The following is a 144,179-nucleotide window of genomic DNA, read 5'->3' as shown; positions in this document are numbered from 1 at the left end:
GCCCCGCCAGAGGCTTCTGAAAGGTCTGGTGCCTGAGTGGACAGGCACCCAGCTCCCCCACTTTTGATGGTCTGCGGTGGGACGTGAGCTCACTGCCCCAGAGGCCCCTTCTGTGCCACAGCACAGCCATGGCGCAGACGCTGAGCTCGCGCCTCTGCTGGTGACTCGAGCTCAGTGTTCCACCGGCCCAATCGGCCACCCCGAGTCCCGCCCCCCTGCGCCTCCTGGCCAATCACGGGCATAGCGAAGGTACGGTCAATTTGCATATTTGTCTATTATTAGGTAGGATGCTGCAGTGAACATGAAGGTGCATCTGTCTTTTTGAGTTAATGTTTTGTTTTCTTTAAATAAATACTCAGAAGTGGAATTGCTAGATTATATGATAGTTCTATTAATTTTTTTAGGAACCTGCATACTGTTGTCCATAGTGGTTGTACCAATTTAGGTTCCCACCAACAGTCAACAAGAGTTCCCTTTTCTCTACATCCTCTCCAACACTTATTATTTCTTATCTTTTTATAATAGCCATTCTAACAGATGTGAGGTGATATCTAATTGTGGTTTTGATCTGCATTTCTCTGATAATTAGTAATTTTGAGTGCTTTTTCATGTACCTGTTGTCCATCAGTATGTCTTCTATGGAAAGAAATGTCTATTTAAATCTGCCCATTTCTAAATTGAATTTTTTGTTTGCTATTGAGTTGTATGAGTTTTTATATATTTTGGATATTAACCCCTTATCAAATATATGATCTGTGACTATTTTCTCCCATTCTGTAGGTTGCCTTTTCATTTTGTTGATATTTTCATTTGATGTTCAGAAATTTTTTTAGCTTGATGTAGTTTATTCTTTATTTTGTTGCCTTTGCTTTTGGAGTCAGATCCAAAAAGACATAGCTAAAAATAATGTTAAGAGTTTACTGCCTGGAAAAACATGGTGGCGGGAAGGGAGTGAGCGGTCCGCGCTGCCCCGCACCTGCAGGAGGAAATAGAGGGAGCAGCTGAAACGAGAGGAATCCAGCCCGAATTGGCGAAGGAGAAGCGGCTGGTGAGACAGTTTGCAGCTGGGAAGGGCAGAGATCTCCTGGAAAAAGAAAACAACTCCGAGACATGTGGATTCCTGCAACAGAGAGGAATTGACAGGAGTGCTCCAGCCATGAAGTCAGAAGAGAAACAGTCCAGAGATGGAAGACGCTGACGATGCCTTGCCATACTAGCAGTCAGCAGATATGCGTCAGTGCAGATTGCCCAGGACCAAACCAGAGAGGGTCGGACCTGCATTACCACCATTTGTCCACCATCCAGAACTGAAATATCATTGCTGTTATGAACACATAAACAACTGTTGGACATAGAAACCGGGACTCAAAAGAACTGTTGGCCCAGAAAGAAACTCACTATAGACTGATTCATTTGCCTCTCAGCATAGCTATTATTGCTTGTCTCATTTTCGGTTCCTATAAGTGTATTCCTAGTATCACATGAGCTCACTCATCTAGGGGAAGAGATGAACAACATAGACTGAAGAACAAGAACAGCATTGATCAGACTGTCAGACCTCAGAGGGAAGGTAGGGGAGGGTGGGGACAAGGGAGATAGATCAACCAAAGGACTTGTGTGCTTGCATATGAGCCTAACCAGTGATCACGGACAACAAGGGGAGGGAGGCATGTCTGTGGGGGGGTTTGGGAAGGGAACAGGGGGAGGGGGTTGATGACAAATATGTGATACCTTAATCAATAAAGTAATTTTAAAAAAAAAGAGTTTACTGCCTGTGTTTTCTTCTAGGGGTATTATGATTTCAGGTCTTACATTCAAGTATTTATTCCATTTTGAGTTGATTTTTGTGTATTGTGTAAGACGGAAGTCCACTTTCATTGATTTGCATATGGCTGTCCAGTTATAACAACACCATTTGTGGAAGAGACTGTTCTTTCCCCCATTGTTTATTCTTGGTTCCTTTGTTGTAAATTAATTGACTTTATATGAATAAATTTATTTCTAAGTTCTCTAGTCTTTTCCATTAATTTTTGTGTCTTTTTAAATAACAATACCATGCTGTTTTGATTACTCTAATTTTGTAATATGATTTTAAATCAGGTGCCTTTAGTTTTGTTTTTCTTAAGATTTTTTTTTTGTGTGTGTGTGTGGCTATTTGGAGTCTTCTGTGGCTCCACACAATTTAAAAAAATATTTGTTCTATTTCTGTGAAAAATACCATTAAATTTTTTATAGGGATCACATTGAATGTGTAGATTGCTTCAGGTAATATGGACATTTTAACGATGTTAAATTTCTTCCAATCCAGGAACACAGAATATATTTCCATTTCTTTCTGTCATCTTCAATTTTTTTCATCAGTGTCCTATGGTTTTCAGGTACAGCTCTTTTACCTCCTTGGTTAAATTTATTACTATTACTAGGTATTTATTCTTTTTTACGCAATTGTCAATGGGATTGTTTTTGTAATTTCTCTTTCTGTTAATTTGTTATTAGTATATAAAAGCACAACAGATTTTTGTATGTTGATTTTGTATCCTGCAACTTTACTGAATTTGTTTATTAGTTCTAACAGTTTTTGGTGGAATCTTTGGGCTTTCTAAAATTCTTATTTTGATGTTAAGCTCTAATTAAATTTATTTATTGAGTTATTTAGAAACAGAGAGGGAGGAAGAGAGAGAGAGAGAAGAGAGAGAGAGACAGAGAGACAGAGAGACAGAGACATTGATTTGTTGTTTCACTTAGTTATGCATTTATTGGTTCATTCTTGTATGTGCCCTGACCAGGGATCAGCTCACAACCTTGATGAATCAGGATGATGCTCTAACCCAGTGGTCGGCAAACTCATTAGTCAACAGAGCCAAATATCAACAGTACAACGATTGAAATTTCTTTTGAGAGCCAAAATTTTTAAACTTAAACTTCTAATGCCACTTCTTCAAAATAGACTCGCCCAGGCCGTGGTATTTTGTGGAAGAGCCACACTCAAGGGGCCAAAGAGCCGCATGTGGCTCAAGAGCCGCAGTTTGCCAACCACAGCTCTAACCAATTAAGCTATTCAGCCAGGGCTTGGCTTTTCTGTATTTAATATCATTATGTCATCTGCAAAGATAGTTTTACTTCTTTCTTGCCAATTTTCATGCCTTTTATTTATTTTACTTGCCTTATCACTCTGGCTAGGACTTCCAGTACTATGTTTAATAAAACTGATGAGAGTGGACATCCTTGTGTTGTTCTGATCTTAGAAAAGCTCTCAGTTTTTCACCATTAAGTATGATGTGAGCTGTGGGTTTGTTATATATGACCTTTATTATGTTGAGGTATGTTCCTTCTATATTCACTTTGTTGAAAGTTTTTATCATATATGAATATGTCAAATGCTTTTTCTATACCTGTTGAGATAATCGTATGATTTTAGTCTTCATTTTGTTAATGTGTATCACATTGATATACTTGTGGCTATTGAACCACTCTTATATCCTGGGAATAAATCCCACTTGATCATAGTGTTGAATTTGTCTTGTGAATATTTTATTGAAAAATTTTGCATCTATGTTCATCAGGGATATTGGCCTATAATTTTCTTCTCTTGTTGTGTCCTTATCTGGTTTTGGTATCCAGATTCAGGGAATGTCGTATTCATTTCTATAACCCTAATGCCTAGCACATAGTAAGAAACCAGTTGGTATTTTGATGTGACATGAGTTGAATTTTGAAGCAGGAATTTGCTAGTTCAAGAAATTGAAGGGGAGATGAATATTCCAGGCAGATGAAACAGCACATTTAAAGGTACAGAGATATTAAAGAGCAAAATAAGTTAGGGAAAATGTAAGTAATTCAGGAAGGCCTGAAGAAAGAAAGTATGCCTAAGATGGGCCCAATGTGATATCAGAAAATTAACAGAGTTGGGATTAGGAAGGGCCTTATATGCTAAGCAAAAGAGTTTGAGCTATATTTGAAGACTTTGAGGAAGCCAAGTTGAAGGATTTTAAATTGTGATGTATATGATGAGATTTGTGTTTTTAATCAGATTTGTCTAACAGCTAAGTAAATGGTGGATTGGAGGGGTCCAAAGTAAAAGCAGAGAGAAGTCATTTTAATAAGTGAGGAGGACTCAAAGGCAGTGGCATTCGTATGAAGAAAGTGTAGGCTCATGGACTTCTTTAAGATCAGTAGAATGTCACCACTGACTAGCTTTGGGCCCAGGAAAATGGAACATGTTTTTAACTGGAATTCCCCTTTGGCCATCTTCCACCCATCTTCACTCAATTTGCCTCTTATATCCTCAACCCTGACTTCCCTTTGATGGATGATGAATAATAACAGAATGTATCACATCTATTTCTCATTTAAAGGAAAACAAAATATAAATGTTAATGCTGGCATAGGCCTTGGAGATCACCCAGACCACCTCCTGATTTGATAAGTGATTGAACTCAGAATTTTTAAAAAGTGACTTTTCTATGGTAACTCTGAAAATCAGTGACTGGATACACAGTCACTCTTTATTGAATCAAATATTTAATTCTCCACATAGTACTTGTATCTAATATTTTAATATGTATTTGCTTATTTTCTGCCTATCCTTGATATTGTAATGTAATATTAAAGAGCCTTTGACTGTCTAAAACAATGTTTCACCCATATAGTAAACACTTACTGAACATTTCTTGAGAAAATAATGAGCCAGATATAATTAGGTTTGCTTCCTCCTGAACCAATGACTTTTTTAAAGGACCCTGGCTTGGAGGTAATCAATTCATAATTCTATTTCCTAATCATTCCCTTAAAGACTAAAATTTACCAAGCATTAACATTGTAGTTCACGTGGCTTCAGATAGTGAAGACCTAAAAATAACCATCACTACATATTTTTTAAAAATATTAACCACTAATCACCTCGCACCTATTAGGATGAATACTATAAAAAATAAAAAAATATATAGTAAATAAGTGTTGCAAGGATATAGAAAAACTAGAGGCTCTGTGCATGAATATTCATGCACTGGGGGTAGGTCCCTCAGCCTGGCCTGCCCTCTCTCACAGTCCAGGAGCCCTCAGGGGTGGGAGGCGACCCGGCAATCAGGGGAAGGCAACTCCCCATCACACCTCTGCTGCTGCCACTGCTGGCAGCACAAGCCTTGGCTGGCCCTGGTTACCTGAGCCTCGGGCGTCGGCTGGGCAGCCACCATCAGAGCCTTGCCTGTGCCTCGGGCCAGCCCTGGGCTGCTGGGGGGCTGAGGGGACTGGGCACCACCATCTTGTGGCTGTGGGTGCCACCATCTTTGAGGGTGTGACAGTCAGTTAGCATATTCCCTCCTTATTGGCTGTGGGCACTGCCATCTTTATGAGGGTATGATGATCAATTAGCATATTCCCTCTTTATTAGGTAGGATTAGAACAAATGTGCTAGTTAGGAATGATGCAGCTACTGTGGAAAACAGTATGGTGGTTCCTTAAAAATTTAAAAATGAAATGATCCAGCAAATATACTTCTGGGTACATAACCAAAAGAATTGAAAACAGGGACTCAAAGAGATATTTTGTACACCCATGTTCATAGCAGCATTATTTACAATAATTAAAAGGTGGAAGCAACCCAAGTGCCCATCAATGGATGAATGGATAAACAAAATGTGTTATACACATGCAATGAATATTATTCAGCCTCAAAAAGAAAGTAAATGTTGCCATGTGCTATAACATGGATGAACCTTAAGCACAATATGTTAAGTGAAATAACAGTCACAAAAAGACGGGTACATATAATTCCACTTATATGAGACACCTGGAGTAGTTAAATTTACAGACAGAAAGCAGAAGGGTTGTTGCCAGGGGCTGGGGAGCTGTGCGAGAAGATAGGGAATTGTCATTTAGTGAGTGTACAGCTCCAGTTTTGAAAGATGAAGAGAGTTCTAGTCATTCACAACAATGTGATCAAAAGTTTGTATCAAGAGATTTATCAGCAATTGTTAATACTGTCTCCATTATAAGTGGTTTTTATATGTTGTGAAGAAATTAAACATATCCAAAGTGTTTCAAAGAGGATAGAGTTGTTTTCATTCCATCCTACATAGACAATAGGAGGAGGATCTTGCTCAATGGGTGAGCAACGGCATTATATTGGCACTTACAGCCCTTGGCACGCACAGTGTAGTCAGCTAATTGTGCTGCTTGTTTCCTAAAATAATGAGACTTTTCTATTTTCTTTTATGCTTTAGGAAAGATTAAGAAACTTCAAAGAGCTCCAAGCTAAATTTCAAAAGCTTGATGTACCATCCCTTCCAGGACCTATTAAATCCCTAGCAGGTGTTTCTCCAAAGGGTGACATTGGAAGCACACAGTCAATGAGGATTTGGGCCAATGGGAAACCCCTCTCATCCAACCACAATCAGCCCCCACCATATTGTTCCAGTGGTGAACCCCAGTCTCTTGAACCCCAGAAAGTGAAGTTGGCACCAAGGGGTGATATTCAGAAATGTTCTAATTCCCCGGGACCTCCAGGAAGGTCTACTCATTCTGCAGAAAATTCACAGAAGGCTTCTCTGCCTTTAGATGTGAATTGGTCAAATGCTAAGGTAATCGATAAGAAGAAAGAGGTGGCCAGTACCTTCAGAGACAAGCTCCGGAACTGGGAGAAGGTTTCATCTCAGAAAAGTGACATGTCATCAGCCCTTTGCCTTGCCGATTGTGGAAGTGGGGCTCTCCATCCGGAAGATCAGAAAAGCACGGGGCTCACTACTCCAGAGGAGCCCAGGACAAAGCCGGAAATAAAAGGCTCCCAGACTCTTCCTTCCCAGAGGTACTTGATAGCCCAACGAAAATCACATGTCACCTCAGAAGATCCCACATTTCTACCTTCTCAACATGGAAGGAAGAGCCTAGAAAAGGCCAGTCCTGAGAAGAGCCCAGCAGGGGGCACCTGCCAGCCTATCTATGAGAGTGAGCTTGCCAGCCAGGCCCCAGGTGAGAAATCTAATCCCCACAGGTGTGGGGGGAGAGCTCACTGCATTCTTCCAACTTAAAGCTGGGGAACTTGAGAAGGTCACATATGTGACCTCAGCAATCTTTGCTCTAAATGCAGGTATTATAGGAGCATCTGCAAAATTGTAATTTCAGGTTTGGGCAAAGTGATTAATCTCCTGGAATTATATTGAGGGACAGTTTGAGCAAACTTGGATTTGAATCCTAGTTCTACTTCTTACAAGATGCATGAACTTGGGCAATCTGCTTAACTTCATAGAGCCTGATCTGCTCTCCTATAAATCAGATTCATTACTAGTCTTTTCTGTCTTAGTAAACAGGACAACATCCTCCTGGTTGCTCATGCCCAAATGTAGGAGTCATGCTCTATTCCTCTCTCCCTTCATTCTTTGCATCTAATCCATCAGCAAGCTCTTGGTTCTATTACTAAAATATGTTCTGCATCCCTCCACTTCTGCCCTCTGCCCACACTACAGTCATCTCTCGCCTGGACCACTGCAAGGGTCCAACTCATCTTCCTGCTTTCACACTTTTGCTCTCTTATGTTCTGCTCTCTTCCTAGTAGGCACAGTGATCCTCTATAACGTAAGTCGTATCACATCAGGCTCCTGCTCAAATTCAACTCCATCCATCTTACGGTGTTCATGTGATCTGCTCTTTGCCTACCTTTCTTACCTTCTCCTCTCTCATTACATTGGCCTTCTTGTTGTCCCTTAGATATATCAAGCTGGTTATACCCTAGGGCCTTTGCACTTGCTGTGGAACACTCTTCCCCCAGGTCTCTGATATCTGACTCAAACATTTCATCAAGGTCTCTGCTCAGTGTCACCTGCTGTGAGTGGATCTTGAGGATCATTCTATCTAAAATAGCCATGGCACCCCATCACTATCTTCTTACATTGCTTTGATTTTCATCATATCACTTCTCCCTTCTTAGTATATTATGTATTGGTTTATCCTAGTAAAATACAAGTTACATGAGAATAAGAACTGTGTTTACCACCATATCCCCAGAATCTAGAAGGACAAGGTGCCAGGGTCAGTGGTTCTCAAAGCATATTTATTGAATGACTAAAATGGACTGATGAGGTGGGTGGATGAATTGCCTGCTTCTAATCTCTTTGAACTTAGAATAGCATCTAAATTACTACTCATTTCATGGCCCTGCTTCTTTTGATCCCTGTTTATGTCTCTGACTTGCCTCCTGCCTCTTCCCCTGGCTCCCTAGCCCATAGTCAACACATTGGATTTCTTGCTGTTCCTTCAATAGACTTTGTTGTGACTCGGGACCTTTACTATTGTTGTTCCCTCTTCCTAAAAAAAATACTCTTTTTTAAAAAACTTTTATGTACTAGGTTCATGGAGGTCAAAGTCAAATAACACTTCCGGATAAATCTTTTTTAGCCTCCCTATCTAAAGACAACTTGCTCACCACCAAGATTTGCACTCTTTTATATCCTCCTCTTTTTATTTCCTTTATAGAATTAACAGATCTTGTTTGTTTACATATTTATCATCAGTCTCGTCCTATTAGGAGGAAAATTCCTGAGGTCAGAACTGTGTCTGCTCTTATTCTTGTTCAGCTCTATCCCCAGCCCCTAGAACCATGCCTGGAATATAGTAGACAAGTAATTACTGATGAATAGATGGGAAGGAAGAGGGGATGAATGGGAGGAGGGTTATGTGGGAGAGAAGGAGGAAGGATGGATTGATTACCTATCTGGTGGAACTGTTCTGAGGATTAAAAAAGGTAACCCACATAAACCACTGAGCACACAGCCTGGGAATAATTAGGGGCCCAATAAGCAAGTGATCATTTGCTTTCACTGTCATGTCCTTAATTTGATAAAGACTAAAATTACTGACATTGAGAGTTATAGCCTCAGAAAAGAGAAACCTTGGCCCTGCTGGGAGGGCAAGAACGAAGCCCCTCCTGCTTGCAGAGGACAGCAGGGCTTTGAGAGTCTCACTGGTATATTTGGGAAACACTAGCCGACTCCGTTAGTTGTACCATGTAATCAACCCCTGCTTTATGTAAACCAAAATTCAAAGCACTTGGTTAATATAAGAGTTTGCATTATTTTCTGGAGAAGCAGATATGATTTTCATCTATAATATTGGAATTTCTGTTGAGTTTGGCTTATTAGTGCAGAAGGATAAAATATGCAAAACTGGGATTATCCTGCCACATTCCAGGTCACAAAATCCACAGGTGCTTAGGTACCACCAAAGTCAGCCTTGAAGCCTGTGTTAGGCTATGAGCCCTGGAAATCAGAGATCAATTCTGATTCCTCTTTATAGCACCCATGTTATTGCCCATCATAAGTGCTTGAAGAATTCTTTCAGTTATTGTCCATTTCCCCTGAATTGGGCCCTGTGCTTGGTGCTGGGGAAAGGTCAATGTGGCCTAGTCCCTGCCCACAGAGCCTACACTCAGTGAGAAGTTAAACCAGCCCCTCTAATAAGCCATAACACTGCTAGAGAGGTGTGAACAGTGTGCTATGGGGATATAAAACAGAGTCCTTGATTTCTGGGAGCAATCAAAAAAAGCTTCTTAGAGGAGGTGTCATTGGAGCAGGGCCTTAAAGGAAGAGTTGAAGTTTGGCATGAGAGAAATAAGGGAACAGCATTCTAGGAACCAGGAATGGCATGCACAAAATCTTGGATATACGAAAGCTTTTGAAGGCTTTTAAAATCCTATCTGGGAACTGAGAAGCCAATGATGTGAGTGAAAGATGTTTGGGCTTCAGGTCAGGGAAGTAGGATAATAAAATCCGGTAAGAAAATAATCTGGAAATGTCGATTGGGGCCGTGTGCTGTTTAAATGCCAGACGAGGGAGCCAACAAAGGGCATGCTGAGGAAATAGCACTTCATCCTCTGGGCAGCAGGATGGTGCCAAGATCAGGGCCGTGTTTCGATCTGGACACTCTGGCTACTGGGTGGAGTATAGATTTTGGGGGAATGAGAATGAGGCAAGGCAACTCATCAGTTTCTCCCGACAGGCTATAAAATGGAAACAATTAACAACCTACATTGTGGCTTTTTGTGCTCAGAAAAAGAGCCAGATGTCAAGCATCACCAGCTTCCCAAAACGAAACCACTGCCTTCTGTGGAGTCCCTGGGTCCTCCTCCCGTGAAGCCACCGAAGCCTCCAGGAGTGAGCCTCCGGGCCTTCCTGAGGCGGACAGCTGCAGTGCCCAAGACCCCCGGGGAAGGTAAGGAAATGCACAGCCCTCACAACCCCACCACCACATATCGGCCAGTATCCCCCAGCCACCTCCCTTTCCGCATGAGCTCCTGGTGACAATGCTGAACTGCTTCTCCAGGACTGGACATCTATCACTGCTTATTCTCACGTAGAGGCCATGGCAGCTTGCCCGGGAATGACAAACCTGCGGGAATTGGCCCCTTATCGCTCCTGAGCCAGCCTGCTTCCCCTGAGAGCCTTGCATTTGATCACTGGGAATCCATCCAAGAGGAAGAAAATGAAAAGGAGCAGGGCAGGGAGGCAGAGCAGGGAGGCAGAGCACCTCTGTGTTTCCCACAAAGTCTGTGTTGTCAACACAGCCTGTGCAGTAGAGGAGGGGGAGGCAGTGAAAGGGAGGCAGTCAGTGTGAACTTGACCTGCGGTCATGATGGAGGTCCCTCAGGCCTCTGCGATCTGCCTGCAGTAATTCACTGAAGGGCTGCCACCCGCCCCCACTGGTACCTTCCAGGACACAGACACCTTGGAAGTCATTTCTCTGTGCTGTGATGTGTCTAACTCTGACACATGAAGCTGCCCTGCTCATCCACACCCCCACTCCAGACGCATCCTGTTGACATTTCAAACACCTTTGCTCTGTCTGCTCTAGTGAAACGGGGGGTAGGGAGGACTGTGCTAACATGCTTTACTGTGTCCATGAGTGCCAGCAGACGGGGCAGTGAATGAGCTACTTCTAGCTCATTGGTTGTTCGTTTGACTGCTCTGGGCAACTTCATGGTTAAATTTCTTGAACTCAGTGGTTCTCAAATTTTCGTGTGCATCTGAATCACCTAGGAGACCTGTTAAAACACACTACTGGGCCCCATCCCAGAGTTTCTGACTCAGTTGGTCTGGGTTGGAGGCCTGAAGATTTACCTTTTTAACAAGTTCTCTGGGGCTGCTGATGCTGCTGCTCCAGGGACCACGCTTGGAGAACCACTGCTATAAGTCATCTTAGGTCTCATCCTAAAAGAAAATTCTATATAGAGAAACAGGGCTCTTAGCATTATACGTTAAGAATACGGCCACCTCCATATCAGGGAAGTCTATAAACGTTAAATAATTTAGGGCTCAAACCATCTCTCTGAAAGGGAAGAAGGTTGTGAGAGGACATAAAACAAAGTACTAAGTTTTTTATAATAAAATGGGCTTTGTAAATTGCAGCCCTCCTCTCCCCGCCCCCACCCCCCCCCACCCACCACACATACACACAATAGCTGTTTAAGTTTGGGCGTGTTACCCCCTGAGCCTCATTGTCCTTGCCTGTACATGGGGATGATAACAACACTCTCCATTATAGATTATTGTGAGGATAAATGAATGAGATGAGGCATGGAAAGACTTCATAGTTATTGTCACACCAGTAAGAGCTCAACAAGTGCAATGTATCATTATTTCAAGCATGCATTCTCTTTGCCAGGCCCTGTGACAGGCATGAGATTAAGAGAGAAACCCAACAGACATCCTGGTACTCAAGGAAGTCAAAGTCTAATATAAGAGAGTGTACTCATGATTAAGCACCATAAAGTGTGGGTGAGGGTTGCAATGTAGGCTGTGATCCCCTGGATGCCCGGGAAGGGGAGGCTTGGGGCACAGGTGAGTTGCCAACCACATTGTGTCTCTGGAGTCAGGTCATTGCACAAACACAATTTGCTTTAATCAGGCTGCTGCTACCATCTCTTTTTTACTCTCCCTTTTGCTCTTGCAGCAGCTGTGAAGGAGGGCTACCTGCCTCCAGAGAGGTAAGTACCTGTTTCTTAATTGTGCAGGAGTGTAGCATGCCAATGAGGCCACTGAGCCTGCCCACAAGCAGGCAGTAAGCACAGGCCAGGCATCAGTATTTCCCCAAAGGGTTGCGGGAAGAGCAGATGTAGAAGCAACAAACTGCAATTCTTGTTTTAGATGAGAGATTAAATAAACCACATTTAACAACCATGCTGACGTTAAGTTGCATAGATGGTCCTCTGAGGTACTTTTATTTATTGTACAGTTGGGTTCAGTAAATTGAAACATCAGCTTCCATAGTAATAAATTGAATTAGAGGCTACAGAAAGTCCAGGGCAGCTGGCAGGATGTTCAGAACTGGTAATGGGACAAAGACCTTCTATTTTTGTTGCATTCATTCTAAGAATTTTTCCATGGAAGTGTCAGGTCATTAATTCACTCAACCAAATACTGTTGAGCCCTTTTAATGCATTGACCTGGCTACTTAATACAGATTTTATCATTTCATCTTCTCAAGAAGGCATTGAAGTTGCTGCCACTGTCTTCATTTTATAGCTAAAAACACTTGGGCTCATAAAGTTTGCCACTTGCTGAGCTGTAATTCTAACTCAGGTGTGCACAAACTATTTTTTATTGTGATATAATTGATGTATGATGTCTAAGTTTGAGGTACACAGCCTGTTGGATTAATACATTTATGCATCTCAATATACTAGTAACCACTACAGCAGCTTAGCTAACATCTTTATCATCTCATATAATTATTTCTTTTGTGTGTGTTGAAAACAGTTAAGATCTAGTCTCTTAGCAATGTTGAAGTTTATGATAAGTATTTTTTTACTTTAATGACTAGGTTGTGCATTAGATATCCAGAACTTATATACTAGGTGCAAGTTGACTGGGTTGCTCCTATTGTCTGGGGTTCAGCTTGCATCTGGCTGATCTAGGATGATCTTGGTGAGGATGACCTTGGTGCAACTCAACTTAGCACCCTCATCACATCCTCCCAGCAGTGGCAGCAGACAAAGCCAATAGCACAAAAGCTTTCCATGCCTCTGAGGTATCACATTTGCTGACCTCCTGTTGGTCAAAGCAAGTGACAGGACCAAACCCAGCGTCACAGTGGGAGGCACTGAAATTTCACCTGCAAAGTGCAGGGTCCCAGGGAGGCGTTAAGAATAGTAGCGTCAGTCCAATCAAACTAGCACAGAAGGGAAGTATTTGAAATGAATGCTGAGGGTCAACATTCGCTGGATAACATGGGAAGGGGCACTATAGGCAGAGGTAGGAGGTATGAAGTAACATATTATTTTGGAAATTAGAAGTAGTTAAGTGGAGTTAGAGTATAGAAAGTGTAATAAGGAATGGAAAGAAATGGGATGGTTAAGGTAGACAGGAACCAAATCCTAGAGGGGTGAGTACACCAAGGAATAGACAGTCATATTCAATAAGGGGGAAATCCTAGTTTAGTCGTTAGAGTTGAATGACGGCACAAGGTAGGTTGGTGGACCTGCATTCCATGAACATTTATTTGAATGAGGGGAAACAATTTAGACATCTCAGGAAATGGTTTGCATTAGTTACTGGATGAGCATTGGCCCTGGTATGACATTTTGAGGGGACAATGGCATTCTGATGTACCCCGAGTCAATCTCGGTTCCCTCGTGCCTCACATACTGGGAGCATTTCAGTGTGATTGATGTGCCATGATCAGAGTGTATAGCTAGATACACCATTTTCCTGCAGCTAGGCTCTAAACTAAGCTGACTTCTTCTCTCACACTTTCATCAAGGAATCAGCAATCCATTTCAATACTGGGCACAAACTGGCTGTGATGTTGAAGTACTGGGAAACAGTAGTCAGTGACACCTTCTTCCTAAGGGATTTATAAGGCAATTGGTGCTGTTCTTTCATATTGACTTTAAAACTGAACCTACCCTCATCTGAAATGAGATTCATTGCATCTCAATTATGATATGGGCTATAGTGCTATAAGAGTGAAAGACAGACGAGATGAAGGGGGACCAGGATTCTTAGGGGCAGCTTCATGGAAGAAGAAAGATCTTGTGATGTCCCCTGCACAGTGGGTTGGAATTAGATAGATTCACTCATTTGTTCCCTTTTGTGAGACTGTAAGTTGGGTGGTAATAGGGTATTGTTACTGGAAATAACCACATTGCTGACTTATTGTTGGTTAGTGGATGGATAAATGGATGGATCAATGAATATTTAGTATAGAGCTAGAACATGATTGAAAGCAAGGTGGTAGTAATAAATAGCATATAGACAGACAAAAAGTATTGTAATATGAGAAAATACGAGATATGATTGGATCCTAAAGTGTAGTAAGTGCCGTGCTAAGGACTTTGAACTTCATTTTGTCACTGATAAGAAATTAGTTTGAATCCCATAAATGTCTGTGACCCTGCATCTTCTCCTCTACCTGCAGGGAGCATAAGGCTGTTGGTCCCCTGCAGGCACCTGCAGACAGTGGCCCCACCCTTAGTCATCTTTGTGAAAGGGGAGAGGACAGGGTAGAGACAAGGGTGTTGCTCCTTCTTCTCAGATTTCTGGACCCCTCATCTATTTCTTTTACTGAGCCCAGGTAACAACATATTTTGGCCACCCGTGACTCATCCTACTTTGGGCAATGAACAAGGACCAGACATTTGACTCCCACTCTCCCTCTACTCTGTATCGCTGGCTCTTGAGTTGAAGAAGTAACATTGACATAACTGATAGATAAGCAGTTGTAAAATTGACCTATTTAACCATATGATTCCAGTGCTCTTAAATGTGTGAGAAATACCTGTGTATATCTGTCTTTCTATGGATAGTGTTCCCTTTAGACTTCCTGTCCCTGCTGGGGATTGGAGGAAAAGTCACTATTTAAAAAGTGTATTTTGCTGGCAATCTTCCATATCACCTAGCTTTCCATATTCACTGGCAATGAGTTGTGCATAAAAAGTCCAGTGGTTGCTATGTAAGTCCTATAGTCCAAAATAAATTACTGTCGTGTTCTTAAAAAAAAAAAAAAAAGAAATTACTTTGAACAAGTAAATGCCAGGATGCTGAGCGGCCTTAGATACAATTTCCATGGGAACTGGTGCCTGTTTGGGAAGAACATTTCCATGTTCTTGCTATTAATCTTCAGTAAAGATGTTGTGTTAGAATAGAGTATGCAGGATCTCATTACTGGAAGGGGACCCGGCAATGATCTGGCAGCCAAGCCACAGAGCATAATGTGAAAAAAATCTGGGTTCTTGACCCATGCTTTACCACTTATCACTTATGTAGCCCTGGACAAATGCCTTAACCTCTGTAAACCTCAATTTCTACTTATGTAAAGTAGGATATTGGTAGTACTTAACTCACACAGTTGAAGTGAGGATAAGTGAAATCATGAGTGTAAAGTGTTTAGCACAGTGCCTAGCATCTACTGTTCAATAAAGCTTACTTAGCTATTATATAACCTTCTACCAAAGGCAAGAATTCTCTTCAAAAGTCCTTTGGTGGGGAGCTCATTACCTGGAGAGTCCAGTGTTTTTCTTTGCTGAGGTAGATTTTATTCATTTAACACATACTTATTGAGCATCTACTATATGCCAATTCCTCTATATGCATTGAGAACACAGCAGTGTATAAAGTAGACAAAAATATCCTACATGTAATCACACACATGTGCCTACACACATTCGTTTGTTTGTTTACTCAAACGTCCTTCAAGTTGAACTGGGAGGGGGAAAAAAAGGATAACCTTCCTACCTCAGATTCAAAACCACTTAGCCAAGACCTACTCATTGGTACAGTGGACACTGTCTTTACATAACAGTTCTTAAAACATCTAAGGGCAACCGTTTTCTTAGAATTAAAGATCAATTTTTTTCAACCATTATTCACAGAACAGTTGTCTTTGTGTTTTAGCTATATTTCAATAGATACTACACACACACACACACACACACACACACACACACACACACACATATATTAATCATCTTGTTAGGAACTCAGTGCATTCACAGTAACCATTTTCATTTCTGAGCTTCTTCGTATTATCAAATATGAGAAGTCGCATAGCGTAATGGAAAAACACAGGTTTGGAGTCAGAGTAACGCAGACTCAAACCCATCCCATGCACCCGAGACCAGTCACTTACCAGCTCAGAGCTTTAGCACACACATCTATCTGTAAAGTGGACAAATAATACTTCACTGATGGCCATGAAGACTAGCTGAGATAAACTGTCTAAAGCACGGCGAATAGAGAAGATGCTTGATGAGTCTGTTTCTTCCACCCTGGACTTCTCCATCTCTGGTTGCCTCTGGAATATTAATACCTCATTAGCTCCCAACAGTGAAATGACTTTTTGGAGATTATTCTTTTCCATTGCTTTTTCATGGGAAGCAAGCTGGCTGGCACCCTGTAGGACAGCAGCCTCTATTAGTGTGAGCAAAGCAGGGGAGTCCCAGAGCAGCAGTCAGCAGGATCTCCGTCAGTACTTAGCAGGGCTGGCTAGTATTTCATTCATTAGCTATAAATACAGCTTTTCTCCCAGTAGGAAGTATCAGAAGATAGTTCTGACTCAGGGAATCTCAGCTAGACACTAAGGAAAGGAGAGACTGTTTATTTCCTGAGCAGAAAAGATTCACATAGGACAGTGTTTCTCGGATGCGAGTCTGTGGGTGGATCTCAGGAGTCCACCATTTTCTCTCCTTAATTTTTTAATTTTGTGTTTTTGTTTTGACGGCAGCCTTTAAAAAATACTATAAGCCTATTATGAATCTCCTGGGTGACCTCTCTCAAGCCAGTACTTTGGAACATGCATTTGTATTTGTGTTTTGGTGTGTCTAGCCCATGGTGAGTGGGAGACACTAACGCGCCTGGGGCTGCGGTTCCGTGACGGTCTAGGTCCTGTGTGAGATCCAGGAGAGCAGAGGCTGTGGAGGGGGTTAGCTGCCTTCCCTGGGGCATCCAAGCAGAATAATGATGCTAGCAGAACAACGACATTGTGGCCCAACAAAACGCATATGTTCTCCTTATTTGACTAGTAGTAAGTGCTATAAAGAAAAACATTTTTAAGTATTAAGGTAGTAACTGGGGATTGAGAGCAAAGTAAAGAAAGTGTAGAATGGTCAAGGAAGGCCTGTCGGAGGTGGTGACATTGGGGTTGAGACCCGAATTCAGGGGCCCCAGTCATGGGAGGTCTAGAAGAATATTCCAGGAGAGAGCACCACTGGTTCAGACCCTCAAAGAAGAACCCCTCCACCCACCATGTCTACAGAGCCAGAAAGGAGAGCGTGTAGCTAAACACAGTGCGCTGGGGGATGATGGGCGACTCTTGTGAGCCTGGAATGAAGGTGGATTTCTCTCTAAATGCATTGGGAAGCCGTGGAGAATGACAAGCTAGGCAGTGACGTGTGCTGACATTTAGCTTGTACCAGTCACTCTGGGTTCCGTATAAATAACAAATTTAGAGGGGAAGTGGGAGAAGAGGAAGACAGCCTAGGAAACCACTGCAACAATAATAAAACAGTGATTATAACAGTAAAAATAGCAATCAACCCTTAGATAGTCTCTGTTCTAAGTTCATATATGAGTCCATATATGACAATCTAAGAAGTGGATGAACCATCCATTTTACAGATAAGGAAACTAAGTCACAGAGAGGTGAAATAAGTTGGTATGCACAATATAGTAGAAATGAAGATAAAGAGCCCTGGCTGGTAGCTCAATTGGTTAGATAAGCGTTCTAATACATCAAGGTTGTGGGTTCAATCCCTAGTCAGGGAACGTATAAGGATCAACCACTGAATGCATAAATATGTGGAACAACAAATCAATGTGCATTTCTCTTTCTCCCTTTCTCCTTCTCCCTCTCCCTACCTCTCCCTGTAAAAACCAATACGTTAATTAATTAAAAAAAGAAATGGAGATAAAGAAATCAATGGATTCAAGTTATGTTTGGCGGGGGGCGGGGGAAGCCAGCAATTGCTGGATCAGCTGTGGGAGTGAGATGGGAGAGGAAGAGGAATCTAGGAAAACTAGGAGATCTGCTGTTTCTGTCATTGTTGATATGAATACCCGTGGAGTGCTTGGCACATCACTAGAGCTCAGTACCAGACACATCCTTCCTGAAAGCTGTTTGGGATTGGTTTCTACTTAACTAAGCAAAAGCTGGACATCCTTGTGCCTTTGTGCATGTAAGATCAGAATCTCTAAAGGCTAGTTTTTAAGTTGTTCACAACTACAGTGCTCTTTCTTGAGTGGCTCCTCATAGGATGGGACGTGAAAGAGGGCCCCAAGATCCCAGTGTGCTCAACTGAATTGCTATAGGGCAAGAGTGAAGAGAGGGAATTTTTTTAAGCCTGTGCCTTATAAAGTTTTAGACCCAGAACATCCAGGTGGCACCAGCTTAAGCCACTTTAATAGCTTCTTATTACACTCAACCACTGAGCCAAGCCAGCTGGGCTTATCCCCTTCTAATTGGATTTCAGGGACACAGCAAGGTCACTGTTCGGCCTGCCTTTCACAAGGTAGGAGCAGTGGATTTACTTAGGATTTTTCTCTTCTTTCATGTTTTTAAGCATTATTCCTTTTAAAAAATCCCCTAAAGGTTCTGTTTATTGAGCACCTTCTATAGACAAAGACTTGTATCCCTTACTTAGGTCCACTCCTTCATTTTAAAACCCCCAACCACAGAGTGCTCTGTTCAAGGGGACCGCTGATTCAAATGCTGATCTCATCCAAACACCCTCATAGACACACCCAGAAATAACGTTCAACCTGGACACCTGTGGTCATATTGACACATGAAATTAACCTTTACAGTCATTCTAATTTTGTGGCCCTTTATTAATTAGGTTATAAAGTTATGAATTTTAGAAAAAACACTTTAGGGCCCAGAATTGAGCAACATTGGCAGCATTGTTTTTTCTTGTTTGTTTGTTGTTACAGAAGTCATTGTAGAAGTAGTAGGTTATGAAACATGTGGTGGTAGGGTTGGGCTTATACACACTTGTGTACTAGTAAATACACACATATTTGCGTACTATATATACAAATGCATATATTCATATGTTTCTGATATACGTTTATCATAGACATACATGTGTATTTTGTGTGAATGTATATCATATACTAGAGGCCCGATGCATGAAGATTCGTGCAAGAATGGGCCTTCCTTCCCCTGGCTGCTGGCACTGCCTTCACTCCAGCCCCGGAGCTGCCTTTCCACCTTCCCACACTGCCCAGAGGCCTGGAGTGGCTGAGGCGGTGTGGAATGCCTGCATCGTCGCCATGGCAACAACGCAAGCATCTCACCCCGTCCCTGGCCGCTTGGCACCTGCATATGCAAATTAACCCGCCATCTTTGTTCGGTTAATTTGCATACTCCTGATTGGCTGGTGGGTGTCTCGAAGGTACAGTCAATTTGCATATTTCTCTTTTATTAGTGTAGATAAGATCAATGCGCGAGCATAGATATGTGTGTGTGTTCTGTAAAAATTGAGAAAGTAGTAGAACTAGTGGTAGAGGTGATAGAAGTTCAAGTGGTGGAAGTGTGGAATGGTAGGCAGAGTGGTAGTGGTGGTAGTGGTAGCATTTACCTTATGTCAGTAAACACAGCATAATATATGTCCAGGAAGAAGAGACTTGGGCCCAATTACCCACCCAAGGTCACAGGTGAAGTTGAGATTCAGTCCCACATCTACCTTTCCAAAGCGTGTGTCCCCTTACCACCCTTCTGCCTGACTACTTCATTGATTCTTCATCTTTATCAAGCATCTAAAATGTAGAAGATGGAAGCTTTATTAGCTCTTGAGAGAAACACGTCCTTGGAATTATTTTGTGTATTTTTTGTGAACATAGTACAAATACATTTTCAGGTCGATTTTAGGTAGCATGTATGTAATTTTTTAAAGTTTAATCATCAATCATTTAATTCAGGAAAAAGGTTTCTTAGGGTGAAGGCTGGGGAGGAGAGTAGTCTTGTAAGAATTATTTATTGGAAATAGGAATTTGCCCAGTTTGGTACTTTGGGACATTGAGAAATCACATGGTCACATATTTCCTTGTCACCAAGAACCTGTAGAATACCACACAGAGCAACTCCTAGCTAAGCTACTCCTGGTCTCTTTGCCTCCAAAGTGTGTGGCCGGCCCATTGACATAAGAAGTGGAAGATGGTGGGTTTTCCACTTAGATCTACCTCCTAATGAAATAAGCACAGAAGTACAGCTATAGCAGGCTTTGCTGCTCAAGTCCCAATCTTCCTACTTAGTATAAGCTCTTTTGATTTTCCAGAACTTTTTTTTCAGTGAAACCTTTTGATGCAGTCTCATGCAAAGTGATCCAGAGGAAGATGAGAAAGGAAAAGTGCCTGTTGGTTGTTTCCCACATGTTAACTCAGTTATTCCTACAGTGACCCTATGAAGAAATTAAGGCCCTGAGAATCTAAATGACTGCTTAAGACCACACAGAGATGGATATGATGAATCTAAGTACAGTGCCTCACATATGGTAAACCCTCAGCAAACAGTAGCTGCTACTGGGATGGGTAATTTGTGTGTACCACTTCTCTAGAGTGAACAGCCTAAGACAGAGATTGGCAAATTATTCTCCAAAGGAGGGCTGTGTCCCAAGGGTAGACGTAGCAAATGCAAACAAGAATGAGAATAGGTCATGGGCCCATGCTTCAGCCAAAGAAAGCCAATTTGTTCAAAAATTTGTTTTGCAGATGGATCTCTAAGGGTCCAAGCCAATAGGAAAGCATCTGCTTGTGTAAATCATCTTTAACGCTCTCATCGCATTTACAGAACTGTTGTTTCTTCTTGAACACAGATACTGTTGACGAGATTTTCAAGAAACACTAATGTTTTATTATCTAGTACTTAAATTACCAGAGGTTTCCTGAAAGAAAATCAGAAAAGATATAAACCTGATACTATGCCAGTAATGAAAAGCACTTTCCAAAATGCAAACCCCAAACCTTTTTTTAAAGAACACTATAATTTCTGTCCTCCAGCATAATAATATTACTATCATACTTTTGTAGAAGGTCTATGTGAAGAGGGCAAATATTGCATTCAATATCGATAGCCTGCTTTTAAATCAGATTTTATTATTGCTGTTTTGTAGAGTAGAAAACTAAAGATTAAGGGATGTATCCAATATTTTATCATTAGAAAGTAGAAGAGCTGGGCTGACCCCAAGAGCCAAGTCTGTCTGTAATTCTATGTATGCTGCCTCCCAATGATGTCTACAGTTCTGGAGACAGACTATAGACTTAACAAATGTGGAAACAAAGAAATTGAAGCAGAGATATATTTAATTCATCGAGTTATTTCTTCCCTGCAACCCAAGTTCTTTCTATCGACCCACACTGCATTAAATCAAGGCAGATCTCAGGTCTGGTTTTAATGGACCAGAAAAAAAGATAAAAGACATTGTCAGGGAGCAAAAGGGTGGTTTAAATGTATCTATAGTATCTTTTTTCACCCTTCACATTAATCCTGACTCTGCCTTTCTGCTAAGACAGTGGATCTGAAGATGCCCTTTTTTTACATTTGAGTGAAATTCTTTCTGATCATCTGAAGTCGGGTGCTTATCCATTTCTGACAAAAGTAGTGCAAGAAATAGATTAAACATCTTCTTTTAGTTTTTCCACAAATTGTTTCTTATTAATAAAGTTAATTTACCATAAACCCAATGAGATTGTTAGGCCCCTGGAGCATGAGATACATGGGATAGTCTATATTTTAAGAAAATTTCTCTTGATTGTTTCATGCAGGGGGAGGGGAGCCAAAGAGTGAGGGGAGAAATTATGATGCCTTAGAGTTTATTATATTTTCTATTCATACATATTTAAAATATTACAGAGACCATGGGGGCGGGGAGGACCTGAAAATACCCAAAATGGCCAAACAAAAAAGAAAAAACAATTGGGTGAAATGTACTTAATATCCTATCTAATAAAAGAGTAATATGCAAATTGACGGTCACTCCAAGACACAAGATTGCCGCCCCCATGTGGCCAATGATGGCTGCCCCCATGTGGACACAAGATGGCCACCACAAGATGGCTGGCAGGGGAGGGCAGTTGTGGGCAGTTGGGGGTGACCAAGCCGGCAGAGGAGGGCAGTTGGGGGAGACCAGGCCTGCAGGGGAGGGCAGTTGTGGGGAACCAGGCCTGCAGGGGAGGGTAGTTGTGGTGGGAGGGACCAGGCCTGCAGTGGAGGACAGTTGGGGGGGACCCAGGCCTGCAGGGGAGGGCAGTTGGAGGGAACCAGGCCTGCAGGGGAGGGCAGTTTGGGGAGACCAGGCCTGTAGGGGAGGACAATTGGGGTGGGGGACCCAGGCCTGCAGGGGAGGGCAGTTGGGGGGGACCCAGGCCTACAGGGGAGAGCAGTTGGGGGGGAACCAGGCCAGCATTGGAGGGCAGTTGGGGTGGGGGGACCAGGCCTGCAGTGGAGGACAGTTGGGGGGACCCAGGCCTGCAGGGGAGGGCAGTTGGGGGGAACCAGGCCTGCAGGGGAGGGCAGTTTTGCTATTGTGACATTTTTGGAGGTTAATCTAGTTAAGAAAGTTTATCTACCTGGAATGCTTTCTTGCATTTTTTAAAATAATCCGAGTAGGTGTTTTGTTTTTTTCACTTTCATTGTTCCAGTATGATTACTTGCAATGACAGATTTTCTGATGTTAAGTCATCCTTGAAGTCTTGGGGAAATTTCAGTTGTTTTTATTACTGATTAGTTCATTTTTCTACTATTTTATTTGGGCTAAAATGTCTTATGCGAGAGTGGGCTGTATTTTTCTTTCACTGGTGATTTTGTGGTTTTCATATCAAAATTATTCTTTCACCTTAAAATGAGTAGCATAGCTTTTACCTTTTTTTTTTTTTGTTCTCTGAAACTAGTCATTAAACCTCGCCACAGGTGGGCAGAATGTGGAGGTGGGTAGGGGGGACTGTATGTGTGTGCACTGTTTATTCAAGCCCTTTTATGATTTATTGGCCTATCTTTCTATTTTTTCTTTAGTCACTGTGGTAATTTTATATTTCTCACTAAATTTACTGATTTTCTCTAGACTTTCAAACTTACTGGCAGAGAACTGATCATAACATCTTTATAGATTTCTGAAAACCTGAAGCTATCCCCAGTTTTGTCCTCTTTTTTTTACCTCTATTCTGTGATTGTGTGTGTGTGTGTCTCATTTTCTTGAACAGTCATGCTAAAGTATGGTCTACTATTAATAAACTTACCTAAGCTTTCTTTTTGGTTAGTATTTGGTTTGACTCTCTTTCCCATTCATCAATGCCAGCACTTTGGCTTGTCTGTTGCTTTGTAGCAGCATTAGCTGGATTTTTAAGACATCAAGTCAGATAATCTATATTTTATTGGAATAGGTTCATCTCTGCATTTTTATGATTCTTGATCTATTTGGACTATTTCCCATTATATTTCATGTTTTAAATTTATTATGAAATTTCTTTACTTGTATTTTTTTCTTCCTTTTCTGCCTTCTTAAACATTTAAGCTTTCTTATTGCTATTTTACTTCTACCAGTTGAGAAGTTAAATATTCTATTTCAATCTTTTTTAGTGATTATAGTTAAATTTAGACATCTACAATTAAGTCTGATGTTAGTCGAAATCTCTACCCTGCTCCTAAACAATATAAAGACCTGAGAATAATTCCCATAGCCTTCTCTCACCATTATATTATTATTTAACTAGTAGCCCGGTGCATGAAATTTGTGCACAGGGGAAAGGAGGATGGGAAAGGGTGGCCCTCAGCCCGGCCTGCACCCTCTCCAATCTGGGACCCCTCAAGGGATAACCAGCAGTCGGACATCCCTCTCACAATCCAGAACTGCTAGCTCCTAACTGCTCGCCTGCCTGCCTGATTGTCCCCTAACTTCTTCTGCCTGCCAGCCTGATTGTCCCTAACTGCTCCCCTGCTGGATTGATTGCCCCTAACCACCTCTGCTTTGGCCCCACATTTGGGACCCAGGATTCCCTCCTCCAGCCGACCACAGGCACCCGGGATCCAGGCTTCCCTCCCTCTGGTCAGCCATAGGCACCCAGGCGGCTTCTTCGTCTTCCAGGCCACACCCAGCCTCAGGTGCTGGGGCCCAGTTTCTCCATCTCCCCCAGGATGTGGTGCAGCCAGCTTCTGCGGCTGTCTGTGGCCTGGGATCATGGGGCAGGCGGCTTCTTGGTCTCCCTGGCTGCAGCCAGCCTCAGGCACTGGCGCCAAAATTCTCTGACCCCCACAGGCCTGGAGCGGTGGGGGGTGGGGCTGCCGCCATGTTTTTAGGTTAATTTGCATACTCACTCTGATTGGCTGGTAGCGTAGCAGAGTGACGGTAATTTGCATGTTTCTCTTTTATTAGTCTAGATATTTTAATTCCATTTTATTCTTTTTAAAAATATGTTTTTATTGAATTTTAGAGAGATAGGAGGAACGAGAGAGAGAGAGAGAGAGAGAGAGAGAGAGAGAGAGAGAGAGAGAGAGAAACATTGGTCGCTGCCTCCTGCATGGCTCCCACCAGAGATTCAAGGCCACAACCTGGGCATGTGCCCTGACCAGGAATCAAACCAGTGACCTCTGGGTACATGGGTCAGTGCTCAACTACCCACACTGGCTGGGCCATTTTATTCTTAATAAACACTGCCTTTATAATTATTCAAAGTGTATGTATACATTTTGGGGGATACTGTGTGTGTGTGTGTGTGTGTGTGTGTGTGTGTGTGTATTGAACCTTCTCATTCTATCCTCCCTACTGTTAACTTTTCCTTTAATATTTTTCATCTCTTAATCTCTCTGTGCTACCTTCTGGGTAACTTCCTCAGATTTAACTAGTTCACCAATTCTCTTTTGCTGCACCCAATCTACTTTTCAACCTATACATTAAAATTTTTCTTTTAAGAACTATATTTATTATTTCTATAACTTCTTTATCCTGTTGCCTACTCCACGTTTTTTCACACCCTCTAGTGGCTTTTGTTCCTCACTTTATTTCTTTGAACACATAAAATTTATTTATTTTAAAGTCACATTCATGTCATTCTGTTATTTAATTCTCCCGAGTGATATCTTCCGACTATCTATGTTTGTTCTTTTCCTGGTGGGGTGTGCAGTTGTGACTATAAGCTTGTTTATAGTGGGGACTATTTCTTTAGAAACCATAGGTATCCAAGGATATGGAAGTATGTTTATGGAGTAATTTCAGAGTTGCTTTAGCAGAGGGGAGGGTTGGGTTTCAAGCACCGTTTTGACTTTGCATCTTGGAACTACACAGACAGTCTACATCTGGAACCCACGCCTGTGTAAGGTTCTGGTATCTCATGGAGACTCTCTCTTAGCTCTAATGGCCATTGTCAGGCAGCAGTCTTCCAGCTCAGAACCTAGGAGAGTGCACCAATAGTTTTAGAACTTCTTTTGCAGATGGGGTGGAATTTTGTGACTCTGGACTTCATGCTGATGGCTCAGTTTCAGCTTCCCATTCAGATGAGGCCTGTTTCTCAGATGTAACTTCCAACTCAGACCTTAGGTCCCCAGTCGACCAGTCGCTCAGATCTTTGTTTATTTGGTTCCCATTTGCCTCTGAGTCCCTTGGTTAGAGTTCTCATTTACATCTTTAATTTTGAGTTTCCTCTCAATGTCTGGCACCTAAAGATTTTTACCTTACTGATTTCTAGATGAGTTAGGTGTTCTTTGTATAAATCTTAGTATTGTAATAATTTTATCCAGAATTCCTATGTCTTTAGAACAGGGACGGTGTGCCTTCCATGTCTGCTCAGGTTACCATATTGGCCAGACATACTTATATTATTCTAATGAGGAAAAAATACAAAAATGTTTTACAATATGTTTAAAGAAACATTTTATTTTAACTAACCTTCTTTTCTCCATGCTTCTCAGTGCTGAATTTGAAGAACCACATAATTATGAGACAATAATTTCATATCTGAGACACTCTGGCAACTCCATTAACCTGCGCACCGCAAAAGAAATTGCTGGTTGTAAGTCTGCTAAGCCAATTAATATTGTAACCCCGTGTGGAATGAAAATGTGTCAAAAATGGTATTTTCCCTCAGCTGACTATGAAGTTAAACATCCACAGTCATGCTGCTTTACCATCTAATTCCCCCTCCTTTGTCTAGTCTCTTATAAATATAAATATAAATATAAATATAAATATAAATATAAATATAAATATAAATATAAATATAAATACATCCAGTTGAGCATGCGTGCTATCTCAGGACTCAGTGCTGCCCTCTCTCTGCCCTCCTCTGGTCTTTCCTTCACTGATCTACTTAGATGCTTTGCCTTTTGTCACTATGTGGGAGGGAAAGATCAAGATATGGCAATTCATTTTTCTTCCTTGTCCTCCTATACAAACTTCATCTCTCTTCTTGCAATGTATTTCTTGAAGTCCTGGAAGCTCCGTGTATGGAGAAGGAGATAACAGACCATGGGAATTAGGTCCCTGTGTTTAGCCTGGATAGGAGCATAGGATACATTTAATGGCTCTGACCAATCATTCAGAGTTACGTCTTCCTGCCTCTGGTATGCTGAAAAAGCTCAGAACTTTATGTGAAAAAATAGACCCTTTCAGGGAAGAAGATGAAGAAACAGGGACTTATAGCATTTCCACAAGTTTCTATGTTTCTGTTCTGCCTGTAGGATCAGTCAATTCTCTATGAAAGATGTACATGTTGGTGCCAGAATAAACACTAGCATTTACTGACCTTGTGTGATGGGTCCCAGTTCTGCGTTAGGTCTTCTGTGTACATCCTGCTGATAGGGTGATTTTAACCCACGTTGAAAGACAGGAAACTCAACGTCAGAGATTGAGTAACCAAAGTCACATAAGGGCTATGTAGTAGAGCTATAATGTGAAATGGGCTCAGACTGCCTCTGAGGTCCACGCTCTTCCCACCACTTTATGTTGCTTCTCCTTCAAGAAGGTTTTCATTCTACCCTCTGATAGTTGTCCTCTTCTCCCGGCTGGGATGCTGCTGTTCAGTGGAGAGGGTTATCTAACTCAGCATGAAATGTGAGCAAGGACTCCAGTGCTGTGTGTTCCTAGTCCCTTCCTGACCCTCTGGGGTACAGCCCATTGAACTTTACATTCCTATCCCGGGAGCAAGTTTTGATGGTAAGACTTTGTTTAAACTTTGTTTTAAAAGCAGCATTAAGCCGAAACCGGTTTGGCTCAGTGGATAGAGCGTCGGCCTGCGGACTCAAGGGTCCCAGGTTCGATCCCGGTCAAGGGCATGTACCTTGGTTGCGGGCACATCCCCAGTAGGGGGTGTGCAAGAGGCAGCTGATCGATGTTTCTCTCTCATCGATGTTTCTGGCTCTCTATCCCTCTCTCTTCCTCTCTGTAAAAAATCAATAAAATATATTTAAAAAAAAAACAGCATTAAATTATGAATTTGTTTTTAACTGTGCATGCATTACCCTTTTTGGGGAATCAACTACAGTCCTCCACTCTACCAGCCAGGCTATGGAAGGGACTGTATCACCCTTTTTTATTGGCCTTGTCAAGTAAGGTGTCTCTGAGCCTTGGTTGCCCCATATCTAAGACAGAATTATAATATCTCCCCCACCCAATGCCAAGGAGAAGCAAAGAGACCATGATTTGTTAATTCTCTAAATAAATATATATGGCAAATAAAATGGAGGAAGAAAATATATTTTTTAAATTGGAAAAAAATATCCATACTTTGAAGGATAAGGCCATCTGTGTCATAAGCGATCATTTTAAATGTATTAATAGCTAAACAAAGTTTTTAAAGCAAGTAATAGCAGAATGTTCGATTCAAAAACCAGTAAAAATAACAGTGTACAATTACCCAAGTTGACTTACATATTACTAATCATCCACCCAGAATTTTAGGTGTGTCAACAATCACATGTGGGTAGTCCCTACAGAAAACGTAGGGTTTCCTTTAAGAATGGGTTGTATGTTTAGAATAATTACGGCTTAGGAATGCAACATGATGTTTGGTCAGTTTTTCTAAACTAAAGCTTAGGACTCTAGCAGAGAGAGGAAAAAAACAGGGAGGGGAGATCCTACTCATTATGCACTCATTAACAGTAAGGGAAAACTTTTATAGATAACTTTTAAGCAAGGAAACATCAAACTAGCAACTTTGTCAAAAAACATCACTTTCTATACAATGGTGACCTGCTAGGTACATGAAGTTTCTTACATCAACTCCTTTAATCTTCCCATTATCTCTGTATGGCAGATACCAACTGACCCCATTTCACAGATGAGTAAGCTGAGGTTCAAAGAAATGAAGTAATGTGTTTGCAATCACACAGGTAGTATCAGGACTGGGTTTTGAACCCTAATTCTTGCCACTACTCATGTTTGTTAGGTTGGCATCATGTCATTAAATAATATCCACAGAACTATTGAAAAAAATCAAAAGGTCTTCAAGCCTGAGTTGGTGGTACGACTACTCTTTAGCAATCATTCTGTTGAAATGGGATGTAAACTGTTTCTGACTTTTTCCCCCCTTTCCTTTTCCTTTCAAGTTTGTCTTCTGAGTGCTACCACTCAATTTCAGTGATTTCTCTTAATCATAGGGAAGGAATGTATTTACCCAAACAGGAAACTCAAAAATTGTTTCAAATGTTTTCCTTGACTATACATTCCATCCTGGAAATCCTCACGAAATTAAAACTGTGGTCACTGACCCAGAACCTCCCAAACCACCTTGACAAAGCCTCACAGAGATCCATGTGAAGGTGGAAAACCCTGAACTCTGTGGTCTTGTGGTCTTGCATAATTGATTTCACACTGGGTATTGTACGAAACCAGTACTATAAGGAACTGCCTTGAAATAATTCTTTTTCACCTTTATTTTAGCAACTTATGAAGTTGGAATTGAAGAACTCCAAAAGGTATTGTTTCCTCTCTTCTTTATTTTAAATATATCTATTTTTATTGATTTCAGAAAGGAAGGGAGAGGAGAGAGAGAGAGAGAATTGCTGATTGGCTACCTCCTGCACACCCCCACTGGGAATCGAGCCCACAACCCGGACATGTGCCCTGACCAGGAATCAAACTGTGACTTCCTGATTCATAGGTTGACACTCAAACACTCAGTCACGCCGACCGGGCACTTCCTTTCTTCTTACAACTTTCTAACTAAAACAGTGTGCAGAGGTGATTCCGAAGTAGTTTCGATTAGGAGGGAGAAAAGGTCCTTGTTGTCAGTTTTCCCGTGATGTCTGAGGCTCTCAGACTCCAGCTGATAAGGTTCTGAAGCCTGAGCCCCAGTGTCAGAGACAGAAGATGTGTGATGGAATGGGAAACGCTGATCCTCATCCACTCCCAGCCCCTCATCTTTGGTGCCCAGCACCACTGGCTTTTACTAACTGTCTCTTCGTGGGGAAGATATCTTTGGCACGAGACAAATTTGCACATCCCAGGCTTTCACAGACTGCCCAAACCTCGAAGGCACATCCTCTGGCCTCCTGGCAGGCACAGCACCAGATGACTCCTTGGAGGCAGTGTAGCAACTTGATTAGGGCCCAAGCACCATCCCTGGCCTCCATCCCAGCTGCTGGCTGTGCAGCCTGAGCCTCCATTTCCTCACCTGTAGAACAGAGGTAACAGATACCCACCTCTGGGATCGTTGTGAGAATGACTATAAGGTAAATTCAGATACACAGTTTAAGAGCCAGTGCCTGGAGTCTGGTCCATGCATATGATCTCTCCCAGCTCCCATTGTGTCTTCTGTAAAATGGTGTGTTCTCCAAGAGGGCAGGGAGTGCGTGCCTGTGGTTACCACACCTGCAGTGGCAGATGTCAGTGCAGAAGGGGCCCAGTACATGTCTCACTGAAATGCTGCGAGAACTAAGTGAGACAGAGGAGGTAAGCACCCAGCACTGCAGCTGGCACACAGTAGGCACTCACCTAACGCTGTGACTGGGTCCATCAGGGTTCTACTCTTTTCTCACTGGGTACCATTAGTCTAGAGCCTTTTAACTTTCTGCACCAGTTTCTGGGCTTACTGGAAAGGACTGCTGATCTGTGGCTGGAAAACTCTAGGTGATTATTATTCCTACTAGCGAGTGCAGAAGCATTCTAGTAAAATGCTTCCCTTACCTGGCAACGTGGGCAAATAATCAGCTTCTCTGTGCAGTGCGCTCTCCAAAGGACCAAATTGTTTCCCTCGCAAAATAAAGCAGCGTGAACGTATTCTTCATTTTAAACTAAAACTTTCAGCCTTCAGACATGTTTATGGTCATCTTAGGATTTTCTCTCCTGGTGGCTGGAAACTGCTGTCACCCTTTCCTGGTGACGGGAGTGCAGGGGGCTGAATGGGTACAGTCCACGCTCCTCCTTGAGAGACGCTCTTGGGCCCCTGCAGGTGCGCAGACCGGTTGCCATCACACAAACCACCACAAGTCTGTGCTGTCATCGTTTTCTGACAATTGTCATTTCTTTCTACTCTCACTATCTCCGTGTCTATCAGTGAGTCCCTCGTGTGCTCTGGCGGGTATGGACCAGGTCTGTGTGTGCCAGGCACTGGTGCGTACATAGTAGGACTTCATCCACAGCATCACTGGTGAGCGGGTACACTGCTTCCACTCTACAGGTGAGAACTCGGGGCCCAGAGGGGCAGAGATCTGAGATGAGGTCCGTCTCCCTGGTCCTACCAGTGCTGCCATCTGAGTGGCTAGATGATACAGGAAAGAGAAACCAGTGGGCCCTGAATGGAGGCCCGGGCATGCTGAGCTGCTGGGCCTGGACTATGTGGCAGCATTTTGGATGCTGAGATAGTCTCTGTTTTCTTCAGGTTCTTGGCTAGATTCCAAATATAGAATGGCACCAGCGCTGTGATGAGTAAATACATGAGGGGCTGTGTTGTCATCAGTGGGACATAGTTTTAATGGAGTCAAACCCAGACCATGGGAGAGCTGAATTTGGGTAACTGGGTGCGTGATCAGCACGGGAGAATTCCCAGCATGACCTGCACACTCACCAATTTGTCCACTGAAATACTGTATTGCTCAAATATTACAAATTTGTACTTCTTCATATGACTTAAAAGCTTTCTATTCTACAGATGCATTCCTGGAAAGGTATGCAGCAAACTGTTTATTTTTCTAAGTGAAATTATACATTCCCGCTGGCGCATGCTGTCACTTCAGAAATGCTTGTTTTCTTTTCGGGTTGACCTTCAGCTCCACTGGGAACAGTTCGTGGAAGTTTCTGTTGTCAGTGTCTGCATTTGCTTGTGCCGAGATCTCACCCACCTCTCCTTGCAGTCTGGTCTCTAATGATCTGTAACCAAGCAGAGACCTGGTTGGTGAGGGTAGGTTTATGAAAATGACCATTTTCCTCTTTACTTTCAGCCTTGGAAGAGTTTTCTCCACCAACAACAAAGGTGAGTTTTATCTTCAAAAGGAAAGGGAGTAATCCAGCCCCTGATGACTGAACTAGTGTCCCCGATGGCACAGCTCTGATTCCAGTGCCTGACCTGGCTCAGCACCCCTGGGCCTGGCCAGGCACCTGGTGCAGAGAAGGTGCTCAGGGACCCGTTCCTCTCACCTTGCTCCAGCCCACGCTGCTCTCACTCAGTAAACACGTACTGAGTCCCCAGCACATGGGAGCCATTTTCGAGCCACTGGGACTTTAGCAGTTACGGAGGTCTCGCCACTCTCCTCAGAGACTCTTGGATTAGACGAAGTGTCACACAGTCCAGCAGGCATGGAACTATCACGGGAATCCCCAAGAACTTAACATTTCCAAAGTGCACCATGCTGTCTCAAGTCCCTTTGCCTTTGCCCATTTAATTAACTCGCACCAACTTAATGATCTGGCAAGCCCCTACTGACCATCAAATGTCCCTCCTACAAGAAGCCTTCCTTGATTCCCCTCCTCCAGGGAGTGGTAACAGTCCCCTCCCTGTGGCACCACTGTAAGGTACACATGAGTTCGCACTAGTGTCACTGTGTATTCTGTTTGTTAGCATGCCTGTTGATTCTCACCCTCCTGCCCACCCTCTTGCTGTGAGCTCCTTGTGAACAAGGCCCATGTTTCCTTGTTCTTGGTATTCCTGGCCCAGCTCAGTTTGAACAAGACACATTTCAAGTGTTCAATAGCCACATGCGGACTGTGGCCACTCTATTGGATGGTGCGAATTTAGGCTTTATCTGATAGGTCAGGGAGAACCATGAAAGAGTTTCAAAGCAGAGATAATGCACCCTCTCCCCCACAATATTATTCCTGTAAGTCACAATATTAAATGTGTGGAAACTCCTGGACAAGGCCTGGGGGGTAGGAAGGTGGATTACAAAGCACATATATGTCAATAAGGCAGGTAAATGCTTTAGAGCAGGGGTGGGGGGGGGGGGGGAACGTCCGGCCCGAGGGCCGTATGAGGCCCCCAAAATCATTTGATCTGGCCCTGCCAAGACATTAGAAGTGACTTACTTAAGTGTTTGACCAAATATGGCAGGCTAATTTTTAAGTTGATAATTTTGTATGGCCCGTGAATGATGATATAAATATCTAAATGGCCCTTGGCAGAAAAAAAGGTTCCACACCCCTGCTTTAGAGGAAATATCAGTAATTGCAATGGGAACAAAAGAACTAGGTGATTCTAACTCAGCATATGCTTTGATGAAGAAGAGGGCATGCTATAAACAATGTGAGGTTTTCAACACTTTTATCACATTTCATTCTTATGGCAACCATGGAGATTGGCATTGTGACCTTTCATTTATACATGAGAAAATTTGATTTTTAGGAAGGTTAATCTTAGACTTTTAGAAAGAGGAACAGTGGGGATTAGAACCCAGTCCTCATTTCACAGTCCCTGTTCATCACAGGAAAACCAGTAAATGCTTCAATGGTGGACAAGAGTGCTCAGTAATTAGATGAATGAATGAAACTCCTTAAAACTCTTTCCCTCCCTCGTCTTTCAGAACAGCACTCTCTTCTGGTGTTTCTCCCTTCTTCATGCCCACCTCTTCTTTCATTGGAGGGCCCTTCTTTCTCTGCCTTCCATCGAAACATGGTTGTAGAACCATCTAGTTCATGATAAGGCCAGAAACGGAACTTCTCACGTGGATGCTGACGCTCCCCAGCATTCTGTCCTTGGTCCTGTTTCTCATTCACTCTCTGCCTTGAACCTATCCTCCTCCAGGGCAGCTGGCAGCTGCTCTCTACATACTGGTGCGCAGCAGTCCTTCATGTCATTGGGAACACTGTGCCCTGCTCTTGCTACCCTGGGTCACACAGCACCAGTGGGGAGTGATTAAGAGAGTTCTGCCTCTTTGTAACTTGATTTTTAGGTAGTTGACAAGGCAAAGCAGAGGAATTGGAGACATTATAATACGAGATGGAAGGACAGAGTGTTGCAGATAAGGCATGACTGCTGGAGAGAATCAGGGTTAGATCCCAGAGGTAATTTGACTTGGACAAACTAAGAAGGGTGCTGTGTGTTTCAGCAATAGAAGATGTGGGGGGGGGGGGGGTCTGACAAAGGAAATGAAAGTAAAAAGGAAGAGTTGCTCAAAGTAGCATGGTAGGTTGCGGGGATTGTCAGAGTCTAGACTAGAACAAAAGTGCAGGATGGAGCAGAGGGAGATGGGATGGAAAGAAAAGTAGGGGCCAGACCACTGTGTAACTTATGTTTAATCCTACAGGCAATGGGAGTTATTAGGCAATTTTGAGCAGGAATTTACTCTGGCATTGAACGGAGCAGACAGAAACTCAGAGAAACTGTCTATGGTTGGCCTGATCCTGGTCCCCTTCACCTTAAAAAAAAAAAAAAATGAAGAAGAGGAATTGACATCTGTTTGAATTCATTTTTCCCATTTATTTTCTTTAGGATTGATTGGTACACTATTATCTAGACACTCTAAACTTCACTTTTTTTCCTGGGTATCTCTTCACATTTCAGCCCTCAATGTGAAGATCAAGATAAAAAAATAAAGGAAAAAGAGCCACATGAAGTGGAACCTCAGAAAACAGAAAAGGATCTACATCCAGACCTTATTTGCAAGGTATCTGTGTTCCAGGGCTCTAGCCCAACAGTACACTACAGCTGTGTCATATGATCCATCCACGGGGTGACTTTTTAGAGAGTGAGGCATGCAGGTCTCAGAGTCAGAAGATGCAGTGGGTTTTGAAGGCATTTTACCTAAGATAGGAACATGACAGCAACACTGAGCTCCAGCTTGGAATTTTCCACTGAGTAGCCCCATGCAGGCCTTTGCAGTAGGGTGGGGCTGGTGTGAGTTCAGCAAGGCACCCAGTGGGCAAGACACAGACGCTCAGGTGCCAACCGTGCACTTGCACATGCCTGGAGGGAGGATTCTGTGCTCTTTGTCTCTAAGCTCTGTCATCTCATCTGTAAAATGAGACTATCATCACCATCCCCATTCCTACGCTCAGTCATGATAAGATGAAAGAATGTTCATGGAAGTGCTTTGTAAGCCATAAGCTACCATAAAAATGAAATGTATTATTGTTGTCTATTGATTGATTGGTTGGTTGATAGTTTATTAATACTAAATACTTTATATGTGTGTGTATTGATATCCAGTTGACAGTACTCCCTCTAAAGCAGTGTGATTGGAGGCTTAAAACAATAGATTCCACCAGGGCTACTACTAATGCTTAAAAAATTCTAGATACCTGTATAATATCTACCTGTATAGAAACCTTATAATATCAAATTGTCTCAGCTTCTTCTGCAGGGATTGGATATATCAGCTTGTTGGTGGTGTTAGCCTGAGCTAATGTGTCGGCCTAGGATAAGGCTGGACCAGGTTGGGTGTTTACAGAGTATCACAAAGCAGTATAATTCAGAGAATTATGAAAGACAGAAACCAGCCTGGCCAGTATGGTTCAGTGGTTGAGCACATGCTCAGGTTGTGGGCACATGTTTGGGTTGTGGGCTCAATCCCCAGTAGGAGGTGTGCAGGAGGCAGCCAATCAATGATTCTCTCTCATTATTGATGTTTCTCTCCCTCTCCCTTCCTCTCTGAAATCAATAAAAACATATTTTTAAAAAGAGAAAGACAGGAATCAAAGCCAGAGAAGCAGCACTGTATGTTAAGGCAGGAGGGCAAGGGCAGGGGCAGGGCCAGGGCCATAAATGAGGGATGAGGTCAGAGATCAGGAAAGCATTAATCAGGAGCTTGTGAGAAAGGCAGTAGAGGAGCCTGGTTACGGTGTATTGACCATTAAAGAGCAAAAGCAGGATGTGTTCTCAGTGCTGGGCATGTGACAGGAGCCAGGTATGGGGTTGGACATATTCCTACATTCATTGAGTAGATTTGAGTTTTGGATATTATTAGAAGTTATTTGGAATGTGTTAGACAAATGTGGTGGGAAGTCTAGCTGGGCAGTGCTCTTTGGAGTCAAATACAAACTATAAGTCAGTAGATACATAATCCACTGTGATTCAAACTGACTCTAGGGCACAATCCCAAGGACAGGCCCTACGAGAATCCATGCACTACTTTATATGGGCTACACTGTGAGAAGGCAGCCACCATACCCATGTGAAACATTGACTTCCCTACTTCCTTCACTTTTCCCATTTAAAAACTCATTCTTGGATATATGACTAAAAAGAATGCCCCTCCTAACACTGTCCTCTTAGTTTGCTCAGATCCCACCAAGAACTCGGGGAAATTCCATGCCTTTTATCTGTTGGTTACTTTAGCTTTTTTTACGTACTTTCAAAGATATCCTCATAGTCAACCCTCATGTCCACTGTGGTCAGAAGGATAGTAATCCCTCCTCCTGTGTCATGTGATCATTAGAAAACACTTAGATGGCCAGAAATGTTCGGATTCTCCTCTGTCTCCAGTGTCTCTTCCCCCAATCTATCCAGATCTTTCTGGAATGAAAATATGAACAGGTTTATTTCCTGCCTGGTACCCTGTCACTGTGAGATGAAGCCCACACACTTCCTCAGATGCAAAACCCTTCCCAACTCAGCCCCATTCTATCTTGTCTTTTTAGTCTCATTTCCTGTCTTCAAAGCTTCCCTTATCAGTAGCCTCCATACTATCCTCACAGGACACTAAATACCACATGCATTTACTCATTCTGATTTATATTCCAGGTGGATCCTTTAGCCCCTCGATCAATCTCTTACTAATATTTTAAAACACAGTTTAATAAAACCTGCTTTTGAAGTCTTCCCCAACCCTGTCTCTTAAAACCAAGAGATTTTACCTCCTCCTCCTCTCTGTTTCATCTCAGTGAGCAATATTGTTGTGAAAAGCTTGCCACATTATACCTTAATTATTTGTATGTATTGTTTCCATTCATATAAACTACTGTGTAGGTAGCACCTCTCCATTTCCAAAGGATAACGTGTTGTCTCAACTTCAGTAAGTGTTCAACAAACGCTGGAAAGAGTTAGGTAGGAATGGAAGAATGGTGGGTAAAAAGATGAAATTTCAGGTGAAAGGAACCAAGTATTCCTTAGTGATCAAGAGCACAGGGCTATAGGGTCAAGTCCTGCCTCTGTATATTACTAGCTGTGTGACCAGATGTCAGTTATTTAACGTTCCAAACTCTTTATCCAGAGCACTAAGGATATTTCCCCAGTGGGGTGTCATGAAGATTAAGTGAGATTAAATCTATAAGAACCTGCCTCTGGTCAGTGCTCCATTCTATCCTGCTGGCCTCCTGTGACGAGCATCCGTTGGGCATTCAGAGGTGAACAAAAGACACAGTATGAGTCCTCATGAAATTCAGAGTCTAGTAAGACAGAGTTAAATAAAATAATAATTAAGTGCTGTCTATGAGGAATTAATAAATAGCATGAGCAATCAGAGAACTAAACAGGTAAGTCAAAGCCCTTCAGTACTCTCCCTGTTGTATGTGTTTAGGTGGGTTCCTATGAAGAGACGCATGGAAAAGTCCCAATGATGAAAGTTCAGAGACATATGAAGAGCCCGCTGGCCAGAGAGCAGGATGCTGTGATTGACAGCATCCAGACAGAGGCCTGTCCCCAGGACCCAAAGCTGGCCAGGCACTCCCAAGGCCAATGTAAGTTGCATTTCTTCCTGGTTCTCTTCACTATTATGATATTACTAGAGGCCCAGTGTGCAAAATCGCATGAGACCCAGAGTTTCACCCGCCACTGCCACGTGACCCATCAACACACCTCCTGGTGACCGATCGTTTGGTCGTTACGGCGTTATGGCATTACATCCACTGGCCTTTTATATATTAGATTTTAAAATGGTGCATTGCCAAGATTTTAATTGATTTTCTAAATTTTTATTGAACATCTTTTATGTATCAATTAACTTGCCCTAGTGAGGCAGCTGAGCAGTAGTGGAAAGAGCACTGGACTTAGAGGCAGAAGACCTGAGTTCAGTTTAGACGCTAATACTTATTAGCCATGGGGTAAGTAACTTCATATTCCTACAGCTGGGTTTCTTATAAAAAAAGATCATAATGTGGGCCTCACAAGGGTTTTTTGAAGGATAAATTGAAAAGTATGCCACGTAATAGGTACTCAGCAAATGTTTGTTCCTTCTTTTTAATCTACCAGATCCTAATGGGTTTGTTTTTGTAGGCCCAAGTAATTGACACACTGATGCTATAGTATGATATCATTACTTTAGGCTGCATTTTTCCTTTATGCTAGTTAAGACATTTGATTATAAGTAACAGTAACCAAATCATACTATCTTAAGCAAAAAAAAAAAAAAAAGGCAAAGAAAGAGAGGCTCACCTAGCAGAAAGTCTGGGAAGGGCTGGATCCAGGGACACAAGCAATACTACAAGGGCTCAGTATTGCTCCTGGCTTTGCTCCCTCTGGGTCACTCCCCTTTTGGACAAATCCTACTCCTGTGGAGGCAAGATGGCATCTAGCAGTGAAATGGTCATATTCTCAACAGTTTTAAGCAAAGGCCCAGCTCTGAATCTTACAGTCTCTGTTTAAGCCACATGCCATCCCTAAACTAGTCCTTATAAATGGGGAATCTGATGCTCTGGTTGATCCAGCTAGGTCATAAACTCACCCCTGGAGCTGGGAGTAGAATCAGATCTAGCAAAACTACCTAACGCCAGGTTGCTAGATTTCCCAAGGAAAATAAGAGGGCCATTAATCAGAAAAGAAAAAATAAAAGTAGACACTGGATAGACAAAGAAAACAGGTGTCCACTCCAGCCCAATAAGCCATAGCAAACCACTGATATTTCAAAAAGTGTGAGAATCAGAGTTGTAAGAAGAATAAATTTGTAATGATCATGAGATAGACTCAAGGACCCCAGGCTAGCAGGTCTCATCCCTGCCACACACCTTCCCTGCACACCCCCTGCTCTATGCTCAGCTTACGGGCTAAGTGCTCCTGTAACTTTGCTCGATCTCTTTCCTCTGTCTGAAATGCCTTTCTGCTCATTCTCTGCCTGCTGATGTGCTGTGAATCCTTTCAGGTCTGTGTCAAAAGTCACTTCTGAGGCCTCGCTCGCCTCAGTCCATCTCTGCTTTCCCATGCTCCGGGGACCACAATTCCTCTCACCTGTTTCCATGACACTTCACAACTGAATGACCACGTTTCCATGTTAGGCTTTAGAGCTGAGCATTTCTCTACCCAGGACCACTATATACAAATCCTGTAACCTTGGGAAATTTACTTACATGTGCAAATGCGGCGGCTACTACTTATTTCCCAGTGTTGTTTTGTCACTGCATCTAAAGTGGCTGGTTCCTATGCTAAATAACTGTTAGTTCTCTTCATTTATTTTCATTTCTGGAAGACCATATTATGCTTACATTACAATTCATCGTGTACATGTGTCCCTGCCATGGTGTACTGTGAGCACATTGAAAATCAGAGACCATTGGGTATTTTTCTCTGTATCTCCGTAACGTGGCAGTGAGCTGCCTAACAAAAACTGTGGTAAGTAAAGGAAAGAATAAATCAAACTTTAGTTTCTGACAATATAGTAGATGAGATAATATGACTGTCCTGACAGAAACAAGAATTTTTTTTAATTTATGGAAGTATCACAGAACTGATATAAAAAGAAAGCATCTACACACCTGCAGCAACAGGACTCCTGGGAAGTGAGTGAGTGCCAAGCTACTTTTGCCCTGAGGGTTTTTACTGAGCTCTGAGTCCCCTGAGCTCCTGTTCTGACTGCACGGCATGCAGAGTACAGGGGCTGCACCCCAGGGCCTGCCCAGAGTGAGTTTATAATAGGAGACTTCTGTATAAAGTCGGGACCCCAAAGGATTACATCCACCCTTTAAGGATAAGCAAGACTGTGCCTATAGATAACATGACTGTGTTGTGTACTTATAAATGTGTTACAATGGTAGCTCTCATGTGTTCTTACCACAATGAAAGAATTTTTCATTTAAAAAAGATATGGTGGGGGAGACATATCTGATGAGGTGAATGAGAAAGCACAGAGGTAGCATTAATTTAAAAATCATGCCTTAAGGTGTGAAATGATAGAATTATTTAGAGTATAGGGGGAAAGTGGAAGAGAGGAAAATAAGTTGAAGTGAATAAAAGAGTTAAATGAGAGCCCTAAATATGAGGCTAAAAGCGCTTTTCATACAATTACATGATGTCCAGGGAGAGTCCCTATAAGTTCGGGGATTATGCCATGATGAAAACAGCTGGAAAAAAAATTTTCTGATTAATCCAAACATTCTGCTAAAGCACAAAGGGGGCTGCTGAACCCATTAATAAGTTTTTGCAATTCTTATTATGAGCAGCACAAAATGCTTAGGTGAGGAGAGTAGGTATGAAACAGAAAAGTTTGAAAAAAATACAAGTGTTTTTTAATATTCCTATTCAAGTAAGCCTCTTTTGAAAAAAGGTATTTCTCCTCTGATTGAAAAAAATAAAAAAGAATTTCTAAAGTATGTACTTCAGGCAGAAGGAAAATAATCCCACATAGAGAATTCTGGATGCAAGAAAGAAAGCTGAGCAAAAGTATTTACCAAATAAAACAATATTAGTGCCAATATTGACATTAATAGCACATACATTGGTAGGGTGATCAAAGTTGAAACCTTCTAAGGTTTTTGATTGAGAGTAACAATATTAATTCACTTTAGCCTTAAAAGAGTTAGAATAGCTAGGATACAGCCATCAAAAAATAACAAAGAATAAAAGACATACAGAGTAGGAGATACTTGATTTAGAACAAAGGACTAAATCAAAGGACTCATATTTGAAATATATATATATACACACACACACACACACACACACACACACACAGACTGAGTGGCCAGATTATTATGATCTCTGAATGTGTAATAATCTGGCCACTCAGTGTATATCCTATATAATAAAAGGCTAATATGCAAATTGTCCCCTCGACCATGAGTTCGACCAGCAGTTCTATTTATAGAACTCATATAAATATTTTTGTATACAGAAAATATAAAATGGAAATATTTTATATTTCTATAAACATCCTGTATCCAGAATATATAAAATAGAAATCAATCAGGAAAAAAAAAGATATTTGGAGAAATTGGGAAAATTCTCTAAATATCTCTGGTGAAGAGACACTTCACCAAAGAGGTTATCCAAAAGGCAAGTATACTATATACAGCTGTTCAAGCCTCAGGGAAATGCAAATAAAACCTACAATACGATAACACTACATGCCCAGCAAAATAGTTAAAATTTAAAAAGACTATATCAAGTATTAGTGAAGTTGTGGAACAACCTGAACTCTCCTCTGCTGCTGAGATCGTAAACTGGAATAATCACATTGGAAAACTGTTCAGCAGTGTCTGTTAAAGTCCAATATATGTATATCCTATGATCTAACAATTCCATACCTATTCTTATACCCTATAGACATATGTTTACCAAGACATATACAGCATATTCATAGAACTTCTTTATAATAGCCTTACACTGGAAACCGTTCATATGTCCATCAAAAGTAGAATAGAAAAGTAAATTATAATATATTCACACAATGGAATAGTTATAGGAATGAACAAATTACAACTATACCCAACAATATAGATGACTCTCACAAACATAATATTTAATGAAATGTGACACACCAAAGAGGACATTTGAAGTGATTCCATTAATATAAAGTTCAAAATATGCAGTATTCACCTCTGGTATTAGAAATGAGGAGAATGGTTCCCTTGTGGGAGGGAATAGTGACTAGAAGAGAGCACAAGAAGGCATTGTGGGACACGGGCACTATGGCTTTTTTATTTGTTTGTTTTATGTGTGGTGAATACATGAATAAATTCAATTTGGGACAATTTGTTGAGCTTATGATTTGTGCCCTTTCCTGTATATTATACTTTAATTAAATTTTAAAACATGGTAGGGTACCTGTTAAAAGATAGGCATAACACACATATCTTCCAAACAAAACAAAAAAAAAAGGAAAGAAATAATTTAGAATGAAGAAAAGAAAAGAAATCTCAACCAAGAAAGAGGAAAATGAGGGGAGGGGGAGGGAAATAGAACAAATATAAGGTATGTAATAAGATAGTAGATATAAACTTATATATATAAAAGCCTAAGCGACCATTACAACTGGTGGACTGAACCACCGGTTGACCGGTTGCTATGACACGCACTAACCACCAGGGGGCTGATGCTCAATGCAGGAGCTGCCCCCTGGTGGTCAGTGCGCTCCCACAGCCAACCTCCTGTGGCCCTTCCCCCCGGCTGGCTGGGTAGTCAGTGTGCTCCCACAGTCAACCTCCCGTGGCTGGCCAACCTCCCACAGTCCCTCCCCCCAGCCTGCAGGCCCTGATCACCCCAATCTACTGTCAGCCAGGCTGAGGGACCCCACCCGTGCACAAATTCGTGCACTGGGCCTCTAGTTTTAAAATACTGACAGACACTATAAATTTAATACATAAATGTCTCTTGTTAGAAGATATATGCATTGAAGCTATTCATTTTATTTTTTTAATTTGAGCACCTTTTATGTGCCAGCACTGTTCTAGGAGCTGAGGATATAACAGTACACAAAACAGACAAATATTCCCATCTTCATGGAGGTTACATTCTTAGCAGAGGAGACAGATAATATATAAACAATAAAATAGCCACTGTGTAGAACGGTAGTAAACATAATGGGGAAGAGGGGAATAAAGCAAGGAAAGAGAATTAGGGAGGCTGGTGGAAGTATTAGAAGTTGTAATTTTTCAAGTGCTCATGGACAACCTCAAAGACCTTTAAGGAGATGAGGAAGTGAGCCGTATGTGTCCCTAGGGTAAAAATGTTCTGGTGAGAGGGGGAAAGTAGCGGTACTACTCTGAGGCAGAAGCCATTAGCTGTGTTGGTGTCAAGAGGCCAGTATGAACAGCAGAGTGACTGAAGGAGTGTGGAGTTAGAGATGAGGACAGAGATAACAAGGGACTTTTCCAGACTATTGCAAGAACCTTGGCATTCACTCTAAATGAGATTTTGAAAAAAACAATGGAAGGTTTAGAGCACACGAATGAAGTTATCATACTTGTATCTTAAAGAACCATCCTGGCGCCGAGACCGGTTTGGCTCAGTGGATAGAGCGTCGGCCTGCGGACTGAAAGGTCCCAGGTTCGATTCCGGTCAAGGGCATGTACCTTGGTTGCGGGCACATCCCCAGTAGGGGGTGTGCAAGAGGCAGCTCGTCGATGTTTCTCTCTCATCGATGTTTCTAACTCTCTATCCCTCTCTCTTCCTCACTATAATAAATCAATAAAATATATTTAAAAAAAAAAAAAAAGAACCATCCTGGCTTCTGTCTTGAAAACAGAAGGTAGGATAAATCAGGGGACCTGTCAGGAATTTGTTGTAATAAGTAAGCTAATAAATAACGGTAGCTTGGAGTAGGGTGCCATAGCAGAATCGCTGAGGTGTGTTTAGATTCAGGATATAACGCGAAAGTAGAGCTGTGGGTTGGAAGTGGGATATGAGGCTGTGTGCAAGGGTTTGGACCAGAGCAAAAGGTAGGATGGAATTTCCACTTTTTATTGAGTTGGGGCAGATTGCAGACAGAGCAGATTTGCAGAGAGAAGTCATGAGTTTGGTTTTGGAACGCAATATGTTTAGACAAGCAAATGGAAATGGTGTATCTAGATAGAGTATCTAGCATTCATCAGAGATGTCTAAGTTAGAGCTGTAACTTTGGGAGTTGTCTGTGTCTGAAAATGAAGTCACAAACATTTACATTTGCCTCTGCCAAAAGGAAGAATTAAGAAAGAAGAAAAAAAATGTCCAAACTAAGAATTAAGCAACTTTGTGTTCAGCATCTTTGTTTTGTTTTGGAGAGATTCACTGCTAACTCCTTAAGAAAAAGCAAGACCTTATGCCTCTGGGAGCTGACCTCATTGAGATAGTTTGGGGCCTGTGTGCTAACTGACTTCTTGTCAGAGGACAAAATCTTGTTACTGGGTTCATTTAATTAATAGACACAACTCAATTTGCTTATTGTTTATTTTGCAGATATATTACTACTTAATTCTGATTAATAGTTGAAAATGGTTCTAAATCACCCATACTCTAAATATTAACCTATGCCAGCTGATAAAAAGGAGTAAGTTTTATGGTTATGGCAAAATTACAGCTCTGTTAAATAAACCACCTGCATTTAACAGGCCAGCTACTTGTGCAAACACCCCAGTACATTGTTCCACCTGGCAGACCATCTTCTGGCTGATTCCAACATTAATGAATATTAAATGTTGACATGCATTTAGTCAACTTGTCTAAGAAATTTTACTTTAAGGGGAAAAAATGTACAAAAGTGGATAAGCTCCTTTAGGTGGAGGAAGGAGCCCCAGGGACATACCCTAGAGGACTTCCGTCTTTGAGGTCAGAGATTAGAGCAAGAACCATCAAAGAAGAGGGAGGAGTTGCTGGTTCACTAGGGGACTAGCCTCCTTCATAGAAATGCATCAATCCTTGCCACAATCAGGTAAGAGTAGGTGCTATTGATCATTATCCCAACTTTAGAGACTCATAGCTGAGCTTCTGCAAGGAGAAGTGGTTTACAAAGGGTCATAGACACCAAGATGGTAAACCAATTTTAGTTCACGCAATCTGCCTTCTCCTATTCTTGCCTCCATTGCCAGTGAGGGGTGTGAGTGCATTTATCATAGTGCTCGTTCTTCAGGGGTTTCTCTCTTTTTCCTTACAGGTGGTTATGTGGAGGCCTTGGAGTTGACTAAAGAAGCACCCAGTCAAGGGGCCTTTAGGCCACATTCCATCTCAGAAGAGACCTATGATGATGTTGAGTACCCTGGGAGAAAGGAGTAAGTGCACCTCAGTCCCTCAGCAGTGTGGTGAGATTTTAAAGGCTCCACAGGACAGATGAATGGTCTTTGTTTCTTTTCTCCCCACAGATCAAAGTCGGACTTCTCCAACTCATTTGCCTCAGATAGTGGTAAGTAAGGAAGACATTTCTGAAACTGCCAGTAGCAACTGCTGAGTTCTCAGTGGCTGATTAATGATAACTTACCTTTTGTTTATATTTTAATAACTAGAGGCCTGGTGCACGAAATTCGTGCACGGGGGGTGGGGGGGGCCCTCAGCCCAGCCTGCACCCTCTCCAATCTGGGACTCCTTGAGGGATGTCCAACTGCCCGATCCACTGGGATCGGGCCTAAACGGGCAGTCAGACATCCCTCTCACAATCCAGGACTGCTGGCTCCCAACTGCTCCCCTGCTTGCCTTCCTGATTGCCCCTAACCACTTCTGCCTACCAGCCTGATCAACCCCTAACCACTCCCCTGCCAGCCTGATTGATGTCTAACTGCTCCCCTGCCAGCCTGTTTGCCCCCAACTTCCCTCCTCTGCCGGCCTGGTCACCCCTAATGGCCCTCCCCTGCAGGCTTGATCACCCCCAACTGCCCTCCCTTGCAGGCCTGGTCCCTCCCAACTGCCCTCCCCTGCTGGCCTAATCATCCACAACTGCCCTCCCTTGCAGGCCTGGCCCCTCCCAACTGCCCTACCCTGCTGGCCATCTTGTGGTAGCCATCTTGTGTCCACATGGGGGCAGGATCTTTGACCACATGGGGGCAGCCATCTTGTGTGTTGGAGTGATGGTCAATTTGCATATTCGCCTAATGACTCTTGACCTTTCTTCTGATTTCAGCTCAATCATTACTCCCCCAGTGAACACTCTCCTTAGTGTACAATCTCAGAGTAACAGGTCTCTCTTTTTCATAGCGCTTGTCAGTTATAATTTTATATTTATATTATTTCTTTGATTAATAACTCTCTTCCCTTAGCCCCTAGCACAATGCCAGGTACTTGTTATATGACATTTTTAAAATATTTGTTGAATGAATGAATGAATGAAAAAATGGAGGAGGGATCAGCAGATGCTACTCTGATTGTTTTTTATCCTTCTTAGAATGCCAGGATTTTAGATGGAGAAACCATCTTAGAGATCATTAAACAGAGACATTCAATAGCTCCCCTAAGCTCACTGTCTGAAGTCGAGTTCTGAATGTCAAAATCCTCCATTGTCAAGGTGGATTCAAAAAATATCTATGTGTATTAAGCTTTTGTGTTGGGCTAGGCTAACACCATGCTGTGAAGAGAAAGATTATACAAGATGAATTAGTTCTCCATTATTTCTCCAGAATTCAACACAATGTCTGATGTATAGTAGGCTCTGATTGTTGTATGTTAAATATGCCAAAAGGGAGGGCAGAAGAAAGGAATCAGTTGATAAACCAACTTTCATTGACTTGGACTCAGGGGTGGAAGTGAATATTAATTTTCATTTGTATATGCTACTTTTATAAAGGTTTAATTATTTTTACCATGTGCTTATAAAAATATGTACATATGTTTCAATACAAACTATTTAACAAACAAAAGAAAGATCAAAGTACCTGAGCACCTGGTCAGTATCCAATAATGTTTTGTTAAATATAAATCTGAACTATTGTCATTATAATGAATGAATTTTTTTTTAATTTCAGAAGAAAATAGTAATGAAATGTATGAAGATGTATACAAAACAAAGAGCAACTCCACAAAGATAGAGTGAGTTTCTCTCTTTCTTGGCTTCCTACCTAATGGCATGTCTTACTAGTTTAGGATGATGAGTTTAAGAAGTAACTCTCTTCCCCGTCCCCACCATCTTTAGGGAGGATTTGCACAGAGAATGGGGGTAAATAGAACACCCATAATTGTGTACATGGTATAAATTTCAAATTACATTGCTTTCTCTTTTGAGAAAATGTCCATCTCCCAGAGTACGGACTTTGATATTGTGTTAGAAAATAAGTGAAAAATAAGTAAATGTCAACAAAAATTTGCCTCCATTCCATGGTTTTCAAGAACAAAAGTGGGCATTGTTTGTCAAGTTTAATTATCAGGGGCATGTTGTGGAAAGGAAAACAGCAATGGTCAAAAGCAAGAAGTTTGAGGGTTGAAGGAAAAAGAGGGGATCCATGCTGGTTGGAATGACCTGTATGTATCACTCCCTCTCCCTACCCCCCAAAAAACCCAAGAGCATATTTAGAAAAACTTTATTCATCAGCTGGGTAGTCAGTTTCCCAGCATTGTTGTATGATATCATTTGGTAAATTAAAAATCAGTGACGTGAATTTTAGGAGCAGGAATTCCTATAAGCTATTTCTAGTATAGTTTGTAAACCATGCTTCCCTGAGTCATCTTCTCTAAAAGGAAGACTTTGCTCCATAAACTGCAAAATAGAGACCATTTAGGGTAAACAAACTTTGTATTGAAATATAATAATTCCCTTCATGGCTGACTGGCTTGTGCTATTTCTTATTGGCACCAAAACAAAGAACAGAGAAGTTGGTGAGGCATTTTCCTGCTCTTGGGTGGGTGTTCCAAGCCTCTGGCCCTTTTCCTACACCATCCTTCCATTTATAGTACTCTCTCAAATGCTGTGTTTCTACCCTCTGATTCCTCTTAGTTTAGATGGCAAAGCACTTAAGAGACTACAGAGATTCTTCAAGAAAGAAAAGGATAGATTTAAGATGAAGACAACCAAGTTGAAAGAAAATGTAAGGTAAAAAAAAGTCCTCTTTTATTTCTCTTTCCAGGAGAGAGTTGGCAGTGCTGGCCTCATAGTCACACATCTGAGTGCTCTCCATCCTGCTCTCAGACACAGTGGGGAGCATACTAGAAAATAAAACCAAAGGCCCTGGCTATCATTTACCTCCTTCTTTCCCATCTTTGAGTGCACCACACTCACAGATGTTAATGAAAAAAAATGACAAAGACCCTTTTTAAAAAATTGATGAGAAAAGGTTATATGTAGTACTCAAGGGTAGAGGGAAGTCTTAAGCAAAATCCGGAAAGGAAGCTGACCTCATCACCCTTGGCATATGCTCCTGGTATCAGTAAGCATTATGTTGTTAATTACAGCCCTTTATGCATTCTTATTCCATCAAGTTCCAGTGGTTTTTATTTGTCTACACTTCGTAATCCAATTTGCCTCTCTTGAGAAAGGCAATGTGTGGAGAGGGAAGATGAACTTTTCAGCTGAATGGTCCATCTATCTCCAAGTCTTAGGCCTGGAAAGTACCCTCCAAGGTCACTCGGCTAATGACCAATGTTTGGGAGGGATACATTTTCACTGGTAATAGGAAGAGATGGAGGAATTCTAGATGGAAGAATCTAGAGTCTGGATTCTGGTTTCAGCTCTCCCATTTATTCAATGTGTAACTGGGCAATTCACTTTGTGTTTGCACCCGTATAGCCTGTTTCCTATTGTATACAGTGAAATGGAGACCGCGTAGTCTCTGGAGGCACTTCTCTCCCTCATCTAGAGATATAGGTGTATAGATATACATGCAGCTCTGTATTGTACGAGGACAGGAAATGGTAAAATAATTTGCCCAAGGTCATTACAAATACTGACATGGAATTATGTTATTCTACCTTGAAGTTCTTTTCCATGATAAAGCCTCCAAGTTGTGCAGCTTTAAGTCTAATTGTCTGTTGTATATAGATCGACCAAGAGATCCAATAGAATACAGGGTTTATGAATCATAGTCCTGGCTGTGGAGAAAGAGGGCATTTAGCTCCAGCAGTCAATGAGACCTAGAGGCAGACCCCGGCACTAGCCGGTTAGATGCTTCCGACAAAGATGATTAGCATGACACCCACAGTCCCTTATAAATAGGATCCAGTGAGAATGCTCTCTGACTTCTACTCCAACCTGCACGTCACAGTGCTGTCAGCACCCTGTCTGGTCTTATAGACACACCAGCAGGATCACTGAGCGTCCATGTGTCCTGGGCACAACTGCTAGGTATACTCATCCTTATGGAAGTAACTCAGTAAGATAAGATAGGCATTGGGATTCACTTTAGAAATGAAGAAACTGAGGCTTACATGAAGGTGAACTGATTTTCCCCAAAGTGCTGTTCCTTTGGACATTTCTTTATTGTTTTTTTCACACAGTGTCACATTAATTTACTTTTGCTCTCCCTCACTAAATCCCAAGCTACTTCAGGACAGAAACTGTGTCTAATCACTTTGTATACCCAGCACCTGGGCCTGTAGGGTTGAACTTAAATAATTGCTTAAAATACATGGATTTTTTTTTCTACTACATCATATTTCCTTCCATGTGATCTTAACTGGGAGATTTAAGGAGAAGCCAACCATCTGTCTGGGCCAAATGTCCTGACCCACTTAGCAGTTTACCATCTTCCAGCTCCACCTGGCCTGGAATTCTGCCCTTATCCTTTTGGCTTATCCATAGACATAGCCAGTGTCTCTAGAGGGTTGTGTGCATCTGATGGGCATCTTGGAAGTTTAGAAGGCAGAAATAGAATTCTGGATGGAGTAGGGCAGGGCTGTGGGGCAGCCTGAAGCTGTCTGGTAGGAAAGGAGTATAAGTGGTCACTTGGGATAAATAAGCTCATTTAAAAAGAGGGGAGAGGGGTCAGAACACAGATGCAGGGAAGGTAAGCTCTATCTGCATCTTTGACTAGAAACATCAGTATCAAGAAACCTAGTCCTCACTGTGCTATTCTGAACATGGCTTTCTTTCCTAACCCTTCTGTGCCTTTTGTCCATCAACAGTGCATTTTCCATTTCGCTGCCGGATTTAGGTAAGTGACATTTGCTTATTTCTGGCATAAAACCACACAGATTGGCATAGTCAGGGGCCGGGAAAGAGAAGCAGTCATCCTGCCTGCATTCCACATTTAATGAAAAATTGACACATCCAAGTCAAAGAACAAATTTTCCACAACAGTAGTACTGACTTTGGGGAAGATGAGTATCATTTCTCAAGTGCCTACTATATTCTAGGCCTCTTAAAATCCCAGAAAAAAAAAAGTTATTATAATCCCTTTTTAGGGATGCTTTAGGATCCACATCCCTACTTTAATGATCTGGGATTTGTACTCAGGTCTCTTGGATTACAAAACTTTTGCATCCGAATTATACCACACAGCCACCTGAAGGTTTGATAGCCAGATCTCCCTAATTACAATGTAGTAAGTTGAGCACGATCATGTTGTAGCACACACACTAACTGAATCAAGAATGGGTCATTGCAATTTGTTTGCTTTGCTGTAAAAACAATAGTGCACAAGTTAGCACGATGCCTTGCACCCAGTAGGCTCTCAACACATGTCCCATTATGTTGAATGTTATTAAAAGAGGGCCGTGTCTTCTGTTGGATTTTGTGGGCTCTAGCCATCGTGGCTACTTTAATTTCACTTTGACTTGGCAATTCAAGTATATATTATAGTCCACATATATGAGTTTACTGAACAAAATTTAAAAAGATTATATATACCTGGTCAAACTACAGGTCCCCCAAAATATCTATGTTAAAAAAAAAGGACCAACTTAGAATAGACATGCATTGTACCCCATCCAAATTTATGAGTAATTGAATATGAATTATAAATAATTATGCCAGAAAATCTCAAATTCGCTCAGGTGGTGATTCACTTGAACATTATGGGTTTCTGTGTAGAGCACCAAGGAATGTGAATATCCTAAAATAAACATGTCTAATTATGACTATGTACTAAGTCAGATTCCATTTTGTGCAAAATTATTATAAAGGATCAGTTGCCAATGATTTGAAATAAAAATTATGGGAGGAAAAATCAACATTAATATTCTATTAAACTCATATTTTTCCTTAGGAATTAAAAAAAAAAAGCCTCTCACTATTCCAGCAGTTATAACATCTTTTTTTAAAAATTGATTCCAAAGAGGAAGGGGTGCAGGGGAGAGACAGAAAGATAGACAGACATCGATGTGAGAGAGATACATCAATTGGTGCCTCCCATACCTGCCCTAACTGGGGATCAAACCCACAACCTAGGTATGTGCCCTGACCAGAATGGAACCTGCAACCTTCCAGTGCAGGGGATGATGCTCCAACTGAGCCACATGGGCCAGGACTCAGTATAACATCTTTATCCGGGTCTAGGATGATGGAAACCTAGTTTATTATTTATTATTATTTTTTTAAATATAATTCAAATAGTTTTTTTATTTTTTAAAAATATATTTCATTGATTTCTTCACAGAGGGGAAAGGAGAAGGACAGAGAGTTAGAAACATCGATGAGAGAGAAACATCGATCAGCTGCCCCCTGCACACCCACCACTGGGGATGTGCCTGCAACCAAGGTAGATGCTCTTGACCGGAATCAAACCTGGGACCCTTCAGTCCGCAGGCTGATGCTCTATCCACTGAGCCAAACCAGTTACGGCTGGAAACCTAGTTTAAAACTGATCCCTTCAACAACTCACATTTCTGGAATCAAATTAATCTAAATATGTGTGTGCGCACATTTGAGATATGAGGACATCTGTGTGTGTTTTTTAATCTTCAGTTGAATTTCTTCCCAAATGAGAAGTTTCTTGTTCTTTGATCCTTTCAACCTATCTGTATTCTACGATCAGGTTTTGATAAAAGAGGCTTGGGGATGTGCCTGGATAATTAGGTAATTGTGTGTAATTTGAGAAGCCAGGGTTTGTATAAACCATACCTAATAATGGACTGTTTTGATCCTATCTTGATTCTAGAACTTAGGCCCCAGGAAGTTATTATCCATCATGACATGAACATCAATGAAAAAGAGTCAAAGTAAGTCCGTTTACCTTCTGTTCATCCCTGGTATTTAACCCATGTCCTGGTGTCCTGTTGCATATGGTCAGACAGCCATCTTTGGATCTTGGATGAAAAGCAACTTGTTACATCCCCCCAATGAGAAGGGAAAACAATAAATAACATAGATGCTCTAACAGTGGAAAGTGACTCAAACATCACTGGAGCTTTAGAACCTGTTTCTTACCCTTGAATCTAGGGACTTGAACTTATTTCAATGCAACAAACACTTGTTTAATCATCTGTGGACAAGGCAACAGGGGAGATAGGAGGTACCATCTGACAAAACCTCTGTTCTCAAACACTAAATAATTATAACCTATCGAAAAGAAAACTTCCCAAAACTTGACTCCCCCTCTAGCTACATATCCATCCTTTCCCTCTAAACTGATGTCTCCTCTGCTCATCCCACCAAGCTCATGGCAATGACCTCTGTGCCAATCACACCGATGAACTTATTTTTGGTAAGGCCACTAATAATTCTTTGTTACAGTTAGCACAGACCGTTAAGTCCTTAGCTTTCTTGATTTCACTATATCTTAAACTGTTGACTGTGACATCCTTTTAAAAAAAATACTAACTTTTCCCCAGGTTTCCGTATTATCATTATTTCTTATTTCTCATCTTTGGCTGTGGCTCCTCTTGCTTGTTTTTTGGTTTTGTGGGGGTGCTGTGTGAGTTCTAATTCTACTGTTCAACTCTTCCAAAATCATGTGTCCCTCAGCTTTCCTATTTCACTTCTATTCTTCCTTTATATGTTCTTGAATGATCTCATCCACATTAGGGCTTTGATAGCAATCACTATGGTAATGATACCAAAATTTACATGTGGAGGTTGGATTTCTCTCCTCCATTCTAATAGGCCTGCTAACTCTATTTGAAACTCAGAATTCCATAATAACTCATAACCTCAACCCTCCCATCCAAATATGGTCATTTTCTCCTAATCTCTATGTTGGTGACTGTTTCAGTTGCCCAAACCAAAATTCTAAGCATTGTCCTTAACTCCTCTTCTGCCTTGCACCCTGTTCTCTTCCAATAATTCTCCAAACATTCCCATATCTCCATCCTCTCTGCCCAGCCACAACGCAGGCCCTCACTAGTTCTCAGTTGGATTCCAACAACTTTCTGAATGACCATCCCACCTCCACTGCAGTTTATTCTCCAAACTTTCTGACATGCAGATGTGATCATGTCACAAAACCAAGCACCCAGCAGCTTGAAATGTTGAGTGGTTGTCAATCACTCTTTAGATTGAAATCCAAACTGCTCGCCGAAACCGGTTTGGCTCAGTGGATAGAGCGTCGGCCTGCGGACTGAAAGGTCCCAGGTTCGATTCCGGTCAAGGGCATGTACCTAGGTTGCGGGCACATCCCCGGTAGGGGGTGTGCAGGAGGCAGCTGGTCGATGTTTCTCTCTCATAGATGTTTCTGACTCTCTATCCCTCTCCCTTCCTCTCTGTAAGAAATCAATAAAATATATTAAAAAAAAAAGAAAAGAAAAGAAATCCAAACTGCTTAGGAAGACATACAGTTTTTTAGTGATCCAGCCCCTGGCAAACTCTCTGCCTCACCTGGACTTCCTCCTCACCTGCATTCCAGTATTCCACCCATACTATACTACCTGGAACTCCTTGAACTCAACCAGTTGTCCAGCATTCCTCAAGCTTCACATTTGTTCCAACTTCATCAGTTCATTCAACAGGTATGTAGTGAGCATGTACTATGTGTCAGGATACACAGCAGTGAAAATAGATATAATTTATATTCCTGTCTGATCAGAGACAGATAAATTAATAAAAAATAAATTCATAATTTCACATTGGAATTTGATTGTTTGGAAATTTTGAAAGAGAGTGAACATAAGGTGTGTTTGTGTTGAGAGAAGACTGATAGTCATTTTAGAGTAGATCATTGAAGAGACCTCTAGCAGGAGGTGAGAATTTAAGAAAAGAAGACTGGTCTACCCATAACACTTTGCCATGCTTTTTGCCTGGTTATCTATTTTACTCATCATTATTTACTACAACTGAATTCAGATTTTCCCAGGAAGCCCTCTCTGACCTTGTCTATTTGGGTTAGATACCCCTCCTTAACCAGAACATTTTCCTCGGAGAAATAAGTAGTGGTCTTATTTCTTGCTTGTCCCCTCCTCTAAATGAAAGCTCCCTAAGGAAAGGACTGCAGCTTTCCAATCTATATCATGTGTCCTTATACCAAAACGATTAATTCATGTAACAAGGGACCTGCTTTAATAAAAATGAACAAAATAATCTGGAAGCTAAGAGTAAGTACCACTTCCATTATTTGGGGGATCAGGCAAGTCTCTGTGCCAAGGAGGGGGCACTATGTAACTAGAAAACAGGTTTTTGGCAAGCTTGTTGCTTCTGATGAACACAAATGCTTAATTTTAATGTGTTTGAATTTATCAGTTTACCCTTTATGATTGTTGCTTTATCTCTTAAAAAAGTATTTATCGCAAGGTTATATGATGTTCTTCCTTATCTTCTAAAACTGTTAGTTCTACCTTTTACGCTTAAACATTAGATCTGTCTGAATGGATTTTTGTATTTATAGGGAAGTAGAGGTCTAATTAAATTTTCTTCCATGAGAATAAATGTCCTGGCAGGGTTGAGCGGTCTCTATTTTCCCATTGACCTACAGCACGGCCTTTGTCACACCAGATGTCCAATATCTGAAGACCTATTTCCATGCTCTCTGATCCTTCCAATGTCATATCTATCTTCAGCACATCGTGGTCTGAGACAGTAGTTGATATCAGTACCTTAACATGTTCTGAGACATGACTTATGCCAAGTATATGGTCAATTTTTATAAATGTTCTGTGAACGCTAGAAATATATTACTTTTCTCTTTTTTTGAGTTCTCTAATTTTTTATACAGGGATCAATTTATGTACTTTAAATCAAGTATGTGTTAATTTTCTTATTAAAAATCTTCCATAAATATGACTTTTTAGATGCTTGATTCATCAACATTTGAAAGAAATTTGTTGAAATATCACACAAAGATGGCAAATTTTTCAGTTTTTTCCAAAAGTTCTAGCATTTGTTGCTTTATATATTCTATTTTATTAATTGCATATGAAATTTGAAATATATTCTAGTAAATTAAATGTTTCTTCATTATGTTGTAACCATTTCTATCCCTAATACTATTAACAAAAATATGTATATAGCTTTTACTGTGGGTTAGTCACTGTTTCATATATTTAATATGCATTAACTCATTCAATCTCACAACAATCCTGTGAGGTAGACACTATTATACAAATTTTATAGAAGAGAGACTGAGGCACAGGTTAAGCCACCTGCCCAGGCTCACCCAGCTAGCGTTCTTCACTAGTGTCTCCTAGAGATTCTCTGTCTTGAAGTGATGTGCCCGATATTATATTTTCATTAGTATTTCCCTAGTATACATGTTTGATCTTTTAATTTTGTTTTGCATATTCACATTCATTGTCTCTCATATAAATAACATAGAGCTGAATTTGGCTTTTTAAAAAATCCAGTATGGCCCAACTGGTGTTGTTGCCCAGTAGTTGAGTGTATGAACCAAGAGGTCCCCAGTTCACTTCCTGGTCAGGGCACATGCCCAGGAGGCAGCTGATCGATGTGTCTCTCTCATCGATGTTTCTATATCTCGATCCCTCTCCCTTCCTCTCTCTCTAAAATAAGTAAAAAACATTTTTTAAAAATTCAATATGATCATCTGTCTTATTTCCTACCTTGTCGTTGACCTAAATTTCAGTCTTCTGGAATGCGCTGGGGCTGACACTAGCATTTTCCTCAGGACAGACTTGCCTTCTATGCTTGCATGCTGCTTACTGCTCTCTGTCTGGTTTCAGTTGATTTGTGGGGCTGTTAGTATACTAGGTATGGTCCTTAGTAATTTAAGACAAAAGGAGAAAAAGAAAAAAAAAACATTATCCAGGATCCAGCATTTTGAATTTGGAGGGCCCTTCAGAATGTTCTCCTTACTCTCTGCCGCCAAATGAGGATGTGCAGAACTCTGAGCCAGAAGGCAATACAGTCAGAGCTGCCTTTCGGGAGTAACCCAGCCCTCCACAGAACACTGCAGAGGAAGTCAGAGTAGAACATATGTTAGCATGTTATTATCTAGGTCATTTCAGGGAAAGCTTGTGGGACCTAAGCCAGGAGCTCATAATGCTGTGACCTGCTTGAAGTTCTCCATAGGATGTAAGAGACACTCTATAGTGCTGTGCTACTCATATCAATGACTGGTGATCTGGGAAAATAAATGTTTCCCAAATTAAAAAAAAAAAAGTATCATTACAATCACTCAGCTGAAAGATGATCAAAATGTATTCTAGGGTGGTGAAAAGAATGAAGGAGAAGTTATTTCAGAGAATTTAAGTGGAATTTGTTAATTCCTCTGATGGAAACCATATCATCTTCATCTCCATTACCCAGCTCTTGATATAGCACTTAAGACATGGTAGGTACATGAGGAATCTTTCATGAACAAATGATCAAATCGCTTAGACCCAACAGAGTCTGACTGATTTTTATGTGACAGTAAATCTTCCGTGTGGCCTCAGAGAAACCAATTATGAAAGGCATCTGTAGCAGACATGACACTGATGGAGAGTAGCAGAATTTGGAAGGAGAAGAGCGAGCGAAGATGGTATTTGAGCTCTTGTAAGCTTGGCTAGTTTGCATGTCATGTCCTGGTGGGTATTCGGTTGAGGAGTACCCCAAAGCACTCTGGATTAAATTGTCCCTAGCTAGGTAACCTGGACCTCTGCTTTATGTCTCACTGCCTTTTGTTCATCAGAATATCTCCTAGGGAGTCAGCAAAAGAAGGGACAGGGGAACTTGAAAAGGAGGCTGGCACCAGTGGGACCTGGGCATGTTATCTTACTTCTCTGAACCTGAATTTCCTAACCTGTGATATGACAATAGCAGTCCTTATCCTGCCAAGTTCATTAAGCTTTCTAACTTGATCCCTAGGAAAGCAAAAATAAGTTGACAAGGAGGCAAAAAGTTGACCATAACATTCACATGGTTAGCATGGGTATAAAATGATGTGATCTTTCTGGAAGATAATTTGGCAATGTGTATCTGAAATGCCCAGACCCTTTACTTAACCCAGTAATTTTACTGCAAGCAACTAGCTCTACTAAAAAAAAAAACACCAAAAAAAACATAAAGAACAAATTATGCACAAAAATATCTGTGTCATGGTTATTTATAAAAATGAGATGTTTAAAACCACCCAAATAGCCAATGATTTTATAAGTATACTAGAGGCCTGGTGCATGGATTCATGCACCGGTGGGGTCCCTCGGCTTGTGCTGTGCCCTCTCACAATCTGGGACCCTTCAAGGGATGTCAAAGAGCCAGTTTCAGCCCAATCCCTGCAGGCCAGGCCAAGGGACCCCACCAGTGCACTAATCTGTGCACCGGGCCTCTAGTATGTATATAAGATCTTTGGTTAATCTCTTCCCACCTTCCCCCACTCTAAGATTCATCAGTCTGTACCATGTTTCCATGCCCGTGGTTTACGCTCCTGCGCTGAGTGTCTGCCCCCTGGTGGCCAGTGTGTGTCATAGCTACCAGCCAGTTGGCCAGTCAGCCAGTCACTTAGGCTTTTATATAGATTATAGTATAGTACTGTACATAAACATTAACATATGTGTTAAATATATACTAAATAGTTTTCAATGACATGGAAAAATGCTTGCACTATAACAACTGAAAAATAGCAGAATGAAAAATTGTATGTATCGGAATGATCTCCATTCAGTTTCTGAAAGGGTTTGGAAAATGTTTGGAAGGAAACTAAGATGTCCTTAAAAGGTCAGATCATGCTTATGTTGTCTCTTTTATACTTCTGCTTTGTTATTTAAATACTCAGAATATATTGCTTTATTATTAGTAAAGACAATAACCTTTTAAGTAGGCATTTGCCTTGCCCCTTCCCTGCCCTCACAGCTGTAGCCCCTTCCAAACAGCCATGCCCATTCTTACCAAGCATTGCTGTATGCCTGGCATAGACACACTGGAATATATGGTTGGATCCCATTTTCTGGGAATCTGAAGTGGAGAGATGAAACAGTTGGCCATTAGACAGAAAAACAGTGATTACTGAGCTTCATGTTGTAGACTTCAAAGGCAACAGATGTTGAAAGGAGAGAGGGATTGGAGCTCCCTCCACAAGTCCTTGAAGGCTTCTTAAAAGACTTTCTAAGCTGCATCTCCCTAGCCAGTCAAATGCTGAGTCCTTGACATTCTGTTGGACACCTGTGACCATAATCTGAAGGGAAGAGTGACACAAGGTCTCTGAAAATCTCAAAAATCCCTGTGACATAATACCCTGTGGTTCTAATTTATTTACCCGATAAAGAGTTATTTAAGGTTCAGATGTGCAGACACCAGATGGTTGACAGAGCAGGATCCTGTTTTGCTCATATCAATGATGGAGATGCTGGTAATTTTGTCATACCAGAAAGAAAAAAAGAAAAAGAAAAAACACGTTTTGAAGCAGCAGGTATGACATAGATTTGAGGCAAAGGCACATGGGTTCAAATCCCCTATTTCTGTGACCATGATATTCTCTGATCACTATTTCCTCTGTAACCCTTTATGAATGATGACTTTAACGGATGCTTACTGTGACAAACAAGTCAGTTAACATGTGTAAAAGCATAAGGCTTGGCACATGGGTTCTCAGAAAGTGTCAGTTCTTTCTACAATACCCTCTCCCTCCCTAATTCCTTCCCTGCTAATGCTAAGCACTAGTTGGATTTGTTTTTTCTCATCGTGGAGGTTAATGTTATTATTCATGTTTTAGAGGCACAGAAACAGGCTCAGAAAGGAGAGAAAGTATGATTACAAGCAGGTTGATCGCTTGCTGCTGGTTTCCAAAGTGGATTGCCACAGATCAGGGGGTCAGCTTTCTGTGGTCTGTGGGCTAAATATAGCCAGCCACTTGTTTTTTTGTAAATACAGTCACACTGGCCCAGTTAAGTGGTTACCCCAGAGATGTTAGGCCTTGCAAAACCTAAAATATTTGCTATCTGAGGTTGCCATAGAATCAAAATATACTTCCAGATAACTTTTAAATATTTTTTGGTAAAACAATTACCCAGAAAGAACGGATGGTTCCATAACTGTTTTAGTTCCATCTTAATTGACTTGCTCAAAAATATTTTCCTCTTTAGGGATGAAGATAAAGTAAAAACTTGGAAGCCTAACTTATTTAAACCAAAGGGGAAAAAAGAGAAGACAGATGCTCAAGGATCAGAAAGGTAAGTACACAGGTGTGCCTCTTTACAGCTTCTCCGCTACGTGCTATACCTCTCACCAGGTGTGTGCACTTAGGCCGTCAAGACATTTGATTTTCAGGTTCTTCATCTGCACAATGAGAATTACAACACCTAAATTATGGTACAGTTGAGGGGATTAGAAGAGACACAGAATATGAACATGTAAAGAGCAGCACACATTTATCTTCATCACCTCTGCTTTTGGTGAATGGGGAGTGAGGAACGATTTCAAACCAGCCCTTATCAAACAGCAAAAACCTTCCAGTCTTCTTTAAGGTTGAAAAGATTTTCCCCCTATAAGACAAACCTTACATAATATGCCAGTCTGAACATATATGAAACTAGGCATCATATCGTAAGACTGACTTCCCTAAAATACAATATAATTCTAGTTATGTCTACATTAGTGTGAATTTACAAAAAACTGTTTTATCAACTCAAAATCTAACCTTCACTCATGTGATTCAAGCTCCCAGTTGGATGCGGGGGGAAGAAGGGGAGGCAATGTTTTTCACTGTCTTGGGTGGTGACTTGGTGCTCAGTGCCCTAGCCTTCACCTCAGTTACTAGGAGATGGGGCAGATCTGAGGCCCACTGTTTAACCAATGTCTTCGGGAAATCCTTGTCTAAATAGTTATTATGCTGGGAACACTGTATGGTCTGTCTGCATTGGGAAAACTGTCTAGAAAAGTCCTACAAGGGGCCACCCCAAAAGAAATAAGACATTAGTCTATACTAAATTTAAACTCAGAGGACAGCATACAATGACCCTTCCTTTAAATTTATTTTCTTTGGGTTTAGATTTGATGTAATTTATTTTTCCCAAGTAGGAAAGATGTATTCACAGACTAGAAAGCACTTCCCACCTTCAACTTCATAGCATAACAAAACAGAATTCCAAGAGAGGAAATAGAATTTCTTACTGCCCATACCCCACAGAAAGCTTCTTAGTATTTTAATGACTGCATGTAAGTCTTTTTAGGAAACCATTTTCTGGTGCTTTTTTAATTCTTACAACAAACTGATATAATAGTTTACTTTTATTCTCAACTCAGTAAATTTGAAAATGTGGTAAATTTTAAAATGCAGTATGTTGAGGTTATCATTACTCCTGTAGATGGATGTATCAATTTCCATGTGCTCTTGATTCTTTTTTTGAATAATTTCTACCAATTTATTCCACCAATAAAAAATGCTTTCCTTATTAGTACAATCCTTTCAGTATCCCTTTATTAATGTAAGACAGCACGTTTTCAGAGAAGCTGGGAAGGATGTGGCAGGTCTGAAGTCCTGGGTAGGATAGCCCACCTGTAAGATGCCCCACGTGGACTTTGCATGTAGCAGGGACAGGGCAGCTGGAAGGTAGACTGTGGCCAAATTCTAAAGTGCCCTGTGTACCATGGGACTAGGACTTCATCTCTGAGGCCGTAGAGACAGATTCAAAGGTTTAAGCAAGAGAGAGGCGGTCAATTAAATTTTAGAAAGATGACTGAAGACAGGTCTGCAGGTAGATTCGCAGAAGGAAAGACCAGAGGGGGCATGGGAATGACAATGTGCAAAGGACCTTGAATATCAGATGAGAACTGCCATTGCCTAAAACATGGCAGTGACTGTGGAATGAAACATCTAAGTAATGCTTCTGAATAAAACTGATAAACTGTTTGCCTCTGTCAGTACATTAAACTGAAATGCAGCTCCAACCCCCAAATGAAGAGCAGGAGGGAGGAAAAGGAAGTAAAAGCATAGTCAGCCTCTACTGTAGGGTTATCCACTTTTATGTCCTGAAATTGTTGCATATATTTTGTGACATCTTGCTTTATTTTCATAATTCTGTCTTCTCCGTAATAATTCAGCAAACTGGAAAGGTCTCTGATTGATTCCCCAATTAGATTTCAAAACCTGGAAAACCACAATATGTGAGCCATTTATTCTAACTGGTTTCTAGTAATCTGAGGATGAGTGAGGATATTTATAATGTTCCGTACATTTCTTCTTTCAGAGAATCTGATTCAGAGAAGTTTCTTGTGTAACTTAAATTGTTTTTCTTTTTTTGTTTGTTTTAATATATTTTTATTGATTTCAGAGAGGAAGGAGAGTGAGAAAGAGATAGAAACATCAATGATGAGAGGGAATCATTCATTGGCTGCTTCCTGCACACCCCCTACTGGGGATCAAGCCTGCAACCCAGGCATGTGCCCTTGACTGGAATTGAACCTGGGACCCTTCAGTCTGCAGGCTGACGCTCTATCCACTGAGCCAAACCGGCTAGGGCAAATTGTTTATAACCAATTAGATGTTATTCAAGGTTATCTTGCTGTAAAAAAAAAAAAAAGGGTTAATTGAAGGGGGAAAGAACTGGTATCGTTTGGTTCAGTTGTTTTGACAATGTGCTGTGGTTTGTGTGTAAAATGTATATAAAATTATAAACAAAAAAATTCCTAAATTTTTACTGAAATAGGACAACTTTACAAATTTGGAAACTTAAGAGTTTTATACTAGAGGCTTGGTGCATGACATTTGTGCACTTGGGGGTTGGTAGGGGGGAGGTGCTCAGCCCAACCTGCACCCTTTCACAGTCCGGGTGCCCTCGGGGGATGTCCAACTGCAGCTTAGGTCCGCTCCCTGTCTAAGCCACAGTCCGACATCCTTAGCACTGCCGAAGAGGCAGGCCACTGCACATGCCAGCCATCAGCCTTGCTTGTGGCTGAACAGTGCCTCCCTTGTGGGAATTAACTGATCACCAGGGGGCAGCTGCTGTGTTGAGTGTCTGCCCCCTGGTGGTCAGTGCATGTCATAGCAACCGGTCTTACCACCATTCAGTCTATTTGCATATTACCCTTTTATTATATAGGATAGTACATTCAACCCTACCTGCATTTTTCTTGCCAGTCTATCGCCTAGAAATTTCTTCAGAACCAAGAAGCAAAACTTAGAAAAGAGAATGGAAAGAGAAAAAGTTTTTAGAGAAAGATTTGAGGTACGTTCTCCTCTGAAGGTAAAAACAACATTATTACAGGCTAGAAACTTCTGTTTATAAAGATTCTGAAAGGATGTTGCACCCCTGCCTAAGACATGATTTCTGACTAAAAAGCTGGTATTTTTATGATTTCCTGATGCATTGTTGGATTATCATGCCTTTGTATATGCTACTTCCTCTGCCTGGAAAAACTCCTAAGGTGCTCAGTCCAGATGTCACCCACTCTTGCCTAATTCCTCCAGGTGAAGTCACTCCCTCAGCACACACATTACACACACACCTGTTACACGGATCAACGGTGTTACAACCTATGCACACATGCCCATTGGGAACTAAAACTCTTGAGTCCCTTTTGAAGGAGAGATTTTGTCTCACTCAGATTTGCTCCCCAGCTCCCAACATAAACTGGTCACATACTGTTCAGTGAACGAGAGAGACATTGAACAAACACATGAAGAGTGAAGAAGTGGGTGAAGCCTCTGCAGCTCTTGGCCTCTTACCCTGTCACTGAGTCCGTGGGCATTTTCCCATAATTCCAAATAGCTCTAACAATCCTACCTTCTGGCTTTATGTATGACCACAGTAAGAATTTATTAACTTAGGTACTTACTGAACACCTCCCATGTGCCAGTCGCTGGACTGCGAGAGACAGAGTGTGCATCCTGCTCATAAAATTTGTACAAGTTATGTCTCTGCCTAAAAACTTTCAAAAGTTCCCCATTACCAGGTGGGTAAAGTTTAAGGCTCTGTAAAGTGGAATATACAACTCTTCATGTCATGAAGACACATGAATTTGCTGTACAGAGTTTCATACTATTAAACTGTGGCATGAAACTGTCTCCTGCAAATTGTCATAGTTGAAAAACCCATAAAATTTCTTGTTGACAAAACCCCAGACATCCCATCTAGTGATCCTCCTGCCCCCGCTCACCCCATTGCCCCCCACCCCGCCCCCTGCCACACACACACACAGTATTTGGACTCAGATGGGACAGAAATTCCATTTTCCATATGTGTATAATTCCATCCCTCCTCATTACCTATGGTAGCCTTCCTTGATATCCCATTAGAAAAAAAAAAAGAAAGTATGCCATTTTAATAACTTTTATTGAGCTCAAATAATAAACTATTTGTGCCAGGCACTGAAGGTACAAGAATGAATAAAAGCAATACACTCTCATTTTATAGGACAAATGTTTATTATAATGCTGTAACAGGAGTATATACAAAATGCAATTAGAACAGTAAATGATGAAAGTCTTCATGCAGGGAGGTTAAGAGCGGGGGGGTGGGGAGGGGGAATGTATTCCAGGCAGAGAAAACAGCATGAGCAATGGCATGGAAATATGAAAGGTATGTGGTATATTCAGGATTATCATATAGCTTGATGTGGCTTCAATAAAAGGGACAGAAATGGGGGCATGGGAATGACAACGTGCAAAGGACCTTGAATATCAAGCTAAGACATGTTAATCTCATCCTGAAAGCAGTGAGGAGTGGTGACCTAATCTGATTTGCATTTTTAGGAAATCACTGTGTACTCACAGTGAACAGTGGACTAGAAAGGGTAAGAAATCACTTAAGAAGCCATTACTCTGTAAGACAAATCTCGTGGATCAGATCCCACTTGGTGTAGGGTGATCTTACAATTCATCATCCAAATTCAGGAGAATCTGAGAATGGAAGGAGGCATACCTCATCTTAAATAATAAGTATCTATAAATAAACACTGTCCTGAGCAAAGGGAGAAGTTTGGCCACCCAAATTTGGTAAAGTGACACCTGTCAGTATAAGCTATATATTCTGGAACTTTTTTTTTTTTCAGTCAAGGGATCTCAATACTTAGAAGGTGATGTACCTATAAATGTATAGGCCAGCTAGTTACCCCTAATGTCAGATACTGAATTGCTCAATATCAATCAGATTTGTGGTTGTTTTTTTCCCACAAATGCCTGTCTTTGACCACAGAAGGAGAGTGGGAATTGTCTCCACACCTATTCTTACTATTTTAGCTATATATAGAAATATATAAATCCACCCAGAGAGGAAGTGTGGAGAGTATGTAAGAACATTATAAATTCTAAGAGGGTTTTCTCCCACCTCCACCCTTTTTTGTAACCTTCTCCCTTCCTGGGTTTGGAACGATTAATATTACTATCCACAGTATTTAATGTATAACTATGTTACAGCATTCTCATTCACCAGAATGCATTCTAGCACAATTAGATAATGGATGTGAAAACAATGAAAATGCGATCATACCAAGCATATATAAGATTGTGGCATTTTATCATTATTTCCTTAAATAACTTTCCTTTTAGTGATTGTCTTGCTATTATTTTCTATTCCCTTAACAAATTAGTATCTAGCATCTTGAGTTTATTTTGTGGTTACTACTATATTATTTCCTCCATTGCTTTTATTATAATGAAAGGAAAACGATGTAAGCACTGTCTGATTAGTGATTTCTCATTCCAGTATGATAAAGAGATTACTGTCATCAACACAGCAGTGGCGTGTTCCAGGAATTCAAGAAATGGGATCTTTGATTTGCCAATAGCCCCTGGAGAAGAACTGGATGTCATTGATGTCACTGAAGAAAATCTAGTGATATGCCGCAATTCTAAAGGCAAATGTAAGTTATTGGCCCCAAAATGTCACTGTTTAAAAAAAAATCTCAAAGCATTATCTCTATAACTTAAAGTGATTTTTGTTTCTATAGATGGATATGTGCTAATTGAACATCTAGATTTCAAGTAAGTCGTTTGATTTTATACTTCAAATAATGAATTCTAAACACTTAACACATTGTTGTATACATTAGTTTCAAGGTAACACTACTGAATTTATTTACAATTCAGGAAAACATCTGAAAATTAGATATGTGACACCCTATTCTATAAGGATTACTTTGGAAGAGACTTTATTATTGTCTATTATTGTCTCCTGAGTATGTTATCCAGCTCTACAGAGCATATTTATAAACATTTTAAAAGAGCGTATAAATATTAAACAAGTTAAGAAATGCCCCAGAAATCTCCTGCTCACTACTCCACTGTCTACATTTCAAAATATATTTCTATTTTTTCTTAGGCCTCAAGGTTGTTCACCTTAGGAAGATCCACATCCAGTGTACCATGCACAAGTGAGAACCAGTTCTGAGATACTGGTCCTGCTCCCATCAGTTTACATGTCAAAATGAGATGGTGGAAACATTCATTAGGAACTCAGAAGAGAAAACAAACAAATCCTCCACATTTAGTTGATTTTACTCCCAAAAGGTTATCTTTCCATGTCTATTTTACTGCTGGCTCGGAGAATGGGGAAGTGTGTTTTAGCATTTGAGCACTTACTCAATGAGCCACATCTGAAGTTAGCAATCATGCCTATGGAACTACCTAGTCAGCTGTACAGATGTTAGTGTGCTTCTAATATGAGTACACAAGTGTTTATAACTTCTAAAAGATGCTGTACATTTAAACTGGGTGTAATTTAATTCCAAAATACATAGTGCAACCATTTTATACTCACAGTACAATTACCAGTACAGCTCAAGGTATAAGTGTTCTGCTTTGTCACAATTTTCTCATTAGTAAAACAGCTAATAACACCTTGTCTACTTCACAGGGGTTGTTGTCAGGCTGCAATGTAATAATATAAATAAAAGAGTCCTAAAATCTTTAATACAGAATACTGTATAAGTGCTGTTATTTCAGTACCTGGCCTTTTCTGAGGTTGAAAGATGTTGAAAACAAAAAATGTGTTTTGAAATTCAAATCTTAAGACTTGAAAAAAATGGCTGGGATGTAAGTACTTTTACATAGATATACAGGGTGTCTCCCCAAAAAAGTATATACACCCTTTGAATAATTATAAAGGCAGTGTTTATGAAAATAATTTCATTTTCAAAATTGCGCTATCAGCTGTTAAAGTGTGTATACATATATTTGGGATGCCCTGTATTTAACAGGATTTTAAAACTGAACATTTTCCTATGTTTTTAAAGTATAAACCATTTGATTTATCATAAACTAGTACCTCATTACTATTTGTCGATACAAACCATATTTTTTAGGAAAAATAATAATCTATACTCAATGTGATTGTTTCTATTTCACTGTCAGCCACATTTCTTCCATTCCTTAAATCATACCTAAATTTCTCACATTATTGATCTGTAAGATTCTCTAATGTAAACATCATAACTCATCATAACCAAGACTTCATTGATGTCATCTGTCTCTATTTTACTTTTAATTCTGCATGAAAACATATCAGTAAATATAACGTTCTGTCAGATAAAAAACATACAAATGTACTTGACCCTAACAGAGGCTCACACTGGCCCACACAAATTCATTTATCGGCCAAGTCACCAGCTACCTGTTAACATGCACGACAAAACCTTCCCTTCCTCCTGAGACTTCTGTGAAACACTTGGTTTTCCAAGATGACATAGCATTCTGTTGACTAGGCCCTCTCTTACACACCTTCAGAACTTTTAAAACACAGATTGTAGGGGAAGAATAGGAAGAGAGGAAAAAAAGAATATTTAAAGACAAATTCCTAAGAGACGTGGTTGTTTCTGGGTAACAGTGTTAGGACGATTTCTTTTTTCCTCTTCTTCAAACATCCTGTACTTTTAAATTTCCCACAGTAAGCATGCACTACCCATGGAATTTAGGAAATAAAGGAAAAGCATTTTCACTAATCAATACAAATTCCTTCTTCTAAGTTTGGAAAAGCAAATTGAAATCTTATACTAGTATATCTTGACTTCGATGTGTCATTAATGAGGACTAAAGCACAATGTTTTTCAAAAAGTTGCTTTTAGGTATATAAATATGGATGGTTACCATAATTGGTAGTACATAGGATCCCGTCTACATTGCTTGTTTTCTAGTCTCAGTGGCCATTAGTATAAAATTCTATTGTTACCTGAGATCTTCTCCAGTGGTCGGCAAACTCATTAGTCAACAGAGCCAAATATCAACAGTACAACGATTGAAATTTGAGAGCCAAATTTTTTAAACTTCTTCTAACGCCACTTCTTCAAAATAGACTCACCCAGGCCATGGCATTTGTGGAAGAGCCACACTCAAGGGGCCAAAGAGCCGCATGTGGCTCGCGAGCCGCAGTTTGCCGACCACGGTTCTAGGCCGTTCCCTTCCTGTTCTGTGGCTGTCGTAAGCAGAATGGTGGCCTCCATGATCTTCATGCCCTGGCTGGCACTATACCTGTAAATATGTTACATGACTTTATAGATAAAATTAAGACTGCTGACTTTAAAATGGGGAGATTATCCAGGTGAGCCCTATTTAATTGCATAGGCCCTTAGAAGAGCCAGCCAGAGAAGTAGTGGAAGAAGAGGCAGGAGACCTTTGAGCCATGAGCCCCCTGTTGCTGGCTTTGAAGATGACGTGATCCAGTGGCAGATGAGCCACTTTCCCTGCCATGGTGGTGGTGACCCAAGACTCCGGCAACCAGACATAGCAGGGGCACCCACTACCCTTATCACCCAAGCGACAACTTCCACAACCACAGTGGTGCCCTCCACTCCACCACCACAAAGATGCCAACAGCACCGGGCATCAGAGAGCACGAAGACACAGTAGTGCATAAGAGAAAACTGAAACATTATAGCACCACCTATTGGAAAGTAAGACCTCTAACAACCTGCTGAATTCTTAAAACCAAAATGGTACCTAAACATGAAATGTGTTCACTACTTAACTGCTCCAGAGGAGGAACAAAACATCAAACACCATGAACAACCAAGATAACATGGTATCACAAAAAGAAAATGACAGTTCTCTAGAAACCAAATTCAAAGTCATGGAAGACTATATCTAAATGACAGAGAATTCAAAATAGCAGTCATGAAGAAACTCAATGCAATACAAGAAAATTTGGAAAGGAAGGTCAATGAAATCAAGCATAAAATTAATGAACAGAAGGCGTACATTACAAAAAAGACTGAAACTCTAAAAAAAAGAAATTCTGGAGCTGAACTCAATAAATGAGATGAATGTATTAGAAGGAATTGGAAATAAGGCAGGCAGATCACAAAAAAGAGAGAATTAGCTAGCTCAAAGACTGAAATCTAGAAATTATTCAGGTTGAGGAGGAGAGAAAACTAAGATTTTTTAAAAATGAAAGAACTCTATGAGAACAACTGAACTCCATTAGAAAGGGCAATCTTACCTAATAATAGACAAACATGTAAATTGACCATACCTCCACTACGCCACCAGCCAATCAGGAGTGATATGCAAATTAACCCAACAAAGATGGTGGTTAATTTGCATACTCAGCCACCCAGTGACAGGGGCGGGACGTTTGCGCCGTCGCCATGGCAACAACGCAGGTGTTCTGCCGCACCCCCAGTCTCTCAGGGCCTCTGGCAGCATGGGAAGGAGGGGCCTGAGCAGAAAGGGGCTGGGCCAGAGTGGAAAGGTGGTGCAGGCAGCCAGGGAAAGGAAAGCCCATTCTAGCACGAATCTTTGTGCATCGGGCTTCTAGTATAAGGATAATGGACATTCCAGAAGAGAGGAAAAAGGGAACAGCATAGTACAAGAAGCTAACAGAACACCTAATTACCTCAATGCAAAGAGACCTTCTCCAAAAGGTTATATTAAAACCCAAAAGTTAATGATAAAGAATTTTCAAGGCAGCCATGGAAAAAAAAGACAGTAACCTATAAAAGAAACCCCATCGAATTATCAGATTTCTCGCCTACAGGCCAGGATGGAAAGAATATGAGAGAGAAAATCACTGGCCACATACACTCTTAACAAAATTATCCTTTAGATCACGGGTGGGGAGCCTCTTTTCTGCCAAGGGCCATTTGAATATTTATAACAGTTACTTAATATAAATTTATGTTGCTATGAAGAAAGCTTCTAGATGTACTGAATTTCAAGTCCTGCCTAGGATTGCCTTGGCAGGGCCAGACCAAGTGATTTTGAGGGCCTTATATGGCCCGTGGGCCAGATGTTCCCCACCCCTGCTTTAGACATAAAGGGGAAATAAAGGCTACCCAGACAAGCAAATGCTGAGGGAATTTACCACTACAAGACCCATGTTACAAGAAATGTTGAAAGGAGCTCTTCAACCTAAAAGAAAAAGACAAAAAATTTTGAGTAAGGTGTCTGGCAGAAGCAGGAAATCACAACTCTTTCAATTGTTAAACACTTAAATATAACAAAGGTTAAAAGGGGGAAAAGCATTAAAAACTTTAGCTACTTCAATTTGATAATAAACACAAATATATTATGGGATAATTTGTGACAACAAAAACATAAAAAGGAGGAAACTTGTTTAGGCAATTGAAGATAAAACACTATCAGAATAAAAAGGACTATTTTATCTATGAGATATTTTACACAAGCTTCATCGTAACCACAAAACAAAAAGCCAGAGCTCAGACATGAAACATTAAAAAGGAAATGGAGAAAAACATCATAGAAAACCACCAAACTAAAGCAGCAGACAGAAACACAGAGGAAAGAAACAAGACACAGAACAATCAGAAATCAAAAGATAACATGGCAGTGGTAAGTCCACATGTATCACTAGTCACCCTGAATAGAAATGGGCTGAACTCACCAATCAAAAGGCATGGAGTAGATGAATGGATTAAAAAACAAAACCCAACTATAAGCTACCTTCTTAAAGGAAACCCATCTCAGCACCAAAGACACACACAGGCTCAAAGTAAAGTGGTGGAAGATTATACCTCAAGCAAATGGCATCCAGAAGTAAGCAGGTGTAGCCATACTTTTATCTGCTGTGTTTCTATATACTAAAATGAACTATCAATAATGAACTAACAGAAAGAGAAATGAAGAAAACAATCTCATTTACAACCGCAAGACAAAGAATAAAATACCCAGGATTAAATTTAGCAAAGGAGGTGAAAGACTGGGAAAATAACTATAAGACATTGTTGAAAGAAATTGTAGAAGACACAAAGAAATGAAAAAGTATTCTGTGTTTATGGATTGGAAGAATTAACACAATTAACATGTCTATTTTAACTAAAGAAATCTAAAGATTCACTGCAGTCCCTTCTCAAACTTTTTATTTTTCAAAGAAAAAAAAAAATCCAAAACTTTGTATAGAACCACAAAAGATCCCAAATAGCCAAAGTAATCCTGAGGCACAATGCTGCAGGTATCACACTCCCCAATTTCAAACTATACTACAAAGCTATAGTGACCAAAACAGTATGTATTGGCAGAAAAACAGATACATGGACCAATGGAACAGAACTGAGAGCCCAGATATAAACCCACACATATATGGAAATATTTACAACAAAAGAACCAAAAATACACAATAGAGAAGTCTTTTCAAAATATGATTTGGGAAAACTAAACAGTCACATGCAAAAAAATGAAACTATACCATACTCAAAAATTAACTCAAAATGCATTAAAGACTTGAGTGTAGGACCTGTACAATAAAATACATAGAATAAAACATAAGCAGTAAGCTTCCTGACATTGGTCTTACTAGTATTTTCGTGAATTTGACTCCCAAAATAAGAGGAACAAAAACAACAATTAACATGTCTACATCAAACTAAAAGCCTTCTGCGCATCAAAGGAAACCAACAAAACAAAAAGGCAACCACTTCAATAGAAGATATTTGCAAATGATATTTCTAACATGGGGTTAATATCCAAAATATATAAAGAACTCAACAACAACAAAAAAGAAACAACCAGATTAACAAATGAGCAGAGCATCTGAATTGACATTTTTCCAAGGAAGACACACAGATGGTCAACAGGCACATGCAAAGATGTTCAACATCACTAATCACTAGGGAAATGCAAATGGAAACCACAATAAGATATCACTTCACACCTGTTAAAAAAGCTGTTATCAAAATCAAATTTAAAAAACCAAATAACAGTTGGAGAGGATGTGGAGAAAAGGGAACCCTTGTATACTCTTGGTAGCCATGTAAATTGGTGCAGCCACTGTGGAAAGCAGTATGGAGGGTCTCAAAAAAAGTAAGAATAAAACTACCATATGACCTAACAATTTGTCTTCTGGGCATTTATCCAAAGAATATGAAAACACTCATTAAAAAAGATATATGTACCTATGTGTTCATTGCAACATTATTTACAATAACCAAGACATGGAAACAACCACAGTGTCCATCAATGGATGAATGGATAAAGAAACTATGTGTGTATGTGTATCCTAATAAATAAAGAGCCAGGGTCCATCACGACCTAAACATCCAGACAGATGACCGAATACCAGGCTAATGTCCCGGCCAGCATGGCGGAAGTCAGTCCTGGCTGCTGGCAGCGGGAGGGAGCTGTGGGAATGAAGCCATGCTGCCATTGGACTGGCCTCCTGGTCCCTCCCCCCGGCCCACAGGCTCCGGGGAACCAGAGTCACGCTGCCATCGGACTGGCCTCTTGGTCCCTCCCTCTGGTCCACAGGCTCCAGGAACTGGAGCCATGCTGCAATCGGACTGGCCTCCTCGTCCCTCCCCCTGCCCGCAGGCCCGGGAAACCAGAGCCATGCTTCAATGAGACTGGACCCTACCCGAGGGGTCCCAGATTGTGAGAGTGTGCAGGCTGGGCTGACAGTCCCTCTCCTCCCACCCCCGCCCCAAGTGCATGAATTTTCGTGCACCTGGCCTCTAGTATAATTGTAAAAGATTATAAATATATATATATTACAATTACATTGTGTGTGTGTGTGTGTATAGAATACTACTCAGCCATAAAAAAAAAAGATAAAATATTGCCATTTGCAACAACATGGGTGGATCTTGAGTGTATTATGCTAAATGAAATAAGTCAAACAAAAAAGGACAAAAACTATATGAGTTCACTTATGAAATATAAAATAAAGATAGAAATATAAAACAAAAGATGAATGAACCAACAAAACAAAAAACAAACTCATAAATACAACAAGTTGGTGGTTACCAAAGAGGAAAGTAGGGTGCAGTGAGGGCAAAAAGGGTATCAAATATATGGTGACAAATAGACTAACTAGACTTCTGGTGGTGAGCATACTATAGTGTATACATCGAATTGTACACCTGAAAGTTATGTTATTAACCAATGTTACCTCAATAATTTAAAAAATGCATTAAGCCACTAAGTTTGTAGTAATCTGTTATGGCAGCAATAGAAAACTAATACAATGGCTAAGATTAGGACCTACCACATATAACAAAGAAGACAAAGATGGTATGAAGTCTCCAAGGAGTCACAGACAATCTTTTTCTACAATAGCTTTCTCTGTAACCATTACCTGACATGCAGAATATTCGTTTAATAATTGAACAGAAAAAAAAAAAAAACAGAAAAAAAAAATAATAATTGAACAGAAACAAAAAGAGCTTTCAAATTAACCAGAGAGTTTAATTTGATTTTGTGGAAAAAAGCTTATAAAGCAATCAGATATGCTGCTTTTCTCTTATGAGTTTGTACAGTGCACATATTAACTAGGGTGAGCCTGTAACTATGAAATGCTGTGTAATTCAAGAAGACATCTTTACCACATAGTTACTGGAAGACACATCCTTCCCACTGGTCACTGAATACTCACAAAAATTTCATAACAAAACTGAAATTTGAATCTATGGTTATTAAAATACAAAAGCACTGGGAGTCTGGTCTCTTTTTTTTCTTCCTGAAACAAATTACAAAAAGTGATCTCAATTTGAACAGCTAAAAAAATGTTTAATAGATATGTAATCAAGTGTTTCAAACATTTAATGTATTAGCCTATGGAGTGTTGTTGTTGTTGTTTTTTTCTTTTTCAAAGATGGGCTAAGAAAGAATGAGTGCAGTGTGTTCTTGGGGAAAAACTTAATAATTAATATCCAATATTACATCTTCTTATGATTGTCAAGGATATAGCCTAATGGCTGTCAACTTTAAGTTTTATTTTTTGCACTCGAAATTCACTATATAATATTTAAGTATACATGATAAAGAATTCAAGCATTCTTCCTAAAATAATATTAAATTTACTATACTTAAAATTTACAGTTCTATTACAATTTTACATTAAATACTTAAAACATTATACAAACATAGATTTGTGAACAGTCTTGAGAAAGCTCTATTTCGGTACATTAAGGCAGCTTCAGCCAACATTTTAAGAAGTTCTGAATATTTGTTGCAATAAAGGACAAATTTGATAATTGAATATTCACTGTTTTCAATAAATTTTAAAAGTTACATAAAATAATATCGTAATTTGTGAAACTGTGGTCTTAAAACATTTTTACTACTATATTCTTACCACATAAGACTTACCTAAAATCAAGATACTCATTCTATCAGTATCAAAGATATCTATAAAAAAAAGGGGAGGATTTACATTAAATATGAGCACGATGAACCCTGTATTTAAACAAGGACCTTCAAACAGTTTCTCATACACACCTGTGAGGTAGGTTATTATCCACATTTTATAGATGAGAAAATGAAATGAGGTTATGTGACTTGCTGCTGACACAGCAGCCAAACAGACTAAGATTCCAAATTAGATTATGTTCTTTGCTCTGCAGTCTTTCCTTTACAAACTTTTTAAAGGGATGAAATATAAAGATTGCTATTCATTGCACTCATTTTAAAAACAAGAGAAGACAGCCAAACTTTTATCAAGGTGACTTAAAAAGTGAAGCAACACAAAAGGAATAGAAGAATAATCTAGTGACCAACTTGTGATGATGACAGGCTGAGGTCTGGCCAAAGTAACCTGAAAACAGGCACACAGCAACGTGACCATTCATGGAGGCAGATATAAGGAACAGGGAGAGGACTTAGAACAAAGGAAAATACAGTTTAAACAAGTTTTTGACTAATTTTTACTCTTCCTATAACATAAGGCACAATTAAGTTGTTTTTGTTTTTTAGATCAGTGGATCTGTTTTTCATTTTAGGAAATGTTATTTTGTCTAGAAAAATTGGTCTTTCTTCATAATGAAACTTAAAAAGGGATTAACTGTGAAAAATACATGTGTGAATTAGCAGCAAAAATTAATTATGCAATTCTCGTTGGCTATTCCTATTTCTCTTTGAAATGTTAAATCAACGCAAAGTAGCAAACCTTAAATAAACAAATAAAAAAACTGTATGAACTTTGTCAAAATTCTATGAATGCTCACGAAAGTTTTCATGCTAGGATATTCTACAAATACTGTACTTTTTCCTGTAAAGAGAGCTCTGCTCTAGAATTTTTTTAATTGCACTTTAAATGTAACTGAAATTTACCTACCCTGCTTGTCCCAATAATCACAAGTTACATCCATAAAATCTAAACTGCTTTAGATATAGTTACCAAAAGTCACATATAGTGTTGTGGCTGCAAACTGGCATTGCTATGTGAGGCTGGCAGTAAACATTAACACTGGCTCACAAAATTAATACAGGCCCAGTCTGAGAACTTCTAGACCAGCCTGATTCTTATCAGGTTGTGACTGAAAAGGTTTAACTAAAACTCAATCCAGTCTGCACTGTGGGTCCTGCTCTCTCCATATTTACATGTGCAAAAGACTAGTAAGGATGCCAGCAACCGGTTTAAATAAATTTATGTAATTTTTAAAGCTCATCAAACAAAAATTACATTTCAAAGTTGTTTCATAAGGTTTGGGAGAATACCAAGCTAGTAATAGGTATTCATGAATAGAAATATACTCTATGAAAAGTGTTTTATCTAATATGCATACAAAATGAAAAATTATCCATCTGTAAATAAAATTTAGGTACACCTAAATCAGATAATATTTAGGATAGGGGCTGGAGCTAATTTTACTTTTTAAAAAGACTGTACGATAAGAACCTTGCAAATTAAAGAAGTATATCCTAAAAAGTTCCTTCAGTATTTTTTAAATACCCTCAATAACTCAGACTTACTTGTAAAAATCAATATGCTCATCTAAATACTTTATATAATTACATCTAGTTAGTACAATCAACTGGTTCAAATGATTAAACTAAGAAACATTTAAGACTATGTTATGTCACTCTAAGACTTGAAAGCAATACACCTGTGTTTATTTTTATTACTCAACTACTCTGATGTTTCAGTGACTGTTCTCTCCATCCTCACCCCTTTCCACCCCACCTCCCCCCGGCCAGGAAGGAGGCATATAAAGGGCAGTGATCATTGCTGATACTTGTATGGCATGGATCTTTATGAAGAGCTTTCTGATTCTGCTTCCTCACCTGGAAAGTGGGCACCTGGCAAGGTTACTGCGGCATGTTAACTAAGTTAATAGATATGGATCTAAAAATCACTATAAAATGTATGGAGCACTCCCATCACCTCAAATCAGCCATGGTTTGCTTCTGTCAAGTGCACATGACGTTTTAACATGTTTGGTTTTCTGCCATTTGTATTCCAGAGGGTAGCTGCATTTAGAAAAAAAAAAATCCAATATATAACATCAAAATGCCTCACCAAACATATACAGAATATTCTCACTAGTATAAAAACTCTAAATATATAAAACGTGGACATTAATGCAAATCATATGAGAAGACAGAACTTTAAAGCTCAAAGATACCTCAGGTTACCTTTTGTTATCTTTAGGTTACAAAAATGAACCCCAACATAGGATGTGTCTTACCAACAGATTGCACATATCCCTCATCCAGAATTTCTAACAAAGTATAATCTCTGAGAACTATTATTAAAATAAATTACATTCCTTATTTAAAAAGCCATAAAGGAAAAGGATTACAGTAAAACCACAAGTAAAGAAATACCAGATTGAAAAGGTAGGGGTCTTTGAAAAAACAAAACCAGCCAAAACTGTGAACATGTCTAGCATTTAGATATTGAGATTTCACAACCATTAATAGGATTTCAATTATTAACCAGTGAACAGACAAGAGACGGTGTCTGTGGTAGACACATTCCAAGCTTTTATATTTTACAAACAGAAGGTGTGGTTCTTATATTAACTCAGTATGCTGCACAATAATAGAGGCTATAGATAACTCCACAGTCAAAAAATCTGTAACAGTTGTCTATGATTATTTCCTCACTTATGTCTCATCAAATACTAAAAATCAGTTTCTATTCCCTGAGTACCAACTGGCTAGGGAATAAGAGAAAGCAGCAACATACAGACAATCCCCTGACATAAAAATATGATCATTTCTGATTTAATTTAGGCTCCTGGATTCTCTTTATAATATCAAGGAATTAAATTAAATTCCTAGTATCAAGGAATGCAAATGCTAGTTTACAAAGTGTCTCTTAAAAACTTGTTGACTGAGCCCTGGCTGGTAACTCAATTGGTTAGGGCAGTGGTCGGCAAACTGCAGCTCGCGAGCCACATGCGGTACTTTGGCCCCTTGAGTTTTTAGCAAAGGCCAGCTTAGGAGTACCCTAATTAAGTTAGTAACAATGTACCTACCTATATAATTTAAGTTTTAAAAATTTGGCTCTCAAAAGAAATTTCAATCGTTGTACTGTTGATATTTGGCTCTGTTGACTAATGAGTTTGCCGACCAATGAGTTAGGGCATCATCCTGATACACCCAAGTTGTGGGTTCGATCCCAGGTGAAGGCACATAAAAGAATCAGCCATAAGTGGAATAAATCAATGTTTCTCTAAAAATAATTTTTAAAACATTTTTTAAACTTGTAGATTGAAAAATCCTACTTATAATAGGTTTGCCTCCCTCCCTCCCTATAAACTCAATTTGAGATGTTGTTTATTCCTACATTAAAGGATAATGGGAATTACATCTATTTAGAAAATGTTCACTCACTACATACATATTTTGAAAGTAAGAATCAATGATATTGGCTCATTATCCATAGAGCCATAAGCATTAGTTCCTAGTCTTAGTACTTTTTTACAAGTAACCTGGTTCAAGATTTTTCAGTTACCCATTCAGCACACACAAAAAAGAAAACTTTGCTCCCAAACAATACCACAACCTGATTAAGAAAATCAAGGTGCTATTTAATGCAGCTCAAGGTGACTATGTCTACAGGTTAAAATTAAATTATTCTGATTTTGAACCAGATTCTCTCCAACAACGCATAAGGGAAAAGGGATCTTAACTTTATTCTTAACTACCCAAATTATGACAATCAGGGACATTAATTTTCCTAAAATAGTATTTTCCAAATTTGCTTTTACCCATGGGTTTGTACAGTGGTCGGCAAACTCATTAGTCAACAGAGCCAAATATCAACAGTATAACAACTGAAATTTGAGAGCCAAATTTTTTAAACTTAAACTTCTAACGCCACTTCTTCAAAATAGACTCGCCCAGGCCGTGGTATTTTGTGGAAGAGCCACACTCAAGGGGCCAAAGAGCCGCATGTGGCTCGTGAGCCGCATGTGGCTCGTGAGCCACAGTTTGCTGACCACGGGGTTAGTAAGTTGAAAAAACATGGTTAAATTAATTCGGGTGAAGAGGGTAAACAAGTTAAAGGGTTGCCTTTTTCCCACAGGGCATTAAAGCCTTTACCGCTCACATCTACTGTCATCTTCAAGTGGGAGAGTAGCACGTAACGTTTTCCAAACTTGTTTGAGTGGAATCTTTCTGCAGAGCATCTCGCAGGATACAATTTGGGAAATGCTACTCTAGAATCGGATGGAGTCCATTTCCATGACTTTATCTGTAACCTAACAATAGAAACTCTCTTCTAGAATTTTAACTGAAAACAGTTGTTCCTACCGCAGATCTGCCTACCACATACCACATCCATAATTAACCAGTATATAAGACTGAAATGTGGGGATTTAGTACTGATTGTGGGGATTTAGTACCTCTCTGTTCATTAGCAACAGAAAGCCTCCTTTGACAATGATCTAGTTCCTGTTATCCTGGACTAAGCCTCCTGGAATCTTCTCTCCACAAAACAATTCTAGATTCACAGAATAGCTGTGCTTTAAAAACTTAAGCATACTAAACCAAAATTGTGACCCTTGGTTCTCCTAAATTCAACAGGTAACTATCAAATTATAGATATTCATGAATACCCGCAAGAATGAGAAAATAGTAAATAATATTTTAACTCTCAAAAAATATGATAATCATTCATATAAAGTAGTTTTTATATGAATAAGTTTCTAATATATGATTTATTAAGACTAACAAAGCTAAAATACCACTGGGTTCCTTCCTGCTGTTTTTCCACCTTCAAAATTATTAGGGATTTTGTCAGTGAGGATAAGGAATCAGATTAGTTCCTTATTTCTAAGGTCATCCCATTGATAGTTTGGCACAGGTTATGAGGTGACCTTGCTTCTCCAAAAAGAGGTATTTACACACTTGGAAAGGCCAAAATTATGCCGTATCTACAATGCACATCAGTCTAACAACAGGAATACTGCTTATCCCTATAAAAATAATCACAAAAAGCACCCTTTTGTGCCACTAGGTGGCAACCTTTCAAGGGCTTAAACTTAAAACTTCTTGACTGCAACCCCACCTCTTTCCCAGCAAGGGTTCCTTTTATTTTGATATTAAGTCAGACTTAAAAAGTTACTTAACAAGATGTTTTTAAAGTTCTACAAAACAATATGATGTAACACTGCACACTCCTGACTCAAAACTGTTTAAAGGTAGACATGCTTGTCTTCCATAGACACGGAAGAAATTTGGTCTAGCATTCTCATTTGCTTCTGGTAGGAAGCATTATTTTTGGCAAAGAGAAACCTGTCAAGGCTTAATCACTTTTTCTTTTCAAGAGCTTAATCTTTTCTAGGGTAAGTCAGGTGAATGAGATTGTTAAATCACAATATGCTGTAGAAAACAAATGAATAAATACAAATTAGGTAAATTATACATAATTTTAAAATTAAATACTTTTACTACAACAAAATATAATTAATAAGCTATTATCTATCCTGCTGTATATAGGTGTGTGTGTTTTTTAAGATTACAAAAAAATAAAATAAAAACACAACCTGGACAAATCAAACATACAAACAAAAGCCTGTTTGGGTTTCCTTTAAAAAGCATTGGTGTGTGAATACATACATATATATATGTGAACAACACATATGTTTATACAAGAGATTTTTTTTTTAATGTTTAAGGCTTCTCTGCCCTAAAAAGTTCAACAATGAAGGTCACAGCCTATCAAGCTCTGGAGTTACATAACAGCCCTTAAGGCCAGAACAGTGTTTTCAAATTGGATTTAAAGGCTAAACCAATCAGCCACTAAGGATCATACAATAAACAAAGACAATGGTGACCAGGAAAAGTGAGGAAGAGGGTGGTTGCAATGACAAACTTGCCCTGAAGAATTAACATGTGGGATGCAACACACACACACCTTACCACCACACATAATAAGAGATCAGAGATAAGAGTTCTCTTTTAAGGAACTGAAGATATTTTCCTTTGTTTCATGTAACGGTCAGTTTTATCATGCTCAGTAAAGTACAAAAATAAATAAAGCCAAAAAGAATTCAGAAGGGTAGGTTTTAAAGGCATGTTTTAAATGATATGTTTATGACAAAAGTTGTTGCAATTCCAGATGTTCCAATATTGAGTAGAACCTTGAAGGCTCTTAAAATAAGTATATTATTCATGGACATCCTATATAATAAAAGTGTAGTACGCAAATTGTCCCCATGACCAGGAGGTCATCTGGGAGTTCAACCAGGGGGCAGGGCTGGCCGGGGGAAGGGAGGGAGGCCCCGGACAGCAGCAGGCAGCCACTAGGGACCATACCAGTGCACGAAATTCATGCACTGGGCCTCTAGTCTCAAGATAAAACCTCTAGTTACAGTTGTTTTTAAGAAACCAGGAAATCATGGTTACTGTTTCAGGACCACAGCCTTTCTATTAAATACTAGGCAAAAATTCCTAGAACTTGGCTTCTGAAATTTTGGGGGCACCCTTTTAAGATTTCAACATTTAAATACTATTTTACAAATGGTTTTTTTATTTTTCAATCATGTGCAAAAAGAATGGTGCAGCCCTGGCCAGTGTGCTCAGTAGTTAGAGCATCAACCTGTGCAACAGAGGGTTGGAAACTTGATTCCAGATCAAGGGCAGGTACTTGGTTCCCGGTTTGTTCCCCACCCCTGGTCAGAGCACGTGCAGGAGGCAACCAATCGATGTGTCTCTCTCACATCTATGTTTCTCTCTCTCCCCTTCTCCCTTCCAATCTCTCTATGGGATCAATGGGAAAAATATCCTCACTCCTTGGATGAGGATTAAAAAAAGAAAATAATTGGTAGCATAAACATAGCTTCAAGCTTGCTGAAATTTTTAGGTAGTAAATGGATTTACCTACACTAAAGGGTAAAGCAAGGAGGTGCTGCCAAACCACCCTCTGACTGAGATGGTTCACCAGTGAAGGTGTATTGTATTAATCATCTGTAGTAAATTCACAATTTTAATTAACGATCGTCATCAGTGTTCACCTACTAATGATACTGCCTATATCATAGACAAAATAGAATTACAGATTTCTACAGATAAATAAAATGTCAGACTTTTGTTTTCATAGTTTCAATGGCATTGAGTGTCCCCTGGCAATATTCATGTCTGTCAATCAGCATTTTAGAGTATGTGTACACATAAGTAAAATAATAATTTAAAGAATACATGTGATTTTCACAGTGCAACAACAGAAAGATATAAACTAGGGAAAAATCATCAACGAGCTAAAGTAGTGATCAGACTGGCACACATTTCAAAAAAATCCATGGTGTGGCTGCCCAGGCGAGGTGTAACTGAGGACAGTGTGCTTCCAGTCAAGGAGCCAGTGAGGGAGCCTGACAGTGAATGGCTCTCAGCAGTCACAGAATCAAAACTTGATCTGGGTCTATGTAAGCCAGCAGTAGAACAGGAACGCTGAGGTGTTGAGGAACCAGACCTCTGCTCCACCACTTCATCTGAAATGGACCAAAGCAGAGCAATTTATCAGAAAGGTATATTTGCCCCAGCCCTTCTTATGAAGATGCTATCATCAGAGAATTAAGTAAGTAAACACATCTGGGCAAAGGCGACTAAATAATAAATGTCATATTTCAGTGTTTTAGGAACAGGTGACCTCTTCCCTCCCCAACAAGCATAACAGACATCACTAATTAATCACAACACTTTTATACAGTCAAAATGTGACCCCTACATCCTTCTCAGCAAGGATTTGGCATTAACCTTGAAAACAAACTATATTCTTGCATGTGAAGAAAGCACATCCTGAAGGGTTATTTTCTTGTGGCGTATCAACAAAAAATCATTAAGATAAAAATAAATAAAAGTAACCATTACACAGTGGTTCTGAACCTTTGGTACACAATTAAATTGCTTGGGGTTGGGGTCAAGGAAAATCTTTTTAAAAATGAAGATCATACACCATGACCAAGTGGGATTCATTCCAGGGATGCAAGGCAGGTACAATGTTTGCAAATCAATAAATGTGATACATCACATAAACAAAGTGAAAGACAAAAATCACATGATCATAATCAATAGATGCAGAAAAAGCATTTGACAAAATGCAACACCATTTCTGATTAAAAACAAACAAACACCTCTTAGCAAAGTGGGAATAGAGGGATCATACCTCAACATAATAAAGGCCATATATGACAAACCTACAGCCAACATCATACTTAATGGGCAAAAACTAAATCCATTTCCCATAAGAACAGGAACAAAACAGGGATGCTCACTTTCACCACTCTTATTCAACATAGTGCTGGAAGTGCTAGCCACAGTGATCAGACAAGAAGAAAACATAAAAGGCATCCAAATTGGAAAGGATGACATGATATTGTACATAGAAAACCCTAAAGACTCCACCAAAAAAACTACTAGATTTAATAAAGGAATTCAACAATATAGCAGGATACAAAATTAACACCCAGAAATCAATGGCATTTTTATACACCAATAATGAATTCTCAGAAAGAGAATCTAAACAAACAATCCATTTACCATACCAACAAAAAATTAAGATGCTTAGGAGTAAACTTTACCAAGGAGGTAAAAAACTTATACTCAGAAAACTACAGGATGTTAAAAAAAAGAGATAGAGGAAGATACAAACAAGTGGAAGAACATACCATGTTCATGGATTGGCAGAATCAACATAAAAAAAAATGTCCATACTATCCAAAGCAATCTATAGATTCAGTGTAATCCCTATTAAATTACCGATGGCATATTTCACAGATCTAAAACAAATACTTCAAAAATTTATATGGAACCAAAAAAGACCCTGAATAGACACAGCAATCTTAAGAAGAACAAAGTTGGAGGGATCCCAATACTAAATATCAAGTTATATACTACAAAGCCACTGTACTCAAACATCCTGGTACTGGTACAAGAACAGACATATAGACCAATGGAACAAAACAGAGACCTCAGAAACCAACCCAAGACATTGCGCTCAATATTTGACAAAGGAGGCAAGAGCATACAATGGAGTCAAGAAAGTCTCTTCAATAAATGGTGTTGGGAAAATTGAACAGATACATGCAAAAAAATGAAACTAGATCACCAACTTATACCATACACAAGAATAAACTCAAAATGGATAAAAGACTTAAATATAAGACATGAAACCATAAAAACCCTAGAAGAAATCATAGGCAGCAAAATCATAGGCAGATATCTCTTGTAGCAGTATGTTTGCAGATACATCTCCTAGGTCAAAGGAAATTAAGGAGAAAATAAACAAATGGGACTACATCAAAATAAACAGCTTCTGCACAACAAAAGAAACCATCAACAAAATGAAAAGGGAGAACATATTTGGCAGACATTTAATAAAGGGTTAATATCCAAAATATACAAGGAACTCATACAACTTAACAAAAGGAAGACAAACAAACCAATTAAAAAATGGGCACAGGTAGTAGCACAATTTACAATAGTTATTGCAATTTACAAAAATAGACCCTAAGACAGAAGTATTGAACAGACTGTCAAACCTCAGAAGGAAGGCAGGGGAGGGTGAGGGGGTGGGAAGAGATCAACCAACGAACTCATATCCATATATGCATAATCTATGGACACAGACAATAGGGTGGTAAAGGCCTGGGGTGGGGGGTGGGGGCAGGGTGGGAGAGGTCAATGGGGGGAAAAAGGGGACATAGGTAATACTTTCAACAATAAAGATGAAAAAATAATACTACATTGTTTTCTCAAAGCAGTCATCAATATTGTTTTTTAAAATACTTCCTAATTTGAAAGACCAAAAATATCCAGTGTTTTATTTTCCATTATTTCATTAGTTTCGAAGATGGTGACACACACACACACACACACAAAGGGCACAGAACCTAAATAGACCCTTCTCCATCCAACGGGGACATACAGATGGCCAAGAGACATATGAAAAAACACACAAACCTCGGTGGACCAAATGTGCCCATTTCTATTAAAACGACAATGATGTATCACCTCATACCTGTCAGAATGGCTATCATCAACAAATCAACAAATGACAAGTGCTGGCAAGAATGTGGAGAAGAGGGAACCCTAGTACACTGCTGGTGGGAAAACAGACTTGTGCAGTCATTATGGAAAAGAGTATGGCGTTCCCTCAAAAAATTAAATATGGAATTGCCATTTGACCCAGTGATCACACTTCTAGGAATTTATCCTAAGAAACTGGAAACACCAATCAGAAAGAATGTATGCACTCCTATGTTCATAGCAGCACAATTTATAATAACTAAGATCTGGAAATAGCCCAAGTGCCCATCAATAGATAAGTGGATAAAAAGGCTGTGGTACATTTAAACCATGGAATACTATGCAGCAGTAAAAAAGAAAGATCTCTTACCCATTGAGACAGCATGGAGGGACCTTGAGAGTATTATGCTAAGCAAACTAAGCCAGTCAGAGAAAGACAGTATCACATAATCTCACTCATATGTGGAATCTAATGAATAAAATAAACTGTTGAACAAAATAGATCTAGAGACGTAGAAGCATGAAACACACTATCATATCTCAGAGGGAAGGGGCTGGGTGGGTGGTGGGGGGTTGGGAAGAGATCAACCAAAGAACTTGAATGCATATATGCATAACCCTTGGACACAGGCAATAGGGTGGTGAAGGCCTGGGGTAGAGGGTGGAGGGTGGTCTATAAGGGGTCAATGGGATAAAAAAGGAGACATATATAATACTTTCAACAATAAAGATTTTTAAAAATCTTTTTAAAAATGCAGATTCCCATCCCAGTCGGTTTGGCTCAGTGGATAGAGTGTTGGCCCTCATACTGAAGGGTCCTGGTTTAGATTCCAGTCAATCTAATGCAGGCTCAATCCCCGGCCCCAGTCAGGGTGTGTGCAGGAGGCAACCAACTGATGTGTCTCTCTCACATGGATGGTTCTCTCTCTGTCTTTCCCCCTCCCTTCCACTCTCTCTAAAAAATAAAATAAGGAAAAATATCCTTGGGTAAGGATTAACAACAACAACAACAAAAAAAACAGATTCCTAGTTTCCCATCTCCAGAGATTCTGGATTAGTAGGTCTGAGGGCAGTTCCCAAGAATCTGCATTTTAATAAGAATTCTGGGTAATTTTTATAAAGGTGGTCTAGGGACATATAAACACTGCTATAGCTGATGGTATTTCAAAAACAAAATTTGAAAGCTCTGTTTAAATCAACTTCCTGTATCTAAACTCTCCTGTTCCATTAAGCTCCTGACTGTTGTTTTTTTCTGTTGTTATCCTACTTTGGCCTATGAATGAAATAAGCACATTTGGTCCATCCAGGTTGACTCTTGGCACACACTAAATATCTGGACAGGACCTCCTTCCCTGGCTCCTTTGGCTCCTGGATGGCCATGGGCACCTAAATCCCAATAGAGGCCTATTTGGTCATCTTGGCCAATCAGGATGAGAAAAGCTAATGAAGGGCAAGTTTAGATATTATAATACTAACAGTAACAAATTATGAATGAGGAAATGAGATAAAGAACCTGACAACATCAGCTGATTTTAGGTAAAAATTGCTTCCCTGATTTTTGCTCCACAACCAACACATTGAATGACTTTTTTATGGCAAGGAAGTACTTCTTTTGGAGAGGTGCTGGGTTAGAGATATTCCAAGTGTCTTTGATCCTCTTCATATCACTTACATTTTTAGCTAAATCTATATTACTTAAAAACCAGTATAAAAGACCTACCCACCATGCCTTTGAGATGATTTTAACATCTTGTCAACTAGTGCCAAGTTTTATCTTCTCAGAGCTCATGCCTGCATAGCTTCCTTACCATCAATGCTTTTAAAATCCAAAAGATAACTTCTATTGTCAACCAGGTAAAGCTGTAAGCTCATTTTCACATAATTGCCAGTCACTGGGTTTTTTCTCCTTACACGAAGGTGGTATGCGTTCACTACCTAAAACAAGAAATCTTCGTGAAGGAAAAATGTTAAAATTAACAAACTATAAAATATCTCCCTATTCTTATTGCAAAGAATATAAAAATGAATCACTGATAGAAATGAGATAGAGAAGAAATTCCCAGATGATCCTTTTGTATATTACAATAGTAGCCCTGCGTAGGAATCCATGTGCCAGTAGCTTGTAGCCAGTATCTCGCTGCCGCCCTCTGGTAACTTCCTCCACCCCCGCCCTCCATAGCCTGCTGCCCTGCCCCCTCCTGTAGCTCTCCACCGCCCGCTTATAGCTTGCTGCCCCACTCTCCTGCTGATCCGTGATCCGGTCGTTACATGGTCGGTCGTTACGTTTCACGGCATAATGACCATTTGCATATTACATCTTTATTATATAGGACTAGAGGCCCAGTGCACAAAACTTGTGCACGGGGGGGGGGGGGGGTGTCCCTCAGCCCAGCCTGCACCCTCTCCAATCTGGGACCCCTCGAGGTATGTCTGACTGCCCATTTAGGCCCAATCCCACCAGGGCAGTCGGACATCCCTCTCACAATCCAGGACTGCTGGCTCCCAACCGCTCGCCTGCCTGCCTGCCTGACTGCCCCTAATTGCTGCAGCCTGCCAGCCTGATCACCCCCTAACCACTCCCCTGCCAGCTGATTGATGCCTGCTCCCCTGCTGGCCCAAATGCCCCTAACTGCCCTCCCCTGCCGGCCTGGTCGCCCCTAACTGCCCTCCCCTGCATGCCTGGTCCTCCCCCCTAAGTGCCCTACCCTGCAGGCCTGGGTCCCCCCCCCCAACTGCCCTCCCCTGCAGGCCTGGTCACCCTTAACTGCCCTCCCCTGCTGGCCTGGTCGCCCCCAACTGCCCTCCCCTGCTGGCCTCGTTGCCCCCAACTACCCTCCCTTACAGGCCTGGTCCCTCCCAATTGCCCTCCCCTGCCGGCCATCTTGTGCCGGCCATCTTGTGTCCACATGGGGGCAGCCATCTTTGACCACATGGGGGCGGCCATCTTGTGTATTGGAGTGATGGTCAATTTGCATATTACCTCTTTATTAGATAGGATGGTAATTTAGTATTTTTAATACTCACTAACAATACTGTTTACAGCAATTAAAATTAAAGGAAACTCAGAGATTATAGTCTAGCTTTCATTCTATATATGCCTCACTCAAATAATTTTGGCTGCCCAGCCTCAACTTAAATACTTTTACCTATAAATACGGAATAGAAGAAATAAAGGGAAACTAATGTGTTACAGGTTTGTATCAGGCATTGTAACAGGTATTGTCACAAAATTTAAATATCACAAAAAATCCTGTGAAAAAGAAAGATATTATCTGCCTCTGAAGATAAGAAAACTGCAACTCAGATAAAGAAGATTCTGGGTTTGCAAAAACATCTATCAAATAAGTTACAAAAATTTTTTGGTAAAGAATTTTAAAGATATTAACATCTTTTTTTTTAACTGACTAAATAATAACTGCTTCAGAAAAGAGAGATCTGAGTTTTAAATGGGTTTAAGGAAATATTTTATCTACGCCTTTCACATACAAATAATGAAATGAAAATGACTGATATATTAAAACATGTCAAGTGAGTATTTACATGGTATGTTTGAATGTTTTTCTTCCACCTTTAAAAATACATTCACAGTCCTCAAAAAAGGAACAAGAGTTAAAGGAATACCCGGAATTTAAAAACAAAAAATGCTTTTCTTCCCAACAAATAAATAAGAGTTGAAATTAATTTGAGCACTGATATTTTTAAAGGAAAATGTGGCTGAGAGTAAAAATATATTTCATAATTAAGGATTGAAAGCACCAACCAAGTAAGAGAGGTTTTCTCAACTTAGAGAAACGTGTTTGTTGACTGAATAAATATACCGATGTATACTATGTATTGACCACTAGCTGCTACTGATACTGACAAAAAGAGAAACCCTGCCTAAAAGGGGAGAGAGAAATGTAAAACATAGTATCTTTGAAGACATATGACTTTTTATTGCTATAATAAATGCTGAAACGGGTGGACTATTTTCTCAGGTGATTTCAAGTTGATTACTTTTTGTTTCTTTGCCAAAAATACTATATTGAAATTCAAAAATACATCAACATATTTCTTCCTTACAGAGATTTATTTGTCTTGTTTTGAATGCACATGGTATATTATTGCAAAGAATGGCAGTTATAGCCAGAAGCATCAAGATCACTAAATTTCTATCTAAATAAAAAGCAATGCTTTAATTAACCTCAGTACTCAACTCAGCAGTAGACAGCAGTTTACTATACAAAAAAAAATGGCTTCTACAAATGATCTTAATATACAATTTCCTACCTTCCATTCAAAATCCAGCTGCTTCATAGCTCGGTAAACTTCAGCCATAATGTCATATGGTTTGCTTTGACTTCGGATTCCAAGATGCCACTTGGCTTTCTTTACAGCCAAAGATTTGGGCTTAGTTGTATTCAGTGCATCCAATGGACATCTTGCTTTAGGGCTGTCTGCTATAAGAGGTGGCATCCTTTCTGGATGAGGTTTCAGGCCTGGAGGAATATGCATGGCACTATCATCCATAAAGGAACCCGTTGGGGGACTAGAGGCGAGGTAGAACTCACTGGCTTGGTTCATTATTCTCCGATTGTCAATAATAAGATGATAGGCCACTGCAAGCTGGTCTTGAGGGTCACCACTATATAGACTGTTCATTACTTCTGATTCTGTACACTCAAATTTTTCACACACTTCTTTCACAGCCTCATCATCAATGACGTTAGCATCATAGGAGGGGTCTTCAGGAAATAAGTAACTGGGCAAATCTTGTTTAAACCATTCATGCTCTCTAGGAAAAACACCACAATACACTATTGTAAGAACATGCTTTGGCAAGTCCCAAATAATTTAGACATGGGCAACACAATATAACAGAATCAGAAATACCTAGTCACTTACTAGCTATGTGACCCTGGGTGAGTTAAATAACCTTTGCCCTTGAAAAACTATGGTTTTTCAGACTTGGTATTTGGCTGACATTTTCTCAAAAATAAACAAAATGAACCTGTCACTGTGAAGGAGACAACTGGAAGTATTTGATGTCAATGATAAAATTCAAGCTCTCAAGCAAAATTTTAGAATTTTGTGTTATTTGTATCTGTGTCCACGAGTTTGAAAACTTCCCAATACTTAAAGACTTTTCTGATAACTCTGTAGTGATGATGATGATAATCTATACTAATAAAAGAGTAATATGCTAATTAGACCGGGAGACCTTCCGGAAGTCCTTTCAAAGACGGGGCTTGGCCGGCCTGCAAACTGCCCCCAAACGGCCCTCAGCCCCTCACCCAGGCCAGCCAACCCCCCCAGTGGGGACGCTCACCCCAATGGGGGCATGGCCAACCTGCAAACGGCCATCAGCCCCTCACCCAGGCCGGCCACACCCCCCAGCAGGGACCCTCACACCAATGGGGCATGGCCAGCCTGCAAACGGCCCTCAGCCACTCACCCAGGCTGGCCCCACCCCTAACAGAGACCCGCCCAACCCCAATGGGGGTATGGCCGGCCTGCAAACCGCCCCAGCTCCTCTCCCAGGCTGGCACCGCCCCCTAAGGGGACCCCTTCAGGGCAGACCAGCTGGCTCAAAAGGGTAATATGCTAATTAAACTGGACATCCTTCCAGACAAAGCCATGGTGGCGGGGCCAAGGCAGAGGCAGTTAGGGGTGATCAGGCTGGCAGGGGAGAGCAGTTAGGGGGATCAGGCCAGTGGGGGAGAGCAGTTAGGGGGATCAGGCCAGTAGGGGAGGGCAGTTAGGGGGATCAGGCTGGTGGGGGAGAGCAGTTAGGGGGATCAGGCCGGCAGTTAGAAGCATCAGGCCAGTGGGGGAGAGCAGTTAGGAGTATCAGGCCAGCAGGGGAGAGCAGTTAGGGGGATCAGGCCAGCGGGGGAGTGCAGTTAGGGGGATCAGGCTGGCAGGCAGGTGAGCGGTTAGGAGCCACTGGTCCCAGATTACAAGAGGGATGTCCAACTGCCGGTTTAGGACCGAAACTGGCAGTCGGACATCCCCCAAGGGGTCCCGTATTAGAGAAGGTGCAGGCCGGGCTGAGGGACACCCCCCTCCCATGTACGAATTTCATGCACCAGGCCTCTAATTTACATAATAAAAGCCTAAGCAACCATTAGGGCTGAACGACCAGAATGACTGGTCGCTATGATTCACACTGACAACCAGGGGGCAGACGCTCAATACAGGAGCTGCCCCCTGGTGTTCAGTGTGCTCCCACAGGAGGAGTGCCACTCAGCCAGAAGCTGGGCTCACGGCTGGCAAGTGCAGCAGCAGTAGTGGAGCCTCTCTCACCTCCGCGGCAGCACTAAGAAGCAGCGAGCCAAGCAGTAAGGAGCAGCAAGCAGGTGGGCAGTAAGGAGCGAGGGGTCCCGGACTGCGAGAAGGATGTCCGCTGAGTGGTCCTTGACTGCGAAAGGGAGCAGACCCAGCTGAGGGACCCCCCCCCCCCGGTGCACCAATTTTGTGCCCTGGGCCTCTAGTTTTACATAATACTAGAGGCCCGGTGCATAAAAATTCATGCACGGGGGGTGGGGGGGGCGGTCCCTCAGCCTGACCTGCCTCTCTCACATTCCGGGAGCCTTCAAGGGCGGGAGGCGACCCAGCGATCAGGGGAAGGCGATGCCCCCATCACACCTCTGCTGCTGCCACTGCCAGCACTGCAAGCCTTGGCTGGCCCTAGTAATCTGAGCCTCGGGCGGCCCTGGACGGCTGGGCAGCTGCCATCCAAGGCTTGCCTGCACCTCGGGCCGGCCCTGGGCAGCTGGGCAGACGACATCCGAGGCTTGCCTGTGCCTCGGGCCTCGGCTGGGCAGCCACCATCCAAGGCTTGCCTGCGCCTCAGCTGGCCCTGGGTGGCTGGGGGGCTGAGGGCGGGTCCAGCCGCACTGTGCGCCTGCCGCGTCCCCCCCCCCCCCCGGAGGGGCTGAAAGGACTGGGGGACTCCAGCGGGGCTTAGGGGACTGGGCACCACCATCTTGTGGCTATGGGCTGCCATCTTTGTGATGCTGTTGATGGTCAATTTGCATATTCCCTTTATTAGATAGAATTATATAATGAAATGTCACCATTTGGAAAATCCCTTTAACTCAATAACCCAATATTTTCCAAATGACCAATGCCCAATATTACAGAACTAAAGGCTCGATGCACGAAATTCATGCAAAAGTAGACCTTCACAGCCCCAGCTGCTTCAGCCCTCGCAGCCTTGGCAGCTGCCTCAGCCCTCACAGCCCCGGCTTCGTCCAGAAGGTCGTCTGGAAGGGTGTCTGGAAGGGCATCCGGAAGGGCATCCGGAAGGGCATCCAGATGGTCATTCCGCTGTTCGGCCATTTGGTCAATTTGCATATTACACTTTTATTATTATAGATTACACATGGACACACACAAATGCATTAATTATACAAAATAAAACAGTGGATTTCAATATAATAAAGTACAACAGTTAATTGATATGTTTTCTAATTTGATAATGCAACCAACATGTTAAGCTTTGGATTTATATCAAAGAAAAATACCAAATAATACTTGCAGAGAGAAACCAAGATGGCGGCATAGGTAAACACCTAAACTGCTGCCTCGCACAACAATATCAAAACTACAACTAAAAGACAAAATGGACACCATCCAGAACCACAGGAAAGCTGGCCGAGTGGAAATTCTATAACTAGAAGAAAAGAGGAAAGCACATTGAGACTCAGAGGAGCTGCAGGAGGCAGAGGTACAGAGACTCGCATGTGGAGAGGACGGGTGGCTGTGTGCATGGGTGGCTGGCTTTCTAAAGCGGGAGGGAGAAGGAAGCTCCTGACTGCACTGAACTCCAGTCCTGGGCGAGACACTGGGAAACCAGACTCATTTGGGGGGAATCTGGACTGTCAGAGAAAGAGAAAGCACACTGAGAATCGGAAACTGCGGACGGCAGAGGTCCAGAGGCACGCGCGCACAGAGAGGACTGACTGCTGAATGCACGGGAGGCTGAGTGCGCGGCTGACTTTCTAAAGCAGGAAGGAGAAGGAAACTCCCGACTGCGCTGAACTCCAGTTCCAGGCAAGTTTCTGGGAACCCCGACTCATTTGGGAAGAAACTGGACTGTCTGGCAGTGGGCAAAACTCGAGGGTGGCTTTCTCCCAGAGGTGCTTGCAGAGATTACTGAGGGACACTGAGACCCAGGGGCCTCATAGGGCAGGGCTGACGGGAAACCAAGGCTGTCTGCTCCGCCCTGAAACTCCGCCCCATCCAAGCTGAGCACAGAGGCTTTTGCAATTTTGCAAGTCTTGTCCCATAAGAGTGTCTCCAGCACAGAAGTTCTTCCAGTGTAGACACAGCTGATCCTCACAGCCAATTGGCCTGGAGGTCAATTCCTCCCAGTGATACCAACAACAATCAAGACTTAACTCCAACAAGGCTGAGCACACAGTCCACAAAGGGGTGCACCAAAAGTGTCCACCTCAGGTAACTGGGGAGGCTGAGTCACTGGGCCCTAGAGGACACCTAGCACACAGAGCTACTCTACCAACTCAGGGAAGCAGCGAAAATGCGGAGACAAAGAAACAGATCACAAATGAAAGAAATGGAGGAAAACTAACAACTGGATATAGAGTTCAAACCACGGTTATAAGGTTTTTCAAGAATTTCCTAGAAAAGGCCGATAAATTTAGCGAGACCCTCGAGGATATGAAAAAGGACCAACTAGAAATTAAACATACACTGACTGAAATAAAAAATATTATACAGAGACCTAACAGCAGACTAGAGGACTGCAAGAATCAAGTCAAAGTTTTGAAATACAAAGAAGCAAAAAACACTCAGTCAGAAAAGCAAAAAGAAAAAAGAATCCAAAAATTTGAAGCTAGTGTAAGGAGCCTCTGGGACAACCTCAAGCGTACCAACATCCGAATTATGGGGGTGCCAGAAGAAGAGAGAGAGCAAGATACTGAAAACCTATTTGAAGAAATAATGACCGAAAACTTCCCCCACCTTGTGAAAAAAATAGACTTACAAGTCCAGGAAGCGCAGAGAACCCCAAACAAAAGGAATCCAAAGAGGACCACACCAAGACACATCATAATTAAAATGCCAAGAGCAAAAGACAAAGAGAGAATATTAAAAGCAGCAAGAGAAAAACAGTTAATTACCTACAAGGGAGCACCCATACGATTGTCAGCTGATTTCTCAATAGGAACTATGCAGGCCAGATGGGAGCGGCAAGAAATATTCAAAGTGATCAATAGCAAGAACCTACAACCAAGATTACTCTACCCAGCAAAGCTATCATTCAGAATTGAAGGTCAGATAAAGAGCTTCACAGATAAGAAAAAGCCAAAGGAGTTCATCACCACCAAACCAGTATTATATGAAATGCTGAAAGGTATTCTTTAAGAAGAGGAAGAAGAAGAGAAAGGTAAAGATAAAAATTATGAACAACAAATACATGTCTAACAACAAGTGAATCTAAAAATCAAATGAATAAAAAATCTGATGAACAGAATAAACTGGTGAATATAATAGGATCAGGGGCATAGAAAGAGAGTGGACTGACAATTCTCGGGGGAAAAGGGGTGTGGGTGGTGCGGGAAGAGACTTGACAAAAAGTGTACACCTATGGATGAGGACAGTGGGGGAGAGGTAAGGGCAGAGGGAGGGGTGGAAACTGGGTGGAGGGGAGCTATGGGGGGAAAAAAGAGGAACAATTGTAATAATTTGAACACAAAAGATTTATTAAATTAAAAAAGAAAAAGAAAAATACCTACAATTATCAGAAAGCTATTAAAATGTTCCTCTTTTCCAACCCCTTGTATGAGTGAGGTCAGACTTAATCAGCAGACTTCAACTAATACAACATACTGCAACAGAGTGAATGAAGAAGTAGATATGAGAACCTAGCTGCTATCTTTGATTAAGCCAAACATTGAGGGTATTTGAAAAATGTAAAATAATGCCACTCCTGTCACCATTTGAGAGGAGGAGTAGATATGGTTATTTTTCATAAAAGATGTTATTAGGTTAACATGTATAGGTACATTATTATTTAGGTGAATTAAATAATTTTTAAATTTCTCATTTTTCATTTCTAATATGTTAAATATTGACAGATACCTGCATTTAAAAAAAAAAAAACACCAACTCTTTGGTGACCTCAACTTTAAGAATGTAAAGGGGTGCCTGGCAGGCGTGGCTCAGTGATTGAGTGTTGACCTATGAACCAGGAGGTCACAGTTCGATTCCTAGTCAGGGCACACGCCTAGTTTGTGGGCTTAATCCCCAGTCGGGGGTGTGCAGGAAGCAGTCAATCAATGATTTGCTCTCATTATTGATGTTTCTATCTCTCTCTCCCTCTCCCTTCCTTCCTGAAATCAATAAAAATATATGTGAGTTTTAAAAAATAAAAAGAAGAGTGTAAAGAGGTACTAAACCCAAAAGTTCAAGAACCAGTCTCCTAAATCTTATTTTCTCACACTCCGTGTCTTTGCACATGAGGTCACTATTGCTACCCTAGGATATCCCATTCCCTTTCATCTAGCATGTACTATTCCTTCAAGATTGTGCAAGCATTACTACATGAGGGAATGGAGCACTCCCAAAGCTTAAACTCAAATCAATATATATTTGTGTGGATATCTTCTATTGACTGATTAATTCATTTATGAATATTTACTAAGGACATTTTATGGCAAAAAGATACCTTCCTTCACCTCATAGAGATTATATTCTAGCTGGATAAGATTAAACAAATACAATAATCTATATATATAAAAGACTAAGTGTCCGTCCTTCCCTCCAACCAGTAGCTATGACGAGCAATGACCACCAGGGGGCAGACACTCATCGCAGGAGCAGCCATGATGCGCACTGGCCATTTAAAATAAACGGCACGACAGACCTGGCGCCGACAAACCAACACTCAGCTTCCCGCCATCACCTCCCGTTTTGAATTATATTTCCTCATTTTACCTTATGGTTTTTCCCTCGGAATCTCTATCACAGGATTTTCATGTTCATTTATTTGTAACTATGTATTTACTAGTGTCCAGGTGCACAGATTTGTGCACATTGAAAGGAAATTAATTAGAAGAAATAGTTTAATATCGCTGTTCGCCCTTTCTCTATAATAGAAGTGTCAACCAAATTCACGAAAGACCATGACAGATCAAAACACATGCATGCAATTGGCGCCAGCGAGAGCTTTACATGTATCATGCATGCGTGAGTCAACTTAGCCTTTAACATATATAGATAAACTTGCTTAATTAGACCTGCTTTCTGATTTAGCTTAACTTTTTCCAGTCCAGTGAAGCACCCCAACTACTCTTTCAGGTAATTGTCAGTTACACAGCAGTAAATATTAACATCAGAATGATTAGAAGTCACCTAAGCAAAGAGCTGAGGAATAGGTACTCCCAGCAAAAGAAACAACATGCAAAGACTCTGAGACAAGAAGAGTTTTGCCATGTCCAAGAAACTAAACTAACACCACCATCATGAAAGCATGAGTTAAGGGTTGGAGTGGTAAAAGATATCAGAAAGTTATGCCAGCTGCAGGACATATAAAAGGTTTGGGGATTTGAACCTATGGTTAATGAAAATCACTGCAAGCTTTTGCAGAGATGGGTGACAGGATATAATTTGTATTCTGTACATATTGCTCTGCTTGTGATATAGAAATTGAATTGAAAAGTTAAAAAAAATGATGGTTGTGGTGATAAGAAATAGTGGTGTGCCAGGCCCTGAGGATACAAAGATGTAACCTCTACAGTGTCTAGATCTTTCTATTGTAACACTCATACTTTTCTATAGTTGTTGATTTCTTCTTACTCTTCCCGCAAAACTGGGAGCTCCTTAAAAAAGGGACCTGGTCTTATTTAACTATGCTGCAGTACCCAATACAGAGTAAATGCTAAATAAATGCAGAATAAATAAATGATGAATAGACACATGAAGTATGAAGACAAAAATGAATTCATTGTGTTTATTTGCTATATCATGATAATAATAAGCATCTAATAAGTGCTTAGTAATAAAAATTACTGATAGCTTTTTATTTTAAAGAAATAATAGAAGATAAATTATATTACATATCTAAATTGGGTATCAGTTTTATGGTCTGTAAAATAAGATTAATAATAGCTACCTATTAAAGGTCAATGTAATAAAACATGTCAAGCATTAAGCAAAATATCTGGTATGTAATAACTATTCAACAATTAGTAACTCTTTGCCTTTTGAACTGTATTTTATTGAATCAAGAATTTCCAAACAGGCCCTGGCTAGGTAGCTCAGTTAGTTGGAGTGTCCTCCCGATATATCAAGGTTGTGGGTTCCATCCCCAGTCAGGGCACATACATACAAGAATCAAACAATGGCCTTGGCCGGTGTGGCTCAATTGGTTAGAGTATCATCTGTACACCAAAAGGTGGCAGGTTTGATTTCTGGTTGGGTGGGTACATACCCAGGTTGTGGGTTCGATCCCTGGTCAGGGTGCATGCATGTGGGGGTGCAACAGATAGATGTTTCTTTCTCACAGTGGTATCTCTCCCCTCCCCTCCCTTCCCTTCCCCTCCCCTCTCTCTCTCTCTCTCCCTCCCTCTCTCCCTCTTTTCCCCCTTCCTCTTTCTAAAATCAATAATAAAAGAGTAATATGCTAATTAGACTGGGAGACCTTCTGGACGTCCTTCAGGACAAAGCCGGGGGCTTGGCCGGCCTGTAAACCACCCTCAAAAGGCCCTCAGCCCCTCACCCAGGCCGGCCACGCCCCCCCAGTGGGGACCCTCACTCCATGGGGGCGTGGCCAGCCTGCAAACAGCCCTCAGCCCCTTGCCCAGACTGGCCATGCCATCAAGTGGGGACCCTCACCCCAATGGGGACATGGCCAGCCTGCAAATGGCCATCAGCCCCTCACCCAGGCCATCCACACCCCCCAGCGGAGACCCTCACCCCGATGGGGGCGTGGCCGGCCTGCAAACTGCCCAGGCCCCTTGCCCAGGCCAGCCCCACCCTCTCAAGGGGATCCCCACCCTGATCCAGGACCCCCTTCGCGACAGGCCAGCTGGCTCAAAAGGGTAATATGCTAATTAAACCAGATGTCCTTCCAGACAAAGCCATGGTGGCAGGGCCAAGGCAAAGGCAGTTAGGGGTGATCAGGCTGGCAGGGGAGAGCAGTTAGGGGGATCAGGCCAGTGGGGAAGGACAGTTAGGGTGATCAGGCTGGCAGGGGAGAGCAGTTAGGGGGATCAGGCTGACAGGGGAGAGCAGTTAGGGGGGTCAGGCCGGTGGGTGAGAGCAGTTAGGGGGATCAGGCCGGTAGAGGAGGGCAGTTAGGGAGATCAGGCTGGCAGGCAGGTGAGCGGTTAGGAGCCAGCAGTCCCAGATTGCGAGAGGGATGTCCGACTGCCAGTTTAGGCCAGAAACCGGCAGTCGGACATCCCCCAAGGGGTCCCGTATTAGAGAGGGTGCAGGCCGGGCTGAGGGACACCCCCCTTCCGTGCACAAATTTCATGCAATGGGCCTCTAGTTTTTAATAAAGGCAAGTTTTCAATGAGCTTGTTTGTACTTTAAAAAAATCAACCAATAAATGCATAAGTGGAACAACATATCAATTGTCTCTCTCTCTCTCTCTCTCTCTCCTCCTCTCTCCCTTCCTCACTCTCTTAAAAAAAAAAAAAAGAATTCCTAAATATTAAAAAAACTGAATTTGGGTAAATAAGAAAATGATGAAAACTACTAATTGAAGTTGCTATATTATTTTAAGTACAGAAATGAATGCCACTATTTTATACCACCTATATACAAGTAGATTTTTACTCACATTTTTCTCCTAAAGCCTCTGTTTTAAAATAACAGAATCAATACTTTATTCTTCTAAATGTGCTGATACAAACAGATATACATACATACATATATATATATATATATAGATATATATATATATATATCTATATATATATATCTGTATCTCTAATTTTCTTTCTAAGGAAAAACCAATTAAATGAACTATATATTCTAAAGTATTGTGAACCCAAAAGGTTTTTTCCCCGTTAAGTTCATTTCCATAACTAAATCTTGTCTAATTTACAGTTTTACATGTTTATGCATGAGGCCTGGAACACTGAGGAAAGGCTGGGAAAGAAAACAGTACAGGAAAACAAAAGAATCAATCCTTGCTTTTAGTCAGGGAAACAACCACTTCAGCCATCATTTAAATGTTCCAAGAGTCATGGATCTCTAAACAGTCATTCCGGCTCATGAAGAGGAGAAGGATTCTGGAAAGATGTCTAAAGAACGTATTCTTAAGAAAATACCTGAAAAAATGTTAGGTGAGAACAAAACACTTCTAAGACACGTGACATGATAGGTAAAAGTGGAGGCAATGAGTCATCCTGGCTGGTGTGCACTATATACCAGTAAAGGTCCCATTCGCAGTAACACCAGCAACCGCACTTTCCAAAGTTTCTCACACAAGAAATCCTTCATAGCAAGCCACTAGCAGCTATTTTTTAAATTCAAAATCTTAGCAAAACTTTTATTCTTTATTTCATCAACCACATGTAAAATACATGTCTCACCCTGTTTTTCTATTAGAAATGTATTTAAATACTTTCTTAGCATACTAGAGACCCGGTGCACGAATTTGTGCACAGGTGGGGTCTGGCACTGCCACCCCCCATGGGGGCCCATCGGGGCAGGCTGGTGGGGAGGAGGGGCCATGGCTGGGGGCAGGGACCGCCCTCCAATTGGGCCGGTTGGCTGGCCACAGTGTGCATCATAGTGACTGGTTACTTCGGTCGTTCTGGTCATTCCAGCGTTCTGGTCACTTGGCTTTTATATATAGAGACTAGAGGCCCAGTGCATGATTAAATCATGCACGTGTAGGGTCCCCTACACGCTTTCGCTTTCGCTCATGGGGGAGCTGGGTGCCTGTCCGCTGGTGCACCAGGCCTTTCAGAAGCCTCCGGCATGGGGGAGGCTTCTGAAAGGCCTGGTGCCGGAGCAGACAGGCACCCAGCTCCCCCACTTTTGATGGTCCCTGGCGGGATGTGAGCTCGCTGCCCCAGAGGCCCCTTCTGTGCCGCAGCATAGCCATGGCGCAGACACTGAGCTCGCGCTGCTGCTGGCGACGCAAGCTCAGCGTTCTGCCGGCCCGATCGGCCACCCCGAGTCCCGCCCCCCCGCTCCTCCTGGCCAATCGTGGGCATAGCGAAGGTATGGTCAAATTGCATATTTGTCTATTATTAGGTAGGATATTATATCCCAGGCATTCTAGCATATACAAAGATGAGGAAGACACTCTCTCTACCTTCATTTAGTTACAATTTAAGAGAGAGAAAGATACACTGAAAAAAAGCTCCATACAAAATGAGAAAGAAAGAATAAAAGCATAAAGAAAATGAAGAAAGCACAGAAGTGGAAGCACTGACATTGCCTGGAGAAATCAGCAGTGGTTTCAAGGGAGGTCATACGTGAACAACATTTTAAAGGATGAACAAAAATCTATCAGGTCAAAAAAGGCAGAAAAGGCATCAGAGGCAGAAGGGGTCATATAAACAAAGACATGAAAGCATAAAATATATTTGTGGGACAAGGGGACATTCAATGTGGCTAAAGCACTGGTACAAGGAATGTAGTAGTGAGTGCAGGAAATGAGACTTTAGAAGAAGTGAGGAGAGCCTTACTATGAAGGGCCTAGTATGCTACCTAAGCTAAAAAGTTTGGGAAACAATCTGAAATATTTAAAAGATGAGTGCCATGATCAGATTTGTGTATTAAGGGAAGTAAAATTTATATAAAGTGTTATAGAGCTCAGGATAAAGAAGGCATTCAATTAGTGGTACTAATGTTCTATGATACTAGAATATTACATAGCAATAACAAAAGTAGATTCACCTTATGTCTTTGATAGTTGCTCGTTTCAGGGGATCAACCTGCAGCATATGCATCAGGAGAGTGGCGACAGAGCGATTGAGGTATTCTGGGATATAAAAAACACCCCCTCGGATCTTCTTAAATAACGTAGGCACATGTTCATCATCAAATGGGAGGGTGCCACAGAGAAGAGCATACAGAATAACACCACAGCTCCAGATGTCAACCTCAGGACCTGCATACAATCTAAGAAAAGAGATGACAGCACAAACCTGAAGTACAAGTGTCGCTTTCTCACCTATAGGTACCCTGCCTCTATAGCCCTATACATAGTATGGACTCCGTAAATATTGCTTTCAAGGTCTTTACTGAAGTCCATGGCCACTCTTCAACACTCACCACCCATGGAAAATAATTAATTAGTCTAACCAATTACTATTCAAGTTTCCCAAAAGAAAATAGTATATATTTTTTTTTGGCACAAACTCATTTCACTGAACTTATTGACTCATTAAAAAATATAAAACTGCCCTAACCAGTTTGGCTCAGTGGATAGAGTGTCGGCCTGCGGACTGAAGGGTCCCAGGTTCGATTCTGGTCAAGGGCATGTACCTTGGTTGTGGGCACATCCCCAGTAAAGGGTGTGCAGGAGGCAGCTGATCGATGTTTCTCTCTCATCGATGTTTCTAACTCTCTATCCCTCTCCCTTCCTCTCTGTAAAAAATCAATACAATATATTTAAAAAATATATATATATATATATATAACTTTCTATGGTTGATTTTTTAATAGAAACAACAAAGAAGATGACCATAAACTTGGGGGGGAAAACCCCCACAATACTAGATAATGTATAGGCTAAATCTTTTTACCATCAATCTATTATAAGAAAGAAAATGTGTATGTAACAGAATCTCATTCCTGGCACACCTATTTTAAAGAATATGTGAGACAGTAAAGTGCCTAACTAGTTCTGCGGCAATGTCTCTGACAGTATTTGTCCTGCATCACATTATCTTGAGTACCCAATGACTTTCTTTCTAACCACTTGCTAGCTTATTGGACTAAGATTAGCTTTGCTCCAGAAAAACTATGCCTAGAAGGTTTTTTCTCTCACCTGTATACAGTATTAAAATTCCCCTGATAGCACATTACCAAACTCAAACCTGGGTCTGAGGTAACAAAGTAAATCTCTACAATTCCAATTTTAAAAAGAATATAAACTGCCCTACCTGGTTTGGCTCAGTGGATAGAATGTCAGCCTGCAGACCAAAGGGTCCCGGGTTCGATTCTGGTCAAGGGCACGTACCTTGGTTGGCTCCTCCCTGGCCCAGGCCCTGGTCAAGGCAGGTGCAGGAGGCAACCAATCAATGTGTTTCTCTCACATCGATACTTCTCTGTCTTTTTCCTCTCTATTCCACTCTCTCTAAAAAAATCAATGGAAAAATATCCTTGGGTGAGGATTAAAAAAAAAAAAAAAAAGGATATAATCTGTTTCAATAAAAATTGCTATCCATCATTATCACTGTTGGCTGTACTGTCCAAAATCCTATAGCTACTATCTTTGTAATATACCTTTTCTAGTTTTTCTCTCATAGAATTCTGTTAACTCTTACAATCAGATGGTCTCTGTAGAAGACTTAAGTTTACAACTGCAATCAATATAAACATTTTAAAATGTACCAATGAGAAAATTATGTAACTACAAAATCTCCACTTGTGTACTTGAATTCATAAAATGACATACTGCCCACCCAAAACCTCATTCTTCCAAAAATAAAATATACTCTATATACTTTTAAAAAGGATATGTAAAATATCATTAAAGGATCATGTCTGATAAGTAAATAATGACACTAGCTTAAATTTAGCAAATTCTTACTCTATTTGCACTTTTCTAAAATGAAAAAAGAAATCAACATTTATTTCAGTCTTTTTTAATGGAAAACTCCTTAAATATATTCATAACAAAATTAATGTTTAAAATATTGCTTAGTATAACTGTTCTATCTTCAACAATGAAAAAATTAAAGGGACAATTTGTTTCTACTGTGTTAAAAATCTAATCTTGTGAAGAGAATGTACTATAATTAAACGTTATCAGAATAAACAAAAGATTATAAAAAGCTTACTCTTCGCTGATATATCATTACCTGCCTGAGATTACTTCAGGTGCTGCATAATTTGGAGATCCACAACTAGTTCGCAGAAATTCACCATCTGACATCATATTAGATAATCCTGAAAGTAAGAGTAATGTTTACCTGGTGCTAGATATTTCTAAAAGTAGAGATAGGTGCATGAGGAAAATGTCAAGTCTTTAATGTCCATACATCATATTTTTAAAATTATTATAAAAAGGAGTGGAAAGCATTTGTTAGACTAGAAGGAGACCATTTCAGAGTGCTGTTACACTATGACAAAAAAGCTAAAACATATCACACGTGTGAATGGAATGAAATTCCTTTTGTAAATAAAAGTATTGATTCACTTCACAAATATGAGGTTATTCTAAAACTACATGAACTTTTCCAAACATAAAATTACCATCATATTATTTACCCACTTCTACAGTTGAAAGAATAAAATAGAAACTATGCTTTCAAAAGCCTTTTTTTAGAAATCTCTAGGTAGAAATCAGACAAGCTCAGTTGAATAAAGATTATGTTCCAAAAGTTTTTAATCTGGAAATTTTTCAATTAAAAATAGAAAAAATAATCAATTGAACCAAACATCTAGTTGAACTACAGTACTAAATGAATTTTGTGATTTAGAGAAGGAAGGGAAATAGGGAGACTAGTTTCCTGGTTTTTAGATTAAAGACAAGCTACTGAAAAATTTTTAAAACAAGCAGTGCTGACCTCTGGCACCCTTCCATCTCTCTTTCTATAATCTCTTACTTCCTAATCCTTTTCCCAAAACATCCTGCACTTTAGCTTTTCCTTGCTCCTGACAAAAACTCCTCTTGTTTTGTCAAGTGGTAGATGTTAGGGAGGCCCACTGGCACCGCCCCCCTTGATTCACAGGACTATAAAGCTCCAGAACTGCATGCAAACTTCCATGTGCCTCCAGGTAAGTGCATTCATCAAAGTGTCCCTATTTTCAAAGGAGCTTGTGGCCTCCCCCTCCCTCCCTCCCACCCACACACACACATAAAAACACTTTTAGGAAGAAATGCAGATTGAATGGTTTTACCTTGATCCTACCCCTCTAACATCTCTAAAAGTATCTGCTGCACACAGACACCAGGAGGGTGAGGGCATGAGTGGGGGGTGGGGGGCAATTGGAGGATAAGGACACATATGTAATACCTTAATCAATAAAGAAAAAAAGTTTTTAATAAAAAATAAATTTTTAAAAAAGTATCTGCTGCATTTTTTTTTAATTTATTTATTTTTAATTATTGAATTTATTGGGGGTGACACTGGTTAATAAAATTATACAGGTTTCAGGTATACAATTCTATAAATCATCTGTATATTGTATTGTGTGTTCACCACCCCAAGTCAAATGTCTTTCTTTCACCATTTCTCCCCTCTTTACCCTCTTCTACTTCCCCCACTCCTCTTTCCTTCTGGTAATCACCATATTGTTGTCTGTGTCTATGAGGTTGTGTTGTTTTTTTCTGCATTTTTTTAAAAGCATGTTTAAATAAACAGACCAAGCAAGCTACTGTGGAGGCTGTACAACTAATCCCTTTTCACAGCACAGGGCTTTACAATGTTGAAATTGAAAGTTCCTAGGTCTTTAAGAATTGTTACTGACATTTCTGAACAACCCTGGAGTCACATACCAAAATCAGCTATCTTGGCATTCATGTGTGCATCCAACAGCACATTCTCTGGTTTCAGGTCTCGGTGCACAACCATATGCCTATGACAGTAATCCACCGCAGACAGGATCTGCTGAAAGAGCCGCCTGGCTTCCATTTCTTCAACCTATCAATGTTAAAGAAGCTGCACTAGAAATATCTGGGACATCTACACAGCAAGAGTTTCAGTTTCATACTCAGCCTAAATATAACTGAGGTAAGCTCATTAGGTTCTGTTAGAATATTCAACAAATCAGACAAAGAAACCAAAAACTTGCATTAACTCTCCACATGTCAATCGACAGGTTTTTCTTTGCTGCTAAGCAGTAATATTTCATTTTCAAGTAATATTACTAAATGTGCACAAGTTCTGGGGAATCAGCAAGTAAAACAATCTAAACTGAACTTATGTGAAAATGCTAAGGCAGAAAATAACTGACGCTTCAACATGATGTATGGAAGAGATTTTTCATTTAGAAAAGCATAGGCATCATGTTGGCAACTAAATGGTACTTATTTCCTAAAATCAGTATTTCAAAAGGTGTACTTTTTAAGAAAGAAGATATGTCTAATAGTCTCTATGTTTAGTTGAGCATTATTACAGAAGCAACCCAACTTTAAAAAATATCTTTGTGGTTTGCTATTTCCCACTATTGCCCTCTTTTTAAACTTAGGAATGAATTTATTGCACTGCATAGTGTTACTCACCCGTCCATGTTTACAGATGTAGTCAAATAATTCACCACCGGACACATATTCCATTACCATAAAAAAATCTGTTGGAGTGCTGATTACCTGGTATCTTTTTGTAAATTAAAAAAAAAAAGTTAATAAAAAATATTACTTTAACCAAAAATCAACCTGTACATCTATTCTTGCTACAATTTTATATTCCAATGTTTTATAACATTTTAAGATGGCAACAGATTTACAATGTTATCAAAATAATTAGAGAACTATAAACATAGAGCTTAACAAAATTCAACTAACTTTCAAGGCCTATGGACTTTCCTCTAGTTCCTCCCTTTCATGTTTACAAAATATTTAAAATCCTTCAATCTGCAACAACTGAGTTAAGCATTAATTTTTCTTCTTAAACAAAAACGTGTTTACAGTCTATAGAAATCAGGTATCATAAGCAAAAAGTATTCTTGGAAAGGTTAAATGACACCACAGGGATAAAATCAACAAAATCCAGAAAATGGACAAATGACCCTTTATTCAACATTAAAAGAGAAAGGGAAAGCTATAGATTAAAAATAACTCAAGAGACATATTGACTAATTACACTGTATACACTTCTTTTGATTCTAATTCAAACAAACCACTTTAAAAGTCATTTATGAAACAATCAATAAAGTCTGAACACTAGCTGAATGGCTGATGATATTAGCTTTTTAGGTATTATAATAAACTGTGTTTAAGTTATAAAAGTAAATAAAAGGCTTTATGTCCCAGAGTAAATAAATACTAAAGAATTTGAAGGTTAAAAACATAATATTTGGGATTTGCTCAAAATAATTTAGGATGGGAGAAGTGGGGAGAAGCAGATAAAACACTACACTGACAACTGCTGAAGCTGAATAAGAGATACATGAGGCTTCAACACTTTACTTCGTATACATTTAAAATTTTCCATTTGTGCATGAAATTTTATTATTTATTTATTGGCACTCAAAGCTGAGCACATTTTAAAAAATAATAAAAAACCTTAGCTCTATTTGACAAAATAAATTTTTTTCCTGAAAACTACAACTCTCCCCCCGACCCCCCTCGCACCCCGCACAATTTTACAAAAGTGAAAACTCTAGCCAAAACCGGTTTGGCTCAGTGGATGGAGCACCAACCTGCGGACTGAAAGGTCCCAGGTTCTGGTCAAGGGCATGTACCTTGGTTGCTGGTTGTGGGCACATCCCCAGTAGGGGGTGTGCAGGAGGCAGCTGATCGATGTTTCTCTCTCATTGATGTTTCTAACTCTCTATCCCTCTCCCTTCCTCTCTGTAAAAAATCAATATATATATATATAAAAGTGAAAACTCTGAAAACAAGTAAAATATAACATTGACGTTTTAACTGACGGTTACATTTAACACCTATAAAGGAACAATTGTTCTAGTTTTTAAAGAGGTTTGCTTTGTTTGTGAAGGATTATCTATAATCTGGTTAATCGTGAGCAACATCTAATTTAGAGTGAGTTACTATTTAAGGCTACTAAGTATAGTTGTATAGTTTTTGCAAGGATTAAAGGCACCCAGTGGAAAGCACAAGTAGGAGCTGAAAAGAGGCCCAGATGCCACCCTGTAAGCAGGACACCTTGGCACAGGATGTGGCGGAAGCAGGGGAACCTTCTAGTAATTAGTCCACCCAAATGGAGCACCTTTTATTAAAGTGGTTCTGGTTACTATTCCCTGTTAAACAGGAAGGGGAAATGGCCAGGAAGTTGATGATCTAACTACATACTATACATTTTAAGAGAGGACACATCATATATAAACACTTGGAAAACGTAAAATATTAAAACTATAGTATTAAAAATGACAGGTTTTCACAATAAATATTTCATCTTTGGGATAAAAAATTACAAAGTATCCCACTTTATATAAAATAAACTAGTATGACTGAGGAATGATGTTGAGACTATTTCAAATGAGCTATGGAAAGGAAATTTCACCGAGAATTCTAGAAGCCATCCTATAGCAGTAAAAGCCAACTTATGAAAGGCATCCTAGCAAGCACCAAACTCTAATTGAATAAAACAAATAGTATAGAGCAGGAGCATCTACTATGTCACTTTGCTGTAGGCTAATCAGATTTATTAACAGAATTCTCAATCACTGTTCTGCTCTGTACATCTTTGGGGCATAAAAGAAAAGAAGGCATATAATTCTAATAAATTTAACTGCTAATTCCTCCAACTATATCACAAGATCTTTAATAGATACTTTTAGATTTAACTATTTCATGAAACCTCTAACTCTACAGCAGTCACTATCCACACCAAAGGCCAATATAGAGCAACAGAAACCACAGCTATCATTATTGAGCACTTACTGTGTGCCAGACTAATGGTCACACTTAAAGTTTACTGAGGACCTACCATAGGTTGAATAAAATAAAGACTAAAAGAAGCAGACAGGCAAAAGCATCTCTACTAAATTAGAGAGTATTGATCTTTCGATCAGTTAAAAATAAAGTTTCTCTAACAACTATGGAGGAAAGAAAAACACGGACAAAAATTAATCCAACAAATTCTAGTTCATGGAAAAGTTTGAAGTTTCCTTTCAATCCTGTTTACTCCTCTGAATTTTCTCCAAGTGATTATTCCCCCTACCCCCAATTGAGTTAATGGAGAAACCATGGAATAAATATCTTTCATTCTTGGTATTTAGTTTTCAAACTTTCTTCCTAATTCTAGAGGCCCCTTCGGTAACAAGGAAACTATTCTTGGCAGCTAGTCCAAAACAAACAAAACTACTAAAAGGATCAGGTCTCTCTCCTTGTTTACATCACTAACATTATTAGAGGTCAAGTCGATAACTTGTTCTGTAGCAAGAATACATGAGAGTGCTTTTTTTCTTTTTTAATTCAGATCCATAATTAAGAGGCAATGTAGCTGAATGGATTAATAAGCTCAAGGCAGGAAGCCAGAAGCTTTAAACTTCGAATTCACCTCTGCCAATTCTGAGAACATTCTATAACTCCTGCAACAAAACAAAATACCAAACAATTAAATAACTCTAAATCAGAATGAGATAGTCAAACCAATATTAAACACTTATAAATAATTACAGAAACTGAGGTAAGAAAACACTGGTAGATATGCCAGCAAAAATAAATCCTCCTGACCACTGCAACTGCTTACTGACAAAATCTGATTTTGTCAGCACAGAAACCAAAAAATTTCCTGGGGTTCTTTCAGGGTTGTTGGCATTCTAAGTCACATGGTCGAGAAATAAGACAAATACAGAGATTGCTCTCCCTTCTCCACTCTCACTTTGGCATGTGATACTTTTAGTCTGGCTTCCTAGCTCTTTCCTCTAATAGAAAGTAGCTACTCAGCAAGGAAGAACGAAGAGATATCAGTAACTAGAATAAAGTCATTATTAACATGGAGTCAAAAGTACATATGAACTATTTCAGTTAGCTGAAAACCACTCAGAATCATGAAAGAGAACTGAAATCAGCTCATAGGTTGCCAACTCCTGCTTTGGGCCAGTGCACATTAAACACTAGACATTATACCACTTAATCCTCAAATAACACCATGAGGTATCCCATTTTAAAGTTAAGGAAAACTAACAGCGGGAGAGATGAGTCACTGGGCTCACAGGTTATATTTTAATTCTTAGGATAATCTTTAAAATCCTGTATATACATATTCTGGATCACCTAGAATATAGGTCCTGGAGGATAACCTTATAATCAAGTACTGCCATGCAATTTCAGGGGCCTCATTTCTTGTTTATATTTATGATCGAGTGAGCTCCAAGTGAAGATCAAATGACACTGAAGCTTACTGTTGAACTGAAGTTTCCACGGTAGTGGCTGGGAACTGAGTCAACACAAGTTACCCAATGGCACTCCAAACCCAAGAAAAGCCTTCTCTGAACAGTCAGCAGCATGCTCATGCTGTTGGTGAGATGCACTGAATGGGCCCCCATCACTGAATATAGCTCGTGATAGTAAAGACTAAATGCATGTTCCAAATCCCAGCAATAAAAGGATCAGCCACTGATTTAGGATTTCAAGAACGCTACTGGGCCCTAGCCAGTTTGGCTCAGTGGATAGAGTGTCGGCCTGTGGACTGAAGGGTCCCAGGTTCGATTTTGGCCAAGGGCACATGCCCTGGTTGTTGGCTAGATCCCCAGTGGGGGCGTGCAGGAGACAGCCGATCAATGATTCTCTCTCATCATTGATGTTTCTATCTCTACCTCTTCCTTCCTCTCTGAAATCAATAAAGAAATATATTTAAAAAAAAAAAAAGAATGCTACTGGTTAGTTTCCTATTGTTTCCATACTTCAAACTTAGTGACTGAAAATAACAAAAATGGATTTTCTTATAATGTTGTAGGTTAGAAGTCTGACATATGTCTCACTGGACTAAAATTAAGGTGTCAGGAGAGCTGCATGCATTGCCTTCTGCAGGCTCTAGGGAGAAATCCATTACTTTGTATTTTCCAACTTTTAGAGACCGCCTGCATTCCTTATCTCATGGCCCCCTTCTTCCATCTTCAAAGCCAAAAACAGCCAATGAGTCCTTCTCACAGCTTCTTCCTTTGACCTTACTTCCATCCTAAAATCTCTCTGACTCTTTTGATGCCCTCTCCTACTTTTTTTTTAAATATATTTTTATTGATTTGAGAGAGGAAGGGAGAGGGAGAGACAAAAACATCAATGAGAGAGAATCATTGATCGGCTACCTCCTGCACACTTCACATTGGGGATCGAGCCCACAACCTGGGCATGTATCCTGACCAGGAATCAAACTGTGACCTCCTGGTTCATAGGTCAGCACTCAGCCATTGAGACACACTGGCCAGGCTCCCTCTTCTACTTTTAAGAATCACTGTGATTACATTGGGCCCACCTAGATAAGCCAGGAAAATCTCCCTATTATAAGGTCAGCTGATTGGTAACCTTTTATCTACGGACAAGTGCTGATACTCTTTAAATATGCAATATCTTATCTATAAAATGAAGATAATAATATCTTCCTTATAGGCTTAACATGAAGATGAAGTGAAATTATATACGTAAAATGCTCAATATAAATTATTCTTACTCAATAAGAGTAATACTTATTTTATAAAACTCTAACCAAGTTTTGAGATGAAAAACAAAGACAATTTTCCGTGTTTAACATATCACATTTTTTCAGTAAATATGAAACTACAACTTCAGGTGATTTAAAGGAATATTTAATATCTAAATTTTCTATGGGTCTAGTTGATTTTTCAATTATTTATCTTTCAATGTAATTAATTAGCTTACTTATTAATCTGTAATATATGATTATCTTTTAAGTTTGTAACGTGTCTTATCCCCCCAAAATTCACTTGCTTCCCCGAAGAGCTTTACTATCAGTAATTAAAATAATATTGTTGTTTTGCAAATAATATACTATGGTGGATAACCTTTAACAGTTACTTTCTACCTTTTCCAAAAAGAAAATACCCAGATACATTCATGAAAATTGACTAGTAAAAATTACAAAATGAATCTAGGAATATCAAAGTCCTAAAAGAATTTCAAAATGAATACTAGAAATGAGTCAACTTCCAAGGCTACACTCAATTCTTGAAAACAGTACCAATTTTGAAACAATAATTTTTAATTCTAAACCAAAAGTATGCAAAAAAAAACCCAAAAAAATTAATAGAGCTTAAATAAATACTTGCTCAATATAAGTATGAAAAGAAGTATTTTTATGAAAGATTAATTAAAGACAACTATTTATAAATTCATAAATAGTATCTCAAGACAGTTTCTCTTTTGTTTTATTGGGTACAAAAATACTTACAGTTTAAAAAGTACTTACAGTTTGATAATATGAGGATGACGAAAGAGTTTTAGATTTTGAATTTCCCGCTTTATTTTTCCAACAACATCTAAACTGCGAATCTTCTGTCTATTTAGGATTTTAACTGCCACTTTATGACCTGTCAACTGATGTTCTCCAACTAAAAATGAAGAAAAAAACCTGCTGATCATACAGTCATATATACCACTTTTATATCATGTATTGCATAGAACGGATGTTCTCCTTTTTCACTTCCATTCCTTCTACTAGACATGCACTCCTTGAGGATAGAAACTGTACCTGAGTCTCAGCACCTAGCACAGAGATGTTCACCAAATATTTATGGAAAAGATTACTGAATTCTATCTTCCTACATAAAAATATAATCACATTTAGAACACCCTGGATAGAATAGAATTCACTATGTTTTGTTAATCACTTTTTTCTCCTCTTCTGGTTGCCAGCCATTGTATTATAGAAGAGTATATGATTGCTATAAAATGAAATAACTAGCTTCATTATTGTTTCCTCAGAAAATTCACGTGTAGCCCCTTTTTTGGCCTTTTCCATAAAGCCTTTCCCTATTGGGAGAAATCCAACATTTTCCCCCCTTATTTGATGGAATCTCTACTTCTTTCAAATCCTCATGGTGTGTTATAAATCTCATGTGTCCTTTATCATTTTTGACAAATCATATGACATGAGCTATTAGTTCATACCTTCCTTGAATAAGACAGTCAGTATTCATTTGAATCTCCCGGGAAGTATATAGCACAGTATGTACAGACCTAATGCTAAATAAATATATTGCATTAAATGAAACCATAGTCTTTCCCCTTTCAGATAACATAGTCATAGTACTCACACTACTAATGATATATTTAAATACTATTCAAGTAAAAGCCCTCATTTGGGGAACAAATGTTTCAGCCTTCTCTCCTATTTCCTTCAATTACTATTCTAACCTTTCACCATTCTCTTCACAACACCTATTCAACTTTTGACCCTTTACCCCCTTTCATTTCTTGGGGGGAAAATGTAGTGATGAGAAGTGATGTCCTCTACCTTAAAGGTTTACATATATGCACATCCCACTTTCCTCTAGTCTCAGAGATGTTTTGGCCCTCCTCCTGATTAAGGCCAGTCTAATCATCCTGTGTCTTTGAATCCATCTTTTCTACTCTCTCCTTATATTCAATCTTTTTCTTTGTTAATAGTTCCTTCTCAGCCTATCAGTATCCCATCCTTCCCCCAAATCTTCCATTTACCTTGTATCTTCCAATAGTTACCAAGATCTGTCTTGTCAAAATTTCTGAAAACAGTAGTCTACCATTTATTGTCTTCTCTTCCTCCTTTATCCCCATGCCTAAATTCACTGTCTTCTGCTTCTACTCTTCTACAAAAACCAAAGGGCCACAAAAGACTCATTAATCCTCAAGCCACTTATACTTTTCATTTCTAAGATTAATGTACAGTTGATCCTTGAACAACATGGGTTTGAACTGTGGGGGTCCACTTATAAACAGATTTTTTTCAATAAATATTATAAACATATGTACTTTCTCTTTCTTTTGATTTTCTTAATATTTTCTTTTCTGTTGCTTACTTTACTATAAGAATACAGTATATTATGCATATACTATACATACTGCGTTAAGATACTGTTTATGTTACTGGTAAGGCTTCCAGTCTAACAGCAGTTAAGTTTGGGGAAAGTCAAAAATTATGTGTGGATTTTCAACTGTGAATGGGTTTGGCATCCCTAACCCTGATGTTGTTCAAGGGTCAACTGTAATCTGTGTTGGGCTGATCACTCTTTTTGGAGGCAGTGCTCTCTCCTTATTCACCTAACTCTCGGATGGTCTCTTTCATGGCCTCCCCATTATTCTTTAAAGATTAGTGTCCCCAGGTTTCTAACCTAGGCCAAAGTAGATCCTTAAAAGTTATCTCACTCATTTTTCATAGTCTTAATTACCACCCATATGCCAATAACTCCGCTCCCATCTTCAAATTCATACATTTCAAAATTAGCATCCCAAAAACACCTTAAATTCCATGTTCAAAACTAAACTCAGCACTATCCACCAAGCCTATGTCCTTTATTTCACTTGGTCACACATAGCCGATATGCCAGAAACCAAGTAGTCGGGTAACATTCGCTCCTACATATTTCTTGGAGTCAAGTTTCAAATCATAATGACAAATAAGTAAATAATGATATGTGACAATGACATTTATTAAGTGTTTATTATATACTAAACGTTATTTTAGGTGCTAAATGCCCTACTCACTCAATATACTATTATCTTCCATTGTACAGGTGAGAACTCTGAGACAAAGAGAAGTTAAATAGATAACTTATCCAAGGTGACATAGTAAGCATGTGATCATAGTAAACACAGTGGTAGCAAACATGTGATCTCAAACTGACTTCAGTTCAGAGGCAGCATGTTTCACCATAACATAATAATGCCCCCCTCAGAGCAATCCAAGTATGTAAGGGGTTAACCTAGGAAGGAGGTTAACCTTCTTGTCACACTGGAGATTATTTTGACATGCACAACTTTTCAAGCAATAAATTATTGTCTCAAAATCATTAATGAAGAATGAAAGTTACTTTACCTGCATATGAAACAAACAAGTTGGGAAAAATCAAATTCAAGCAACCTAACTTACTAGCATTACAAAGTATGTTCAAGGACTCCAGGAAAACATTGTCAATTTTAGGGACTTTCTACTCTACTCAACTACGATAACCTAAACTAGAGGCCTGGTGCATGGATTCGTGCACCAGCGGGGTCCCTCGGCCTGGCCTGTGGGGATCGGGCCAAAACCGGCTGTCCAACAAACCCCGAGGGGTCCCGGATTGGGAGAGGGCAGTTCTCGGGTGATGCACCCCAGAATCAGGCTCCCTCCTCTCTGGTTCCAGGTGCATCACCCGAGAACTGCAGTTGCCAAGTCACTGCAGCTCGGCAGCTCCTATGTTGAGCATCTGCCCCCTAGTGGTCAGTGCATGTCATAGCTACCAGTAGGAGCGTCTGCCCCTGGTGTTCACTGCGCATCATAGCTACCGGTCAGATGGTCAGGCGGTCACTTAGGCTTTTATATTTATAGATGGTTTGTGGTTGCCTGGGTTGTTTATTCTTAACCTCTGGGAACTTAATAATACCCAAACATTTGCCTGGGTGGCTTAACAAGTATGTTTCTCTCCTCAAATCTTGATAGCATCAGTAAAATTAACCAGTGCTGCAATCTCCTCATCTGTACAACAGGGAAGAAGAGTTTAATTATTCCATTCCCATTTGATAATTAAAATTACTGTCTATTGAGAATATATGTGGTCTTTCCAGATCAAAGAAGTAAGACCAAGGACTCTTAACCAAATGTATAGGTGTTTTGTTTTTTAAGGCCATATGCTTAAACTGAAAAACGAGGAAACCAAAAAGTGAATGATTGCACTCAGAAAATAATAATAAAGACTTACTTTGTCAACAAATTTGATAAAGTTGCAGGACACAAAGTCAATATACAAAAATCAGTTGCATTTCTAGATGCTAACAATAAACTATCAGAAGGAGAAATTAAGAAAAAATCCTATTCACAACTACATCAAAAATAAAATACTTAAGAATAAATTTAATCAAGGAGGAGAAAGATCTATACATTGAAAGCTATAAAACATTGGTAAAAAATGAAAATGACAAATAAATGGAAAGATTAATATTGTGAAAATTTCCATACTACCCAATGGAACCTGCAGATTTAATGCAATCCTTATCAGTGGCATTTTTCACAGAAATAGAAAAAAAAAGCCTGAAATTTGTATGGAACCACAAAAGACCCTGAATAGTCAAAGCAATCTTGAGAAAGAAGAACAAAGTTGGAGGAATTTTACTTCCTGATTTCAAACAATATTACAAATATAGTAATCGAAACAGTATGGTATTGCATATAAATAGCCACATAAATCAATGAAATAGAAACCCCAGAAGTAAACCCATGCATATATAGTATTTAATTTATGATGAAGGAGTAAAAATAATACCATGGGGAAAGGACAGTCTTTTCAATACATTGTGCTGTGAAAACTGGACAGCTACACACAAAAGAATGAAAGTAGACCCTCATCAAACACATTACACAAAAACCAATTCAAAATGGATTAAAAACTTAAATTTAAGACCCAAAACTATAAAAGGACTAGAAGAAAATAGAGGGGGTAAACTTCTTGACATTAGTCTTAGCAATGTTTTTTTTTTTAATTTGGTAACAAAAGCAAAGGCAACAAAAGCAAAAATAAACAAGTGGGACTAAATTAAAGAACCACACAGCAAATGAAACCATTAACACAATAAAAAGGCAACTCACCTAATGAGTGTGAGAAAGTGTCTGCAAATCACATATCTGATAAGGGGCTACGAATTCACACAAGTCAATAGCAAAAAATACAAATTCCATTAAAAAATGGGCAAAGGAACTGAATAAACATTTTTCCTTAGAAGACATACAAATGGCCAACATATACATGGAAAGGTGCTCAATATCACTAACCATTAGGGAAATGCAAATAAAAACCACAGTGATATTACCTCAGACCTGTTGAAATGGCTATCATCAAAAAGACAAGTGTTTAAAGGATATGGCAAAAAGGGAACCCTCATACATTATTGGTAGGGGTGTAAACTGGTACAGCCACTGTGAAAAAAAACCAGAATGGAAGTTCCTCAAAAAATTAAAAACAGATGTAACTAACATATGATCCAACAATCCTACTTCTGGGTGGCTATTGAAAAGAAATGAAAACAGGATATATAAAAAAAAAAATCTGCACTCTGATATTCATTGCAGCATTATTCACAATACCCAAGATATGGGAACTATCCAAGTGTCCTGTCCATCAGTGAATAAATGAATAAAAATGATGAGGTATGTACATATACAATGGATTATTATTTAGTCATAAGGAAGAAGGAAATCCTGTTTGTAACAATATGGATGGACCTTGAGGGCATTATACTAAGTGAGATAAGCCAGACATAGAAAGACAAATACCACATGTTATCACTTATATGTGGAGTCTAAAAAAAAAAAGTTGAACTCAAAGAAAGAATCAAAAAGTGGTTGTCAGGGTCTCTGGGGTGGGGAAAATAGGGAAAAATTGGTAAAAAGACAAAAACTTTCAGCTATAAGATAAATAAGATCTGTAGATCTAATGTAAAACATGATGAATACAGTTGATAACACTGTATTATATAATTAAAATTTGCTAAGAGAGAACTAAAATGTTCTCACAAAAATATGTATATAAATATGTGAGGTGATGGGTGTGTTAATTAACTAGTTGGAAGGATCCTTTCACGATGTATACATATATCAACTAATCATAATGTACATTTTAAATATCTTATAATTTTATCAATTATACCTCAAAAAACCTAAAATTTAATTAAATTTAAAATTTTTTAAGATATTACTTTGTCTATGGCACTTGAGGAAATAAGTGACTCACTTACCTTTATACCTAAAGAAATTTTTCCCCATGACACAATGTAAAAGAAACAGTTAAATACACTGATAAGCTAACTGGATATCTAATGTCAAATATCAAGTGGATTAAGACTACCACCTCATTTTGCTGAACTATACTAGCCTCTATTGCTTAATAACTTAAGTGAATTAGTACATAGTTATAATTAAATCCAAATAGTTGTCTCATCTCATAATCACATTCCACCTGACACCCAACGAACATTACTAAAAATCTTGTAATATAGACGGATTTAAAACTAAGACTTTCTTCTATGTGTATTATAGCCATTAACTTTTCTAAGATATTAAATGAAATAAAAAGCTTGCATTTATCAAAGTTTTATTCCCATTTATTTATTCAATCTAAAAACATTTTACTGAGTACCTGGACTGTGTTGATCAAAGACATGAAAAGAGAAGTTTACTGTGTGTGTGTGGTGGGGGGAACATAAGCAATACAGAAGCTAAAATAAGTTTTGTATGGTGTTATATCTGTCTGAAGACTGTCAGGGATACCTTATTTGTAAAGGGAGCACACAGATAAGAACAAACATTAAAAAAACACCAAAATGCATCCTTCTTTTTTATAGCTGCACTAGAGGCCCAGTGCACGAAATTCATGCACTTGTGGGGGCGGGGAGCCTCAGCCCGGCCTGCGCCCTCTCGCAGTCTGGGAGCCCTTGGAGGATGTCCGACTGCTGTGGAGGTGGGAGAGGCTCCCACCATTGCTGCTGCACTTGCCAGCCGTGAGCCCGGCTTCTGACTGAGCGGCGCTCCCCCTGTGGGAGCACACTGACTACCAGGGGGCAGATCCTGTGTTGAGCATCTGTCCCCTGGTGGTCAGTGCACGTTATAGTGACTAGTCATTCCACCGTTCAGTCTATTTGCATATTAGCCTTTTATTATATAGGACTAGAGGCCCGGTGCACGAAATTCGTGCACTGGGGAGGGTGTCCCTCAGCCCAGCTTGCACCCTCTCTAATATGGGACCCCTCGGGGGATGTCCAACTGCAGGTGGACATCCTTCTCACAATCCGAGACTGCTGGCTCCTAACTGCTCACCTACCTGCCTGATTGCCCCCTAACTGCTTCCTTGCTGGCCTGATTGACCCCTAACTGCTCCTCTGCGGGCCTGATTACCCCCAAATACCCTCCCCTGCTGGCCTGATCACCCCCAAGGCTTTTATTAGGATAGATATGACCCTGCACAGAAAATTTTACTAACCCTGCTTTACAATAAGGGCTTCACGATTGAATCATTAGGACCAGACACCAAGATTTCCTTTCTTTGAATAGTGGAGGGAATACTTACCTTGTCTTTAAGTTGCCCGGAAATTAAAATGAGATAATGACTTAGAAAAGTATAAAAGCACCACATAAAGACAACTGTCTTTTTAATGAAGTGGCAAAATGAAAAACACTTTTTATTCTCCCTTTCCTTCCTTTACAGCTTTTATTTAAACTTTGAAATTTATAAAAATTTCACTCCAATTTTCATTTCTTTACATTCAACATTATTTTGTATTGGTTTCAGGTTTTATATTAGTTACAGAATAGTGGTTAGACAATCATATGCTTTACAAAGTGTTCCCCGATATTTCTAGTACCCACCTGGCATCATACCATCATTACAACACTACTGACTATATTCCCTATTTAAGTGACAATGGGTTTACAGGTTCCTTTCAATCTTTCTTTTGTGTTTTTTGTCCTTCCTTTTCTTTCTCACTTCTTCCCTCATTTTCTTTATATAGTATCTCAATTGGCCATCAAAGCTCAGTGAAGGCACTGGGACACGCTTCATCCATTTTACAGACCAGGAAACTGAGGCCAATTCCAGTTGGCTGTGGAACTTGACTCAGGAAGCCCTCAGAGCACACAGGAAGCCCTCAGAGCCACGCTCTTTGCGCTTCCTAAGGGGCAGCGGCCCAGCAAATAGAACAAACCTTCCAGTCAGGCTTCCGAGCCTCTTTCTCAAGCACCTCTTCATTGCGGATGCTCCACATTCTTTCCTCTCCCCCCATTCTTTACTGACCCCCTTCTCCGAAGCAGGTGGAAGGCTTCCCACTCACTGCCTAGGCATGCTCTGCTATGGGGCAGGGTGTAGCGAGCTTGCTTTTGGGTGAAGGCAGGAGCAGTAGTCACTGCCTCCGAAGTGTGAAGGCCACCTGAGCGAGGCCCATTAGCACTGGGAGCTTCTCTGAATCATGTCAGTCAGTCCAGTACCCTGCAGTGCAGCACCCCTTCACGGAGGTGGCTCCACCCCTCAACACCCGCCTCAGGGGTGAGGGTCCTTGTCCCTCTGCCAGGAGTCCTTCCATGCCCCTTGATCCCTGGCTGGGCCCACCCACGTCTTGGGAGCACTGCAGAACCTCTGTCTCTCTGCAGATGAGGCAGATCCCTGCCCTAGGTCTCCGCAAAGCTATGAATCTGTGGCCAGAGGCCTGGTCTGGGTCTCAGCAACCACATGCCTGCAATGTTCCCAGGGACCCTGGGAGGGGCTGGGCGAGTCCTGCCACGCCCCCCCCCCAGGGTGGCGATCTCCCCGGGGACCCCCGGGGAAAGGCTGGCTGGGCCCGGCCACGACCCCCCAAGGTGGCGATCGCCGCCCGGGACCCCCGGGAGCGCCTGGCTCGGCCCGGCCACGCCCCCCCAGGGTGGCGACCGCCGCCCGGGACCCCGGGAGCGCCTGGCTGGGGCCGGCTACGTCCCCCCAGGTTTGCATCGCCCGGGTGACCCCCGGAACTAAGAGAATTGGGCGCCGCCATCTTGGTCTTCTCAACGGCGGGATAGGCCACCCGGAGTCCCGCCCCCAGCCTCTCGCAGGCCCAATCATGGGCATAGCGGAGGTGCGGTCAATTTGCATGTTTCTCTATTATAAGGTAAGATAGTATTCCATGGTGTAAATGTACCACAGCTTTTTTATCCATTCATCTATACTCATGGCCACTTGGGCTGGCTATTCCCAAAACTTAGCTATTGTAAATAATGAAACTGATTTATATTGTAAGTAAAGACTGTATCCTAACATTTCTTGTATGAACATCAGGGTGCATATATTCTAACTGGTGTTTCAGGCTTCTTAGGATATACCCTTTGAATAACATTGAGGGACTGGAGATTATTGTGCTAAGCGAAATAAGCCAATCAGAGAAAGACAAATACCATATGATCTCATTCATATGTGGAATCTAATGAACAAAATAATCTGACAAACAAAATCGATCCAGAGGCATGGAAGCATGCAACAAACTAATAAATCTCAGGGGGAAGGGTGGGGTGGGGGGGGGGGGCAAGAAGAGATTAACCAAAAAACTTATATGCATAACCCGTGGACACAAACAATAGTGTGGTGATGGCCTGGGGAGGGGTGAGGAGGAGGGAGTCAATGGGGGGTCTGGGGGGAATGACATCCATAATACTTTTAACAATAATAATTTTTAAAATTATTTTAAAAGATACACCAAGATGGACAAATTTTCCCATAATTTATCATGTAAGTTAATATTCAGATCGATACCTATTCTGACAGGAGCACTAAGGAACATACACCCACAGAACAACTATTGCATGAATGCCTACTATGGTAAGCACTACTAGGCACCTGGGATTAAGTGGTGAACAAAGCATTTGTGTTACACTGCTAGCTGTCCCAATATCTATTCCATCCTTCTTTTCAAGACATGAGACTCCTAAATCACACCTGAGCACACCACACGGTTATCCAGAGTAAAGACTGTATCCTAGCATCTCTTGTAACTAGATGTGGCCATGTGACTTTGTAAGCAGAAATGACTCTAACAGCTTCTTCATCCCTTCCTCCATTCTGAAGCCTAGAATTCCAAAGCCACCATCTTATATCTAGAAGACAGGATTAAAAATGTGGGAACAACAGGAGAAAGAAGCCCATGCTTCTGACACCATCGGGCATGACAACAGTCTGAATCACCTGCTCAGACTACTACAAGATCATAAAATACTACTTTGTTTAAGCCAATTTTATTTTGAAAATTCCTGTCGTTCACAGCTAAATCTAAATAACACACAATTCACAATACTTTAAATCACAAAAGGCTTGAACTTACTTCTTAAAATTTCCCATTGTGCTGAACCATCCATGCACTAATGAAAATAAATTATACAATTTCTTGGCTTAAAGAGTTCTACAAACTTATCACCATTAGTGGTTCATCTTGTTTCTCCTAAATTATAGACAAACTAGAAGCCCGGTGCACAAAATTCGTGCACCGAGGGGGGTTGTCCCTCAGCCCAGATTGTACCCTCTCCAATCTGAGACCCCTGGAGGGATGTCCAACTGCCCGTTTAGGCCTGATCCCACAATCCAGGACTGCTGGCTCCCAACTGCTCGCCTGCCTGCCTTCCTGATTGCCCCTAACTGCTTCTGCCTGCCAGCCTGATCACCCCCTAACAACTCTGCTGCCAGCCTGGTTGATGCTTAACTGCTCCCCTGCCAGCCTGTTTGCCCCAACTTCCCTCCTCTGCCGGCCTGGTCACCCCTAACTGCCCTCTCCTGCAGGGTTGATTACCTCCAACTACCCTCCCTTGCAGGCCTGGTCCCTCCAACTGCCCTCCCTTGCAGGCCGGGTGCCTCCCAACTGCCCTCTCCTGCTGGCCATCTTGTGGTGGCCATCTTGTGTCCACATCAGGGCAGGATCTTTGACCACATGGGGGCAGACATATTGTGTGTTGGAGTGATGGTCAATCTGCATATTACTCTTTTATTAGATAGGATAGTGGCCTGGTGTATGGGTGGGGGCCAGCTGGTTTGCCCTGAAGGGTGTCCCGGATTAGGTGGGGGTTCCCTTGGGGCGTGGTGTGGCCTGAGCGAGGGGCCTGTGGTAGTTTGCAGGCCGGCCACGCCCCCTAGCAACCCAAGAGGAGGCCCTGGTATCTGGAATTTATTTTCCTTCTACAATTGAAACTTTGTAGCCTGGGGCGGAGCCAAGCCTCCTGCTCCCTCCGAGGCCGGCAGCCATTTCTGTTGTAGTTAATTCACCTTCTATAATTGAAACTTTGTTGCCTTAAGCGGGTGGGCCCGGACAGGGTGTGCGGAAAGCTTTGCTTCCCCTGTTGCCGGGGGCAACCCTGGCCTGCTCTCTCAAGCTCCGTTCTGCCGCCATTTCTGTTTGAATTTGTTTACCTTCTATAATTGAAACTTTGTAGCTTGAGTGGAGGCTTAGGCCTGGCAGAGCAGGCGGAAAGCTTGGCTTGCTCTGTTACCTGGGAAACCCTGCTCTCTGTGGCTGTAGCCATCTTGGTTGGGTTAATTTGCATAGTTGCTCTGATTGGCTGGTGGGCGTGGCTGGTGGGCGTGTCGAAGGTACAGTCAATTTGCATATTACCTTTCTATTAGGTAGGATTATAAACAATACTCTAAACCTATGGACTTTTATGGGTGGGGGGAATATCCCCACTTAATCTATGCCTTTTTAGAGTTTTACATTTGATAAGGTAAAGAGCTGTCATATCGAAGAAAGAATGAAACTGATGTATATTGTTCTAGAGGCAGAACTGGGAATAATAGAAACTCAAGAGAGTCATCTGTCCTATGAAGCCTTTACTCACCTCCTTTTCCACCACTTTAGCCGATACTGAAAATGTCCTTTCTAATGTAACTTCAGTATAGTTTTTTCACAGGATGTGTAACACCAGCATTTACTTGATTCTCCATTCATCTCTCAATACTAGATGGTAGAGGGCTGAGATCAGGTTCCAGCCAGGAAAATGGAGCACAGAGAGGTTAAGAACTTGCTCAAATCATTCAGCTATGAAGTGGCGGGGCTGGGATTTAAACCCAGCAGCAAGCACCATCCAATATTTAAACAGAAGCTCAGCCATTTGTCAGGATTTCCATAAGATAAATTCCTGTATTAAGTAACAGGTGGTAATAGATCAAGCCTAATTCCCCTTCCAACTCTTAAGATTTTTCTAGTTACATCCCCCAGGATCATTCCACACTGACAGGTATAAGTCTTTTAAGCAACTCTAGCCTCTGGATGATTTTAGTTGCCATTTTTCTGGATGCCTTCCAGCTCTGACACATTATCTTGATGCACAAGAAGCACGACTTCATATAGCTGCATTATGTAGTTCTACATACATAAAGAACACTTCTATTCCTATGACCAGTCGACCAGTCACTATGATGTGCACTGACCACCAGGGGACAGACACTCAACGCACATGATCGGGCCTGCAGAGATTGGGCCAAAACCAGCTATCCAACATCACCCGAGGGGTCCCGGATTGCGAGAGGACACAGGCCAGGCTGAGGGACCCCACCAATACACGAATACATGCACCAGGCCTCTAGTCTATATATATAAAAGGCTAATATGCTAAGTGTCTGTCTGACCAGTAGCTATGATGCACACTGATCACCAGGGGGCAGACATTCAACACAGGAGCTGCCAAGCTTCAGTGACTTGGCAGCGGCGGTTCTCAGGTGATGCACCCTGGAACCAGAGAGGAGGGAGTCCAATTCCTCAAGGGGCCGCCTGATTCCACCTTTGGCAGTGGATTATGTTTTTGCTGGGGCACTGTCGGCCCTGAATCTGGTTTACTGCACATATGCATTTGCATTCCACATTCTATACGACAGCAACTTTGCAGAGTACCCTCTAGCACTCCGGGACCCTTCAGGGGATGTTGGAGAGCCAGTTTCGGCCCGATCCCCAGGCCGAGGAATGGCACCACCCCAGGTGCGACCGGCCAGGAAGGGACCGCGGGAGGTTTGGCTCCAGGGCATGTCTGGCCTGTCCCATCTTGCCCAGTCCCACCCCGCTGGCCACCTTCTAATTAATTTCCTTTCAATGTGCACAAATCTGTGCACTGGGTCACTAGTAATAAAGAAAAGGAACAATTAAAAATAAAGTATTGATTACTTTAGGACTGAATTATAATAGGTTTATCTTCTAAGCTCAAAGAGTTGTCAAAATGTCCTTCTGCTATCAAAGTTACAGACATACTGTATAATAATTTGAACTATGTCAGGAAAGAGAAAGCTTCAGTCCACATGTACACACACACAAATCTGTTTACTTTCATATGCTCCACAGGACTAGGCGTTACATGTGGTACTTCTTATGCCTATACAAAAGTCCTTGACCTAGGTACAAAATTTGTTTGTAAGCAAATTTGTTGGCAGTTGAAAAGTTATCTCATTGGAATATGGCATTCATAGTGCTATGCTACCAGGAAATTATTAGCATATGTAAGTAAAATCAAGTCTATCACCGTATTAACAAGCATATGTAAGTAAAATCAAGTCTATCACCGTATTAACAAACATAGCTGGAAAAAGTGTCTTAAGAACTTCAGGGTATATTTGGGATAGTATGACTTAAAATTTAGGTTACAAAAATGTACACTAAATCCCTCAGGAGGCTCTCCAACTGAAAACATAGGAGAGACCACAAAGAGATGGGCATCATCCTTCAATAGTTAAAGATTTATTCTGTAATCCAGATCTTTCTCAGAGGCATGCACATACTTCAGTAACAAGCTCCAGGGTCATTTGTAGTGGGGGTTATTTAAGGATAGTTAACGATTCTTTCCTACAAATCTAGGAAGAACAACTAGCAGGTGTATGTCTATGTGTACGCACACATGCTAAATATTTTGTATACATTTTCATTTTAACCCTAAAATAACTTTGAGAGGAAATTTTATAGATGAAGAAACTGAGGCTTACAAAAATTAAAAATGACTAGTAAAGGATAAAATCGGTATTTAAATCCAAGTCTGTCTGATCTAAAGCCTAGTTTCTTGATGACTAAAATGATACAGTATCCTATGATTTTCCAACAAAAGATTTAGCTCATAACATCTAAAATAACACATATTATATTATAAGTACTATGGAATCTAAACACCATATGTAATACGGATTTGGGGTTGGGGGGAACGGACTCAGAATTCTGTGCTGAAATGCCAGAAACACCGCTCTTCCAGTTACAGTGGAATTTTTAACTACCCCAGTTGAAAGGCTCCTGTTATGATTGGAACGATCTTACTTTGAGACCTTAATACTGGTTTACGGAGTAGGAGGAGGGAAATGTTAGGAAGCAGAAATGAGTGAAGTGAGGAATGAGCCTGGATAAGTTTTAGGCCCTGAGGGGAGGCACATTTATTAATCCTCAGCCAACTCCATAATCGCCTGTGTTCTTCTGGCAGGAGACTGGTGATGGTAGGGTCAGAACATGCGTGGATCAGATGACTCTCCTGATTCCGGAGCGAAGGCTCTTAATCTAAATGAGTAAGGTTGACTGACACCTGACAAGGCCCTGCCTGCTGACACATATATGTGTCAAAATAACACAAGGCTCCTTTCTTCTTTGCCCATGATCAAATGAAACTCAGTCTCATGGCTGTTCTCCAAATTTCCTTTTCCTGGAAGTCCTTTCAATTTTAAATTTCTCTAAAGAGGAAGCAAGACTTTATTCCTTTTGATGAGGTACTGATTAAATAAATACTACCAGAATTCTAGGAGGTAAATATTACACCCTAGTTCACAGATGAGTGTGAAGACCCACGTCCTGTGTGGTTCAGGGTTTGGGCTCTGGAAGAGGGGCCGCACGCAAATTAAAGAGACGAGACAAGAAATAATTTGAAAATACTGGGGACCAGGTGGGAGCCCAGCTCAAGAGGAAGGACTCAGCCTGGGCTCCGGCCTCGCCATCCTTTTATTCAATTTGGGATACACCTATAGTCCTTAGGCAGTCAATTTCCAGTAACAGGCAGACTATCTTATCAGTAAGGATTTACATGACTGTCTGGTGGGAAAGTTGCTTCAGCTACCATTGTCTGGACTAAACAGTGGGTGTACAGCCCTGACCTTTGCCAGAGCTCAAGGGTCACCAGCCTTCTGGGTTCCTTGTCCACACCTCTCTGCTAGTGAAGACAATCGGCGGCTTCCCGCAAATGAGGAAACTAGGAATTATTGAGCAATGACTGTCAAGATGATATATTTGCCTCCAAAGCCCAAGCTCAAAAGTCACACCACTTTACCTCCCAATAACCAGGCTCTCTTGAATATAACATATTGGGAATGCATACTTGCATATTTATCCTTGTACCTCTAGCACTTGAGTTGGGAAATTAGGGCATAGTGAAGAGATGGAGTCCATCAGTAATAGGCTAACTTTAAAGAATTTCTTTCAATCTAAGTCAATCAAGAATTTATAGGACAATCAACTTACTTTTTACATAATCATATGAGATGAATCATTTACATGGAGTTAGGAAAAGTTTTCCAGTATAGAAATCATTATTTAAAACTGCTAGTGAAAGCATTAGCATTGAGGCCAAAGATAAAAGATTTGAAAAAATGTTCACAGATATCCTCATTCCAGATGAACAGCAGAATCTGCCAGAAACACTCCCAAAGCATCTTAAACCATGCCCCTCTGATCTCTTTCCAACTCTGGTCCTTATGTGTCTACTTTCTTTTTGTGTTTATCTTATTCTACATGCTTTGTGTCCGTCCTCAAACTTCTTTCTTTTCCTGTCTTCAAACATCTCCCTTTTCATCCCCATTAATTATCCCTTATTAAATATATTTACTGAATATCATTTTATGTTCCATATAACTTCTCTCTAAAGAACAACTCTGAAATGACTTTAAAACAAAATGAGGACATTTCTTATCTGTAGGGCCTTTAGGTTTCCATTTTAGTTACCCTAGAGATTACAACATGCATCACAGACTTATTAGAATCTAATATAAATTAATATTTTTATAACTCCCTAGACATTACAAGGATGTTAGCACTCTTCAACTCTACTTTTCCTCTCCCACTTTTTCTGTTGTATTTTATTGCTACATTATTTTAAGTACTTTATTATTTTCTTTTTTTGTTGTTGTTAGAAAGATAGATGTGAGAGAGAAGCATCAATAGACTGCCTCCTTCATGCACCCCGACCTGGGTGGGAAAGAACTTGCAAACTGGGTATGTGACCTGACTGGGAATTGAACCAGCCACCTCTTGGTGTACAGGATGATACCCCAACTAGCTGAGCCTCTCCAGCCAGGGCTACATATATTTTAAATTTCATCAGACTATTATTTGGTACTAGAGGCCCAGTGCACGAATTCATGCATAGGTGGAGTCCTGAGGGGGGTAGAGGAGCTGGGACACTATTGGCCCTCCAGGCACGTGGTGGAATGCCCTTGTCAGCCTGGGATCGGGATCTGTCCCACTGATGTTTGCACCAGTTGTCGGGAGCCACCTGGAGGCCACTTTTATATCCTTTCTTCCTTGCGAAGCATCTAGGGAGGGGAAGCGGCCATGGTGCCCAAGGCTGACTTCCAGGAGGCTGGTGGCACTGTAGGGATCATGCCAGTGGCACTGGTCCATCGCTGCCTGGCCCGTTCTCTAGAGATTGGACCTGCAGGACTACTGAGGGAATGGCTGCTGCCGGGCCGATGGGCTGCCGGGACAGGCTGTCAGCTGAGCAGTACTTCCGCTGTGGGAGTGCACTGACCACCAGGGGGCAACTCCTGTGTTGAGCATCTGCCCTCTGGTGGTCAGTGTGCGTCATAGCGACCGGTCGTTCCAGTCGTTCGGTTGTTTGGTCGCTTAGGCTTTTATATATAGAGATAGTTAATATCTTTCTGCCTGAAGAATTACCTTGGATGTTCCCTTTACTTTAGGTCTGCTGGTGATGGTATATTCTCTCAATATACTAGTACTAGTGACCCGGTGCACAAAATTTGTGCACATTAAAAGGGATTAATTAGAGGAAATAATTTAATATTGCTATTTGCCCTTTCTCTATAATAGAAGTGTCAGAGATGAAAGAAAATTAGTAAAATGTATATGAAAACCTTCCTCCTGTCAGAGTCTGGGGCTCACCACAGGACCCAGAGTCAAGTCCCCGCCCACCAACATGCACCTCAAAATCGCGTGAGACCCAGACCCGGCCGCCCCCCTCCCCAATTGAACTAGATCCAGACCCGGCCAGTCCCACCCTTGTCAAGTCCTGCCAGGCAGGGGGTGTAGCCTCAGGTCCCCTGGCCCGGCACCAGGATGGGGGGCATGGCCTGAGGACCCCCAGCCAAGACCGGGGCAGGAGGAGTGCCTTGAGGTTCTCCGTCAAGCCCTGCCGGGTGGGGGGCGTGGCCTAAAATCCCCTGACAAGCCCTGCCAGGTGGGGGACATGGCCTGAGGTCCCCTGTCAAGCCCCCCGGGGGTGGGGGAGGGCATAGCCTCAGGTCCCTGCTGATTGCTCGTTAAGGTTCCTTATGGGAACTTGGCCTCAGCTGTGAGTGCAGCCATCTTTGTGATGAGTGATGGTCAATTAGCATATTCCCTCTTTATTAGATAGGATGCTTACCTGAAAATGTATTTTGCCTTCATTTTTAAAGTACATTTTTGTTAGGTACAAAATTATAGGTTGGCAGTTCATTTCTTTCACCTCTCTAAAGAAACCATTACAGCCCTAGCCAGTTTGGCTCAATGGATAGAGCATCGGCCTGGGGACCAAAGGGTCCCAGGTTCGAATTTGATCAAGGGCACATACCTTGACTGTAGGCTCCTCCCTGGAAGCCCTGGTTGGAGCTCACGCAGGAGGCAACCAATTTATGTGTTTCTCTCACATAGATGCTTCTCTCTATCTTTCCCTCTCTCTTCCACTCAACCTAAAAATCAATGGAAAAATATCCTCAAGTGAGGATTAACAAAAAAATAAAATAAAAATAAAGGTAACATTACATTGTTCCCTCACTTTCACTGTTCTTGTTCAGAAAGTCAGCTTATTGTTGTTCTTTTGAAGCCAATATACATCTTTCATCTTCTGGCTACCGTAAGATTTTCTTTTAACAATTTCTCCCATCCCTGCAGAGACCGATGCAGTCCACTCCAGTATCGGAAAGCCTCAAGCAAACAGAACTGGTTTTGAGCAGTTTCCCAATGATGTACCTAGAAATGGGTTTCTTATATTTATTCTGCTTGGAATTCATAGAGCTTCAGAATCTGTGGCTTGATTTGTTTAGTTTTGGAAAATATTTTGCCTTTATCTCTTAAAACATGCTTCTGTCCCATTCAGTCTCTCCTCCCCTTCTGGAACTGTATAGTAACTACTTTGTATGATTATCAATGTCTTGGGTTCAAAATGACATTCACATTCATAGGACTCAATAGGTAGTACTCTAACACCAATTTTACTTAGCTTTTTAGAAGGATTTGGGAATGTAAACACAGTATATCAATATGGTAGAATCAAATACATCTTTATCAGGAGTCCTTAAAATATCCAGTTGCTGCTTCCTGGACCTTTCATTACACAGGGCAGACCAGGTTGTGGGGACTAAAACCCATATGCCTGAATAAAATGTACTCCAGTAACCATTTAACAGCCCATTCATACAACTTCTAAGCCCCTCACCAGGGGTGCACTGAGTTAGAAGAGACATCATAAGGGAAGCTGGAGGTCTCTTTCCCTACAAATTTTATACTGATTAAAAAAAAAAAAAAAAAGTACTGTTAATGTAGTCCCTTGAAGTATTAACATGTCTCTTCATAATCCTCCTGGTCATTTTCACAACACTACTATTTACTAGTGTTTGATAACAGAAGTAAAAAAAATAAAATCACATTTATCTTGGTAGATGTTGGGAGAAACTGTGTTTAAACCTGAAGTCATCTTTCCACTGGGGAAGGGGGGAATTAAGCCTGCAATTAACTTTTTCTCTACAGGTTCCAAAAATATATGTTAGACTTTTCACTGTATTCCCATATGTCTCTTATACTTTCTTTCCATCAGTTTTGCTATGTATGCCTCAGTCTGGATACTTTCTTATAACCTATCTTCCAGTTCACTAATCTTCTCTTCAACATAGTTCTAACTCAATTATTTTATTTTTCAGTTATAAAATTTCCTTTATTTTTTTATAGATTCCACTTCTGTGCTAAAATTCTCCATCTTGAACATATTAATCCAAGTTATTTTAAACTCTATGTCTGATAACTTTAATATGTGTCTTATCTACTAGTATGAATTTGTTTCTATTGTCTTGGCCTTATCTACTGGAATGCTGAATATTGTGTGTGAAAAAACTGTAGAGGCTCCAGCTCATTTAATTTTCCTCCAGAGAATAAATATGAGGCAGATCATCTTAATAGGATTAATCTGATTCTAGGAAGAATATGTCTTTAGGGAATTTCAACCAAAACCCAACTGTTTACCAGGGACTCTCTTGATAAGCTATAAACTCTGTCTTAAGTCCCCAGGACTTAAACTCTGCTTAGCTTTTCTGCCTTTTAGCCACTGCTCTCTGTTTAGACTCTTACATTTACTATTATTAAAAATTAGCAAATAACTCAAAAGTCAAATAAAATGTTAGGCTCATTTTTCTTCTACTGACCACTGAAGTCCTGGCTGCCTTCAAACAGATTTTTAAATTTTCTACAGATTTTCTAAATGTTCATGATTAACGTCAATTTCATACAAGTTAGAAGTCATAGCCAGGTATGAAAGTCAATTACACTAGAAAAAATATATGCACAATAATGGGAAATTTACTGTACTTTTTAAATAGAGTCAATGACTGAGATTCTCTTCAGGATGACACCTAACTTCTTTGGGACCAGTTGTTCAGGAGCAATAAGCCATTCAGAGCATATTTCTTCATCTTATCCACAAAGCTACTATAATACAAGTCTAATTTCTTGCTGAAATCAAGTTCATAGCATGTAACTGTCATACTATCTAACTGTGAACTAGTAGAGCACTAAAGGGACCTGGTGTACACCTGAGTAAAAGGTGGATTAACCATATCATAATTGACTTAGAATTCAAATGTCAGGCAAGAATAACTTAAGTAAATTCTGTGATGATTAGTTCCCACTATTTTCAACTAGTAAATCATCTTTTGTAATATCATTTTTAACACTTGTGGAAATGTATGTTTAAAATCCAATATGACTAAACACAGTAAATGCTTAATATATATATTCTATTATTTCATTAACTGAGTCTGGGAACTGAAGTCAATTATAGAATACCATACAATATCAAGTTATACTCAAACACATTAAGAAAGAAAATAAAATTAACTAATAAGGTATTTATCAAATAAAGTAGGAAACTAGAAAAATTGTATGGTGTATTTAAAATTGCACTAATTTCAATTATGACAGCTAGATAACTACCTTATAATTCATTTGTAATTTAGAAATGCAGTGATGTAAAATGAGAACATATTTTCATGGTACTGCTAATAGTATGGAGAAAAAAGGATTATGAGAAAAAGTATTTCAATAAAATGATACATTGGCATTCAGGATAAGTCAACTTATAGCAAGGTCTGATAATTATTTTTAACTATACAAAAGGTTGTTTTAAAACTCTAAGGGCAAATAATTATTAATATTTTAAAAACAAAGGCATCACCAAAAGAAATACAGTAAAATGTATCAGAGGCAAACACTGTTAAACATAAGACACCACTTAAGCAAAAATATTGTTCCTGTGAAGGGGTGAAGAAGGTTTCTATTATTAGCAGAGATAAGAACTGCCTGAAATTCTTTCCTGAATAACACCATACTAAAAATAAAGTGGTTCACAACATTTCAAAATAAACTCATTGCTTTGCATATGCATTTATATCACTTAAATAATAGGTAAAAATATATTCAACCAGATTCAAGGTGCTTTCTCTTATATTTGCATCTAATAAATATACTAGGGAGATTTGCTCTCATTTTTATAACACATTCAATAATTTTGAGGTCTTGTACCACCCACTTACTCATTAGCTCTTGAAGGATTTAAGATTAGATCTTCTGCTAAATCAAATTAAATTATCTGCTTCCCTTTAAAAAAATTAACACTTTCTCTAGAAGTATTTTTCTATCAAGAAAACAACAGGAATCTCAGAAAAATAAATGGGACAGTTTTATCATTACAAAGCAGTATTACCAAATACTTTAAGGAGAGCTAACATGGCTCACTTGATAGGTGAATATTTTGGTGTGTTCTAAAAAACAAACAAACAACAAAAAAATAGATAAAGCAGTGCTGTGTTAGCATGGAAAAGGGAGAAAGTCCAAGGAAGAGAGGTAATTACCTCAGTATATGATTAAACTACAAAAATCCTTTCTAATTTACATAGATCTGTTAGGACAAAGTTTGTAGGAAGGCATTTTTAGCTCAGTCTGTATTTTCTGTAGTTTTTAAAAATGAATTTTATTTATTATTTTGGTTCTACTTTAAGGAGATATAGCCTTAAAAATGAAAACTGCCAGCTGCTGCTCACACTTTCCTCCCTTGGTGAGTGAGTTCTACGACTGCCACCACGAAATCTGGAATGTGTATGGTATAGTGTTGTACATATGCACTGCAAGTGGTGGACAGGAGAAGGTGATGAATGAGCAGCACCTAGAGAATCAGAGTTTTCTGTACATATTTGAATGAAATAGCAAAGAAGACCTGGGAAAAACGAAACATGGTAAATTCTTCTTCCCCCTCATCAAATTCTTGGTCTCAGAACCAGATCACAGATTATTCTCAGCATTCAGCCAATAATGAGTTTAAGTACACAACAGACCCTAACGTACATAAAAGTACCTCAGAGTTATATACTTTTGAGCATTTTCTACATTTTCTCATGTACTTCGGACAACAGTGTAAGGGGACATACAGTATTATTCTCTTTCTTATAGATCAAGTGACTTTGGCTTAAGGCCACACTGCTAGTTTACAACATAGCTAAAGTTCCACATTGGGTCCTCCAAATCCAATATTTTCTATACTATATAACATGCTGCCTTTGTGGACTTACTCTGAATCTACTCACATTTATAACATTGTTTCCTATGGGAAATACCTTTTGAGGGTCAGTCAACTGATCTCACAAAATGAACAAAGTTCATTCAGAAGTTAAGAACAAATTTACCTATGTCGAAACAATATGAATGCAATAACAGAAAAAAAAATCTAAATAGCACATCATTTACCTAATTATTTAAGGGATATGACTGAATTGATTTTAAGTCAAAAACTAATCTTCCAGTATTTGAGAAAAAATATGGCTTAATTATTTGAACTATTTCAAAACTAAAATCAGTTCAGCTAATAATGAACGCTCACCATTATTTCCATTTTATTCTTATTTTATTTATGTTCCATATCTGTGAGAAAACAAATTACATGACTTACCCAAAATGGATACTGCATTTTAATATAAGAACTAGTAATTAAGTCTCATGCAGCACAAATAAATTAGTTATTTAGCTCTGTCTCAAGGTTAAAATGAGAAATGAAGGCAGCATTTCTAAACACAGCGAACACTTAACACTTCACAGAGAGTGGGAAATTTATTCACAAGAGCCATTTGTATGGCAATTTATCTTTTTTAAAAGCCATTTTATGTACCTCAACTAATTTAATTCTCATAAAAACTCTAGAAAGTAGGTAGGCCAAGTGTTGTTATGGCCATTTTACAAAGGAGGAAACAGGCTCAAAGTAATTTAGTGGTTTTCCCAAAGCCATACAACTAGTAATGCAATGAATTAAAATCCAGGGCTAATTAATGTTTTCCAAAATCAATGTTCTTTCTAGGATATCAAATCATTTTTAGAAGTTCTCTTTAGTATGATTACTAAAGGTTACTGGTAATCTTAGTCAAGGTTATTTTTATAGGTAAAAAACCTGAAATACCTAGTCTTTCTAACAAATTTGGGGTAGAATTCAGCATATTCATCATATAAGAAATTGAATGGATTGAAGTATAAAAGTAAAAGTTGGGGATATAAAAATATACATTTTAAGTAGACATATGAAGTTTCAAAAGATCTTTCATTCTCCCTAAATATGAACTAAAATAAAGACATTTAAATCTTATTTTCTCGATCCTTGATAAATATCTAAGAACATGTAAAATTATATCCTTGTAGGTTTGAAACTCACAAGATAACATACTATGTATGCATTTTGACTGTGCATTCCATATAGCACAGATTCTGGAGTCAGAGAGCCCTGAATTTAATCGCCCATTCTGCCACCTACTAGCAATGTAACCTTGGGCAACTTAAGTATCAGACCCTCAATTCTTCATGTGTAAAATGGAGATAATACCAAACTCAGAATTACTCTGGGGAATAAATAAAATCAAGTCCATATATAGTACTTAGAATATAGTAAAAACTAAATCAAGTTGTAACTTTTATCACTAAAGTGTCACAAATGTATTTTTCTTTTTCTTTTGTTCTACATTACATGTATATTTCAGCTCTGGTCTTCAGTAATTCAAATTTCCATTAAAACAGAAGGAAAAAAATTAAACAACCATTTTTTAAATTAAATCTTTAAAAAAATCAGTTTAATGATAAAGTTGTAAAGGCCCTGACAGATTGGCTGCATGTTATAATGTTCTCTTTTAGGAGAAGAAAACAAGGTCCAAAGAAGTTAAACATATTGTTCAGGCCTTGACACTACATGGGAGTCAAAAACAATCCCAGCAAGGGCCCAAAATACCACAGGCACAACATTCAGGTCCAACAACTGACCATGTAGATGTCTGGAATTCAATTTACATTTGAGACATGTATTCACATTTTTTAAAAGGTAACATTGCACCCTGGCTGGTGTGGCTTTGTTGGTTGGGTGTCGTCCCATGCACCAGGAAGCTGCTGGTTTGATTTCTGGTCAGGGCACATGCCTGAATGCATGAAGCAGCAGATCAATGTTGAGCTGTCACATTGATTTTTCTCTACCTCCTTCCTTCCCTCTTTCTCTACACATCAATAAACTTTTCTTTTTTTTTTTTTTTAAAGGTAACATTGCTTGTTAAAAAATTTTCAATAAAAGTTCCATTTGCTCATCTTTCCAGTTACCTCAAAAATAGGTGGGGAATTAGTAAAACATTTACTTAAATTCTTGAAAACCAATTCTGTGGGCCATTCAAGTAATGAGAAAGTAATCCTTGATGTGACTTTGCTGGCTAGAAAGAATCTTAGTGTGCTTGCAAAGTATCCCTTGGTGTCTAATTAAAGAGTAATTATTTCAAAAACTAAATCAGTCCTCACCTTGAAAATGCAGGCTTCTTTTTAAATAAACAGTATTTTTACACTGCAAATGTATTTTTTTCTTCAAGTACTCTTTGTATAACACAAATAACAGATCTATTCTTTTAAAATTTCTATCACCTTTACTAATTAAGGTAAGAACTGAACAAGTCGCCCTAGCCAGTTTGGCTCAGTGGATGGAGTGTCGACCTGTGGATTGGGGGGGTCCCGTGTTCGATTCCGGTCAAGGGCATGTAACTTGGTTGTGGGCATATCCCCCAGTAGGGGGTGTGCAGGAGGCAGCTGATTGATATTTCTCTCTCATCGATGTTTCTGGCTCTCTATCCCTCTCCCTTCCTCTCTGTAAAAAAAAATCAATAAAATATATTTTTTTAAAAAAAGAACTGAACAAGTCTAATTACAAGAGCTCTCAAACAGCAGTTCCACCCTATATTGGGAAGAATTAAGAACTGAAATGATCAATATAGAAAACAAATTTAAGTAAAAACTATTGCTTTTTAACTCTGTCAGCCCACATAATGTTTCCAAAAGTAATCTTACAACAGAATAATGAAGTAGAAAATTCAACTAAGAACATTTTAAATAAGGCTTGTTATTTATCAACCAATAGAAAAAGATTTCCATATACTTTTAAAAAATAACTTGAAACTAGTGCTACTAAATAAAAACTTTGCCATTTCCAAAATCTATAATTAGCATGACAATAAAGAGAGAAGGCACATAAGATATTCCTCACTCCTCAGTTTCCATAGCCATATAAAACTTAACCGTACAAAGTCTAAATCTATGACAATAAAAAAAAATGCATGGGTTTTCAACAAAAGGTGCTGGACAATTGGATATCCACATTCAAAAAATTGACCTTAGACTCTCATTTTATTCCATATTCAAAATTAACTCAAAATGGGTAATAGATATAAATGTAAGAGTTAAAACAGTAAAACATTTAGAAAACAACATGAAAGAAAATCCTTGAGACCTAAAGCAATGATTTGTTAGATATAACACCAAAAGTATAGTCCATAAAAGAAGAAGAATCGATAAATTATACTTCATGTAAATTCAAAACTTTTATACTTCAAAAGATACCATTAAGAAAATGAACCATCAAACAACAGACTCGGAAAAAACATTTGCAAAAAGTATTCAATATGGGACTTGTATCCAGAATTTATAAAATATTCTTATAACTCAACTTAAGCGATGGCAAACAATACAATAAAAAAAAAAAGTAAACACTGGAGCTGACATCTACCCAAGAAGACATACATACAAATAGACATTCAACATCAATCATCAACTGGGGAAATGTAAATTAAAGCCACAATGAGATACCATTTCACACCCGTTGGAATGGCTATAAGACAGACAATAACAAATATGGATGTGGCAAAATGAGAAACCTCATACATTGTTGAAGGGACTGTAAAATAGTATGACTACTTTGGAAAACAGTTTGCAATATCTCAAAAAGCTCAACATAAAACTATGATATGACCCAGCAATTCTATTCCTAGTTATCTACCAAAGATAATATGAAAACATAAGTCCACACAAAGACTTGTATGTTATAGTGGCATTATTGGTAATAACCCGAAACTGAAAACCATGTCCATCATCTGGTGAAGGTATAGATACACTGACATACCTACATTGGGAGGCATGAGTCTCAAAAATATTAAAGAAGCCCGACATGAGAGACTCTATAAGTGTCCAGAGAAAGAAAGTTTATACAGACAGAAAATATATTATTGGTTTTCTGGGGCTGAGAGTAGGAATGAGAATCCTATATAATAAGAGAATATGCTAATTATCCGTTATGCCCTGAGCTGTATACAAGCAGGGGCCAGAGAGCTACAGGAGGGGGCAGGACAGCAAGCTATGGGGGGGGGGGGGGGAGTTCCAGGAGGGCAGGGCAGCGAGCTACGAGCATTGGAGAGCTACCAGCGGCTCTAACACATTATTAGGAATATCACTCCGAATGGTTGCTCATTGGCCAGAGGCCCTCCAGGAAGAGGATTTCTCATAAATCAAAGTACCTTATGTTGGTTTACATTTTAAGAAGCCAGTGCCTGGAAGCAGCTGCAGTATTATATACAAGAGATTTAAGTTGTGCTTTGGCAATGGGCCAATTGATTAGATGGTGTTTTAGTGTATATTCAGTATACAGTTAAAGAATGTTTTAAAATAAACATAAATTTTAACACAATTTGGAAGAACATAGGGTAAGTTATATACCCGGTACATGTCCAGATATCGAAGGCACCACTTGCTTGAGTAACAACTTCATAATGTTGAAACACAAGTCCTCAATGATCTTTAATGACATTTCAAGCATTAATCTAATCCCATAGATCTTCCTACATTTGTTCTAGATATATTCTCTTCACTATCCACCCTATTTATGAGGTCTTTCAAAAATAACCCAGAACTTCACAGCCCTCGTGGGACTTCAAAGAATTTTACAAACTTCTTAGGTCTTTACACAAATACCGCCTTGTCTGTGAGGCCTTGCCTGACACCTTATTGAAAACTGCCAGCCTCACAAAACTCGCTAGCCTCCCTTCCCTGGTGCATTTTTCTCTGATACATATAGTGAGTATTGTTTCTCTTCCCTTACAGGGAGTATAAATTCCACAAAAGGGTGTTTTTTTTTTTGTTTGTTTTTTTAAATATATTTTATTGATTTTTTACAGAGAGGAAGGGAGAGGGATAGAGAGTTAGAAACATCAATGAGAGAGAAACATCGATCAGCTGCCTCCTGCACACCACACCCTTATTGGGGATGTGCCCGCAACCAAGGTACATGCCCTTGACCGGAATCGAACCTGGGACCCTCACTCCACAGGCCAACGCTCTATCCACTGAGCCAAACTAGTTAGGGCAAAAGGGTTTTTTTTGTGTGTGTTTTTTAATCTGGTTTTGTTCCTTGCTGTATCTACATTGCCTACAACAGTGCCTAACATATTGTAGGTGTTCAGTAAGTGTTTTCTGAACAAATGAAAGGGTACCAGATATATGAAATAAAAGCTGATCCTTGCCCACAGAAATATACAAATGAGTTCATTCTATTTAACAAACTTAAGATTAAAATATGAATTTTAAATAAAATAGAAGCCTCAGAATAGTCTCCAGACTGCCTAGCCGACATTTCTATAGCAAAAACAAAAAGAAGGGTGTGGGAGGGAAACCAACGTTTTACTTATAATTCTGGATTTGCAACAATCAAATGGAGAGTATTTTTAATAAGCTGGCTCGAGTTCTGGGGAGAGGGCAAATTAATTAAATCCCATGTGACTTTTGTTAACAACACAAAAAGGAAAGTTTAATACTTAACTAGTAAGAAGTAAAATATTTCTAAGGCGGCCTGTTTTCCTCCACTCAAAGTGGGATTCCATCCCCAACAAAAACAGACCTCAGTAGAATCTGCTTTAGCAGCTCTGGCCTCCGAGGCCCCACATCCTCCAAGACGGGACACCAAGGAACCTTTTTCCTCCCTCCATCCCCGTACCCACCCCCCAGACCATTTCACACACGCCAAACAACCTTCAGACTCCGCAGTTCTAATCAACCCCTGACCCAAGGCAGCAGCATCCCAGCCTTTCCCAGTCCAGCCCCTCCACATCCCCTCCACAGTCAGCCCATCAGCCAGCCCCCTGACCTGCCAGCACCTCCACAGTCAGCCCACCAGCCAGCCCTCTGACCTCCCAGCCCCTCCACAGTCAGCCCACCAGCCAGCCCCCTGACCTGCCAGCACCTCCACAGTCAGCCCACCAGCCAGCCCCCTGACCTCCCAGCACCTCCACAGTCAGCCCACCAGCCAGCCCACCAGCCAGCCCCCTGACCTCCCAGCACCTCCACAGTCAGCCCACCAGCCAGCCCCCTGACCTCCCAGCACCTCCACAGTCAGCCCACCAGCCAGCCCCCTGACCTCCCAGCACCTCCACAGTCAGCCCACCAGCCAGCCCCCTGACCTCCCAGCACCTCCACAGTCAGCCCACCAGCCAGCCCCCTGACCTCCCAGCACCTCCACAGTCAGCCCATCAGCCAGCCCACCAGCCAGCCTTCTGACCTCCCAGCCCCTCCACATCCCCTCCACAGTCAGCCCACCAGCCAGCCTTCTGACCTCCCAGCCCCTCCACATCCCCTCCACAGTCAGCCCACCAGCCAGCCTTCTGACCTCCCAGCCCCTCCAGTCAGCCCACCAGCCAGCCTTCTGACCTCCCAGCCCCTCCAGTCAGCCCACCAGCCAGCCTTCTGACCTCCCAGCCCCTCCACAGTCAGCCCACCAGCCAGCCCTCCCAACCTCCCAGCCCCTCCACATCCCCTTCACAATCAGCCCACCAACATGCCCTCCCCACCTCCCGGCCCCTCCACAGGCAGCCCCACCAGCCAGAGTCACGCAGCAAGAAAGAATGGGGTGGCAGGGACCTCCAGCCTGGCCAGAGTTGGAAGACATTTTGCACTTCATCCTGGTTCTGCCCCTTTCTGTGTGACCTTGGGCGTGTTCCTAAACCACCAGGGGTCCCCGTTCGGTCCCCTTCCAGGCGAGGATAACACCTGCAGCAAGCGGCCGTGGGGATTCAACGAAACCATCTGTAAAGCACCTAACAGGGCACCAGGCACGAAACGGGAACTCGAAATCAAGGGTAAGGGGTGTTACTCGCCAGCCCGACCCCTAGGGCCGCAGAGCCCGAGGGCACAGACCGAACTGGGCAGCTCCCGGCTTCGGAGACCAGGACACAGGTCCGGGGAGAAGCCGGCTCCCGAACCCCGACAGGCGGCGGGGCGCTGTCCCGGACCCCACGACGCCGGACCCCGCCCGCGCCCTCGTCCCCCCGCCTGAGCCCGGCTCCAGCCGCCGCCCTCCGGGGCGCTCCACCTGCCGCCAGGCCCGCGCCCGCCCTGGCTCCGCGCTCCCCGGCTCCCGCGAGGAGGACACCCCGAGAGGAGGCCCCCCTCGGCGCGGCCTCGGAGGGTGGGTACTCAACTCTTCACTTTGCCGAAGGTGCCGACGCCCAGCGTGTCGCCCAGCACGTAGTGGCCGATTTTCACCCGCCCGTCGTGCTTCTGCTTCTCAGCCATCTTCGGCGCGCGCAGCCTCGCTCACCGCCGCCGCCGCCGCCACCGCGGGCTCCCCCAGCGGCGCCGCCTACCCACAGTGCAGCGGGCGGGGGCAGACAGGGGGGCCGGGGCCGGGAGGGGGACGAGTAGACACGGGGTGGAGGGGCAGCGGGGGGGGAGGTGCTCGGCGGCGGGGCCGGGAGCGCCGGGGTGGGCGGGGCGGGGCCAGGTGGCAAAGGCCACCAGTCGCGGGTGGGGGCGTGGGGGGCGGGACGGGGGCGGGGCCTCCCGAGCGAGGGGCGGGGTGGGTCCGCGGCGGACAGGTGTGCGAGGGCGGGGTGCGGGGAGCGGCGCCCCTGTCCCTGGGGGAGGGGCCCGAGGGCGAGAGCAGGCTGTAGGGACCTATTCTGAGGAACCCCGAAGCGACTGAAAATGTGAGGGTGAGGTTTGGGCCGGATCCTAGGGAACGGAAAGCGGTGGAAGTAGAACTTGAAGAAGAGAAACGGGCCCCAAGTGGGGAGAGCGGGTGTGAGTCTAAGGGAAGCCGGTAGGAAGCGGTGGGGAGTCTCCGTCCTAGGGCAGTCAGAGGAGGGGAGCGCCGGGACGCTTCTGGGATCTCCGGCTGAGTATGTTTGAAACAGAGCGTGGCCTACGGGGAAATTCGTTGCTCTCTTCAGTCGTCCGCCTCTACGTATTTTATTGTCATCAATCACTTTGTCCTAAAGATGTAAGAACCCTGTCCTCTCGAGCTCTCCATTCTCCTTTACACGAAGTTCTCCAATAAATCACAGCCACCATACTTGCTAATTGCATTGGAACACATGCCTATATAAGTACGTAGTGTGTAGACATACTTTGGGATAGAACTGCGCAGAGATGGTGACAAAGGAAAAGAGAAACTGAGTGTAGTGAACAGAGTCAAATGCATATGGACAAAGAAATTGTGAAGAGCAAGAGCAATCAATATAAGAGCACAAATTAAAGAATAAATGTGACAAAGATAGAAGTAGGGTAAAAAAAAAGGGGGGGGGGGGGCGACTAGAGGCATGATGCCCAGACACAGCATTAAAGACTGACACGAATTTAGTAATGAAGTCATTAGATACCCCTTCTTCCTTCCTCCCATCCTCCCTTCCATATTGTCCTATTTTGTTGCCTATCTTTCAGTGCTTAAAAGTTATTTGCTGTTTGATAATAAATGTTTAAGGATTAGTTGAACATTTTTAATATTATGTATGACAGAATTTCAAGGTCACATTCCTCCAACAAAAGGTCTCTTATCACACTGTTTATATGTAAAGATAGAAATATATCGATAAAAAAAGATAAAATGTAACAAAAGTTTATTTTCTGAGAAGTGATAAATGATAAAATGGCAAACATACATCCATTCTTATTTAGACACCAAAACAATCTGAGAGCTGATCACAGCTTATAAATTATAGATATCACAGCTGTTGAACAGAGGCTATTTTTGTTCATTCTTGAGATCATCTTACTTGCTGACAAGTATCATTTAAGAATCACTCTACCTAGCTGGCAATTTAGGAGAAAATAGCCAGTTATTTTTGATACTGAACCTTCATTTGGTTAAAGGTCACTCCTTCAGTATTCATTCAAGTGAGTGAGAAAACAAAATACCTATTCAGCTTTTGAGATAGAAGATGTATGTCTGTCTCTTGTTCTAAGATCCCATTAAAAGATGTTAAAAAGTCTGTTAGATTGCTTTCTTGATACTATGCAAAGAGAGACTACAAATAAATATTTCAACACATTCTTCACTGTCTTAACTATCCTTATATAATAAAAGCCTAATATGCAAATTATCCCCTCTACCAGGAGTTCTGCTGGGAGTTCGACTGCTTGCTATGACGTGCTCTGACCACCAGGGGGCGGTGCGTAACATGGCGGGCGTTGGTGATGGGGTGCTGGCAGTGGGCGGCAGTGGAGGCACTACAGGCCTCAATGAGCCCTGATGAGAGCAGGATCGGGGCAGGATGGTAGAGCAGGTGGGTGGGCAGTGCCAGGCCAAGGCAGGTGCAAGCCACTGGTCACCAGGTGGGGACCAATCACCCTACTGATCCGATCACCCTGCTGATCCCATCGCCCCACTGCCATCCAGCTCCCAGGCGCTGAGGGAGCCAGGCGGGGGCCCGATGCCCTGCCAATCCGATCGCAGGGCTCTCTTCAATCATCCACCTCTACGTATATTATAGTCATCAATTAATTCAGCACCTGGGAGCTGGGCAGTGGTGGGGCGATTGGCGGGGTGATTGAGCTCTGCAGGCAGTGACCAGCAGCAGCAGCAGCAGCAGGGGAGCAGGCAGCCGGAGGAAGGGAGGGAGTACCCAGCCAGCAGCTAGCAGCTGCTAGGGACCCTACCAGTGCACGAATTTCATGCACTGGGCCTCTAGTTTGTTGATAATTACAACTTAAGTTATTATATATTTCATAACTGTGATTCTTACCTAGCTACTATGAACTACCTCATAGCTTTATTTTTATGTCAAACACGTGTATGATAACTTGTTGATTAAAAAGTTAATGTAAACACAATTATCTCATTTAATTGTCATAAAGGAAACATTATTGTTTCCATTCTATAGATGATAAAACTTGTTCCTTTTCTGAATTGCGCAAGGCTAATCAGCTAAGGGGTAGAGTCAGAACTCATATCTAGTTCTGATGTGTCCTTTATCTTTCTTCTATAACACAGCTGCCTAATAAAAATATAAGGTGCTCTATGAAAGCTTAACATTTTCACAATTATAGTTCTACTCTCATATTTTTATTATTTCTAGGCCAGGCCAATAATAACTCTTTAAACTTATATTTTTAGCTCTTTTCTTGACATTGATTTAGAGGAAAGGTTGAATGTTAACAGGGTGAGAAGGGTGGGAAAGGGCAACTCTGGAGGCAGCCTCAGCCTTTCTGTTGCCCTGAACATTTTATTTTTTTTTAATAAATCTTTATTGTTCAGATTATTACAATTGTCCCTCTTTTTCCCCCCATAGCTCCCCTCCACCCGGTTCCCACCCCACCCTCTGCCCTTACCCCCACACACACTGTCCTCATCCATAGGTGTACGATTTATGTACAGTCTCTTCCCGCACCCCCACACCCCTTTCCCACCGAGAATTGTCAGTCCACTCCCTTTCTATGCCCCTGATTCTATTATATTCACCAGTTTATTCTGTTCATCAGATTTTTTATTCACTTGAATTTTAGATTCATTTGTTGATAGATATGTATTTGTTGTTCATAATTTTTATCTTTGCCTTTTTCTTCTTCTTCCTCTTCTTAAAGAATACCTTTCAGCATTTCATATAATACTGGTTTGGTGGTGATGAACTCCTTTAGCTTTTCCTTACCTGTGAAGCTCTTTATCTGCCCTTCAATTCTGAATGATAGCTTTGCTGGGTAGAGTAATCTTGGTTGTAGGTTCTTGCTATTCATCACTTTGAATATTTCTTGCCGCTCCCATCTGGCCTGCATAGTTCCTATTGAGAAATCAGCTGACAATCATATGGGTGCTCCCTTGTAGGTAACTGTTTTTCTCTTGCTGTTTTTAATATTCTCTCTTTGTCTTTTGCTCTTGGCATTTTAATTATGATGTGTCTTGGTGTGGTCCTCTTTAGATTCCTTTTGTTTGGGGTTCTCAGTGTTTTCTGGACTGGTAAGTCTATTTCTTTCACCAGGTGGGGGAAGTTTTCTGTCATTATTTCTTCAAATAGGTTTTCAGTATCTTGCTCTCTCTCTCTTCTGGCATCCCCCATAATTCGGATGTTGTTACGCTTGAAGTTGTCCCAGAGGCTCCTTATACTATCTTCATATTTTTGGATTCTTTTTTCTTTTTTCTTTCCAGTTGGGTGTTTTTTGCTTCTTTGTATTTTAAATCTTTGACTTGATTCTTGCAATCCTCTAGTCTGCCATTGGATCTCTGTATGTTATCTTTTATTTCAGTCAGTGTATGCTTAATTTCTAGTTGGTCCTTTTTCATATCCTCAACAGTCCCACTAAATTTATCGGCCTTTTCTAGAAAATTCTTGAAAAACCTTATAACCTTGGTTTTGAACTCTATATCCAGTCGTTTGCTTTCCTCCATTTCTTTCATTTGTGACCTGTTTCTTTGTCTCCACATTTTGGCTGCTTCACTGAGTTGATAGAGTGGCTTTGTGTGCTAGGTGTCTGATAGGGCCCAGTGGCTCAGCCTCCCCAGTTACCTGAGTTGGACACTCTTGGTGCACCCCTTTGTGGGCTGTGTGCACAGTCTTTTTGTAGTTAAGCCTTGATTGTTATTGGTATCACTGGGAGGAATTGACCTCCAGGCCAATTGGCTTTGAGAATCAGCTGTGTCTACGCTGGGAGAACTTCTGTGTTGGAGACACCCTTATGAGAGAAGACTTTCAAAAGCCTCTGTGCTCAGCTTGGATGGGGCGGAGTCTCAGGGTGGAGCAGACAGCAATGGCTTCCTGTCAGCCCTACCCTAAGAGGCCCCTGGATTGAAGTGTCCCACGGTAATCGCTGCAAGCACCTCTGAGAGAAAGCCGCCCTTGAGTTTCGCCCGCTGCCAGACAGTCCAGTTTCTCCCAGAATGAGTCTGGGTCCCCAGAGTCTCGCCCAGAACTAGAGTTCAGAGCTGTTGGGAGCTTATGTCTCCAGCCCGATTGAGAAAGCCAGCTGCGTACTCAGTTGTCAGCCCTCTCCGCGCACGCGCCTCCGTACCTCTGCCTTCTGCAGCTCCTCTGAGTCTCAGTGTGCTTTTCTCTTTCCTTCTAGTTGTAGAATTTCTACTCAGCCAGCCTTCCTGTGGTTCTGCATGATGTCCTTTTTGTCTTTTAGTTGTAGTTTTGAAATTGTTGTGCGAGGCAGCAGTTTAGGTGTTTACCCATGCCACCATCTTGGTTTCTCTTCTGCCCTGAACATTTTAGATGTGGTTCCAACTTTGCCTCTCTCTACCCAGCAATACAAACCTCTCAGTTAATCAGACCAAATATCCTTTAATAGCCATGCTCCTTGGTGGTTTCACTCCCCAAAGACATTCTGGTAAATGCAATATCCCCCATTTTATTATTCCCCAATGATGTTTCAGTTCTTAATCCTAGTCCAACTGTTACTGCCTTACCCTCCCTTACTGTGTCTTTTTTTAAAAAAATATATTTTATTGATTTTTTACAGAGAGGAAGAGAGAGGAGTAGAGAGTTAGAAACATCGATGAGAGAGAAACATCGATCAGCTGCCTCTTGCACACCCACCACTGGGAATGTGCCTGCAACCAAGGTACATGCCCTTGACCGGAATCGAACCTGGGACCCCTGAGTCCGCAGACTGACGCTCTATCCACTGAGCCACACCGGTTTCGGCCCTTACTGTGTCTTTGGGATTATTTCACTTCAACTATTCTAAAGTGGGGCACTACACTAGATTCCACTGGGATCATTGGTAACCAGTTCCTTCAAGTTTTTGCTCAAAGTTATCTCAGCGAGTCCTGCTTCCTCAGACCAACACTTTTTAACTGCAGTTTTATCTCACCTGTCCTCTAACTCCCTCAATTTACTGCTAACATACTACTTACTTGTTTGTTTTTTGTTTACCTGTCTCTCCCAACTAGAGTGTAAGCTTCAAAAGAGAGTTATTTTCTTTATTTGGTTCATTGATGTATCCTTAGTTCCCAGAGCAGTGCCTTACAAATTACAAACACTGAAGTAGATTCAGGTTGTGTGACCTTTGAAGTTTATACAATGTGGGGGACTTCTTGATGGGGGAAAAAAATTGCAAAATTGCATATGAAAGTGAATATTTATTTTAAATGAAAAGAACTATCTAGAAATATATGACAACAGAAACATTCCCAAATTCATCTCCTGGTTCATAGGTCAATGCTCAACCACTGAGCCACACCAGCCACTCCCTTCCTCTATCTTGATTGAACAAGTATTTTATCACATGTTTCTCTTCAGGATTTCCATAGCACTTTTTCATATAGATAATATAGTATCTATCAATTCTGTTATTACATACTAGTGGCCCAGTGCACGAAATTCGTGCACATTAAAAGGGGGACCCAGAGTCAAGTCCCCGCCCACCCACATGCGCCTCAAAATTGTGTGAGACCCAGACCCGGCCACCCCCTCCCCCACATTGGGCTAGATCCAGACCTGACCAGTCCCACCCTTGTCAAGCCCCACTGGGCATGGTGCGTAGCCTCAGGTCCCCTGGCCCGATGCCAGGATGGGGGGCATGGCCTGAGGTCCCCCAGATGGGGCAGGGGCATGCCTTGAGGTCCCCTATCAAGCCCTGCCAGGCAGGGGGCGCGCAGCCTCAGGTCCCCTGGCCTGGTGCTGGGGCGGAGGGTGCAGCCTGAGGTCTCCCAGCCTGGTGCTGGGGTGGGGGGCACAGCCTGAAGTTCCCTGTCAAGCTCCACCTGGTGGGGGGAGCAGCCGGAGGTCCCCTAGCCCAGCACCATGACAGGAAGCGCACCTTGAGGTCCCCTGTCAAGCCCCGCTGGGCGGGGGGCGTGGCCTCAGGTCCCTGCTGATTGCTCATTAAGGCTCCTTAAGGGAACTTGGCTTCAACTGTGGGTGCAGCCATCTTTGTGACGGAGTGATGGTC

General features: G+C 40.7%; 2 protein-coding genes across 2 annotated transcripts; one reads left to right on the top strand and one right to left on the bottom strand.

Moving 5' to 3' along the window:
• Positions 1 to 6,212: 6,212 nt before the first annotated feature.
• FYB2 (FYN binding protein 2) lies at positions 6,213 to 64,506 on the top strand. The gene is given in 20 exon segments (XM_054720749.1): positions 6,213 to 6,966; positions 10,039 to 10,200; positions 11,938 to 11,971; positions 25,155 to 25,163; positions 25,879 to 25,979; positions 28,847 to 28,881; positions 31,345 to 31,376; positions 33,900 to 34,002; positions 36,853 to 37,012; positions 44,110 to 44,224; positions 44,315 to 44,355; positions 45,908 to 45,968; positions 46,870 to 46,965; positions 48,993 to 49,021; positions 50,966 to 51,026; positions 58,254 to 58,340; positions 61,247 to 61,334; positions 63,813 to 63,969; positions 64,057 to 64,090; positions 64,428 to 64,506. Coding segments are annotated over 20 exon segments (2,181 nt in total). The 3' UTR covers positions 64,450 to 64,506.
• Positions 64,507 to 71,740: 7,234 nt separating this feature from the next.
• On the bottom strand, positions 71,741 to 137,617 carry PRKAA2 (protein kinase AMP-activated catalytic subunit alpha 2). The gene is made up of 12 exons (XM_054721279.1): positions 137,495 to 137,617; positions 108,943 to 109,084; positions 103,113 to 103,206; positions 102,387 to 102,531; positions 100,747 to 100,834; positions 98,615 to 98,839; positions 87,017 to 87,521; positions 84,556 to 84,682; positions 80,007 to 80,211; positions 74,655 to 74,740; positions 72,641 to 72,679; positions 71,741 to 72,008 (listed from the first exon to the last, which is right to left on the bottom strand). Exons 1-10 carry the CDS (start codon positions 137,586 to 137,588, stop codon positions 74,656 to 74,658), a joined length of 1,710 nt encoding a protein of 569 aa, XP_054577254.1. The 5' UTR covers positions 137,589 to 137,617; the 3' UTR covers positions 71,741 to 72,008; positions 72,641 to 72,679; position 74,655.
• Between the last annotated feature and the right edge of the window lie 6,562 nt (positions 137,618 to 144,179).

The sequence above is a fragment of the Eptesicus fuscus genome, chromosome 9, assembly GCF_027574615.1.
Source record: "Eptesicus fuscus isolate TK198812 chromosome 9, DD_ASM_mEF_20220401, whole genome shotgun sequence".
Taxonomy (NCBI): Eukaryota; Metazoa; Chordata; class Mammalia; order Chiroptera; family Vespertilionidae; genus Eptesicus; species Eptesicus fuscus.
The sequence above is the reverse complement of the archived record's forward strand: the minus strand, read 5'-3'. Positions and strand labels throughout refer to the sequence as shown.

Bases quoted from the DNA above. Each gene is read 5' to 3' on its own strand.
- PRKAA2 (XM_054721279.1), bottom strand. From the start codon at position 137,588: ATGGCTGAGAAGCAGAAGCACGACGGGCGGGTGAAAATCGGCCACTAC. The intron at 103,207-108,942 runs GTAAGTACTTTT...ATTTACAAAAAG, and splicing joins CATCCTCATATTATCAAACT to ATACCAGGTAATCAGCACTC. The intron at 80,212-84,555 runs GTAAGGAAGCTA...GGTCCATTTCAG, and splicing joins GGATTTTAAAAGCATTGATG to ATGAAGTGGTGGAGCAGAGG.